The sequence below is a fragment of the Cibotium barometz genome, chromosome 59, assembly GCF_041138505.1.
Source record: "Cibotium barometz isolate CiBa-2024 chromosome 59, ASM4113850v1, whole genome shotgun sequence".
Lineage (NCBI taxonomy): Eukaryota > Viridiplantae > Streptophyta > Polypodiopsida > Cyatheales > Cibotiaceae > Cibotium > Cibotium barometz.
In genome coordinates, this window is record NC_141104.1 from 34,549,936 (window position 1) to 34,694,114 (window position 144,179).

Consider the following 144,179-nt stretch of genomic DNA (forward strand, 5'->3'; position numbering starts at 1 on the left):
ATTTTGGAGTCACTAGTGAATGACAACTTCAATCTTTTTTGGCTCGGGAATGATTCTTTCTTTAGTAACCATAAGCCCCAAGTAAGTAAGCTTATTACTTTTCGAAGCATAAAGCTAATTTTCTCTTAGGATCTCTAGGGATTTCCAGTCATGTAGTAGGAGTGTAGTAGCCCATCCTTTTTGAGCACTATAATCATTCTTAACAAGTTAGTCTAGAGTCTTGGCCATGAGCTTGATCTTGTTTATACCCAGTTAAACATTTGAAAGGGTAAGTTGTTTAACATTAAACCATGCATCTATGCACAATACTAGCAGTAAGAGCTTCTCAAAGCTTTCATTTTCTTCAAGGCCATGTTGGATGGCAGTGTGCGCTTTTGCTGCACAGGACGTAGCTGGGGACTTTCCGAACACCGTATGCGAGCCACGAATGGCTGCAAGCACACAACCAGGAAGGCAAGCTCAAACAGAATGCAAAGGTGTGTCACTCACCGCTTAACTACCGCCTTGAAGGATTCCCGCGTCGCAGCCGTGAAGGAGGAGCCGCCGTCGTCGCTCTACCGCCTCGCCGCCGCCGTCGTGCCGCTACATAGTGCTCGATCGCTCTCTCACTCTCTCTCTCTCTCTCACATACACACACGCAGGAGAAGGAAACCAAGGAGATAAGGCAAGAGCACTCTTCTATTCACAACACATGAGAATGAGGATTTTAGGGTTACATTTGACTCTTATAGGTGACTTGGCCATTCACACTTGGGCACCCATACATGGCCGGCCGACCCTAACCCTTACCTTACTGATATTCAAGGTGCGCCTCTCATCGACGATCACCCAATCCCTTCATCCTTAACATATGGTGCCGACAAGCCCGGCCCATGACTCAGAATATTTAAATTAATGACAAAAAACATAGTACGTCTCAATGTCCATTTCATAGGTTAACATGCCCCCCTTCCTGATGTAGATTCCGTCCTCGGAAGCTATGGTATGGTAAGCTCGATAGGGTTGTTATGGTGGACCGTCTGCAAAACAGGGAAGTAGAGTGAAAGTATGCTGGAATTCAAAAGATGTAAAGTGTATAAATTCAAGCATGTTAGACCACAATGGATGTGTTATGAGAACTTAGTTTAAGGGTCACATGAATGAGCTAGTGTAGCAAATTAACAGGAGTTTAAAATTATTGAAAGTAAATCAAGAGTTAACAAGGTGTCAAAGGTTAATCAAGGTTTATAACTGGCCTAAGTCAAGGAAAATAACCAATCTTAATAAATAAACAGATGACCACATTGTGTCTACTCTAAGAACAAGTTTATACCACGAGCCTAGGAACACAAGAAACATCAGAGTTACAGGAGCCTTTTGCCTTTATTTCTTTACGCATGTGACAATTTTTATACACAATGGCGACCTTCCCAAGGCAAAACTAACATCGATCCTGGTACCATGTTTAACACAAGGCATTATCCAGGAATCTATTAGTTCACCTTAGGCAAGGCTACCCCCTACCAACCAAGGCATCGGTCTGGAGTAGAATACTCTTCGCCTACCAAGTATCAATAAGGCGATAGGCCAACATTAAAGCACATCATATACGTGTATTGCCATTTATTATAGGCTTTTTTTTAAATAAATTTCTTTTGATCTTCGCTCCTGAACTATAATTTGTCTTGCATCCTTTCGACAAAGGGGTAAAAGCTATGTCCTAGAGGTCAACACACACATGGCCAGGTGTCAAACATTAAGATGGTTTGATCCTAGACCTAAGACAATCGTATTCCAAGGTTAACTAAAGACTGCATGCATTCTCAAGAATATATCCAATAAGGTTAAACTCATTAATGATTCACACTAGCACGTCAGGCAACTTCAAAAACTAAGTAGTACATTGACAATTCCCATGTGGTCATGCATTATAGTTCATGCAATTAATTGAATAGTAAAAATGAAAGAGAGTGGGTATGGAAGAATTACACCTGTATTTTGGAGATCTCCTTGATTCGATGAGAAAAATGCCCGCAATTTGTTGAGATATTTATGTATGAGTGTCGCGGCTATCTCAGGACTTGAAAGCGAACCCACCTCAAACTTTTCCACCTGTATAACCAATTAACAAGCACTATACCTCGAGAGGCACATCAGTGTGAAAAATTAAAGACTTGTTTAAGGAATCCAAACTAGAAAAATAAAATAAAATTGAAAACACTAACCTACCTACCAGTCACCACACTACTACTGAGGATACGGTAAGAGGATGTTGTAGAGTCCTGGCTCTAGCCCTAAGGCTAAGCCTCTATCCGCATCATCCAAATAAATAAAGTCAACCTCAGTAGTGCCATGAGTTTCATCCGTCCATTCATCATTGTCGGATATTTCCTTTTCATTTTTCCATCCGCATAAACTTATCAAGAATGTAACCATGCGAGGATAGTCATCTTGTGGAAAAGGAAAGCATTGGGCTATATCGGGGATATTTCCTCTACGGAGTAGGGGTCAGTTATGGTCAATAGGCGAATTAGCCATTCTAATTCCTCAACATTTTCTTCTCTGGCTAGTACATCTATATGATCCCATTCAGTTTCAATTACAGGATAGCACATGTGAAATATCTGAGAAAGGTACAGATGATACCTCTCATCAAAGGTGGGAGTGGATGAAGTGTATGATGATCGTGCATCTGCCATATCTGCAAACACAGATATAGCATCAGTAGGTTTGTGAGACAGGTCAATCTAGTTCTTGATTGGATATTTCTTCTCTTTTTGTGCTCTTGCTCTTTTTACTATTTTTTGTTTTTCTTTTCTTTGTTTTTTAAAAAAAAATATATGAAGCTATATATATACATCCCCTTGAATTTGGCAATTACATGGTCAAGGGAGAAGGTTAAGGAGGAAGCATTAGACTGTCGAGCGTGAGTACATGCTCCCCCTTTCCTTGGGTAGATCATATTATTTGCAATGATGTTGCAGCCTCTTGGAACCAATTTGTCCAGCGGGTCATAGGTTGTGATGTAGGCAGATAGCTTTTTATGACCCTTGTGGCCACATCCAATTGCAGAGATGGTAGTGTACGCTCCCATTGATGAATGGAGGAAATGGTTTCCGACGATACTATTACAAGGGGAGACGTAGACTCATCGATTTTTTGTTGGGTGTTGACAAGAGTAGGTGTAGGGCATGTAGAAAAGTCTATATGAGTGTGTGCCTGGCATGAGGAGCTAGAAGCTTCATGCTCCCCCCTTCCTGAGCTAGGTGGTAATGATCGATATCGTTTGGGAATCCAAACTAACTCTGGAAGAAGTGGTGCGGAGCACTCTGTTATCTTTCTCTTACCACGGTCTTGAATTGTCATTGGGGTGGCAACAATTGGTTTGCAAGGTTTTACAGGTGATGTAGAGGGATTCAGCTTATGTTTAGGGACCCAAATCTGGTCATTCCCCTCGTAGTACCCTTGGGCTACTAATAATTTTTTAGGGATCCATTGCGATGTTACATTGCCCTTTCTCGGGTGGGTAGCTGCTTTCCTTTTACGAGGCTTCTTGGTGGCTGAACGAGATTGAGCCGGGGAAGTAGCTATTAACGAAGCTTTTGGGACCCATCTGTATGTGTTTTTTGGCATAGTAAGCGGAGCTTTAGAGACCACCCTGCATGTTTCCACTTTTGGCGTTGAAGCGTTAGAGGGATGGCAAACAATCAAAGATGGTTTTGCCACTGGACTTTGTGATTTTTCATTATCTAGCATTTGAGTGGATGACTTAGGTGCGGGATTTTGAGCGGTCAGACTTAGTGTTGGTTCTTGCGTTGTGACTCGTCTAGTTGCCCAATCGATATTGCACTTGGTGGCCATCATCCATTTGCGCCCTAAGTTTACAGTCCCTTCCATGGTACCAGCAGGCATAACCAAAAAGCTTTGACTTATGGTCCCCTTGTCATAGGCCACCGGAGTGTACAGAATTCCTGAGACAGGGGTTTTCTTCTTGTTGATACCTTTAATTTGGATAGCACTCTTGGATAAAGGTGGTTTTCCAAGTTGGCACCACACGCCATATGATAGCAAATTGTGTTGAGCTCCTGTATCCAATAATGCATTATACAGCACCTCCCCGCAAGGACTCTGTAACTCAATTGGGTATCTTAGAGGCGGGTCAGATTCCAGTGCATCCTCCTCTGCTTCCTCGAAAAATACTTGCGTAATTCCCAAGTTGGCTTCTCGTTGTCGCCTAGCACGCTGTTGACGTTCTTTGGCTTCAACTCTTGCTTGTATCTTCTTAAGCTCAGCTTGTTCTTTAGCTGCCTTCTTTTGATGGATTGCATGTAACTCCTCTTGGCTCAGGGGGTCATAGTATCTTTTAAATTTACTCCCATTAAGGAATCCAACGGTTTCAATTCCGTCGAGAGTCTCCACTCTGATGGTACCTTGCGGGGTAATTTCACATACTCTATACGGTCCCTTACCAGCATATTTGAGCTTCTTCTTTTCGTTACGCACTCCATACATTAGGACTTTATCCCCAACCTTGATGTCCTTTCCTTCAGGTGGCGATCAAACCATTTTTTCCTTCTATCCTTCTCCACAAGGGCATTGTATACAGCCAATTGTCTTTCTTCATTTAGCCGCTCAAGGATATACAGTCGCTCTACTAAGGGATTACCATCCCAACCCTCTTGAGTAGCAACACGAAGACTAGGAATGACAAATTCCCACGGCATGACTGCTTCTTGGCCATATACCATTTTGAATGGTGTGCAATTAATAGCCACTTTGTATGCAGGACGATAGGCCCATAAAGCTGTCGTAAGCTTTAGATCCCAATCCGTGCGATGAGCTTCAACTGTTTTTGTCAAAACAGAGATTAATGTCTTGTTTGTACTCTCGGCTTGGCCATTTGCTTGCGGATAATAAGGAGTAGATTTATGATGGGATATCATGAAATTTGTTGTGAGCTCCTTAATCACGTCATTTATAAAATGCGTCCCATTGTCGCTCACAAGTTCAAAAGGACAACCGAAGCGTGTGATTATATTTTCAAAGAGGAACTTGGCTGTTGTCCTCGCATCTGCCTTACGTGTTGCTTTCGCTTCAGCCCATTTGGTCATATAGTCAGTGGCCACAATAATATAGCGAGATTGTGTGTTTCGGGCCGCTGGGCTAATCGGACCTACAAAGTCTAAACCCCACTTTTCAAATGGTTGGTTTACTTTGATTGGATATAGGGGCATCTGATCTTTTCGTTGGGGTTTCTTGTATCGTTGGCATTCATCGCAACCCTTCACAAAGAGTGATGCATCTTGGAACATAGTGGGCCACCAATACCCTGATTGTAAGATCTTTCGCGTAGTTAAGTCTCCTGAGAAGTGACCACTGGCTACACCCATATGTGCCTCTTGCAAAATGTATAGATACTTATCCTCTCGGGCACAACGCCTAAGAACGTCATCCTTTCCTCTTTTATAAAGAGTCCCGGCTATTAGGCAATAGGGTTCGCATTCTTTGATCAGCTTTTGAGCTAGATCTTTATGAAGCTCCTTGGGTGGGAAGCCATTAACCAAAAAGTTAACAATCTTCTCACTCCATTCAGGCATTGTCTCCACCATGAACAGGGAAGTGTCAGGTAAGTCATCATCAACCCCCGTAGGAGCCTCACCATTAGGTATGCGAGACAAATGATCAGCCATAACATGTTTTTTGCCAGGTCTCACCACAACAGTGAAATCAAACTCAAGAAGAATCAATAGCCATCGTGTGATTCTTCCTGTGGAGCATGGTTTGTTTACCAGATACAACAATGCTTGATGATCCACATAGAAAACAAACTTGGTGGCAAGGAGGTAATAACAAAATTTCCTTACTGCATATATCATTGCCAATCCTTCTCGCTCCGTAGTGGTGTAGTTCATCTCAGCATCGTTCAACTGACTGGCAAAGCTAATGGGGTAGTCTAGCTTGTGTTCTCCAGGTTGAGTTAACATACACCCAATAGCAAAGTTTGATGCATCAATATGCACATGGAAGAGTAAATCCCAGTTAAGCATTCTCAAGACTAGAGCACTCGCCAAGGCCTTCTTTAATAGCTCATAGGCACGGTCACATTCTTCGGTCCAAATAAACTCGATGAGAAGCTTATACAATGGTCGAGCAATCTCGGCGAAGAAGAGAATAAACCTTCGATAATAACCAACGTGGCCCATAAAGCGTTGGACTCCCTTGTAGTTGGTGGGTGGTGGTAGTTCCAGAATGACCTTGATTTTACTCTCGTCCGTGGAAATCCCATTTTTGGACACTATATGCCCTAAGATAACTCCGTGTTTAACCCAGAATTGGCATTTGAAAGGATTCAAGGAGATGCGATATAATCTACACCTTTCAAATATTTTTCGTAAACACATCAAGTGCTCATCCCAAGAGGAATGAACACAAAGATCATCTAAGAAAGCTTCACAGAAGTCCCTTAGATATTCCTTAAAGGCCGTGTTTATCAATCGTTGGAATGTTGCAGGTGCATTGGTCAAGCCAAAAGCCATGACGCGAAAGGCAAACACTCCAAACTCCGTGATAAATGTTGTTTTAGCTTGGTCCTCTACTGCAATTGTGATCTGATTGTAACCCGAGTACCCATCTAAAAAGCTATATGCCTCCTTGCCTGCAACTCTTTCAAGCACATGTTCAGAATACGGCAAGGGGTAACGATCCCTTCTGGTGGCTGCATTAACCTTTTTGAGATCAACGCACACTTTGAGTTTTCCATTCTTCTTTGGTACGATGACTATCGGAGAAACCCATTCTGAGTGCTCAATAGGATATATGAATCCACATTTTACAAGCTTTTCAATTTTCTCTTGTACAATCTTTGCGTACTTAGGATTCATTGGGTAGGGACGTTGCTGGACTGGTTTAGCAGTGCTAATCATTGGAATCGTGTGTTGCACCACCGAGGGTGGAACACCCTTCATATCATGATATGTCCAAGCAAATATGTCCTTGAATTCTTTAAGAAGCTTCGTAAGTGCAGCTTCTTCCGCCTTGGTGAGGTCTTGAGCAATAAAAACTGGTTTAGAGTCCTCACCCGGATCTGTTAAGTCTATCTCCTTAACTACCGCAGGGCCATCGTAGACACTGCTACTCCCATTGGTAGGCGTTCGTTGGGCTTTTGTGTAGACCACTTTACGTTCCCCTGTGTGGTAAATGATTTGAAATGATCGGGTGCGGGGTGTAAGTCTACTGGTTCTTGTTGTGCCAAGATTTTTTCTCTCAATTTCGCTTCCTTTTGTTGCTGAGCCAACTCTTGGTTTTGTCGCCTACTTGCAGTACGACTTAGTTTCGGCTTCTCTTCGATTTCTAATTGGGCGACGTCATGAGGTTGCGGAATACACCACATGACACTTTGGAGGTATTGTCCCCAATTATCCGCTAACTTCCGCCGATGAGCATCAATGGCTCCTACATAACTAAGCCATTCTACAGTGGATCTTTCCTTGTTTATTGCAGTGCGTACATTAGCTCGATAGCGTTGGCGCTTATGTCTCGTTTTCTTCTTACCAAGTTTTTGATTTTTGTTTCTATCATATTCGGACTCACTTGGTCGATCTTCACTTTCGGATGAACTGCAGGAGGTCACTGTCCTAGGCCTTGAGCACCTTGCTTCCACATTTGGGTGAATATTTAATTCTTTCCCCCCATCAGGCTCAGGGTCAGTTTCTTCTTGAGATTCAGACTCAGAGTTGCGTTGGTCAGAGTCTTCGCTACTTTCAGTGTCAGTGGAGTTTGCCACTTTCTTGCCATCAGGAGTCAAGTGCATAACACCTATTATGTTTATTGGCACTAACGGTGGCCTATCTTGCCCCTCAGGTGTTACCCAACTTGTGCCTCTATTTCCCCATGTGTCTATGGTTGCCGCTAGGTGTACCCAATCCACGTTATCCGACTCAGTCACATACCCGGTAGGACATCCATATAAGGAGAATCTTTCCCATCATCAGTCTCTTTTTTGCATGTATAGCAATACCTTAATGGGGCGGAGTGAATAGTGGTATCCGAACGATTATCAATGATAACCTTGCTTCCTAAAGGATGTGCACGACCATTCTCAAGATCAACTCGAATGACAGAGTCCTAGAATTGTAGATAGACATGGTTTTTCGACCAATCATACACCATTTGTGCTTCCCTCATGAAAGGACGTCCTAAGATCATTTGATATGACATAGGATGCTTGGAGAAATCCATTACAATGAAGGTATGTCGTACCTTGTATCCCAGAACCTTGATCTTAAGGTCCCTTAACATTCCAATAGGTTTAGCAATAGTTCCATTTGCCATCTTAACCACTATGTTTGTGACTTCGAGGTGAGGTCTTCCCATAGATTCCCAACAGTTTTTAGTCACAATATTCACTCCAGCACCACCATCAAGGATTCCCTTTAGAGTTAATCCCTTGGTAGTAATGGGGAGGGTTGCATTAGATTCATCACCTTCAAAGTACTGTCCTAACTTGTTCACAGGTATTTCAACGACCGAATCTTCATCTAAGTTGGGTTGTAGATCCCAATGCTCCCCTTCATCTTGAAGCGTGTCAGGTCTATCCATATTTGCAAATTGTGGTAGCCCCGCCTTTAGTTCTCCATTGAGAAATGCCCGAAGAGCTAAGAATAGCTCAGGATCTCCGTATAATTTGGATATGATCGTGGTTTTGATTTCAGAGGACATGAAATCCATTAGCTTAGACACATTCAACGGTAATTTTCGAGACATCGCCGGGCTGGTGAAGATGGAATCACTTCCTCTTCAATGGGGTTAGGCATTCCCTCACTAAACATTCTTTCAAGCAAAAAGGGTGGTTGCCCACTTCCTGATGTCCTATCCTCACTTTCTTTCCGAATGATACTAGGTATAGCTAACGGTTTATGGTTCCTGTGAGGCTGAACTTGCGTAGGAAACACTGTGTCTGGAATTTTGATTTTTCTCGGGTTTGGCTCCAGTTCTCTTTGTGTTTCTTCCACCAAACCCCTTAAGTGTTGCACTTGTTCAATCTCCTCAACTGGGTTTGGGTAAGTACCAATCTTTTTCTTGAGGGTTTTTGGCCCACGTGGCTTGTCTTGGGGAGTCTCAGTCAGTTTGGGTGGTCGAGAGGGCATTAACTGACTTGGTTGTGGGGCCGAGGAAGTTTCCTTCTGTTTCCCCTTATTTATGTACTTGCTTGATTCTCCTTCGTTGAGCTCCCCCGTGGTTCCTCCCTTAAGGTAGTGGCTTTGGTCCCCATGGTTTCTATTGAATTGGAATCATCTTCAAGATCATTCATATACATGGGGTCATCTCCTGTCCCTATGTTAGTCTTTGAACTAGGCTTGGAGCTCGTGGCATTAAGCGATCTCTTCTGCCGTGTTTTCTTTTTCTTTGCCTGAGCGATTGATGCAGTATCCCTCTCTTCAAGGATGTAGTTTTGATTTTGAAGCATTGACCGTGTAACTACATTCGCGGGTACAACGGGTGTGGTTCCTCGTGCTTGGTTGGTGACCTCAACCAAATTCAATGACGTAATCTTGGGTGCATTAGGATTATGTGGATATTGAGCGATCAAATGATCTATGCCACAACGATTACATGTAAGTACCGGCATTCCTGATGTGCTCCCTTGATTTGGTTGCATTTGAGTAGCGATCTTCTGTAGCCTATTAGGGCACTCCGCTACACGATGCGGTCCACCACAATCGTAGCATTGAAGAGGTGGTCTCCTCGCCAAGGTATTAAGGTTTTGCCCTCTTGTGGCGAGAGCAGCCGCTTGATATACAGGCTTGACTTGCCCGAAATGATCCTCCATGTAGTAAACGTATCAATCCCATATGAAACAGTGGGGTCTATCTCTTCTTCATAATCCCCACACGCACTATGTGACTCACAACCCATCTGGTTTACAGGGGTAATCCTTGGATGTGGAGGTTGTGGTCCTAGCAGTGGCAGTGGTAACGGCACAGACTGGACTACATTCGGATTCCTTGGAACTATATGCTGTGACGGTTGCTCAACAGGTTGTGCAGGCATTAGCGCGGGTACTTGAGGTGTGTTTGACCAGGCTAGTGGTGCCTGATTTGCTAACATTCGCTTAAGTACTAGGCAATCCTTAGATTGATGGCCGTACTTACCACATGCATTGCAATTCCCATTGAATTTGACTCTGAATGTGGGACATTCACTCGTGCTATGTGGTCCTAAGCAAACCGAACACCATTGTTGCTCTCTTCTTGGGTACATATGGCTATTTTGAGAAGCTCGATTATCCCTAAAGTATTCTTGGAGAGCCTTAGTAAGGTCGGTCACAGACATTTCAGATATCTTGGGGTCCTTGGGAATAGGTTTCACCGTCATTGGCTCGTGCCCAGATACTTGCGAACTAACGGATTTTGTCTCCGAAGACACCTTTTTACTTGCAATCATCAAGTTGTCTTCTAACTGGATTGCATTGGCAGTGACTGCTTCCCACGTGTTGTAAGACCTCTAATGACTAGGCCAGTGTATATGTCCTCGTGGCGCAATCCTCGGATGAATCTATCGAGCAGTTGGTTATTATTAAAGCGCTCATCGAGTGCAGCGAGAATTTAGATGCTTCAATCGACTTATAAAGTGTCTCACTGACTCCCCTTCCTCACGTTCAGCTTTTTGGAGTTGAGATGCTACTCCCCAAAGCACACCCTCACGTATGTATTCTTTCAAGAACAATCTCTTGAGAGTGGGGTAGTGAGTGCGCTCTTCAACCCTTAAGGTTCGATACCAATCTCCGGCCTTCCCACTCAAGGTTAAGCCTAAGGCTTTACACTTATGCAGCTCATTGTGCTCTTCCAAGGAATCACACACGTGTTCAAAGACTTCAATGTGCTTCCTAACATCCTCGTTACCACCACTGAAGTTTTGAGTGAGCTTAGCCACTTGTACTGCCTTGCTTCTAGGTTCTCTCTCAGGCATACCCCGCATGTTTTCCGCAATAGATCATCCAATCGTCTGAGCAAACGCTGCGAGATCACCTAGGTGAGCAGGCATAGCTGGTGGAGGCACTTCTGGGATAGCTTGGCTGATAAGAGTTGGCGTTGGTATGAGTATGTTGGCAAATGACGTAAGATATGATATGTGACTAGGCCTAGCTCCTCTTGGATAAGGGTTGTGATAAGGCGGTCGTGGAGCATACGCCATTGGCATACTAAGAGGCGTACGAGCTACATGAGCATGAGTAGCGATAGGTACATATGGTCGATAGGCACTGGCACGTGCTATTGTAGGTACTGTTCCACTAGGTAGCGGCATCGTACTAACTACAGCGGTAACAGGTGCACCTTCCATCATGCTCATCATTGGGGTAGGCATTGTGGATTCCTTAATGGAAAGTTGAGCCAAGGTTGGAAAACTAAAGTTACTGCTCGTGGGCTCAACCTGCATTGAGACTCCAGGCAAAACATCATACGAAGGGTCTATGGGACTCACCGAGGGAGTCTCCAATTGTGATAGGGTTGGTTGTTTGACCTTGCCCGTATCCAAAAATCTCATAGGGCCAGTGGAAACTAGGTTCACTCCCCTATTTTGCCTCTCAAATTGGATAATTCTATGAATAACCTCACATATCATGTGTTGTTGCTCCTCTAGATTAGTGGCGCTAGATGTAGATCGTAGGACTTCTAACCAACCTACATGGTATGTGTAACCTGTGTATAGGTCAGTTAGAGTCTCTGTGTGTAGATCATATTCCCAATTTTCATTGAGAAATATCCCATCTAGACTTGGTGTGCCAAACGGCTCTCTTGAAGTGGACGCAATGTCACTTCTTATGGATTGGCTTCTAGGGACCTCTACTTTAGGAAGAGCATCGGAATGTGGTAGCTCAGTAGGGCCCTCATTAAACAAAGTGAGTAGAATATCCACATGGACACTCTTTGGGAGGGTAGGGTCTACATGAGATGTGAATGGCGAATCCACTACCCCTCCTTCTTCATTTACTTCGCTTGTCGCATGTTCAGAGCGTGTAGCTCTACTAAAGGTCTCTATTAGACGACTAAACATGCTAGATCCGGGTTGTGGGGCCCACACTGGCATGTTTTGGCTTGTCTCCTTAGGGTTCTTGGTAGGGTGCCCTTCCATGGCTTCTGAGTCACTATCCACTATTCGTGGATCTTGGGTTGCACTCCCTTGGGTTCCAGCCGAAGGCCAAGATGCTAACGTGGAGGGATGGTGTGAGCCTGCGTAAACTGAAACACTTTCTAGTGGCTCAGGCTCTAGCACCCGACCAGAACGTAGATGCATGTGACGTGGGTACCCTACGTGCATTGGCAACTACCCTTGAAACTCACACAAGTGGTTTCTTAGGTGTTTCGCACCCTGTTTTTTCTTGTTTTTAACTCGTTTTTGACCCCCTTACTTACAGTCGAACTTGGACTAGGGCGTGTGATAGCTCGAAACGAGCGTATCGTTTAAAGGGTCCTAGCGTGCTTTACAACACCGTGTTTGCCTATCCAGAGCTCCTATGGTCCTCAAAATAGTCCGTTTTCCTATGGGGGAAGGGGCAAAAGCCTATTTGCTTGTGGAGGGAAGGGTGAGGGCTTTATCCCACATGCTCACACTTTACTCCTTGGGGAGTGGGCTACATATAGGGCACAACTTCCCATAAGCCCTCACTTGAAAGAAAGCTATGGAGGCTCACTCTCCTATATATATATATCAAAAGACCGAGACCGAGGCCGTGGGTCGTGGGTCAATTGGGGGTTTTTTCTTTTCAAAATTTTTTTCTCCAATTAAAAAATCTTTCCTCTCCACACGTTTGGTTCTTTCTTTAAAAATAAAATTTATTTTTTATTATTTTTTTATTTTTTTAAAGATAAGTTTTCTAGGGTTTCTTTCTGGGTTCAGCCTTGGCCGCGGCGCAAAAAAGCGGATAACAGAACGAACGCCCACACGCGGAGCGGAAAAATAACAAAAGAACCAGAAATGCAGAAGACAAATTGCAGAAACAGGTTGCAAAACACAGAAACACCTCAACAACAAACACACAGTCGCTTTTCTATAGTGTAAATTAAACTTCACGCAGCAGCCCGAGCTGTAAACTGGAGCTTGGTGCAGGGCAACTCCCCGGCAGCGGCGCCAAAAATGTGTGCTTTTGCCGCACAGGTCGTAGCTGGGGACTTTTCGAACCCTGTATGCGAGCCACGAATGGCTGCAAGCACACAACTAGGAAGGCAAGCTCAAACAGAATGCAAAGGTGTGTCACTCACCGCTTAACTGCCACCTTGAAGGATTCCTGTGTCGCAGCCGTAAAGGAGGAGCTGCCGTTCGCTGCTCTACCGCCTCGCCGCCGCCGCCGTGCCGCTACACAGTGCTCGATTGCTCTCTCACTCTCTCTCTCTCTCTCACACACACACACGCAGGAGAAGGAAACCAAGGAGATAAGGCAAGAGCACTCTTCTATTCACAACACATGAGAATGAGGATTTTAGGGTTACATTTGACTCTTATAGGTGACTTGGCCGTTCACACTTGGGCGCCCATACATGGCCGGCCGACCCTAACCCTTACCCTACTGATATTCAAGGTGCGCCTCTCATCGATGATCACCCAATCCCTTCATCCTTAACATATGGTGCCGACAAGCCCGGCCCATGACTCAGAATATTTAAATTAATGACATAAAACATAGTACGTCTCAATGTCCGCCGTCATAGGTTAACAGGCAGTGTTGTGTAGCACTTCCTCCTTGATGTGTAGATAAGGTCTCATATGATGATATGGTTGTTTGTAAGCTTCCATTGTAGTCTAATTCCATCAACTCTTCATACATATTCTCATCCTATAAACAATAATAGGCTGACTTTGATTATCACTAGAGCATGCCTTTTGCATGAAAATTATAGAGTTATAAGCCACATTGATTAACATGGTTGCTGACACCAACTAGCAAAGGCAGACACACCACCAATGTTATGGGCTACCACACCTCCAAAGAAAGAACTCTATGCATTCACCTTTGGAAGAAGCAATAGAACACAACCGTCATAGGGAATTTACCAATGCTTCAAGCTTGTGTACCTTGAGGTCTGCAAGCTCCCTTCGAGAAGCTCCAATCCTCCAAGCTTCACCTCCACGTTGTTACCTTAGAGTTGCTCACACCACCACACAAGGCAATCTCTCTCTCTCACTTCTCTACACAAGCATACATGCATACACGCATAGAGAAGGCACATGTACTAGAGTACTCTCTCACACTCTCTCTCAAGACAAGGCAAGAACTCTCATAGCACAAAGGGGATTTTGTCCATTCATTATGAGAGAATACCTTATATACAATTGGCCCTTATTCACACATGGGCACCCAAAACTTACTAACTAAGGCCTTGGGTGGCCAATATCTCATAATGTTACAACTTTTATAGTGCCTTTGCATGACACTTATTAATGTACTCAAATGGAGGAGCATAATTGTTAATCCTAAGTGAGATTAACATCCCCCCTACCTCATGCAGGTTCTTTCCTTAGAACTTGTCACCGAGGTCTAAAGACCTGGTCGCCGAACTCATGTGACGATATAAGTTTTGGTGTGATTGAATCTTTTTCAAGGTTCTTATAAATACAGAGTGTGATCTCCAAAACCTAGTGTCTACCATATCTTCAAATGTTACATGCATGTACGCTGGTAAACACCTGAGGTGATGGTAGTATAACATCATGCCTATATCAATGGGGCCTTGGTTCATGTTGAATAGTAGTTGATCTCCATCATATCCATCATATCTCTCTTTGGGTTGGTCAATAGGGACCACAATTAAATTCAGAAAGTTGTCCTATATCTCAAAATGTTGCTAGCAAAAATAGAGGAAAGTTGTAGCAGATAAGTGAATCTTGCTGCTTGGCATCATGGAATTCCAATGGTGCCCATCTTTGTTTTAGTGGCATATATAATGGGTCCACTCTTTGTGTGGGTGGAGCACGCATGTATTGGTGACTATATTCTAGAATTGTTAAGTACTCCTATCGCCATGCTGGTTGTATACCAAAATCTTCAATTTTGGGGTTTGCATGCTCTGTGACAATTGTTGTATAGCCCCCTCATGTATGAACTCGATGTGCCTTTCTCCACCTGCAGAAGCAGTAGTTGATCATGAATGTCACAATCCTGATTTCAAGTAAATCTGCAAAGTACGGGTCAGCCACCTTTGCATGCCTTGCCACATTTTACCATAAGGTGCCTTCTCCAGCTAAGGGCAATAGTTCTTCTAACTTCGGATTTGGTGCTCAAAGAGGGCATGGTACATAAGGCTGCTTTATAGATGTAATGTCAGAGTATGCTTCTGGTAGGATCTGCCTGGTAGGTTCAAAAGGTGTTATTTGCATTAACACCTTGAACATTAACTTTGGCTTCAACAATGGATTCCCTGCTCTAATGAATCCTTCATATTCTGTAGAAAACAAAGACTCAAGAACAGTATCATCAGTAAAAAGCTCAAGAGTATCTTGTGGTAGAGTGCGACTAACCTCTTGAATTGTCCGTGGTGGTGGAAATAGGTGGGGTGCTGACAACTCCTCGGGGGCGAGAGTGTTAGTGGGAAATTCTAATGGAAGAGAAAGAAGACGTGAGAAAATACAATATGCCTGAGATTTGTCAGTAGGAGGAATACTAGGGTATGGATTTAGTAATTTACTTTTGCTACAGAGGAAAACACCGGATAAGTTGGAAGATTAGATGAACTTGGTGTTTCCTCTTGACCCTCTTCGTAACTAGTGGGTGGGTGGTTTGTTAAGCTTCATAAAATCCTGGAGCTCTACTCCAACCAAGGGATTATTTCTGATTGAAAATATTAACACTTAGAAATCCCACAGCTTTGGTAGTTAACAAGTGCACACTTCGTACTTGTGCATTGGTGGCCTCAATGTGTGGTTTGTCTAGAGCTTCGCATATCTCATAAGAGATCAGATTATGACTTGATCCCTTATCTATTAATGCAATGCTTGTTGCATGACTTTTAGTCATAGAGACTTTCACCCTAAGCCGTGTTGGCTCAATGTCCATGTCATCCTCATCAAGGAGAGTTAGTGAAGCCATGTTCACATGCAATACTCTCTCCTAAAGTATCTGTTTGTCCTTGGCCTCTCTTGCCTTAGCTTCTTCCTGAGCTTGCTTAATTTTTTCCTTGGCTAGCTCTTTCCATTGTGTTTATAGATGCTCTTGCATGAGCAGCTCTTGGGTCTGTGGTCCGTAATATTTTTTAACCTTGCTTCCACCATTGATGTAACCCTCCATTTGTACGCCCTCAATTGTTTCAATTCTGACTAACCCTTGAGGTGTGATTTCGGACACTCGAAAAGGTCCTAATCCTCTTCTGTACTTGAGTTTCTTATTTCGGGTGCTTCTTCTGACACCATACATGAGGATGAGGTCCCTCGTTTTTAATTCTTTTTATTTCAGGCTATTGTCAAACCAACATTTCCTTTGTAATTTTTTGACCATAAGACCATGTGATGTAATTAGTCCGGGTTCATCAAGTTTCTCTAAGTTAACCAACCTTTTGGCTAATGCATTCTCAATTAATCATTCTTGCACCGCAATTCGTAGGCTTGGAACTAGGTAATCCATCAGTATTACTACCTCAATGTCGTAAGCTAGATGAAAGGGAGTATATCCCGTCGCTACCTTATTACGATGTTCGATATGCCCATAGAGATTTAGTTAGCTTATGTTCCCAATCCGTGCGACTTGCTTCTAATGTTTTTGTTAAGATAGGACACAAAATCTTATTTGTACTCTCCGCTTGACCATTTGCCTATGGATAATAAGGGGATGACTTTTGATGGACTACAAAAGGAATCCAGCAAAGTAAGTGATCAATCACCTCATTAATGAAATGTGAACCGCGATCAACTGACTAATTCTATTGGGTAGTCGAATCTCGAAATAATTTGTTCATATAAGAACTTAGCTGTTGTTCGTGCATCAGCTTGCTTAGAGGCTCTTGCCTCTACCCATTTCATGAAAAAGTCTATGGCCATGATCACATATTGGGCTTGTGAGTGACGGATGCGCAGCTGGACTAATAGGTCCATCAAAATCAATTTTCCATTTCTCAAAAGGCTGTCTTACAATCATAGGGTAAGTGGCATCCTGTCTCTTTGTTGCAGAATAGCAAATCATTGACACTCTTCTCATCTTTTTAAAACTCCAAGGCATCCTCGAATAACGTAGGCCACCATAGTCCCACTTAAAACACCTTGCAAGCTGTAATTTCCCCAGCGAAGTGTCGTCCAACTATTCCTAAGTGCGATTCATCTAATATTGTGACAAATTCATCTTCCCACACACATCTTCTTAAGACATTGTCCTTACCTAGCTTGTATAATTCACCAGCAATCAATTGATAAGGTGTAGTCAACTTAATAAGCCGACGCATTTTATCTTTGTTCAAAGGTCGTCCTTGGGGCGAAAAACCATAAGCTAGATAATCTGATATTTCTTCGCTCCATTTAGGCACCATGTCTAGTTCTCGACATATGATCGGCCAACACATGCTATGTTCCCTTTCTTCCCATGGTGCAAGGCTTATTCACCAAGTATAATAAGGCTTATTCACCAAGTATAATAAGGCCTGATGGTTCACAAAGAATAAAAATTTGTTGGCCAATAGGTAATGTTGATACTTCTTGACAGCATAAACCATGGCCAAATCCTCTCATTCTATGGTGGTATAATTCACCTCTGCATCATTCAATTGGCGAACTAGCAAAGCAGAATGGGTAGTCCACCAAGCTATGCCAATACACATCCTATAGCGAAGTTTGATGCATCGATGTGTACATGGAATATAAGATCCCTGTTGGGTGGATATACGATAAAATTGACATCGCTAAAACACTTTTTTTAAGCAAGCCAAATGGTCTTACCACATCGGGAGTGTGCACACAGATCATCAATGAATACCTCCAACCACTTTTGCAAGTAGTCTTTAAGGTTGTGCACATTAATCATTGGAACGTTGCTGGGGCATTGGTGAGACCGAAAGGCATAACTTTGTAAGCAAAAGTCCCCCACATTGTGTTGAAGGCCATTTTATGCTGGTCTTTAGGTGCTATAGACACTTGATTGTAACCTGAAAATCTATCTAAGAAGCTGTAAGCTTCTTCACCAGCTACTCTTTCCAAAATGTGCTCCGTATAAGGCAGTGGGTAATGGTACTTCTTCACAAACACATACATTGACCTTTTTGAGATCGACACAGACCCTAAGTTTCCCATTGACCTTTTTGAGATCGACACAAACCCTAAGTTTCCCATTCTTCTTTGGCACTATCACGATTGGTGATAACCAATCTGTGTGTTCTATCTCATAGATGAAGTCCATAGCAATGAGTTTATCAATTTTCTCCTTTACAATTGCTGCATATTTGGGATTCATTTGGTATGGTTTCTACCTGGTTGGTCTTGATCCATCCATGATTGGAATTGTGTGTTGTACCACTTCAAGTGGTACACCCTTCATCTCTTTGTAGTTCTAGGTGAAACAATCCTTAAACTCCTTAAGGAGAGAAACATGTTCCTTTTCCTCAGTTGGAGTCAAGTCCTTAGCGATATAAACAAGTTTGGTTTCCTCCCCTAGCTCTGCAATATCAATTTCCTTGACCTCAGTTGGGCCATCGTATGATGTGGATAAACCATCTTCTCTTTAACTCTTTTGGCCGTCAATTGGACCACTTAACACCATATTAGATAATTTGGGAAAATTCCCATTCCCATTTGAAAAATGGGATCATGGTGAACTTAATCAAAAGTTTGTCAAAACCCCCTCATGTGACATATCATTAGATAGATCTTGAAGACTAGAATCTAAATCTATGCAGCCCCAAGGAACCCAATACGTTGAATCTGGGAATGTTCCGCTACCTCTGTCTATATGGTCAATTGGCAACTCATTGAAGAGGAATCAAAGGAGGAAGCTTCAAGCATAGAAGGGTCTGGATCACAAGGTTGTACCAGTGCCCAACGCCTTAGAGGATGGTGAAAGCAGAAATGGTATATCACTCGACGAAATGCCCTGCTTCTACGAAGAAAACCCACAGAGGCCCAGTGGCTGAGATACCTTGACGCTACTAAAGTATACGATGAGTTCTCTAAGAATTGGGGTGAGGAGTTGAACAAGATATCCCTTGAAGGGAAACATAGGGAGGAAGTCACCCTTCAAGAACCGGAAATGCTTAAGCTTACAAAAGCTGGGTGCCGAAAACGAAACAAGGCTTTGGCGGAAGCCAAGCGCAAGCTAAGAAGGTGATGGCTAAAAAAAAAGAGAGGTGATGGCTAAGAAGGTGATGGCTAAAAAAAAGAGAGGATGAGGATAAACCAAACCTACTTTCAATGCCACACCATTTCAAGACATACACAATTGAGGAACAAAAAGTAAGTCAATATTAGTTAATTTGGGAAAAATCTCATATTTTGGGAATCAATTACTCCATATAGTTTTGGACATATCTTAAACATACCAACTCCAAATTTGTCAGAGTCTTTCTCCTTGAAAATTCCACCATGGGCTAGCATACTTGTGACCGAATCATTACCAAACAGTTGTCCTTCCATGGGGTGTGCTTTCCACATTCACATATCTATCTTTAGGATTTGTGCATCCCTTCGAAAATACACATGGTCTAATGCCCAATCGTGCACTAATTTGGATTCCCTCATGAAGGGTCTCCCTAAGATTATGTCATATGAGTCTGGTTGGTGCAAAAAGTTCATTACCACAAATGTATGACGATAGCCGAACGTAAAGAGTTTAAGTCACACATTCTCCAAAAGCCCCATGGGTCTTGAATATGTTCCGTTTGCCATTTTAACGATTAGATCCGCTCTTTTTAGATCAGGTTTTCCCCAATTTTCCCAACATCATTTTGTGATGATGCTGACTCCCGCCCCACCATCCAAGATAGCCAATGCTTGTTATCCGTTATGATAAATTGGATTGTAGCATTAGTGTCGTCACTTTCATAATATCGTCCCACAATCGATTAACCAGTATCTTAATGAATCTAGGCATTCTTTCCCCTGTGTGTTTTAAGTTTCTTTCTGCTAGAGGTGTGTTTGGATCTCCTCTGCAGTGGCTGTTGGCTTTAATCTGCCCTCTACCCATTCTTTTATGTCTGCTCACAATGTTGGTGAACTACGTAACAGTTGTCCTAATGGCATTTGTACACAAGTGGATAGTACAACTGTGAGACTGCCTATTTCTCTAGGCTCTTTGGCAAGTGAGGGTTTCTTCCACGTATGCGTCTCATATCCATCCCTAGGGAATGAAGGAATGGACACATCCTGCTCAACCTCCTCAAACATTCTTGACATAAGGTTTCCTTGAGATCCTTCTTCAGACTCTTTTGGAATTGGAGTAGGCACGTCCAGTTCTCTTTCCCTTATTGGTTCGTTTCTTGGATACATTGTATCCCTGGCCCGGTTAGCCTGTGATTTGGCTTCGTGAAGTCGTTAACACTCTTCTACTAGAGCCCTAGCTTCTTCAAGCTTTCTTATTTCTTCTTCAACATTTGGGTATTCACCAATTCCCTTACGTGTTGCTGGTTTTTCTCTTTGTGTCTCCTAGTCAAGCTCATCTGATTTTGGCGCTTGATCACTCTCTTCCCTTGATTAGGTGGATCCAGTGTCGATAGTATCTTCTTCAGATCCATCCTTCTCCTATTAGTTCTAGAAGTGGTGGCATCTGCTGCTGGGTTCTTCCCTTTGTTCCCTAGTTGGGCTTGGGATTGTGTCAGGACATTCAGTGGCATGATGTTTCCAAGCTGCACACTTATGGTCCTGATAGTGGCTTGGTTAGAAGTGGAAGCAGAACCACTTGTGCGATATGGGCAGTCCTTGATCAAATGATCAACCCCACATTTCATACAAGTAAGCACTAGCATGTCATTAGGTGGTGCAGTCATTTGCTGAGTTTGATGTGTATGAACCACATTCTTGTTAGGACATTCTGCTATTCGATGAGGTCCACCGCAACCAAAACATTGTAGTGGCCCCCGCCTCAGAGGTGACGTGTCTTGTATTTGAAACATCCCCCTAGGTAAATAGGATGGGTTTGGTTGTCTTACAGCCACAATGATTTGCACGGGTGGTGCTGGTAAAGCTAGTGGTGCTCTGGGTGTCGGAAGTTGTGCTACGGTTTGGAATCTTGGATACCTACACATGAAAGTGTCATGGCTCCCTAATTTTACATAATGAGCACAATAGAGTAATGGCCTTACTCTTAACTGTGGGAATTCACTGGTAGTGTGATTCATTCTAGGCACATAGAACACCATACCAGATCTCTACAAGGGTAAAGATAGGTATACCCATGCCTTGATGCTTCTCTTCCATTCTTCACCTTCAATTTGTCCAGTATGGCATTACTGAGTTCATCCACAATCATGTTCCCAACTTGCTTACTCCTCCGAGTTCCTGTGTCTTGGTGACTCAAAACTCGCGAAGTCGTTGCTGTAGAAGCTGCCTCCTTGACATCTTCAGGTTATGGGGCAATTTAAGCATATTGTCTTCATATTCGATTGCCAACTTACAACATGCATCTCGAGTAGTCGGTCGGGCTAACACTAAATAATCATGCATTTTGTGATCTCGGACTCCTCTCCAGAAGCAGGGTAATAACTGATCATCAGTTAGCCTCTTCCATAGTTTACATCTTGAGTTTAAGTGCTTTAGCCGGGATACATAGTCTCGCATAGACTCATTTTCTTTTTGTTTGATATTATGCAGCTGTGCCAAGGCTCCATCTGTCACCACTTCGGGCAAAGCTTGGCACAAACACATTCTTGAGCCGAGTGAAGTTGATCTTATCTTTTGGCTTGAGGGTTTGAAACCATTGATGAGATTTTCCTTCTAGGGTCAGTGAGAGGGCATGAATCATGGTTACATCACTTACTGGCTTGTAGGTTTCACATGTGGACTCAAAAGATCTTGACATGTTAGATCGGGTCCCCATCCCCCCTGAGAATTTTTGTATGAGCTTTGAAACGATGCGTGGCTTCATTTGGGATGGTCTGGATTCTAGAGCAGTTCCTAGTTCCTTGACCATTCCTCGGCCCATTTTCGCAGCCATATTCAACAAATCTGTCCTTGTGGGGCTGCATTAAGATCTACATTTGGATCTGCCATTAGTCTTTGAGGAGCTACTCCCCCCCTATCTAGACCTCTTCCTCTTCCAGCATTGGATCTTCTTCTAAGCATTTCGGGTCTAGGGGTAGGTCTGGCCACCTCAGTCTGGCCCTGCTCATTATTAGCAGTCTCCGTCCGTTTTTGTAAAATCAAGAGCTCCATGTCTTGTAAGAACGTGGGATGATTGATCATTTGCTCTATGTCTTTCTTGGTGTACAGGGGCGGTCCTCTACTTCCACAGTTTTCCTATACAGGTTATCTCCTTCGTTCTGAGTATCAAACACTTCCTCCACTCCTGGCTCTTCATTAATGGGCTCTAAATTTGGGATGTCTCCCTCGGTCCTACCCATGACTATTTCTGGCTCCTTGCCACGTGATTAAAATGGATTCACATTTTCCATTTTCTTTTGTTCAACCCTAGCCCTAGCCCTTCGAGTATCTAGCTCTTGTTTCCTTAAGCTCAATTCTCATAGTAGTTGTCATTCTACTTCAACCATTTTCAAATCTAATTCTACTTCCTTTGAGGTTGGGAAGAATACTTGACTTGTCGTGGCCACGCTTTCTAAGTCTCTTCTCATTCTAGGGGGGTGCTAGTGCTAGACAGCCTAGAACATGAAGGTTGGGTAGGTAATTCTTGTCTTGGAGCTAGTCATTAGGGAAAAAGGGAGCTCATTTTGGGGCCTTTTACGGTTTGGAAAAATAAGCTCTCAACCAATGAACAGAGGGCCAACGTAACGTTGGAAATTCATAAAAATAAGAGAAAATAGATAAAAGAAACAATATTTTATGTAGGTACAAGCGTGCTACATTAATGTGGAGATTGGTTTTTTATTCTCACAAGATCTTTGGACATGAAGATAGAATCTAGTCTGACATTTTCTCTGACAAGGGCCTTCTCGCTTCCACCTTCCTTTGAACTTTGAAATGTTGTGGTGCCTTTCCTTCGAAAAGTCTACCATTCTACACCACTGCCTCATTGTGCAGCAGCCTCTTCTTTTCCAAAACTGCTCCCTTGATCCTGTTTGGCTTAGAGTAAGATGTTTCTTGTCAACTGTCTGTCTGCCCACTTTCTCTTTCTTGAAACTTCACTTTGTTATCTTGTTTACATTACTTTGCTGTGGTTACAGATTCACAAGGTCTCCATGGTGAATAAAAACTATGGCCGTTCTTGTGGAAGACGCTCTGTGGATGATAATGCTATGAAGGCAGAATTATACCACACATCCTTACCCCGTCGACCTGCTTCTTCTATTTCTTCGGTAGAGAATTCAAGTACAGTCAAAATGGAAGGAACTTGGGAAAGGTTTAGTGTTTCGAAAGGAGCATGGGTGCTCATGCAACCTAGCAAAAGAAAGAGACCCCAGACAAAAAACATTTTCTTGGCATCATGGAAGGGAAGAGTACGAGATTTTAAAATCACCAGAGGGAAGATATCGGTGAAAGAAGTTTTGATTCAGCATGTGTACATGCATAAAGAACTTGTCTTGCGAGACTATCCAAATGATCTTCCGTAACACAGGCCTAATTGTATATTTTTCTATTGTGGTTTTGTTCTTTATGAGGTGTATGGATTTTTAAGATAAAGCTTTCTTTCTTTGCTTATTGACATTCTTGTGTTATTTTATTTCAGATTTATACCCTTCATCGTATGAGACATGGCAAAACATCGATTGTATTCTGGGATTTATAGATGTTTTGCATGGATCGATAGGAGAACAACAATACCAAGGTCGATGTGCAACAGAGCTAGCTCAATCCGGTATATTTTTTACTGATCATTTTTATCATTGTTGGACAATGCAAACACACATGGTGTGTTAAGAAAACAAGACCTTCCGGCATGGAATTCAGTGGATTGGCCTCTCCCACATTTTAGTGTTACAGAGGCATATAGGGCCAAGCTTTTCAAAGAAGTACAGAAAGCTCTGAGGCCCAATATTGCCACAAGGATAATAAAAATTTCTTTATGCATGCCTCTCACAGTTTTTGTAGACTTGTTTAATACCTTTCCAGTGAAGGTTTCAAAAACAATGTTCATAGTTAAAGCAATAAGTCTGGCATGCATGCCACAATTTTTGGATAAAGGTTGGAATAAGAAGACATGTAGTTCAGTGTTTTGTGAGGTTGTCCAACCTTCTATGCAACTGAAGTACATGGTTGCATCACAAAATTTTATTTTTTCTTTTTATTATAAGCGCAGTCGAATGCTAGGTACAAAACTAGTCCCAATGGATCAAGATGAAGATTCTTTTGGTGCAAAAAATAAACTTCTTGATATTGATGTTGAGAATGGTGATGTGCTAGTCAATATCTCATTAAGACAATGTTGCTCCCTAGCTCAATTGCGCAATGACATTCTATTTGAGACAGAAGGTTCTATTTCAAAGGACTTTTTATTTATCTACAACAATAAGAAGGTATACCATGCGACTTATTCTAGTCTCATTAAGCACTGCTATTAGTTTACTTTACCCTATTGTTTCATATTGCTTTTTTGCAGGTGCTCAAAAGAAGAAAGAGTTCAATAAAATGCAAAGACATTGAAAATTTGAAAATTGAGATAACACAGACTCCATAAACAAAGGTATTATATTCAATAAAGTAAAATTCTATACAGAAGTGTTTAATTATATATGTAGAACATATTCTTGACAACAATTTTTTATTTATCTATAGGCTGATCTAGAGGCTGCTCTACATGGTCCAAGCTCACCGTATCATCTTTATTTGGAGAATCTATTTTTTGCTGCTCCATCCTGTCGTGTACAGTCTCTTGGTGCTGCTCCATTGTCTCCTCTACTGCCCCTGGAGCATCTGTTTGCTGCTGCTCCATCATCTTCTCAATAACATCAGCAGCAGCAGCAGGTCCTTGTTCTTGTGGCTTCTCCTCATCAGCACTAGGTCCTTGTTCCTGTGGCACCACATCTGCATCATCTGTGTCATCAAGGTGTATGACACCTTCTCGAACTTTAGAGCTCTCACCCAACTCGACAGTAGCTGGTACAATAGGTTTCGGGGAGGCATACTTCAAAAACTTCCAAATTATATCAGCTCTGAAACTATATACATAGTTTGAGCTGAAGCTATCTTCTCTCATCTGCAATGAGATATGATGATTTAGAACACTTTGTACCAATATCAAATTTTTTGAAGCTAAATGAAAATTATTTTTTCTTACAAGCTCTGGCTGTCCTATCTCAAAATAGCTTGAAAGTATATATTTGGCACTAATCAGTACTCTCCAGCCCCGCCGCACCTACTTGAATCATCTTGTTGTGGTGTCTGGACAGTTGGAAAGATATGTTAGAAACTGTTAATATCTGAACAAAATAAAATTATTCAATAAGTTCAAAGGCATAGCATGAAATAGATATCAGTAGAGAGGGAACAACTTTCTACCTCTAAATCTATTGGCTCTATTGAATCCAAAAGATTGACATTAGGAGGACAGTGATCCAATGCATCTAGAAGCCTTCTAATACAACTGCAATACATATAATTCAGTTAGTGTGCATTAAATCCAAATAATGAAGCTTAAAGTTAAAAATAGCACACAAACCACTTACAATTTCACCTCTCTGTGTGTGTTTCTAAGAGAGTTGAATAAAAAGCATTGCTTCTGCTGGATGTCAATAGAAGCAAAGCTCCAGTGGTCACTGCATAAGGAAAAAAGCATTAAGAAATCAAAGGCTACAAGAGTTCTCAATCTTGAAGAAAAATCCCAAAAGAAGCAGTCAGCCACATACTTGTTATGGTATGGAAGTAGCAAAATATCGACATGATCAAAATCACAGTGTCTGAACCAATTGGAAATATCCATGGGAGTTTCCTTTGGATCTCTTAACTTGAAGGAAATTGCAGGATCAATAATATGAACTGTATGCTGTACAGCATGGTTCAGCCAGCTTCTCATCATGCTACATTGGACAAAATAATAATTAGGGTAAGGTGTAAAGGAGGAGGTACAATAAGGATTGTTTTACAATAAGGATTGTTTTACCCTAATTATTGTTTTACAAACAATAATTAGGGTAAGGTGTAAAGGAGGAGGTACAATAAGGATTGTTTTACAAACAAATGTAAAATAAAAGAAACTTACTAGAGCATTGCAAGAATGATAGAATCTGAGCAATACTCATTCTTATGAGCCAATGCTACCAAGCATGGTTTTGTCAAGTTAAAATTATTCTCTGAAGTTTCATCTTCAATATGGACAACTATGTTAGGGCCCAGCTCCTGCAACCTTCTCTGTATCTGCAGCTCCATCTGTACAGTCTCCACATCTATAGCAGATGTGGATTCTTCTATTTGCTGCTTCAGTGACTCCTCATAGGCAGCTTTCCCTCTGGTGCTCTTTGAGTGGGTTACTTCAACAACCTTCACCTTATCTACCTTCAATTTCCTTGTAGGTGGAATTAATAATATGTCTCTCATTTTTATGTCCTGCCATTCCACAGGATGGACCAGCTTGTCATACCTCCATCTCACTCTGGACAAAGTGTTGAAGTCCTTGGCCATCAGAGTTACCCTGTGAGCATGGGCTGCTACAAGCATTGCATCTTCAAAGTATTTCTCCAAGTAATCCTCTGCCATTTCCTGTAAGGAAAGAATGGCAGTCCTGTTCCACCTGAAACCAAGGTGCCAACTATCACAAATTTCTCTCACTGGTCTCTGAAAAGGAGCCTTGGGGATTGCAAAGCCTATAGCTTTTTGTTGCTTCCTGATCTCCTTTAGCACACCTGCAGAATGTTTTAATCTCTTGGACTTTTGCTAGAGCATGCTCATTGGCTTCCCCTTCCTGCCATGTGCAACTCTTCCCTTTGGAGGCACACTAGATTCTTTGATATCTGCCCTAGCTGTTGCTACTGCAAGCCCTGGTCCCTTGCCAGCCATCCTTGCAGTTCTTGCCATCACTCTGAAAAGCTGCATACAAAGCAATGGAAAAAGATTATAACCATGGAGAACATGGAATGATAAAAGAAGGCAATGACAAATTGGATAAAGCAAAATTTAATAATTTGTAACAAAACGCGATTATGATAATTTAAAATTTCTAACAGCTCACCATCGCGTTTTTCTGCAAATACTTGAAACAACATGCTATTGCATTCCTACAGTGAATTCTCTGTCTTTACAACTACAAACAATATGGATTGAGTTTATGCAAGGAGTATACAGCCTTGAATAGCCTAGAAAGACACAAAATCACAATGATAGGGGTGGATGAAGCATCAGTTTCAAATTTGCAACAAAATGCGATTTGGGCTGTTTGAGATTCCTAAAGCCCCCTCCTCGCGTTTTACTGCAAATTCTTGAGGCAGCATGGTGGAGCATGCCTTCAGTCATTTCAGTGTGTTTACAACTTGGTGCAAGATGGATTGAGTCTATAGAAGGCAAGAAGTGATCAAGCTCTCACTCAACAAGCCCAATTAAAAAGTCTTCCTGCTTCTCCTTGCAGTGGAAAAAGCTAAGGAATGCATATAATATTTATCATAATATCTAAGCTACATCACATCAATCAGTACCTTACCCTAATACACTATTAAACAAGAAGAGAAGGAAATAGAGTGTCTTACTGACCTGGAAGCTATCTGTAGGTGTGCTATGCTGGTGATGAGTATCCTGTGCTGGGGATGAACCTGTGCTGGTGATGAGTATCCTGTGCTGCTGGTCAGGATGCTGATGGTGTAGAGTAGGAAGGTAGAGAGGCAAGAGAGCTGAGTTAGGAGAGATTAAACAGGAGTGAATAGATTATTGCAAAATACAAATAAAGTAGCTATTAAATACCACACGTGTGAAATGTAGTCATTTTTTCACACGTGTAGGTCCCACCCAGATCTTTTGGAATTTGAAATTTGACACGTGTAAAAGTCACTTTTTGCCTTGGAAATTGTGCCAATCATGATTTCATAATCAGATCCATTAACACTCTTCCCTCCCCGTCTTCCATCCTTGCCAGCACCCTCCCATCATCCTTTTCCTTCCCCCTCTGATCACTTTCTACCCAACACACTCCATCCACTCTGCAACCTGTCTGAAGACTACTACCACTGCCAGATCTCCAGGTTACCTAGGCTGTAGCTCAAGTTTGGAAGAGAGCAAGAGAATCACCAAGGCAACTCCAACAGTATGGAAGAGGAAAAGAAAGGTCAGAGATCTATATTCTTTTCAATGTTTTCTGATATATATTTCTTCCATCTATAGAATTCTTGAATCTTACTGCATAGGAATCTGGTACATCACCCTATGATTTGATTAGAGATGGATATGAATAGGACTTAGAATTTTGCAACAAAATGTGAGGAGAGTGCTTTACATTTTCCAAATGGTCCAAATCGCGTTTTCCTACAAATTCTTTTATTAGTTTTAGTTTTTATTTCTTCCTCTTTGTTTTGCTCTCTTTTGCCCTGGGGAATTCCTCGGGGGGGTCACTCGTATAAATATGTAAGTATCACGTGGGTTCAACAGAAGGACATTTTAAATATTTAAAACTTACAGAAATATATTTACAGAGGGGATTTATTTATTGTATTTTAAAAAAAAATTACATATTTGAATAGGAAAGGATACATTATATTCACTAAAAAATTCATAGATAAGGGACTTTTTAAATAGGCCTTGAACGCACGTGATATAGAGGATTTACATATAGTGACCCCCCCGAGGGGAATTCCTCCTAGTATCATTTACTGTCCAGAACATTGTAAGATGTTCCTAGCATTTGATTGGAGATGGATGTCAATAGAAATGGAGAATTTGCAACAAAATGCGAGGAGAGTACTTGACATTTTTCAAATGGCCCTGCATCGTGTTTTCTTGCAAGTTCTTGTGTCACTTTTGGTTTTCACTTCTTCCTCATTGTTTTGCTTTCTATGTCCCTAGGGATTTCTTTCTTGATGATGAGAAAAGTTTTTGCTTTGGAACAATTGATTCTCAGGCCCCTCCTTTCAAGAGAGGAAGCTGGACTTTTCTGCTGCTATACTCAGACCACAGCAATCACCAGGTGATTCATGTGTGTTCATGAAGAGAGTTGTTTGGTGATATCCTATACATTCCCTGATTGCATATGTCAGCATATAGAATTCATGATATATAATTTTTTGTTCAGGCAAAAGCAAGAGACTGGAGTAGAAAGGTGAGTCTTCCCTTTCAAAACAAAGGGAACCAGAAGAGGACAAATCTCCAGATTTGCTCCTATTTGACTTTCTTCACAAATGCAAGGCTCAGAGGAACTTCCACATATACCACAGTATTTTCAACAGCAGGGAGTTCACTATGAGCTCAGATTTGCTCCTATTTGACTTTCTTCACAAATGCAAGGCCCAGAGGAACTTCCACATATACCACAGTATTTTCAACAGGGAGTTCACTATGAGCTCTGTTTTGGAGCATCACAGAGATTTTCTTTCAGACCATTGGGATACCTTCAAACAACTGACAGAGACAGGAAGAATTGTGGAAGGTGAAAAGGTTTTTGTGTATATAAATCATATTGTCTCCATTGACAGGCTGAGGTACCATGTGAATAGAAGATTTGACAGCCTGCCTGAGGAATATAAATTCAGCTGTAACTTGCACACCAGAAAGTGTAGAGTGCTTGAGGAAACCATGGCATTCCTTATGTTCATTGTCTTCCATCAGCAATCTCTAGAAGAGCAAGGGCAGGAGGCTGAGGAAGAAGATATATCTGTAGTAGCAGAGGTAAAAGAGGATATTCCTGTGGCAACAGATATGGCAGAGCAGGAAGAAGATATCAACCTCGAGGATGAGGGGCTGCAAGTGGCTGCTCTTGACCTTGTTCAACTGAGGACTGAAACTCTTAGGGCAGCACAGCCAGTTGAAGATTTTGATGTTCAGAGCAGCAACTATGCAGTGCCCATGCTTCCAGGTGTCTTGATTGGTGGTAAAGATTATGTTTTCCTCCATGATATAGAGTGTATGTTCAATTTGAGGGAGGACTATGCCATTTCCCTTATTGCCCAGGCTTCAAGGCTTGACAAGGAGGTTGGCATAGAGGATGACCATTCACTACTGGCTTTGGAAACAACTTTTGATCCTACAGAGGCCCTTACTATTTGTTTCAAAGAGGCTGAAAATTTCCAAGAGCCAGATGAAGCTGCCTTCCCAGCTCACCCAGGAAGCTATGAATCTCTCAGCACTTCATAAGGAAAAGCTTAAAGAAGAGGCTGGACTGGAGGGGAGAGCAATAAATCTTTGGAAAGATGAACTTCTTGTTGTTGATGAAAATGAGAAGGTATGATATTATTACTTCAAATCAAATACTTAATCTTGTGTTTAAATGTTTTGTAGTTATGTATTATTGTCTCACTCCAATCTTTTGATACGTGGCAGCTACAAATTGAGGATGACACATTCCTCCAGAGAACAAGTGGAAGCATGCTGGCTGGGTTTGGCAAAATGTCAAGCCTAGCTCATTATATTCATGATCTAGGCAGTGCTAAGATCTTGATTTACCATAGGTAGTTGAGCAACAATGGAGAAGCCATTGTTTACTTCTTTAAATGTTTGTCTAGGTTTTTAGGTGGACATGATCTTCCATGGCAAAAGGAAAAGATCATTTTAATAGAGAGGTTGTCCGCCATAGATATATTTGGGGATTATGTGAATAAGCAGGCCTCTAGGGCCTCTTACTTTTTGTCTTACACTTCTTATGCATTAGCATGTGGTGTTAAGGAGCCCAAATGTCTGGAGGGCTATGGAAAACACAAGCTCATAAGGTTTCGAGAGCCACCCATGATTGCATCAGGCCACACAATCCAAGAAGAAGAACACGTGGAGATAGCTGAAGACAAGGATACCCCTCTCAGACAAGAAACAGAGGCAAGCATTGATAAACAGACAGTCGACATCAAGCCAACAAGGAAGAAAAAGAGTCCAATCAAGTTCAAAAAGAGAGTTCCGACTAGCAGGCCTTGGGAGTAATAGGATTTAGTCATCAAATATAGCACAAACATTATGTTGAAGTTGAACTGATTTGTACAAAGTCTTTGATCCTCATCAGTTCCTTGTCCGTACGGACGATCAGTACCCTTTTGTATTTGTCCCATCACCGTACGACACTTCAGTACTCTTCCCACACTCAGTAGCTTCTAAAAGCGTTTGACACTCAGTACCTTATTGGTAAGGATCAATAGTGTGTCTAGCATAATTAAGTAGTATTGATTGAATTTTTTGTGTGTAGCTCATGGATGTATTGATGCTTGTTAATATAGATCCCATGTTTCACAAAAGAAATACTTTTGATGGAGTCTCAAAACATATAGGCATAACACCAAGAGTCACTTGTTCTACAGAATAAAAATCTATTGATTGAGTTTGAAAACATGTGGACATAACACCAATAAGTTACAAACTGCTATTCATGTTTACTTGTCCATTTATGGTTTCTAAATATCTTCTAATCCCTCCATTGTCTATGTCTCTCTACTGCCATTGAATTGTCCAAAGTTTGTCTTCGTCTTTGCTTTTGGGCTAGAATAAAAGCAAGCTTGACTTTGGAACTAGCAACTTTTCTTTTAGCATGCAGCCTTTGTAGAATGCCTCAGTAAAACCATTGGAAGACTTCCTTTAGACTATTTGCCTTTTGACTCCCTCCATAGTGTTGTGTGTGTCTGAAAAATGCATTACGTGCCATGTAGTGAGACTTCTCCATGCCTTGGGTAGACCAAATTGCTGGGCATCCATACTTTTTGACAAAATAGGGAAGGTGGTTGTAGATGATATGCTGTTTTCACAGAGACATAAGAATGCATAGTAAGTTATAAAAGAAAAGAGGATCACACTTAAGTAAAAGAAGAAATCACTTTACCATGTAGTGAGTTATATTGCAAGCTGTCCACGCGTCTTTCATTGACTTCCCAAAATGTTTAATTGCCTCTTCAAAGTTCTTGTAATCACTCTTTGTCCATGTTACATTGTCACAGAACATGAAGAGTTGATCAAGAGACCTCCACACCTCTGCCTTCACATTTCATGCTTCCCCATCTGCCTCATGATCTTTCACGGCATTATGGACTTGCTTCCACAATCCATAACTAATCCTTGAAACTGTTCTACCTTGCCTTACTTGCTTACTACTGTGTTTGGGTCGAGACAAGAATCTTCTTGCCTTAACACCACCAATAGAGGGCTTGATTGGTACCTCCTTGCCATTGGTAGACTTTTTAAAATCCTTTGTGATATGAACATCACCTCCATGCAGACCTATATCGGATAACACTTTTTCCAATGCATGAAGAGCATCCTTTCTATTTCTTTCGGGACGGAGTTTCCAAGCAAATCCAATATACAAAAATACCAATTTCTCAATAATTCGACATAGAGCATGCAATGTGCATATGTGAACATTACATAGTGTAATGTCAAGAATGGCCTTGAAGTCAGGGTCAACTTTATCTCTATTAGGTGCTCTCTTCCACCATTTGGAATCCATTACTTGAGCTGATTCTTTGCAGTAAAAGACAAGGAGACTTTGAGTTACCTCCTTTACTAACGTTATACATGCACTTAAGTGTTTTAAGATCCCCCGCCATGTGCCACTCTACTTGAAAATCACCTTTTCCTGCAACATGGAGATTCTCTCCTTGCACTTGTCTTTTAATTATTCTTAGTATTTCCGTATGGTGAAACACCCAATCTAGTGTTTCATGGTCTTCTGTCTTCACCTGTGATTATACAAAACAAAAGTCTTACTATAAAAGATTTGAAAACATTGACTAAAATCAAGTACGAAACAAAAAATGATCATACCTGGAACGAGCCTAACCATCATATGTGTTTCTCCGACTGCACACTAAAATACTTCGAACTCGCTTCAGTCAATGATGTATCAAGTGCTCCATTCATCAATGTAATAGTAATCCTTTCCATTTTCTTTTCCTTTACAACCTCACACTCATCCAGTTTGATAACAAATTTCAAAATGCCTTTGCACTCTTCAAATGTTATTCCTTAAAACTCGACCATTCTTCTTTGAAGTTGTTGTAGATCTACAAATATATTATTCCAAGGGTCATACACAGTGGTTCCTTTACCACCATGAAATATTTCTTCAATATGGATATATTGTCCAATAAACTCATCTATACTTTCATTCAAATGACCTCTTATCTTCCACACGGTTGCTGGATTTGGCAGTAAAACTCGTTTAATCCTTTGATCTCTCAAAGTTGAGGATATCGCATGGAAAATCGAACTATATCCCTTCTTGCTAACTCCACTAACATCAAGAGCCTCTTGGATTGTAGTACCATCAACTTGATTATTGGATATAAAGTCCTCTACAACATTGCGTTTGATTGTTTTGTATTTTTTTTCTTCAATCAAACCTTTTGCTACACCACAAGAAAGCAATCCTTTCATTTGTTTAACTGGAAGAAGGTTGGGATCCATATTTTCTTTTGCAGGCTCCAATAGTTTCCTATAGTAACAATACAATATGCCTATATTATTCAACACTTCCAATCCTGTTTTGCGTTAATGGACAAAATAGATATAGTCATTTGAGAGCATTTTTTAGTATAAAAAATAAAAAATTACAAACTAGTCTTGCTTCCTGAATTCTTCGCTTGCATCCACCAGTCCCAGCCTTCAAATTTGCAATGTTTTTAATCTTCTTGCTTCGTTGTCTGTCTCCAAGCACGGTTCTCTTCCTTCTTGATCTTGTCAACTCTTTTTTACTCTTTGAATGCTCCTCAATTTCATTCTGCAACTGCTGCTCCAATTTTGCACGAATAGCTATCTCTTGAATCTTGGCCCCCTTTTCTTGTAGGTACATTGTTTTATATGTTTCTGCAAATGCAGATTGTGCTGAAATATAACCAAGAAGTCCATTTTGTCCATCGCCCACAAACCTCAGTAGTGTGGTTGGATTGACAAATGGAGGTGTAGAGTTTTTTACTAGACATTTTGGATATATGCTTCCATCACACCATAAGTCAATATGTTGGAGCCCTTCTCTTCTCATATTTTCCCGTTGTTGAGCATTTAACACCGTATCCTTTCGTCTTTTTTGTGCTGGAGCATATTGTTCTTCTAAGTCGATGTGAAGATGGTGTAATCGCTTCTTCTGAGATTGTGACTTACTAGTATCGGCCATTTTTTGTGCTTTTGAGGTTGCAAAGTTTGCTTGTCAATCTCATAGTCTTTTTGTAACATGAATCGTGGAAGTGTGGCGGTATCCATACAATCATTAAGTTCAGTGAGTGATGGATTCTTTATGAGAGGCCTGCACATGTCATCAAAAGAGATGCGGAATCTTCGGGAAATAAAAAAAACTAAGGAGATATTTAATGCAAAATCGTGTTAGTTAGACAAAAGATTATCTTATTATTTTTTGAACTGACAGTTCGGTAGTCCTTACTGACAGTTATGAGCCACGTTTCCATATTTTATTATTTTTGAGGTCTTTTAGGAGAGAAATAAATCAAAAAATAGTGAATTTCTTATAAGGCCCCAAAATGAGCTCCCTTTTTCCCTAATGTCCAACGTTGGTTGACAGGCATGTGCCCGCAGATTGCACTTCCTTATCATTGCTGGTTTAGAGACCAAAAAATCCCGGGGCTATGTCAATGATACCACTAGATCTTGTAGGGGAGGGTGGTTTCTCATCTTCTCCAAACCCAAAGAATCGTAGCCCTTCTTCCATGGATTCTTCACTACTTGTATCGACGGTGGTTAGATTCCACTCAATTAAGTGCTCGTCGCGCTGAGTGGCATGAACCAAAACTCTTTTGATAGGAAGATCCTGGGTGGTTCAATGCACTATCGCCCGGGAGCGAGGTCATCTCTCCGATGAGTTTTCTAGACCTTAAGTGCATGTGGATGTGATTTGATAAGCTATTTTGCTACCCCAAATGAATTTTGGTAAGGTACTGTCGATCTTTTTTTTTTTTCTGTGGCCACCATGAGAGTGCAGATAACAGTTCACGTCATGAGATGTCAGAGAATCATTCATGTCGTGAGATCTAAATCATTCACATTGTGAAATGGTAAGTAGGTCACGTCGTGAACTAGTTTCTTCACTCTCACGTGCTCGAAGATTACTTCGGATTTACAAATCAGCGTTACCTTGATCTAATTTAACTAGTCTCAATTTGCTCAATTAAGGCACTTTCCTAACCCTAATCTGACAATGCTAGGTTCGTGAACTAAATTTGGTTATGCCTTGAAACTGTAGAAAACAGTTCACATTGTGAAATGTTTAACAGTTCACACCGTGAAAGCTACGTCGTTCACATCGTGAGATCTAATTGATTCACGTTGCGAGATGTCAGGGAATTGTTCACGTTGTGAGATCTAAATCGTTCATGTGGTGAACTATATAGTGTTTCACGTCATGAAGTATTCTTAGCTAGTTCATAGATTAAAATTTTATAGGACCCGTTATGTCAGAGATGTTAGGATAAGACAACCTATTTTTAGTAAGGTAATCTCGTGATTTGTGGTGCTGATTGCAGGAGCAGTTCACGCCATGAGATAGCAGGAAGCAGCTTAGATCCTGAACCATTTTCTTGCACTTTCATGTGTGAAGTTCTCACATATCGATAGAGAGGATTTTGGGTACAAATTACCTATCTAGATGCTCCAAATTGATTGTGCTAGACATAAGGAGTGTAATGCGAGTTCAAAACACAACTAATGGCTCCTTATTTTGTGAATTGTGTGGATTTTTTCAAAGAAACAAAAATAAAGTATCACCCTGTTCACAAATTTGGTGATACAAACATCAAAATTGAAAGGAAAAAAAGGTGTAACTTTCCTCTAGGGTCACCCCAGTACTCACCGACACAATAAAAGCACCCAATTTCTCATAAACCTTCACTTCCACTCAAACCTTGTCCATTCATTCCATACACAATGCACTTCCAGAATGCAAAGGCAATGATGAAACTTGTATAGTGGGAGTTGAAACTCAAGGAGGATGGAAGAAACAAAGGTGTTTCCCTGGTAGCGGCGCCAAAAATGTTATGGGCTACCACACCTCCAAAGAAGGAACTCTATGCATTCACCTTTGGAAGAAGCAATAGAACACAACCATCGTAGGGAACTTACCAATGCTTCGAGATCGTGTCCCTTGAGGTCTCCAAGCTCACTTCGAGAAGCTCCAATCCTCCAATCTTCACCTCCATGCTATCACCGTAGAGTCACTCACACCACCACACAAGGCAATCTCTCTCTCTCACTTCTCTACACAAGCAAACATGCATACAAACATAGAGAAGGCACATGTACTAGAGTACTCTCTCACACTCTCTCTCAAGACAAGGAAAGAACTCTCATAGCACAAAGGGGGATTGTGTCCATTCATTATGAGAGAATACCTTATATACAATTGACCATTATTCACACTTGGGCGCCCAAAACTTACTAACTAAGGCCTGGGGTAGCCAATATCTCATAATGTTACAACTTTTATAGTGCCTTTGCATGACACTTATTAATGTCCTCAAATGGAGGAGCATAATTGTTAATCCTAACTGGGATTAACAAACAACACTAAGGGCAACAAGGAGATAGACTATGGTCAAGGTGTTACTTATATAAATCTCGCTTCAAGAGCCTGTAATAATAATCTTGTAAGAATTCCCAGTGAATGTGTTTCATGCATGTATTATTAGAACCACCATTGTAATTATATGAGACCATGAGCCAAACTATGTTGGGAAGCACTTATAGTGGACATACTTTGAGTGAAGTGTGAACACCTATCTCCCATCTAACAATTGGAGCTTTGGTCTTGTTAACCCTCTTACTAAACATTTTCTTTATCCATGCTAGTGTGCTTGTGGGTGAGAGAGTGTGTGAGATGTGAGAAGAGGGAAAATACCAAAGAGATAGATCCATACACCAAAGTGACAATGGATGCGGGAAGGAGTGAAAGAGCTCCCTAAAAGAGAGGGTTGCATCCCTTGATGTCGGCTTGTTGTGACCAAAAAATGAGGTCAAGTTTATTGCTAACATGACAATAGAGGAAGTATGCACTGTACTAATTAATATCATTAAGAAATTGTGCCAAGGGAATTGACCCTCGAACGTTTTTAGACCCCCTCCGTAATTAGGTACTGAGGATGATCCCTTATAGCTATTAATGTAAGAGCATGGAGGACCACGGGACACCTCACAATGTCCTCTTCCATGTTATATGTATAAGCAAGGGTCTCCTCAACTTCCTCATGTCCCCAAACCCTTAGCACTTTTTGCACCACACCCTACACTAGAAGCTCAGCTCCTAATGATTCTACCCATGGGCCAACTAGTCCTAAAACTACACCCACTTGGAACTATGCCTAAAAATCAAGTCCCATCTATAGGGCCAAGAGTGAAACAACCAACCAAGGGGAAAGAACCAAAAAGGTATAGAAAAGATGCCATTATAATGCTTCTATTATCATGGACCATAAAAGATTGTCGAGTGCATAAAATGGAATGTTGTAAAGCATGTAGCTCTTAACATTGTATACATACCCTATGTGGCAAATGTGGGTCCGAGAATTTGTATGATTTTCCATTAAGAGTTGCTATTAAATCCACACATAGATCCATGTAATCTCAACATCTTAAGTGCAAGATGTCCGAGTTGTCATAGTTCCCATTAAGAATTGCTATTAAATCCACACATAGATCCATGTAATCTCAACATCTTAAGTGCAAGATGTCTGAGTTGTCATAGTTCCCATTAAGAATTGCTATTAAATCCACACACAGATCCATGTAAACTCTTGAACTCAACATCTTAACTGAAAGATGTCCAACTTGTCATAGTTCCTTGATATATGCTCACACACTTATAAGCAAAATCAAGAGGAGTGGACAAAAAGGGTGCCTAGGATGAAACTTCTCCATGGTTGAAGAAGCATGTCATTAAAGCCAAACCGAATCAATGTCCACATTTTCTACAACCTAAAAAAAGTAAGGATAAAAATCTTGAGGCTTAATTATCAACACCACTGAAAACTATATGAACCCACTAAGAAGGGTAAGAAGAAATGTCATTCCAAGCACAAAGGCAAGGGTGACAATTTGGTCACTATGAATGTTCAAGTCAAGAGCTTACCTTAGCCTTGCCACCAAAGCATGTATCATTGGGTCTTGCCTTAGAGCCACAAAATGTCATTCCAAGTACACACATGGGCAAGGGTGACAATTTGGTCACCACCATGAATGTTCAAGTTAAGAGCTTATCTTAGCCTTACCAAAGCATGTGTCATTGGGTCTTGCTTTAGAGCCACAAAATGTCATTTCAAGCTCAATCAAGGGTAACAATTTGATCACCGTGCATGTTCAAGTCAAGAGATTACCTTAGATTTTCTAAAGCATGTGTCATTGGGTCTTGCCTTAGAGCCACAAAATGCAACTTCCCTATGTGGGTGTGTTAGCTCATCCATCACATTCTCACTCTGTTGCTCCTTTTCTAATGGGATGAAGGGAGAGCTCTCTATGCCTTGATGGAGGCAACAAGATATCCGCCTTCGTGGTGGTTCTCTCTCACAAAATGCAAGGGAAGAAGAAGAAGCTAATGCAAAAAGAAAACCTCTAATCAAACCTATCTAACATGTATCCATCTATAGCAAGCAAGCAAGAAGAGGGAAGAGAAGAGCTCACAGGTAAACTATTACAAGGAAATGATTATGTCTTGCTTATTGCTATGTACACTGAGTTTGTAGACTTTTTCTGTTTGACATTAAGTGGTAAGGCTGCTTTATATGTTCTAGAGCCATCTTATGATAGTTAAGTGCTAGTTTCAATTGGGTAAAATGGCAAAGAATCTTATAGTAGGTCAAGCGAGTGAAACCGTATTAACCTTGGGAGTGGAAATAGCCCCCTTCCTAATGGTGTGACCGCATCCTCGGGTCACTCAAGTATGAAAGTTGTTGCCCATGTGAGGGGTCTCGTACCCTAGGCCAGCAAGCTTACACCCACCATGGTCCCTCCTCCAGAGATATACTTGGAGGGTTGGTGTTGACGAGGTCAATAGCAGGTGCATTTGTTTGTGTGTGTCATGGGAGATGTGAGTAGTGAAGCCCATAGTGAAATATGCAAGTCTCATGCATGGGCAATGGGCGGAAGGTGTGCCCATGTGTGTGTGGACTTCTCCAATATGAGAACTTATCCAACTAAATTACTTTCTCTAACTCTCTTTGTTGATTTCTTTGACATTCACTTAACATCACTTTTCTTAGGGAGTCAAGACTATTACATTATTTGACGCATAGCGAAGGTGTGCCCATGTCTGCAATGGAGCTCAATGGCTAGGTGGCCTCTATGGCTCCAGGGATTTGTCATTGTGGAGCACTTGGGATAGAGGCAGTGTGGATCAAATGGGTGGTGTGGTTGAAGATGAGGCCACGAAAGGTTCCTATTGCTTTGAGGGAGGTCTAGGTGATGGGTTGTACCAGGGGCCAAGCTTGCAAAAGAATAGTGCCAATGTACCTAATACATACACAACCCATGGTCATTGAGAAAAAATTGGGCCTGTGTAGAAGCTTCTTCCGGTGAGTGAGAACTCTGACACTTTGCTTTCTTCGACACCTTTCATTATGCTTTCTTTAACACTTACACATGGTTTGAGATAGATAATTCATTGTTGATGTGTAATGAGGTTGGTCGATAAGGTAGGGGTGAATGAGTATAGGCCATGTGAATGGAAGAATTTAGGAGACACGTAGTCTAGTCGGTACATTGGTAAACCAATCTGGTGGGTACATTCGTAAACCACGAACTATAGGTGGCTTGTCGAACATGGGCCATGTGAATGGAAGAATTTAGGACACCCAGTCTGGTGGGTACATTGGTAAACCACAAACTATAGGTGGCTTGTCGAACATGGCCAAGTGGATCCAAGTGCTTCTTGAGCCTCTTTTTAAAATGTTGTTGCCTATTTTTCCCACTTGTTGAAACATGGTGAGGTTAGTAGAAATAAGGGAAGCATGAATTTCCTTCCCCCCTAGGTAGGCTTATTTCATACAAGGGAAGTTGTTGAGGGAGCCAAGTTCATACGAAAAAGACGTGAGCTTGTACACGTGTGAACCTACATACATGAGCTAATAAATGTGAGTCTGAAGGCATGAACCTATCTATATGAACTTGCATATGAACCTATGTATGTGAGCCTAGCCACATGAACCTATAGATGTGAACCTGCATGCATGAACTTACACGTATGAGGCTAGATACATGAGCCTGTACATACATGAGACTAGAGAAGTGAACCTGCACATGTGAGCCTAGCAATAACATTTTTTTTAAAAGTATATAAAACCATTTTCAGACTTGATCCAAAAGTACCATTGACCTTTACAAACTCGATCTGTACTAATTATTAGAAACAACAATACATTTAACTATAGCAGATCAAACCACACTTCCCACTATGCCTTCAATCCTAGTAGCAAATGACATGCATAGTCAATAGAGTGTGTCCCATTTAAGAAGGCTAGACTCCTTTGGATCCACCTCGAGCAAGGAGCTTTGGGAAGCAATGAGCCAACAAAACACAAACATGAGTGGAGGAGCATTAGAGTCCCTGGAAATAGGAGCCACCATGGTCCTCCAAGCTCCGAATTCACCAATTTTCTCTGTCAACAACGCCCTAAATTTTATGAATATGGCATTCAACCGCCCTAGGGAGCAAGACCAATGGTGGTCAAGCCATATTAGATGCCACAATGTTTTAAACACTAGGTGTGCTGATCCTAATCTTAGTTTATCCCAAGCAAGACCATGATAAGCAAGCAACTCAATAATCACCACATTTTTTACAGAATCGGGACATGTCTCTTTTGCTACACCACTAGGGATAAGTGTTCCACAATACACCCAACAACAAGCACACACAATGCAAGAGAAGAAGTCTTGCTCTCTATAGGAGTTCATTTTATAGAAGTGCTTTTACTACGAAACCAATTCTTCTGTGTTTGGACAAGGAACATGGAACATGAGGAAGGGTAAAGAGACAATGCTCGAGACCTTCGCATCATAAAGGGACCCACATGAGCATTTATAGAGTGTGTCTGTAATGAAAGGGGCTTGAGTTTGTACATAAGGAGAGGCTCATGGGCATGGTTATGGCCGGTCAAGTACGAGGCCCAACATTAATGAGTGTGAAATGGTGGGCAAGTATTTAAGTGAATATTGTAACTAAGGTCACAACACACTTTTACTAAATGAAATCATACTTCTTGGAGCTCCATACTTCTATGGCTATGGTGGTACTCCCTTGAGTGCATGTGGTACTCCATCATGAGTGCATGCGGTACTCCATTATGAGTGCAATCTTTCTTTCTTTCTTTTCCCCATCATTACAGTGGTATCAGAGCCTTGTCTTTGATCCAAGATTTATGAAAATTTTTAAAATTTCTACATTTTCTTGATTTTCTTAGAGTTTCTTGGAAATTTTCTTGATTTTGATTGATTTCTTGATCAAGAAATGGGGCATGGGGAGTGTGGGATGCTAGAATTTCCTTTGAATTTTGAATTGATTAAAGTTTTGGGGTCATGGGTTGGTTGAGGACCAAATTCTGAGGCGGCTGCTCCAAAAGGGACCAAATTTGGGAAAAAAAATTTACTAATCATGATTAACTTTTCTTAATCAAAACGTTTCGGCTTTTCCTTCTTCTTCATGTTTGATCTTGGAGAGGATAGCCGTTTGATGTCAGGAGTTTAGGGCTTTGATTCATCTTCTCTTAAGCTTCATTTCAAGCTCCCTAATGGAGGTTCTCATGAACATTTTTATGGATATTTTCATCACCATCTTGCTGCTGTAAATCAAGCACTAATCCTTATCAAGAAGCAGCCGATTTCACCATTAATTACAAAAAAGATGCTTGTTTAAGCTCGAGATTAGTATGGCGATGATGATTTGGGTCGAATCAGGCGGCTGGTGCGACTGTGAGTTCTGCGTTTTGAGTCGTGTTGTTTAGTTGATGCTTTCGTATGGATTAAGCGCTGAATTGCACATGAATGGCTGTAGTAGTGAGCTGCATTTTTACTGTGTTTTCCATAGCCATGGTTGCAAGCTTAAACTTGCTTAAATTTAGCTAAAGCATTGCAAAGCTTAAGCCTAGCTAACAAAGGACTTCAAAGGCTACAAATGTTGCTGTGTTTTTTTTCTATTTCGTGCTACACTTGGTCGTGGGAAGATGCCATGAAGAGAAACGCCTTACAAGCTGCGAATGGGCATGATTGTGATCATCTTCCTCAAATTTTCAAGCTCTTGTGATCATCGTACTCAAGTTCACAAGCTTTCAAACATCAAGCAATAAACGGTTGGAGTCATCTTTCTCAAGCTTTCAAACATCAAGCAATAATCATGGAGTAAGGCTTCATTTAAATGTTGGAATGCCATTGCTAAAAAGCATCATTACAAGTGGTATATGGGATTCTATGGCTGCATTTTAAGTGCTTGGAATGTCATTACTTTGCCTACTTGCATGCTAATTGCAAGGGTGTATATGCTCATGAGATTTAGAAGCTTTTGCATGGCCATTACATCCACCATTCAAGATATTTTTGGATGCATCATATGAGCCCTTTATTTGCTTAAGCATTAAGCAATTGGAGTCTACTTGCCATATGATTGATTGATTGGTGCATTGATGAGGGCCATGGAGTAAAGGCAAAAAGGGGTTGAAGTGATGCAAATCAGTGAGTTGTGCTTGTGAATCACATGATTTTGGATGCTATGTGGATGTTGTGTTTGTGGTGATTGATGTGACGGAGCCACTTTAGATGAATCACATGATTTTGGATGCTATGTGGATGTTGTGTTTGTGGTGATTGATGTGACGGAGCCACTTTAGATGAATGGGGAAAGCATGAGTACATGCTCTTTGTAATGATGAAATGAATTAGCATGAGTCATGCTAAAAACATTGTAAGTACTCCTATCTTATCCTTTTGAAGCTACATCCACATACACTTCACTTGTATCCCACTTCAATTCATAGTATCTAGCATGCTTGTGAGGGTACCTCGGGCATTGGAAGAGAGTCCCAGGGGGAGCATGGCATGAACTCTCCTTGTCTCGTGAGTGCTTTGGTAAAGTGGCAAGGAGGGAGATTAGGTACTTGGATGTGAAGACTTGGCCCCAACTTGTGCCTAGAATCTCACTAGGTACGAGGGTGCGAAGGCTTGGCTGGGAGATCGGCAAGCATAAAGCTCTTCTTTGACACACAATTGACCATATTGCAAGCATGCCGAGGCTATGGAAGACATTGGTCACTTGATTGGGTATGCCATGGATGTTTGTTTTAGTGGTCGAAGCATAAGGGTTACATGAGAGCAAGCATATGCTTTTGATGACTATCATTTGGGGCATTATATCATGAGTGGATATTGAGCAAGTGCTTTTGCATTTTGATTGAGATTTGGGCCAAATTGCGGGAGACTATGGCAAAATTTTGTGATTTTCTTGCACTTTGCAGTGGGTAAAGAAGTGCAATTCAGTCCCAATCCACTGAAGATATCTCAAGGGTCTTTGGAAGCCTTAAAAGGATATCTTAAGGCACTCCTAACTAGCCATCAAGTGGTTGATTCAAACACCATCTCAGGGTACAAAGTGGACAGTTCTGTCAGGTTAAAAACCCTAATTCAGTAAAAAATGGGGCGGATTGAATTGAAGGTGTCTACATAGCTTAAGAACACTACTAAGGAGCTTCCCAATGAGCCAATAAGTTCTCAATTCCATGACCGTATGGATGGTCAGTGGGCAAAGTTCAAGGGCTATGCAACAAGATAGAATACCTCTTCATGACATTAGTGGGCGAATAGTCAATGAAGGAATTCCAATGCACACTAATGGATATGATCAAATCTCATTAGGTAACATTACTTTGGATATGTTAAGGATTTCTCTTACCGATGCAATGAAAGATTTCTCAAAGGGATGCTCAAAAAGAGGTGCTCTGCATTAGTAGTGAGATTTTGCGACAAGGCAATGAGAATGCAATGCTCGGGGGGTGCACTTCTAAAAAATCATATGTATAACGTAACTCAAAATATTACATGTACATTTTAATTATAACAAAATATTACATGTACATTTTAATTATAACAAAATATTACATGCACATTTTAATTATAACAAAATAGTGACCACTCTTACCATATTGTGCATAATGCAATTTGAAGTCCACCCGTGTATCATTGAATTATGAAAGTTTACCACCTCCTATTTAAATGAATCGGCATTATTAGAATTGAATGTCATGTTTTATAAAAGTGTGCATAGATGTATCATATACCACCTCTTGAAGAAAATATTAAAGAGTGGCGATGCCTAGTCGCCATCTTCTCTTCTCATGTGTAGCTGACCAGCATAGGGGGAGCATCTTTCCCATTTAGAGGAGCATTAAAAAAACCCCTTAACTAAAATTTTCCCCCCAATAAAACCACCCCTCTTTACTTAATTATGAACTAACAGATTTTTTTTTTGAAGTTGAATTAAAATACCCCTCCTGTTATTGTAATCCTGTTAAAATTTTTCCAAAATTTGAATTAAAATACTCCTCCTTTTGATCGCACGTGGTACACTAAATTTTTTTGAGGTGAACCCTCCGAGATGCAATGTTAATGCATCAAACAGTGGATAAGTTGGATGAAAGGTTTGCAACTCTTGAAGACCGGATTTTAGGTGTACAAAAAGGGGTGTGGACAGGTTTGATCATGCACGGAATCCACATGGGAATCTTGGTGGTATGCAAGGCAAGTCCAATATGGCTTCAAGAGACCATCAAAGTGGACATGTCACGGGTTCTAGGCTCGGGAAGTAGCCCATAGTTTTGGATCCCATGGAAGGCTCTTCAAGAGGTGTTTACAATGTTAGTGAGAGATGGGATATTCCGCATAATACCCTTGGTCGTTCTACATTGGAATCACCAACAGCCAAAGATATGAAAGACAAGATCACACTTCCCAAGTTCAAAAGGGTGAATACAACCATCGAGGAATTGGAAGAATGGACTAGCAAGATGGAGATGTACTTTGCATTGTATCCCCATGAGGAAGAAGACAAAGTACAATTTACCATGTTGCATTTGGAAGATTATGCCCATTCGTTTGGTGACGGATTACTCAACATGAAGGCTTGCATTTTGTCACTTGGGAAGAGTTCAAAGATGCCATGTTTCAAAACTTCACATCTCCATTGGAACGGGCTCAATTGGTGGGACAATGGTATGACTTGGAGCAAAAGGGAAGTTCCGTAGGAATATAGTAACCAATTTAGGAACTTTCCATGTTTGTTGGAGGAATGAATGAATACAACAAAATGGTGAAGTACATAGATGGATTGTAATCCTCACTTGGAGCTGATGTGAAGTCACAAAGACCTCAAACTTTGCAAGATGCCATGTATTATGTGGAGGTCTTTGAATCTACATATAAGGGGAATGTTGCAAATAATTGGAATGCAGGAGAAACTAAGCCATCCACTTTCAGACCAAATACAGTAAAATGGCCAAACTTCTACTCCCATACAACGATACCCTAGTGTTTATGGACAGCCAAGGAATGTGAAATGGAGTGGTTCTATTGCTAAACCGCCTCTCAAGAGTGATGCCAAATCTTCTTCCCTTCAAGGTAAGGTGATTAAGCAATTGTCACAAGCGAAGATGGAGGAGAAGAGGAAGAAAGGGATTTTCTTCCTTTGTAATGAGAAATGGAATCTTGATCATAAAAAGGTTTGCAATGCAAAGGAGGTGAGAGCCAACATGATCCTTGAGGTGGTGGAAGATGAAGAGCTACCATTGGATTATGTGGATGAGGCTGAATTTCAAGATTGTGCAAATGAGGTGATAGAAGAGCCTACTCTTGATCTTTCTCAAGAGTTTCCTTTTGATCCGGGTGGAGAGGATTGGGTAGAAGTAGAAACAAAAAAAAAGATAGCCATGCTTTGTGCCATTTCACAAGAAGCTAAAGCGAGATGCAAAGGTTCCAACACTTTGAGGCTTATGGGAAAGATTGGGGAAAGATCCGTTCATATAATTGTTGATTTGGGGAGCACACATAGTTTTGTGAACTCCAAATCAATAAATTCTTTGAAGCTATGCCCAATAGAGATAATGAAGGCTCTTAAAGTGGAGGTTGCAAATGGACAGCATGAGGAGCTGAGCAATAGTTGGGTTGCAAACAAGGATTTCTTTGTCCTCCGAATATGCCTATGATGCCCGTTTGATTGTGCTTGATATGGGCCCCATTGATGTGGTACTTGGGTGTGATTGGCTACACAATTTGGGCAGATTCTCAATGGATTTGAAGCACATGAAAATGTGGTTTATGGGCCCCATTGATGTGGTACTTGGGTGTGATTGGCTGCACAATTTGGGCAGATTCTCAATGGATTTGAAGCACATGAAAATGTGGTTTATGCATGAGGGCAAAGAGCTATGCTTGGATAGAATTTGCAGCTATGCTTTAACCTTGGTGTCCACCACATGAAGCAAATGAAGAGGGAGTTGAAGAGCTTATGCCTTGTTTACATGCTACAACTCACTCGTCAAGAAGAGGAAAATGGGCTGCAAATACATGATAAAGGGATGGATGCCTTGTTGCAAGAGTACAAAGATGTGTTTGAAGCACCCAAATGCTTGCCACCTACTAGAGAAGTTGATCATGCCATAGAGCTTGAGAAGGATGCAAACCCAGTCCAATAAGCCTCCTTATAGGCTTTTGAAGGTTGAGCGGGAAGAGGTGGCAAAGCAAGTGGAAGAGATTTTGGAAATGGGATTCATAAATACAACCAAGCCAATCACCTTTTGCCTCACCAATTTTGTTGGTGAAGAAGAAGGATAGATCTTATAGAATGTGAATTGATTATAGGGATCCCAACAAGATCACTATAAAGAATCGATATCCCATTCCAAGGATTGATGGTTTACTTGATGAATTGAAAGGAGAAAAATACTTCTCCAAGATAGATCTCAAGTCCGGGTATCATCAAATAAAGATGAAAGATGGTGCTGAGTTTTGGACGGCATTTCGGACTGAACAGGGTCTATTTCAATTCATGGTTATGCCTTTTGGATTATCAAATGCCCCGGCCACATTTCAAGCTCTCATGAACAAAGTCTTGAAGCCATTCCTCTACAAATCAATTTTAGTCTTCTTTGATGACATACTTGTGTATAGCAAGTCAAGGGAAGATGATTTGATGCATGTGGAGCAAGTGTTGAAGGTATTGAGGGAGCACAAGTTGTTTGCCAAGCAACGCAAGTGCACTTTTATGTCACAAGAAGTGGAATATTTGGGTCACATTGTGATGAGCAATGATGGTATTAAGATGGATCCCAAGAAGGTGCAATGTGTGAAAGAGTGGCCTACACCATCCAACACTACTCAATTGAGGGGATTTTTGGGACTATCATCCTTCTATTCGGAGGTTTATACGCCATTATGCTTACATGGTTGCCCCACTTACCAATAGGCTTAAGAAGGAAGCATTTTTTTGGGATGCCGTGCGCCGATAAGAGCTTTCAAGAGCTCAAGCAAGTACTCGTTTCATCTCCAATATTGGTTTGCCCTGCCTTTCACTATACGGGCTGATGCAAGTGGGAGAGGAATTGGTGCCGTGCTATATCAAGAACATGGGGTAATTGCTTATGAGAGTAGAAAGCTTACCGAGAAGGAGAGGGAGCTTCATGTATATGATCAAGAAATGTTGGCCATTTTGCATGCCATAAAGAAGTGGCATCACTATTTATATGGTGGGCATTTCAAAGTAAGGACCGATCATCCAGTACTCCAATTTTCCCTCACCCAACAAAACCTTTCTCCCAAGCAAAATAGATGGCTTGCTACCTTGCAAAATTATGATTTCGAGATCTCTTACACCGCGGGAAAGGATAATGTTGTGGCAAATGCACTTTCTAGGATGTGGGCTTGTACTATACATGCTATTTTGGAGGTGCATTATGATTGGATTCATGAGATACAAGAGGAGTATTTGGTGGATGACATGACTAGTCCAATGTTTCAAAAATTACAACAAGGGTTATGGGATGAATATCCACATTTTGAGGTGCGCAATGGATTGCTTTGGTATAAAGGAAAGATCTAATTGGTTCCTCACTCATCCTTCAAGTGGAAAATCCTACAAGAGATGCACTATTCACCAACAATGGCGGGTCATTTGGGAGTGTTCAAGACTTATGATAAGATACGGAAGAGTCTATTTTGGAAAGGACTTTGGAAGGATGTGCATGACTATGTGTAAAAGTGTTTGCCTTGCCAATTAAACAAGGATCGAAAAATCAATTGCCGGGTGGATTGTTGTAACCATTGCCTATTCCGGAAGGAGAGTGGACCCACATAGCTATGGATTTCATCACCGGGCTGCCCACTACTAAGCAAGGGTGGAATATCATCTATGTGGTGGTGGATAGGCTAACAAAGGCGGCTCAACTTCTATGGTGGCTCAACAATTTATGGAGCATGTGTTTAGATTGCATGGAATGCCAAAGAAAGTGGTGAGTGATAGGGATGCCAAGTTCATGAGCCATTTTTGGAAGAGTGTCTTTGATTCCATATGGGAACTACACTCACTCCAAGTATAGTCTATCATCCGCAAACGGATGGCCAAACAAGTGGCTTGAAGTCTATTTGAGACACTATTGTTATGACACCCAATCTTCATGGGACAAATGGCTGCACTTAGCTGAATTTTGCCATAACAATACCTATCACATGAGTATTGGTATGTCTCCATTTGAAGCCATGTATGGGTATAAGGTGCATGTACCCTCCATTGCATTCAATGAGGAAAAGGTGAATCCTCAAGCCAAAGAGGAGATTGAGAAGATGTGTGTAATAATGCAAAGGTGCAAGGATAACATGGCTAAGGCACAAAACCAAATGAAGCAATATGCCGATGAATCGAGAAAGCATGTGGAGTTCAGGAAGGGGGTTATGTGTTCTTAAGAATCCCTAAGTCAAGGTATGCTTCTTTGAAGGGAGACACCAATACAAAGCTTGCTCATCGCTTTTATGTGTTCTTAAGAATCCCTAAGTCAAGGTATGCTTCTTTGAAGGGAGACACCAATACAAAGCTTGCTCATCGCTTTTACGGACCATACAAGATGTTGAGAAGGATTGGTGAGATAGCCTATCAATTGTTGTTACCTTCTACCACCACAAGGATCCAGAATGTATTTCATGTGTCACATTTGAAGAAGTATGTGGGCCCTCAATTGGAAGTAATTGATGTATTGCCTCCAATGGATGAAGAGAGAATGACTCAATATGTGACAGAGAAGGTGATTGGAATGAGGGAAAGACACCTTCGTAATAGGTGTATTGTTGAGTACCTTGTGAAGTGGAGAGGCTTGCCTAATGAAGAGGCTTCTTGACAGTCCAAAGGCTTCATGAAAGACCATCCGGAGCTTCTATTATAAGCAACGAATAAAAGTGGATAAAGTGTACAACTGTTGGTGTTTTTAGACAGCTATTTGCATGGATTTGGATGATGATATGAAGGATGCCATTGCTGTAAATTTACTGTATGGACAACCATGGTCATTGGTATACTTCACTACTCATCATCAATCAAGTTCAAGAAGACTCCGCGGGCTTATGGATATCATAGAGAGCAGTCCATTGCTGTAAATTTACTGTATGGACAACCATGGTCATTGGTATACTTCACTACTCATCATCAATCAAGTTCAACAAGACTCCGTGGGCTTATGGATATCATAGAGAGCAGTCCATATGTACATCAAATAAGTGGACAACTCTATGTGGAGTTTTCTTGTGTAAGGCGTTTTTGGAATTGCAACAAATGTACTTACACATTCATATGGGAAGTCAAGAAGGATTCATATACAGCCCATACATTACTCCATACATGGTTTCGAGGACGAAACCTTTGGTGGGTGGGGATGGTTTGTAATGAAAGGGGCTTGAGTTTGTACATAAGGAGAGGCTCATGGGCATGGTTATGGCCAGTCAAGTATGAGGCCTAACATTAATGAGTGTGAAATGGTGGGCAAGTATATAAGTGAATATTGTAACTAAGGTCACAACACACTTTTACTAATGAAATCATACTTCTTGGAGCTCCATGCTTCTATGGCTATGGTGGTACTCCCTTTAGTGCATGTGGTACTCCATCATGAGTGCATGTGGTACTCCATTATGAGTGCAATCTTTCTTTCTTTCTTTTCTCCATCATTACAGTGCCCTCATAGCCTGTAGTAATCTTGCAGCCTCAAAGCACCAGGTTGGTAGAGGATACGTGCCATCGGAAACTGTATAACCCAACCCCATGGGTAAAGAGATCTCATACCTTGAAATAGAGGGTTTCATGCAACCACCTCCTTACGTTCCACTACTACGTGAATATGCACAAAACATTTTGAGGATGACGTTTGAAAAATAAAACCAAGCCAATCCACATCTCATGGATGATGACCAAATAAAGTTTGATCAAATTTTCAAGGCCCTGGGATGGATTGATGATCCTATTAAGATCTACTCATTCAGACTTTGCCTTGCAGGCTAGCGTGGTTTAGATCACTAAACCACTTGAAAAGTCCATCTACAAGGTCTTAAGACACACCTTCATCATGGGATTCTTGCCTTGGGGAGCCAGATGGAGCCCCATTACACATATTCATAATCTCAAGAGGAGGAGGGAGGAAAAATGTGGGAATACATTGCTAGAACTAAGTATCTCCATATGAGATACAACGCTTGCACACAAGATTGGATGATTTATCACTCATTGATTGATTTATGATCAATCTTAAGAGCAACATGCTTCACTACCATCTCTACCGATCTAAGCACTACATCTTCTATGAGTGCTGCCTGTGAGGCAATAGACCTGGTAAAGATAATCTCCAAGATAAGGATGTTAAAGTCGTCCACCATCAAAGCCAAGAGATAGGGGATGCATCATCCAAATCCTCATCGTCAACCAAGGGTGCCTTTAGAGTCCTATTCAAGGACATGAGCATGGGTGATTTGGTAGAGCATCTTCTCGACCATTTAGGCCAGCACTGGCAGAGTGAGCCAGCAGTTTGGTAGGGTGAGCCCCAAGGGTAACCATAAGGTAAGTCCCAACTAGCACCTCAAGCAAGACACCCACACCTGTTCCATGGATATTCTTTTGTGTGAAAACCAAGAGAGGGTTAGCCGTTTAGGCCAGCAACAATGGCAGGGCCAACCCTAAGGGCAACCTCAAGGCCAGGTCCATGTAGCACCTCAAGGACACCCACACCTATTCTATAGACATTTGTTTGTGAAAAACCAAGAGTCATGTCTCCCATGATAAGAGGTTGTGGCTAACTTCCATGGGCTTTCCTTCTTTTTGCATGTTTTTTGCCAAACAGAAAGTCTATTAAAAGCCTAATCTATTGGGCCCTTTGAGATGTGCAAGGGTTTTGTTGTGAGAGGGCAACACTCAATGTATATGATAAGGCAAGGGGATTTGGTCTTCGACATCACTTTCCAACCACCGATGTTACAAACATAAACGCATGTGGTTAGTGTAGTTGTCTCAGACACAGTGGCTAGCATCTCTCTCCATGGTGTGTGTTTTACTCGTGCAAAGATCTACCTTGATCGTTTGGTCTCGTTTTCAGATGTAGATATGCTTGGTGTCCCAATTATGTATGAGCCTACACTGGCATGTATGGTCATCCAAGTATGGCAAGGTAGGACTTTGCCTGTTGGAAATATATGAATAAAAAGGATTGTATGAAGCTCAACCCATATATCTTAATTTTGACATCTTGTAGGATTCCCATTGGTTTAGTTGTCATGCGGTCAGCCACTCTCGAATGACACAAACATCAACACCGCCTCTGACATCCCTTTGTACATCAGAAGTAATATAGAATTCATGTCCTCACCCTCAAAGTAGTGTCCTAGTTTTTTACTGGCACTTTGGATAGTCTTTGGCATATGTTAGCGTCCGAATGGGAATAGAAGTTGGAGTCCGGTTGGGACTCTATGGGGTCTTTGATATGTGCACAGAGGTTTCCATACATCCAATCCTTAAGGTCTCTTCAAACATAGGGATTTACTTGCAAGAGAGAGCCTATGGGGATCCACACTACAGAGGATAAAAGGGTTGTGAGGCCCAGAATGTCACAAGGTTAATGCTCCTATTCACTCAGTGGGGTGGGGCAGGCTTGGTCCTATAATTGTATAAGGAATCCTTACTAACTTTTCTTGCACAGGTTGTTCCTCAATTATGGGGACACATAGGTCGTATATTTACCAATGTGCATCAACTTAGATTTTCCCTCGCAGTTCTCAATGATAACATCTAGAAATTTATCCATGATGCATTTGTTGTTTGTAGGTAAGGCCTCGACTCTTGGTGTGTAATTGACATTCACTTTTGAAAATGTGCTAAAGAAATTGGTGTTTTTTTATTGAGGTTTAACTGAAAGTGATGGCCTAGGTGAATTGATTGTAATAAGATGGGCTTCAATGGAAGTTTAGATGTGTGCAAGAGTTCATATTCTATAACTTACTGAAGCATAAGGTTCGATTTGTTTGGTCCATTGGGGCTTTTTCTTTATTAAGCTTAGGTTTATGTTTGGGTTCCACAAGATCACTCGTAGATAACCAAGACAAAGTTGTTTCTTCATTGTTAACCACTTTGTAGGTTAACATGGTTTCACCTACCTTACCTACCATAAGGCACTTTGCCATCTGACCCGCTCAAGCGAGCACTTACCTTTTGTAAGACGGTGCTGGAACATATAAGGTGACCTTACCTGGTGCTTAATGTCAAACAGGGAAAGTCTGCATTAATAGTTGCTTAAGGCTAGTAATAGAGGCCCAACCCCAATCATTTTTAAGTTTGACCAGATTAGTGTGAAAACTAGTCATTTGTATATAAGATATTTGTGACAATTAGGAAGACACAATCATTTCCTTGCAATAGTTTACTTATGAGCTCTCCTCTTCCCTCTTCTTGCTTGCTTGTATACCATTGAATATTTCTTGCTTGATGTATGCATGCTAGATAGGTTTGATTGTACGTTTTCTTCTTGCATCAGCTTCTTCTTCTCCCCACACCTTTTATGAGAGAGAACCACTGCGAAGGTAGATCTCTTATTGCCTTGATAAGATATAGAGATCTCTCCTTCCACGCCATTAGCAAAGGAGCATTCTAGTGTGACAATTGAGTGAGGACACGATAGACAAGCGAGCATACACATATAGACAAGCGAGCATACACACATAGGGAAGTTGTAGTTTGAGGCTCTAAGGCGAGACCTCCAACGACACAAGCTTCTAGCAAGTTGAACATAAGCTCTTGACTTGAACATATTTGATGTTGCTGTTAGGGACTAGCCTAGGGCTTATCTTCATTTTTTCATCCATCCAAGCTATTGGAATTACCCATTATTGCATGATGTATCGATGGATAGCATTTCACACTACAATGTTTCAATCCAAAAGCTATTGCAGTATGAGTACATGAAGGATTCCATGATTTCTTCGAGTAAGTTGTAAAGATAAATCATCATGTTGCCAATTGATGCCAAGAAATTTTCTAGAATCACGTAATGCTCGGTGGTTTGCCTAACTAGTGAGCTATGTGGTAGAAGAAGCATTATTCTCTCAAAGATAATACATGCTAAGCAATTGCATGTATTAAGCTATGTGGTAGAGAATGTGGTAGAAGAAGCATTATTCTCTCAAAGACAATACATGCAAAGCAATTGCAAAGCATATAGGAGGAAGAATCTCGGTAGCATTGAGATACCTTCAGGGTGCTTGGCCTTTAGAGGAGCAAGAATCTCGGTAGCAGCATCAAGATATCTTCAGGGTGCTTGGCCTTCAGAGGAGCCAAGAGTTACAGAAGGTTATGCAAGTGGATGCCTTGTGCAGGTAGGCGAAAAGAAAAGCACATAATGGAGAAGCTTGTGGAGGATGCCTTGTGCAGGTAGGAACAAAAAAAACACATAATGGAGAAGCTCGTGGGCGCCAAGAATTTTTATTCAGTTTAACTTGCGTACACATGGTTAGCAATTTTTATTAAGTTTGAACTCTAGTCATGTGAGAGTTAAGTGTTCAAGTATGATATCAAAATGTTGTGCATGGCTATCTCGATCCAAACCCAAGTAAGAATTAGAGATTTCGGGGGTTGGAAGTACTTGCCCTTTTACCAAATATGGTATCAACTAAAGTGGAGTCAGTTTAAATTTTATATTTGGTAAAAAAAAAGTAACCCTTAAGGTTCAAAGGTTTGAATAATAAATAATGGAGAGGCCACCTTTCATGTTCAAGGGGTGGAAAAACAAAGATTGCATTAATGAGACTTCTTTTAGTGTGTGTGTGTGTGCGCGCGCGCGCGTGCTCACATGCATTGGAAATGGTGGTAAAGATAGTGTAGATCTTATTAGAAAGCACCTTGCCACACTCACCCAAAACCAAAACAAAATAGGTTTAGAATCTAAGTTGTATTAAGAGATGTGATTCATAAGACAATCATCCTTCAATAATGGAATGGACTTTCTCTAGTGTGTAGTTGCTTTAGCTGCTTCTAATGAGAGGTACTTAAAAGCACTAGCATGCAAAAACAAGTTTATTTTTTCTCTTTTATTTCTTGCTACTAATAATAATGTGTTTCTTTCATTCCATGGACAGATGCACCTCAACAAAATATATTTTGCAGAAAGGCAAAGGACTTTAGGTGTAAAGCCACAAGGATCGATTGATGATGGCATCACATAGAAGAATTTTGTTTGCTTAGTATAACAAAGATAAGAAAGAAAAGTGTTTGGCTATGAGGAAGGATATTTATGTCAACCTATGGTGAGCCCACCACAACATCTATGAAGAACCTTGCATGAACTTAGAAGTGAGCATTGAATTTTCATGAGGCTTTGTTTTGGAATACTACAAATACTCCAAAAAAGAGTTATGGACCCATGCATGGGCTTATTTTGTTGAGTATACCATGGACTTTAGATAGAGGCAAGGCCACATGTAGAGGTAACAAGACAGGTGAATAATAAATGCTGGCAAATGGTGCAGAATGTAAGCAACCTAGAGGCATTCCATTCAGGTAGGTAAGGACTCATTTAAAAGGGGTCTGCCCACCGATCAAGTAATTGACCATCTAGTTTCTATGGCATTCTTGAAGCTCTCTCTTTTTTTAAAAAAAAAAAGTTAAGAGAACTTGATATTTGATGTGCTTCTCTTTCATCCAATCTTGGAGTGGGCTTTGATTTTTGTTTTCAATCCACCTTTCTCTTGTTCACACAAGGATCATGTGAAGGTTTGGGAATATGAATTGTCTGCATCGGAAAAGGAAAATTTTATATAGAGCTTTGAGATTATGCACAGTTCTTCTTGGGTATTGGTGGACCTAGCAAACCAATTAAACTCCAAAACTATGAAGGTAAACCTATTCATTGTAGAACTTTTCACATGGACTGTCTCGAATGAATATCAAGGATTCCCACTTGGAACATGATTTATGAAGATCACCATTTCACTTTCTCCTTGGATATTGCAACAATTCTCGTGGATAATTTTGGGTGGACTCTTAAAATGTGTCCTCCTATGGCTTATGAAGATACATTTCACTTTATCCTTGGGTATTGCAACAATTTGATGGATAATCTTGGGTGGACACTTTAACACGCGTAGTCCTATGTCAATTCATACATCAGAGAGTTATCACAAAGACTTGAGGTGTGCTTCAGGCGGGTGTGCTTTCCATGTCCTTGCCATGACAAAGATTGGACAAGAGAAATTTTTATGAAGGAAATGAAAAGGTGGTTGAAGATTATAGGCTTGATAGCCCAATGCTTGCCCTCTTGGTGCAATGTGAGTTAAAGGGAGGGCCATGGCATGGAATCCTTGATAAGGTGTGAGCAACATTGATTGATTGTTTTGTGTAAATAGTTTTTTATCTTGTTCTGCAAAGGAGGTGGCTTCAGCCTTCACATATGATGGGCAACACATGCCTTGATTTTCCCTTTAGAGAGGAGGCATTCTAGAGTGCAGTTTGTTGATTATATAACCTTGGAAGGATAGGCAGCCTGTACGTGTGGAAAAAATGAACCAACACTGGCAAGGATGGCTAGCAAGAAGTGTCTTGTTTGGACAAGTGTGAGATTATGGTTCCTTGATATGCTTTTTTCTTTTTGGGTGATGCTCCACATTTCTTTGAATTGCAGAATGTTCTTTGCAAGATGTATTCGTGTAATGAAGGATGTGAAAACCGAGGTGGTACGCTATATGCAAAGGAAGAGGTTGGAATACCAAATTCAATGCAAAAGGCATTGAACCAAGTTTTGAACATGTTCGAAAAAAACCACTCAAAACATTTCTTGCTCTGGGGTTTCACAAGGAAAATGAATGCATTCCAGTGTACTAGTGACACGATAGCATGTAAGTGTACTAGTGATACAAAAGCATATAACTAGCGTACTGTTGGTGATACAAAAGCATATAGCTGCTCAACCATGTCACCAACAATAGCATATAACTGCTCAACCATGGCTACTCATCACAACCGCGGACTTGAATAAATGAGCTAGCTAGCCAATAGGGCATTATAGCATGAGGGTGGAGCAGCAACCACATTTATCATTGTTTTTAGTGGACAGCAAAGCATTGAATGCTGACAGGAAAATTCCATTAAAAATCCACGTAGAGCACAAAATGTAATCCACGTAGAGCACAAAATGTTTTGCCTAATGTGATCTTTTCCTCCCCAAATCCACTACACTGTTTGTGTCATTTGCTCTCTCGCTAAATCCAAAAATGCCGATAACGTCTTACAAAGGTAGACAACTTACCCTCCCTCCTCTTCTTATGGTCTTGCCATGGAAGCCACATTCATTCTAGTTTTGATATTATGGATGAGCACACTGGCAACACACTGATAACTGCACTTTCCAGGCAGATGGGTTGGGAGTGTCGGAGATAGAGATGCGTTGAATGGCTAGCCATGCCACAGAAAGATCTTGCTTGCAAAGGCCAAGTGATAGGGGAGGGAAAGGGAAAGTGATCATATATTTTATAGAGTGCATGTATGGAGGAGATAATTTGGCCGACAGCTTCTCTTCTTGCAGATAGACTCGTGAACACACCGTAATTGAAAAAAGACTGTTTGTCATATCAAATAAAGGCTAAATGCTGGTTTCATCTTAAGCTTGAACCCCCATCTACTTTGATTCACCTAAGAGCATTGGAACATGCACGTTTTCTCTCATAGACTAACCAGCATTTTAAACAATAGAATGCTGCCGTGACCTCTCTTTTTTCCTCCCCTCGCATTTGAGTGTCAGGACACCCTCTGCTGCACAGCATGGTACAATAGCAACTTAGTCAAGGGTCCCGCCTTGACCTCCTTTTCTGTAGAAATAAGTGGGAGTTATCAAAATATACTTTTGCCTGCCTTGAACCTTGTCAATTGGGATACTCCTCAAACAAGTGATTCCTGCAAGTCAATACTGCATCTGTCAGAACCCAACTCACACACATATTTCCCACTAAGCACACCTAGAGGCTTGGTAGCATTTGCACCTCCAAAAAAATAGCCTGTTGGTACAAAAAAATAGCCTGTTGGTACAAAAAATAGCCTGTTGGTACAGCTCCATGTGCAAATACCACAACCCTGCTCAAAATTTAACTGGATGTAGAAAAAATCATTTTCCTAAACAAGCCGTGCTGGCCATCTCAGTCCAGTAGCTATATGCCCCTCTGTTGGCAGATATTGTGAAGTACCCTCAACAGGGAGATATCTTATGTATGATGTTCATGCACACCCAGTTATGCTTGCAGAGATAGACCTTATAGATCTGGGGTTACAACGGTCATCACAGGACACTCGGCACATAACTAGCTACGGCAGGAGTTTTTTGGACATGGGGGCCATCCATGAGTTGCTTATCTACAGCCGAATGTCGATTGGCCCACCTTAGATGACCTGACCTGCTTCCCCCAAGGAGGCAGCTCTACCACCACAGATTACTTGATGGGATCTCTTGCTCTTCTACCACATATCCAGGACTTCACCATCCCACCACTACCCATTGGAACGGATCACAAGTCCTTGCCACCCACGCCAGACCCCCCTACACCCGGCCTTCACCTTGACTCGGTCTACACTGATCACTCCTACCGCCATACAGCCAACCTGAACCTCTCAACACCACTCTCACACCACATCTCACATCTATCCTGCACAAATCTGCCCAAGCCAACTTTCCCACACACTTCGCTCCACAGCCAAACCGCCGGTGGGCTCTCAGCCTCAATACAGGTGGTATGATGATGAGTGCAGTCATGCGGCTTCACAAAAAGGAGACTGGGTAGATATCTACACCCGAAAGACCATTATGTCACCTTGCTCGCTGGAAGAACGGTGCATTTTTGGCCAAGCATGAGTCGGATATGTATCAACTCTTTCTGACTACAGACACCTCCAATGAATGGCACCTTTGGAAGGAAAAGAAGACACCCACACCTACCACAGACCCTCTCATATGGGAGACCTACACACACCACCTATACAACATCCCAAATCAGCTCCCACGACTTATCCCAAATCCCAAATCAGCTCCCACGACTTATCCCAAATCCCCTGCCCCACTTCTCACTGCAACCAATGTCACCAAGGCACTATTGAAGCTGCACAATGGTAGAGCTAAGGATCACAAAGACCTCCACATAAAGCACTTCAGACATGGGGGCTGTAACTCGCGGCGGTGCCCGGGGGACTAGGGCCTTTGACACACTTGTTGATACCATCAATGCATATTAAAACATTTAAACATTGAAACATGGCCACAGCCTTAACACATATCCATCATCACTTTGCATAGAAAATAAAGTTGGACAAAACATCCACAAATGCTGAAAATGGAGCTTGCACATGTGACACCGCATAGAGGCCGGAATGGACCGACCCCCCCCTTGGAGTAATTTATTACCCAAGGAGAATAATATCATGTACAAGCTTTGAGGGCCTTACTCTTCCCACGGGAGATGCCGGATTATCCATATACAAATGCCATAACACAGCCCAACATGAGGCTACCAAGCCGGAACACAGGCTGTAGAAATGCCGAGCCAACAATATAATCCATATACCTCCTTGTGGGTACTGATTCTTCCCCAAACCCCACGGGTCTTCATGCAATAGAGCTGGTACAGTAAGTACAACTCTCCATTCAGTCGGTACAGCAGGTACAATGGCTGGTACAACCGGTACAGTGGTTGGTACAGTAGGTATAGTGGCTGGTACAGCCGATACAGTGGCTGGTACAAGTACAAATGTTGGTACAACATGTACAGTGACTAGTACAACATGTACAGTGACTAGTACAACAGGTACAGTAAGTACAAAAGCTAGTACAGCCGGTACAATGGGTGGTACAACAACTACAATGGTTAGAAATCATAATAAATGATTAAATTCCCTTGCCTTCAGTATTTCTTCGCGATGGAAGCCTCCAAAACAGTCCCCAACAACCAGTATTCTTCATGGGCAGCCTTCAAGAGAGAGAGAAAGAGAGTAGCCATCATTAGGGTAGCGTGTAATGGTGGTAGAGGCTAGTGTGCAGCAAGAGAGCCTCTATTAATGAAGAGAGAGAGCTCCAATTTATAGATTTGGGCCTCCCATGAGCTAAAATGGCAAGAGAAGGCTACAATGAGAAGTGGAGAGCCACACAATAGCTGTAGTGACAAGTGTGAGGCCACTTGTCTCACTTTGATCCACTTTCTAACAAGTGTCAGGCCACTTGTCTCACTTTGGTCCACTTTCTTGCCACATGTCCCAATCTAAGAGATGGGTCCTTCCATAATCTTTACCTCTAAAAATATCCCAATTAGTAGACATTCTGTCATAGGCACTTTGCCAACTCTTGGTATCTGCTCAATTCCAGATGTAATGACGCGAACAGAATTTCCATCGGAGTCGGGCCAAAAATAGCAACTCTCCTAAAATTTAGGAGTGTGGTCCTTTGTATTCTAGGATAATCCCCCATTCCCAAAGCTTGTACTTTCCAAATATTTAAACATCCTGGAGTCCACCAGACCCCTTTCATACTGGGAAATGTCCAGGCTGGTGACATCCTCCCCAGCTTCTTAAAAGTTGTCCGCAACTTTAAGCTTCAAGCCATATATTCAAGATATAATCATGTCCCATGTAAATGGGCGAGACAAATCACCAAGAGGCTTAAAGAATTTAAAGAGCACGTGACAACTTTGTAAAGTTTGAAGCCTATCATGGTGATTATGATGCAAGCAAGGTAATGGCTTTTATAGCCCACTTTGACATTGCCTTCAATGATGAGGAATTCTCTGAGAAATCCAAGATTCGTCATGTAAGCATGATTCCAAAGAGCTCGGCTGCCCGTTGGTGGATCACGGAAAAGCTCTCTAGCAGCCCCGTTCACACATTGGAGGATTTTAAAGAGATTAGATGCACAATTCTTGCCTCCCAATGCCGCGGAGAAGATCATGAGCAAGTGGGATAAGATTGAGCAGAAGGACAATGAGTCTGTGCAGACATATGTAAACAAGTTTTGGAAGATCTACTCGGAGGGCTTGCCATTCTTGCTTCAGGGTAAGCCCGAGAAGAAAAGGAAGTTCAAGTCTAGACTTCAACCGTCTACAAGTCCGGTCTTGATACTCACCATAATGCTGCCTTGTAGGACTATATAGTAGCTACTCTTGCCACCGAGCAATTGGAGCATAAATTGCAGCGTTCTAGTAAAGGAGACCATGCATTCAAGGGAAAAGAGAGGGCTGATCATAACCAGGAAAAGAGTGGACAGCAGGCTAAACCTTTTGTGAAAGATGTAAAGGCTGAAAACATGCAGCCCAAGGATGCCTCTCATAAAAAGCACAAGTTTAGCCTCACTCCTAAGCAACGGGAGCAATATGCCAAGGAGGGTAAATGCTTCTCATGTGGTAGCAAAGATCACATGTTTAGGGAATGCCCGCAACGTAAGAAGGAAAATGAGAAGCAACCAAAGGTAAATGTGCATGCTGTTCGAGTTAGGGATGCACAAGAATGGGGGGTATATCAGCGTGATCTAAGAGCTTCCCCCACGTTCTTGCTTCATGTCCTCGTCCCCCCCATTCCCCCGTTTGCCTCGTCCCCATGCACTGTTGCGGCGTTTTTCACCTCCCCTTCTCTACAACGCCCCCCTTCCCCCCTTTTTGCCTCGTCGCCCCCTTCCCCTCGGCTGTGGGTTTTCCTCCCCCCCACGGTGTCTCCTCCCCCACGCCTCCTAGCCGCGCTACCCCCCCTGTTTTGCCCCTCTTACCCCTCTGTGTCGCCCACCTTGCCTGCGTTGCCCCTCCCCTTTCAGCCTACGCTCCCCCTTTTTTCCCTGGTTGCTCGCTCCCCCCCTCCTGCCTTCCTTTCACACTTTTCCCACCTGCACTCCCCTCCTCTCTCCTCCCCCCCCCCACCCACCCGGGCCCCCTTTTCACGGGTCTCCACCTTCCCTCCTCCGCAGCTTCTCCCCCCGTTTTCCTTCCCCTCTAGTTCTTGCAGGTAGTTTTTTCAGGTTTTTCGGGGCATTATCCTTTCAGCATTTTCTGGTCTTCACCCTCAGGAGGACTCCATGGCAGCTGCTCCGTCAACCCCGGCCGAGGCTGCCGTTGCTTGCTTATCTTTTTCTGAAGCGGACCTTCAGATCCTCGCTACAACTGTTGTAGGTTCAAAGGACTCCACCCTGGTTTGCAAGATTGTTGGAACTTGGTAGTCACCCTACGCGCGGACAACTCATAGATCTTTTGTAGGCGAGCCTCATCGGTGGGCTTGCAAAGATCATAGACATTCACCCTCTGGGGCGCGGCTACTACCAGGTTGAGTTCGACTCGCCAGCGCCATCGAACTGAGTCATGCAGCTGAGCCCCCTTGCATTGTGTACAGCCTAGGCCTTCTTTGCGCGGTGGCAGCACGGCTTCGACCCTGCGTCCGATCCTCTGGCTCGCGTGTTGGGCTTCCCAATGATAGTTTGCTTCCCGGGCCTAAGGAAGGAATACCTTCCTCTTCTCCCGGTGATTGGTGGAGCCATCAGGAGAGTGATGGAATTCCCTCCCACTGCTGCCTCATCCCTCGCACGGGCAGCGACTGGAGCCCTCATGCCTTCCGGGCTAATGCTTCATTTGCAGGCAGATAAGCCACCTCACCAGAGCTTGCCCTCGGCACTAGTCTAGGAGACTGCCTCCTGTGTTCCCCCCCCCCCCCCCGGGTTCCCATTCAGATCCTCACCAAGGGGTAGAGACAGAGGCACGCTCCTAGGCAGTGGAGCACCAGGACCCGACCGCGGACGACCCAGCTGCTGGCAAGTGGTGGACTGTTGGCCCGCGCCCGGGCTATCAACTGACTACCAGAGCTGAGTGCCGCCACCGCACGTGCCAGGCTGGTAGAGTGCAGGAGGATTCGGTTTTGTCAGAGAACCGTTTCGAGCATTTATCATAGCACCCACCCGTTGGGATGGGCCCCTCCAGTCAAAGAGGATCCCTCCGGCCCCCTCCGGTTTGGCGGCCGCTTCCCCGCCGAGATTCCTCCTCTAGCTCTTAGTGTTCAGTGAGGCTACTAGGATCCACTGAGCCCCCGACAAGCCTCTCCCACCAGCCTACCTCCCCGATGGATCACTCCCAGCCGCGCCCTTCTCATGCCTCTCCGCCCCCCCGCCCCCCCCCCCCCCCTCCTCCATCCTAGTCCCCAACTCTTCCCGCAATAGTCCCTTCTGCCCCGTCTTCCTCATCAAAGTCGGCCCTCCCCCCTCCCTCCATCTCTCCAGAGCACTCCCGCTGACCTCCAGCAGCCCCTAACCTGGAGCGGAGACCGCTAGTGAGTTCCGTTCGCCGCTTGATTCATAGTTTTTATGAGCCAGTAGAGATGACCATTGTTCCTTCCCCAATGAGGGCTCTCCCGCCAAAGTCCCCAGGTGGGCTCCCCACGATCTTGGGGCTGCCTGTGGATTATAGTTTCTTCCGATGTCTTCCGGCAGAAGGGATAGATATTTTTGAGGAGACAGAAGCCCCCATTCGGATATGTGTGGTTTTTCATCACTCTAGACCTTCTACGCCAAAGAGTGGCGCGATGATCTTCTCTTTTCCTTTGAGTGCAGCCCCGGGGACAAAGTGGGACTTGGAGTCGGTGGATACCGCCATCCAGGGACAGGCAATTGAGCTTTCCCACCATCTTCACGACCTTCGTATCACTGACGTACTCACCCACCTATGGCCTTGGCTAGGATGGAGCTTGGAGGCTCAGGCCACAAAGACCATGACGCGGAGATGGTGGCCTCCAACCTGGAGGTGCGGCTTTGTGTTCCTGCATATCTCAGTCGAGTACCTGTCTCCCCTTCTTACAGATACCTCCATTGTGATTGATGGAGTTCGGAGTATGCATCCTCTCGTGCTCGGACAAAGTGGCGTCACATGGAGGACAAGATCCGTGCCCAATCGGTGAGCCTTCTTCCCAAGACAGATTGTGATTATCCCCCATCTAAACCCATGCCCAAGACTCTTTGCGTGGAGGGCAATTCCGATAGTTCTGCTTCCCACAAAGATTGATATGCGGATAGCCTCAAGAAACATTCAAGGTTTAGGGGGGCCTCAGTGCTTTCAGAGACGAGGTGTCTTCAGAGGAGAGATTCACAAAGCTACAATTGGGAGACCCATCGACATTCTTTTCCTCCAGAAGCACCACCTTTCCGAGGGGCACACCCGCTGCTGCGAGAAGATTCTACCAGGTAGGAGTCACACTTTTTGGTCTCCCTCCTTCGGCCCCTAAGGGATGCAGGGAGGAATCTACATTTCTGTAAGTGAGCAGCTTTTACCGGCACTGACAAGCTTAGGAGTCATAGTCTTTGGGCGTGCATAGTGGGTTACCATTATGATTGGAGAGGATTGCGTGGGCTTCCTCGATGTTTATGCCCCGAACACCGCAGGCAAAGCCATCTTATGGAACACAGTCCGACAGGCCCTTCCTCAGACTGACTTTTGGTGCATGGGAGGAGACTTTAACATGATCGAGGCAACAGAGGACAGATTCGAAGGAGGCACGGCCACAGTCTTAGGCACAAAGTACTATGCATGGGAGGGGTTGATACTGGCACTCAGGGGCCAAGACCCTTGGCATCTGCCGAAGTTTGGTCGCAGCCCTCGGAGCCTATGCTTCTCTCGTCTGATAGGAGGAGCACCGGCCCCAACTTCTCTAGACTTGACATGTTCTATGTGGATGAGTGGGCTTGCGGCCGTGGGGCATGATCGGTATCTTGGCGGGCACTACTTTTTTAGATCACGCTCCAGTTATTTTGTCCTTAGAGGACCTCTGGAGGTCGGACAGGCACGCGAGCTCCAGGATTCCGAACAACCTCATGTAGGACCCCAAGATTTGGGCTAGGATAGAGAAAATATGGGCGGGACTGGAATTTATTTCACGCTCTGCCGCGTGCACCTTGGATGCGGGCTTGGGTGAGATCAATAGCTTTCTGTAGGAGGCAGCCCAAAGCAGACTGGAAGGATTTCACGAGCAGGAGAAGAGTTTGACGAGGGGTCTGGCTTCTTTCAACGACTCAAGGAGAGTTCCCCAAATAGCCCTTCGATTGAGAGTCGCATTGTTGCCACTTGTATGGAGATCAAATCCATCGAGGAGAGGAGGGTGGAGTCACATGGAGGACAAGATCCGTGCTCGGACAAAGTGGCGTCACATGGAGGACAAGATCCGTGCCCAATCGGTGAGCCTTCTTCCCAAGACATCCTCTCGTGCTCGGACAAAGTGGCGTCACATGGAGGACAAGATCCATGCCCAATCGGTGAGCCTTCTTCCCAAGACAGATTGTGATTATCCCCCATCTAAACCCACGCCCAAGACTCTTTGCGTGGAGGGCAATTCCGATAGTTCCACTTCCCACAAAGATTGATATGCGGATAGCCTCAAGAAACATTCAAGGTTTAGGGGGGCCTCAGTGCTTTCAGAGACGAGGTGTCTTCAGAGGAGAGATTCACAAAGCTACAATTGGGAGACCCATCGACATTCTTTTCCTCCAGGAGCACCACCTTTCCGAGGGGCACACCCGCTGCTGTGAGAAGATTCTACCAGGTAGGAGTCACACTTTTTGGTCTCCCTCCTTCGGCCCCTAAGGGATGTAGGGAGGAATCTACATTTCTGTAAGTGAGCAGCTTTTACCGGCACTGACAAGCTTAGGAGTCATAGTCTTTGGGCGTGCATAGTGGGTTACCATTATGATTGGAGAGGATTGCGTGGGCGTCCTCAATGTTTATGCCCCGAACACCGCAGGCAAAGCCATCTTATGGAACACAGTCCGACAGGCCCTTCCTCAGACTGACTTTTGGTGCATGGGTGGAGACTTTAACATGATCGAGGCAACAGAGGATAGACTCGAAGGAGGCACGGCCACAGTCTTAGGCACAAAATACTATGCATGGGAGGGGTTGATACTGGCACTCAGGGGCCAGGACCCTTGGCATCTGCCGAAGTTTGGTCGCAGCCCTCGGAGCCTATGCTTCTCTCATCTGATAGGAGGAGCACCGGCCCCAACTTCTCTAGACTTGACATGTTCTATGTGGATGAGTGGGCTTGCGGCCGTGGGGCATGATCGGTATCTTGGCGGGCACTACTTTTTCAGATCACGCTCCGGTTATTTTGTCCTTAGAGGACCTCTGGAGGCCGGACAGACACGCGAGCTCCAGGATTCCGGACAACCTCATGTAGGACCCCAAGATTTGGGCTAGGATAGAGAAAATATGGGCGGGACTGGAATTTATTTCAAGCTCTGCCGCGTGCACCTTGGTTGGATGCGGGCTTGGGTGAGATCAATAGCTTTCTGTAGGAGGCAGCCCAAAGTAGACTGGAGGGATTTCACGAGCAAGAGAGGAGTTTGACGAGGGGTCTGGCTTCTTTCAACGACTCCACGAGAGTTCCCCAAATAGCCCTTCGATTGAGAGTCGCATTGTTGCCGCTTGTATGGAGATCAAATCCATCGAGGAGAGGAGGGTGGAGTCACATGGAGGACAAGATCCGTGCTCGGACAAAGTGGCGTCACATGGAGGACAAGATCCGTGCCCAATCGGTGAGCCTTCTTCCCAAGACAGATTGTGATTATCCCCCATCTAAACCCACGCCCAAGACTCTTTGCGTGGAGGGCAATTCCGATAGTTCCACTTCCCACAAAGATTGATATGCGGATAGCCTCAAGAAACATTCAAGGTTTAGGGGGGCCTCAGTGCTTTCAGTGATGAGGTGTCTTCAGAGGAGAGATTCACAAAGCTACAATTGGGAGACCCATCGACATTCTTTTCCTCCAGGAGCACCACCTTCCGAGGGGCACACCCGCTGTTGCGAGAAGATTCTACCAGGTAGGAGTCACACTTTTTGGTCTCCCTCCTTCGGCCCCTAAGGGATGCAGGGAGGAATCTACATTTCTGTAAGCGAGCAGCTTTTACCGACACTGACAAGCTTAGGAGTCATAGTCTTTGGGCGTGCATAGTGGGTTACCATTATGATTGGAGAGGATTGCGTGGGCTTCCTCAATGTTTATGCCCCGAACACCGCAGGCAAAGCCATCTTATGGAACACAGTCCGACAGGCCCTTCCTCAGACTGACTTTTGGTGCATGGGTGGAGACTTTCACATGATCGAGGCAACAGTGAATAGACTCGAAGGAGGCACAGCCACAGTCTTAGGCACAAAGTACTATGCATGGGAGCGGTTGATACTGGCACTCAGGGGCCAGGACCCTTGGCATCTGCCGAAGTTTGGTCGCAGCCCTCGGAGCCTATGCTTCTCTCGTCTGATAGGAGGAGCACCGGCCCCAACTTCTCTAGACTTGACATGTTCTATGTGGATGAGTGGGCTTGCGGCCGTGGGGCATGATCGGTATCTTGGCGGGCACTACTTTTTCAGATCACGCTCCGGTTATTCTGTCCTTAGAGGACCTCTGGAGGCCGGACAGGCACGCGAGCTCCTGGATTCTGGACAACCTCATGTAGGACCCCAAGATTTGGGCTAGGATAGAGAAAATATGGGCGGGACTGGAATTTATTTCAAGCTCTGCCGTGTGCACCTTGGATGCGGGCTTGGGTGAGATCAATAGCTTTCTGTAGGAGGCAGCCCAAAACAGACGGGAGGGATTTCACGAGCAGGAGAGGAGTTTGACGAGGGGTCTGGCTTCTTTCAACGACTCCAGGAGAGTTCCCCAAATAGCCCTTCGATTGAGTCACATTGTTGCCGCTTGTATGGAGATCAAATCCATCGAGGAGAGGAGGGTGGAGTACAGAAATCATGCCAGAGCTTCCCTTTGGACCCAGGCTAATGACAGAGTCACAAGGGATTTCTTTGAGATTGCCGGGCCCCACAGAAGGAGAGATGGCATTCGTAGGTTGCGCAGCACGATGGAGCTATTGTTTCTGATCCCCCCCATGTGAGAGCCATTGCCACGGATTTTTTCCGATCCCTTCTTACTAGTGCCCCATTATCTCCACAGGTGATGGACGCGCGCAAGAGGGTCTAGCGGCACACAAGAGAGGTGGTCCCCCCCCCTTCTTCGATCCTTCTTATTGACTCCATTCACTGCAGAGGCACTGACAGCTTCCTAGGGGAAAATGCCCGAGGGCGGATGGGCTTCTAGTCTCTTTCTTTCTTCGTCACTGGGACCTCATGGAAGGCGGCCTCCGAGCTGCCTTCAATGAGATTATGATCATAGGTGCCATGCTAGAGAGGCTTTCAGAGGGTTTGATACACTTGATTCCTAAGGAGGGTGGTGACAGATTCGAGATCCGCCAATGGAGACCCATCACCCTTCTTGGGACCGCCTACAAGATTTTGGCCAAGGCCATCAACAGGAGACTTCAACCTTTCCTCCCTGAGTTGATCCATTACACTCAGACAGGTTTTGTTCAGGATTGGAGCATTCTGGACAACATCTTCACCTTCTAGGAGGCGACAGCTTCGGCCAGGATGTGGCAGCGGGACCTCATAGTGCTACTCCTCGACGTTGAGAAAGCTAATGATAGGGTAGATTGGAGCGGCACGACGAGCCGGATGGACTTTCCCGTGGAGTGGATCCATGGTGTTTCAAGACTTTACTCAGTCTCTCACAGTCAAGTTCTCATCCAGGGAGCCCGTGGAGAGTCTCCTAAGTAAGACCTTGCTATTAACATGGCTACTTCAATGCACATTGAAAGGTTTAATGGGGTAGGTTTTCACACATGACAAGTCAAGATAAAATTCATCCTCATGAAAAAGGGTCTATGGGCAATTGCAAATGGGAAAGAAGAAAAACCAAGTACAAGGGAGGCCGAGATCACATGGGAAGCTAAGGATGAAAAGGCTTTTGCCATCATAGCTTTAGGACTTAGTGATAATTACATTCATCACATCTCAGATGCAAAGTCCTCTTTCGAGGCATGGGAGACCGGAAAAAGTATTTGGAGCAAAGGGAAAACATTCAAAAATTAGCCTTAAAATTCAAATTTTCAAAGTTGAAATGAAAACATCTGACTCATTTCTAACTCATCTAAATCACATGAAGAGTCTAATGTCCCAACTAGCAGCTGCTGGAGCACCAATAGAAGATGAAGATGCAGTAGTTGTCTTTTAAAAAGTATGCCCGATGAAGAGTATGGACATTTAGTCTCTACTCTAATAAATCTTCCAGAACCTTCTCTAGAGGACATTGAAGTTGCACTCCTTGAGGAGTACAAGAAGAAGCAAGAGAAGACCAATGCCTCCACTAGTGTCTATGAAGGAGTATACTACACCAAAAACAAGTTCTCCACCAACAGGAACTTTATCAACAAGAAGAGCTTCACCGACTCAAAAGTAAAGAAATCTTGTGGATTTTATGGCAAAGATAATCACATTGAGGAGAATTGTTTCTTTAAGAAAAAGGCTCAAAAGGCGTATCTTGCAACTCAAGAAGAATTTCAAGAAGAGGTCTTCGAGGAGGCCAATTGTATTGAAGCACATTGGGCTTTTTGAGTAGCCTAAGATTTTAATGCCCCTACCAAGTTAAAACCTCTCCTTTCTAAACATAACTCTCTAACTCTGAAGCCTTATAAACATCATTAGATTCATTCACATGACTATTTGGCATTGTCATCATAACCAGTAAGACCTATGGACATGGCATTGTAAACATAACCAATAAGTCTAATGAGTCCTCCAAGTGTCATCATAGCTAGGGGAGTAGCATTGTCATGCTTAATCGGTTGAGGGGGGATTTGTTGGGATATTCACCCAATTATCATGCCTCTATTCTAAGGTCGATTGGGGCATATTAACCTCTTTAGTTTTACTCTTGTAAAAGGATCCAATTCCTACTTAGAAGGAGGCACTTGTTTCCCATGCATCTAGGAGGCCACAAAAGTTGACTATGGTGAGAGATTCTAGGAAAAGCATCTAGAAAATGTAGGAGATGATTTAGGAGTATTACGACATTATCCAGGATTCATTCTATACCTTGTACTCAACCTTTTTAAGAAGCACCTTCTCATGAATGATACATGAGTCATTACTCCTATCTTGAAATTATAATTATGCTAATTATCATACTAATCTTGTGTGTTTAACCAAGTGCTCTAGATTTTCTCTTAGTCTCATTTCATTATGCTTCACCACACAAGTTTTCTTGTGGTCTATGAGCCTCCATGATTTTACTTCAAGTGAAAGGCTGAAATTTTTTAATGCACACAAGGATTACTTTGCAGATGCATTACCAAGAGAGCTATCTCCTAACAACACGGTTGTTAGAGGCGTCAGTGGCGTTTGGTACGAGGCGAGTATGGTACGCGGCTCGAAAGACTCGTATTTTTTAGAGACGTTAGAGGCATGTTAGAGGCATCTGTTATATTATATATATATATATATATAAAATGATAGATAGTGATATATAGATAGATAGTGATAGATAGATAGATTATTAAACAGAGAGAAAGAAAGAAAGAAAGAAAGAAAGAAAGAAAGCTATATTAACGTCTACTAGAGGCCGAACTCAACCTATGAGACAAATCAATGTACAACTGTCAATGTCCTCTGGATGTCCAGAAAAAAAAAGAACAAAATAAACATGAAATAAACTATGGAAGTACTGAGCTAGTGGGGGGGGTGATGGATGGAGCACTACTGCTAAAGGCTCAGTATGCAACCTATATGCGTAGGGTATACAAGAATGCAATGCAAATCTGTCTAGCTCCAACTAGTACCATAATGGGGGTGTAGTATGCGATACATAGGCGATGGCGAGGCAAAAATCCCTTGGAGCATGATCTCCGGGTGTGAGTGTAAGTGAGCTAGCCGCTCCTAGATATGGTGCTGATGTCGAGCCCATATCTCTGTAATCTCCCTCTGATGTAGTCTGGGAGTCTGAAAGCCTGGTGCTCTCGGTCTCTGTCTGGCTCAGAGGTCCGCAGTGAGAGAGGGTGAGAGAGAGGGTGTCACCTGGGTGTGTATGAGAGAGGGGGGGAGAGTGTGTGTGAGGAGCTGCCTTGAGCAAGGTTTAAGCCTTAAGAGAGGGAGAGTGTGTATGAGAGAGGGAGAGACGAGAGAGAGAGTGTGTGAGTCTTGAGAGCTTAGAGGGGCCCTTATAGCCCCCATGTAGAGACTCAAACGGGCAGAACGGGCAAACCCCAAACGGTCAGAAACGGGAAGAATCCAAAAACAGTAAAAAAAAAAAAAATCAACTATGCCCAAACACCTCGAACGAAGCCTCATACGCCTCAAACGGTTAGAGGCGCGCCTCCTATGCATGATAGACCTAAGGATCATCGCACTGATTTGCTGCCAGGTAGCTCCCCACCAAATAGACATGCATATAGTGTAAGCAGAGCACAGCAAAAGGAGATTATGAAACAAGTGACGGAGCTTTTGGACCGAGGTTTGGTTCAGCCAAGCTCTTCGCCATATTGCTCACTGGTCTTGCTAGTGTAGAACATAGTGGTTGTGTACTTTAGCAGTACGCTTATGCGTACACGTACGCGTACAAGTACGTAAAGTACGCATCGGGATGAGCACTTTAAGTATGTTCACTTTTTTAAAATAATGTGTATATATATTTATATAAATACATATTATAAACCATTCATAATTTAGCAACACTGGTACACAAAGTTGTGCAAAAAAACAATTGAAATTCAAACATCTATGTCAAATGAACTGTGAGCATACAACATGAAGTCCTACTAAAGCTGAAATCCTAGTACAAATGCCAACAGCCATATGGCCGGCTCTCACTCATCATCATCCAAGCTTGAAGATGAGGATGATGAGTAGTCTCCATCTATGACGGGATTCCCATCAGAATCATATATTGGCTTTCGCTCCCCCACATCACCTGGTACATCAGTACCATAGTCACAGGAAACGGCCGTTTCAGCCCCTAGAAATGTGTTTCTCCGTTTCACGACCCCGTCCGTTTGCATGGCCATTTCTCGTTTCCCAAGTGCTATTGTCACAGGAAATGGCCGTTTCCACCCCTAAAAACTTGTTTCCCCATTTCCATTCCTTGATCGTTTCCGTTCCCGTTTCTCATTTCTGGTGACTATGATCAATACCCAATATCTCCTCAGCAATGGTAGATGTCCCGGCAAGAAGAACCTGGTTCGCCACCAGCTACAAAAAGCCTAGCTGAACTCCAGTATAGCAGCTTCTTCTAAATGTTCAGAAGAGGAGGGGATAGCTGCTGCTCAGGGGAGATATCAATGCCAACCTGACATCCAAGGTAACGAACTGGAGTGTCCCTCGGGACCCACTAAAAAGCCTCAACTAGATGCCAAGTCGAGGTGGGCAATGAGTCAACCTAGACTCCACACGACTTGTGCCAGTTAATCTGTGCTCTGGATGCACGACAAAAGATCTCAATATCCTCAACGAATCTCTAGAGGTTCCCCTCGCCCCCAACAGGTACGCTACAGTGTCATCGACAAACTCGGAATCTAGCGGCTTCTCTTGCGCATGAATGGGAAGACGTAGTTCCTTGAGCCTAGTCTCTTGGGCGGAGAGAAAACTAGTCGTGGCCTCGGAGATGAACAAAAAGAGATAAAGTACTAGAGGGCAGTACGGCCAGCAGACCGAGCGAGAAAGCGGAACTCTGTCGCCTCTAGCTTCCTAAATAAGAACGTGGTTGTGTGAAGCTAAGTAGAGTCTCAAAACACCTCCGGCCCACTCGTCCGAAAATCCCATCCTGCACATTGTTCCATCTAGAAAGCCCCAATCTACTCTGTCATAGGCTTTCTCGAAATCAAGAAGGAGAACAATAAGATCTTGTTGAGAACAATAAGATCCTGTTGGTGCATCCTGGTCGAGCCAGTTGCCTCCCAGAAGGCGAAGATGTCCAAAATGCTCCGATCCTGAATGAAACCGGCGTTTGTACCATGTATCAAGTCGGCGAGAGAGGGCTATAGCCGCCAGCTGATGGCCTTGGCCAGAATTTTGTAGGCAGTCCCTAGAAGGGTGATGGGTCTCCACTGCCGAATCTCCAATCTGTCACTACCCTCCTTGGGAATCAAGTGGATTAATCCCTCTGACAACCTCTCTGACATGGCTCCCGTAACCATTATCTCATTAAAGGCAGCTCTGAGGCCGCCTTTCATGAGATCCCAACGACGAAGAAATAAGGAGATTGGAAGCCCATTGTGTGGTCTCCGGGTGACGACCTCTGTACACCACCTACAGGCACACAAGAAGAAGATACAGCGGGATCAGAACTAGGAGACACTAGTATCCCCACTCAAAGGGCACCAATCAGACCAGCTACCGTCCCCATCCCTCCAGCTGACTCACTTGGACACTCTTACACCCACCCAACCTCCCTTTTTGTTCAAGCTACCTCCTCTAGCTATCCTCCCTGGTCAGCACAGACCTCCAACACCTCTGAACTGCAGCCTACAAGCCTCTCCTGACCATAGAACTTCCCTTAGGTGTCCTCTGACATCCACAGACCCTTAGGCAATATATATATATATATACCTAGATGAATCCAGGAACATGCCCAAATTCACCTTTTAGGAACGTGCATGTTATATACTCATGGTAGTCAACCCACAAGACTATATAACTATCAACTCCATTATGCATAGTATGGACTAGATACTATGACATCCCCACTAACGTCATCAGTGCCCAATAGTAGGTGTAGAACTCTATATCAAGATATGCTCTCACACACGCACTCCACAGGCAATACTTATCTGATCAAGATATCACCCTAGAGGCTCTCTGCTAGCAATAGTAAGCTCACAGCTGTCTCAGAACTGACTGTACCCGACCATTCAACTAATCTAATAGCTGATACAAGTACCCTTTCCTCTGCATCAATAGACTCTTCTAGCCTCTCAGAACACACTATCCATACATGGATCCAGCCTTTTGGAAACCAGGCTGATTCGCAGTTGCCACAGAAGCACCCTCTGATCTCAAACCCTTCCAACTGCTGATTCTGACTTTTGACAGATGTCTGTCAATCAGCTGAGACTCACAAACACTCCTCCCAAGCACCAACAAGCCAGGGCAAGTCCCCTACACTTTCAGCTGACTGTTCTGAAGCTCAGCTGACACAGAAATGGCCCTGTACCTCCTCGACTCATTTTGACTGAGTCAGCAGCAGCTCACTAGTCATCAGACTGACTCATACATGAGCTCCATCCTCAAGAACTCAACCCAAACAACTCACTCATCACAACAAAAACATCCAATCAACAGACTTTGCATCAATTCATAACTAATACAACCCAAATTCCCTGTCTGCTTCAGATAGACCAAAATCACTTCAATGTCTCAACAACCCTGAGACCTGGGGCTCAAAGAAAAAGAAGAAAAAAACAATAAACTGGCAGGTCCTCCACAAGTAGACCTCAGTGGCAACTTCTTCAAAACTTCATCTTCATTCACAACGAACCAGCATCCAACTGTCAGGCAGCCACTACAGTTGAGCAGACATAGACTGAACCAAGTATCTAACAGAGGAGATACACAGAGACTCTAGGGAACACTCCTAGCTAGTTCTCTGGACTACAACTCCAACTCTGCTCTGATTCAATCAATCTTCTCACACTGCGCTGTTCCCCGTGACCTTCAACATCTTTGAATTCTGCAGGATCACCAACCTGCAACCTCTATCAAGAATATGGAACTGCAAGAACCGACTTTTCTACAGTCTACACTCTGGTGGTCTCTCAAGCCCACCCCTTTGCATCTCTCCTGTCAAAAGACCACTATTCCCCCCTTTAGGTCCGTCACCACCTTGATTTTCTTCCAGAAACTGTGTAGCCCGTCTTCCATGATCACCCATGTGCTTGGTATTTTGATTTCTCTTTTGCGTTTATCCACTCCTGGCCACGCACCGTCTTTTGCCACCTGGGATTGATCACACATCACGATTCACCATATACACATACCACACATCTACACATCATGCTTGGGATGGGCCATGGATTCACCTCACACCATCCTCTACCGGGCACTTGCCCTCGTGTAGTGCCCTCATAGCCTCTACCAGCTCCTCTGATGTGTGAAGGGGTCGGGAGGAAGGTCCGGAGAGCATGAGGGACTACCTCTCTCGTCTGTCGCGAAACCCGCTCACACGCATCTAGCACCTATGAGGATATGGGGGCACTTGTGAGATGAGAGCTGAAGAAATCAGTGGCAATGGCTCTCACATGGGGGGGGGGGGGGGGGGGGGGGGGGGGGGGGGGCTGTAACAATGGATCCATCGAGGCCTTGTAACCTGTGGATACATCTCTCCGCCTGTGTGGGCCTGTAATCTCAAAGTAATCCCCGGTGACCCCGTCTCCCCCCTACGTCCAAAAGGAGGCTCTAGCATGGTATCTGTACCCCACCCTCCACTCCTATATGGATCTAAGCACTATATGGGCGGCAGCCAACTGACTCTAAATCCGCGGGCTACCTGGTGCACTCTCCTGAAGCCGTTGCAGAGAAGCTAGGCCCCGACAAATGCTCCTCTCCTCTCTAAAGCCAGAAGGCTCTTGAGTGAAAATCTAGCCTCTCCCAAATCTCCTCTTTCCTACTGCAAATCTCAGAGTCCTGGATGAGGCTATCTGGGACCCGGGTACTCAAATGTCTATCCTGCCTCCAAGGGTCCTCCAAGGAGAGAATAACCGGTGCATGATCGGAGAAGGTAGTGCCTACCAAAATACCAATCATGCCACCACAACCACCATCCACATAGAACTGATCTATATGGATAGGTCACGGCCGGTATTCCTCCTATTGGATCTTAAGAAACACAAACATACCAGCTCCTTTGACGAGAAGGCATTGGAAGAAGCGGTAGTCAACTAGCTACCCCGGCCCCTTGGGGGGCCGCCTAGAGACTCTGGAGGCCCGCACCGGAGAGACAACGATGGTCATCTCTACCGGCTCTATAAAACGATGGTCATCTCTACCGGCTCTATAAAACGATGGATCAAATGGCGGAGTGAGCTAGCTGGTTGTCTCCGCTCCGGGTTAGGTGTTGCCGGAGGGTGACGAGAATGCTCCCGAGAGGTGGAAGGTGGGGGGCAAGGGGGGCTCTGATACAAGCAGAGCAGAGGGAGCTGCACGCAGGACACTCCGAGAAGATGGTCGGGGAGGGGAAGGGGGGGATATGGGGGATGGGGGATGCGGGATGGGCAAGGGTTGAGAATGGGGGCTTGGGGGGAAGGGATTGCGTTCGGTGGGGGGGGGGGGGGAGGGCTACGGGGCAGGCCCGCCGAAGGCTCTGGTGGATCCGAGAGCCTCTAGGGAAACTGAAAGCCTGGAGAGGGATCTCGACGTGGTAACGGTCTCCACCGGGGAGAGGGGGGGGGGCATCACCGTCAGGGGGCCTGCTCTGATAAATGCTCGTAGTCGTTCTCTGACACCACCGTATCCTCTTGTGTCCTATCATCCCGGCACGCCTAGCGGCGGCGCTCTACTCTGCTCTGGAAGTCAACCGGTGGTCTACCACTCTTGTGCCGGACTCAACCGAGGTTGGGTCCTGGTGTTGTGGTACCTGGGGGCTGTGTCCCTCCCACCTTCGTGAGGAGGACCTAAACTGGGGCGAAGGGGTCGCCCTCCTAGACTGCTGGTGAAGACAAGCTCTAGCGAGGTCTCCCATCTCTGTCGACAGATAAAACATTGGCCTAGGAGGCTAGAGTGCTCAACTCTCTACAAAATAGGGTCCCCTCAGAGGCAACGAAGCGATATGGCATGAGGCACTGACTCCACAGTGGCTATGCAGATACGAAGGGATGGAATCCCAACCATCCAAGCAAGAACCGAAGCAGCGGTTGAGGGGGGTTCCATCACTCTTCCGATAGCACCACCTACCACCAGGAGAAGAGGAAGGTATTCCTTCCTAAGACCTGGAAAGCGGATTGTCACGGGAAAGCCTAAGATGCCTACCAAAGGGTTGGACGCAGGGTCAAAGCCATGCTGCCACCTCGCAAAGAAGGCATGGGCCGTATGAAGTGTGACGGGGCTCAACAGCATGCCTCTGTCTGAAGCTGCAGGCAAATCGAACTCAACCTGATAGTAGCCACGCCTCAAGGTATGAATACCAATGATTATTCCAGGAGTGCCTAGAAGACTTGCCTGTAACAGATCCCTAAACTGTCCGCATGCCGGGCGGCTACCCACAATCTTGTAGACCAAGGTGGAGGCCTCCAAAGAAGCGACTGTTGAAATGAGGAGCTCGAGATCCGCTTCTGAAAAAGAGACGCAAGGGACGGCAGCCTCGGTTGAGGATGACAGAGCGGCTGCCATAGAGTCCTCCTCAAGGTTTGAGACTAGAAGATGCCGAGTCTTGCCACACAGAAAATGCCCGAAAGCTACAAGCACGTAACGGGGAAGAGGGTAAGAAGGGGAAGCAGCAGGCTAAGGCGAGGGAGGCAAGGGCATGACTGAGGCGGAGAAGGCAGGGGCGAGAGAGGATGGGAGAGGGAGAGGGCGCTGGAGAGGCGACGACGCCACAGGGGGGCCAGCCCAACAGAAGAGGAAGACGGAGGGGAGGCAAAGGCCAATGGGAGGAGGCGCAGGCTGCAGGCAGGAGACAGCAGATGCTGGCAGAAAGAAGAGGGGCCGCGCGGGTGCCGCCGGGGGGGGGGGGGGGGGGGGGGGGGGGGGTGGGTTGTTGCGATGGCGAGAAGGTGCTTGGCATACAGGGGGGAGCTCCAGCTTCAGCTCGACGAGTTACCCAACACCAGCAATATCATTAGCTAGGTTGCCTCTGATACTTCCAACAACTGATTATAGAAGACATGGAACTCTCACATGTCTTCACTTACCAGTTATAAATCATTACATACATTTTCTAAAGGGCTAAAAAGCACCAAATAATAAGCTTGAGACGTTGTGAGAACCTCAAATAACAGACATCGGACCAAATAAGATTAAACTTCCATGGCTCCTCCATGACGCACGCAAGTTTATTAGTGTGTATTAAGAATCATCTCAAGGAGTGTTGTTCACACATAAAGAAAAAATGATTGTTAAGAGTATGGAACCTTGAAAAATCGAGATTTTGTGAAACAATCCCATGCAAGATGAGCTCTGTAGAATAAATCCTGAAACCTGAAAGACGCAAGTGATATCAGTGAAACAGAGATACAAGCATTGATGTACCGATGCCCAAAACCATAAGAAACAGAGAAATTTCCAAAGCTACCTCTCTCTAGAAAGCTGACACAAAACTCATAGTCCTTCTCGCTTGCAATGACAATCGAAACAGACTCATTTTCAGCTGCATCCAATTGAGAAGAGCTCAACGCCTTCTGTACAGCCTGCATTAAAGATAGACTTCTCAGAGACACCTACACACCATATGCAAGCATGTAAGCTTGTATGCACCAAACCCAAACAACGAAAAGTTTAGTGTGTTTCCCAAATTTGTCAGGAGAGTTTAGTGTGTTTCCCAAATTTGTCAGGAGAAGCTTAGATTCTGGACCTCAAAAGAGTCTGCTCAGATTAAACTTGTCAAGAAGAGCTTGGATTCTGGACCACACGTAAGTGTCTACTCCAGTTAAACTTAAAACATGATTCATTTCCATCCACACAGCTTATCCTAATGTCCAATAACCATTTCTAACCATAACCACCACCAACTAATCTGTCACGTGCATCCCGCACTTGGGTGCCACGTAGACATATTTGAACAAGGTGCAAGATCTGGAGTGGAAACTGGTCCCATGTGAGCCCAGTCCGGGATGAGTCAGCCAGGGTTCCACTCTATGCGTCCGAGGTCAGGTGTGCATTGTCCACCTGAAGCAGTGCCAGTCCGTACTGTGAGTCTCCCTTTGAAATGATGTCCGATGACCTGAGTGTTTGGTTTGTAACCAAATGCCCAGCATGTAGGTTGCATGTAGACAAGGGGGCAGCCCTTTGGGCTACCCCAGAAAGGGAGTGAAGACTCCTTTCTCTTGCATGGGTAGTCTGCCACCCTAGAGAGGGCCAGGAGGCCCAAGAAGAGGCCAGTACGCTGTTGGCCAACTTCAAGGTAGCCTGGACAGCAAGGCAGCCACGCCTAGGGGTCTGGGCTTCCTGTCGGCCAGCCAGTCGGCCAGGCCATGGTGGCTGCCTGCACCAGACAGGACAGTCCACAAGGTGGCCAGAGTCTTGCACACAACCTGGACACCATCCAGAGTATGTGCAGCCCTCTACATTGAAACGAAGGATTAAAAGCATATTTATTGCTGGACCAAGTCGTGGAGGAAAACCATCAGCTGGCTGACTAGAGAATCTTAGGGGTATACATACCCAAGCCTGAAAATCAGTAGATCATAATTCACAACTGGTGGTGTGTTCCAAGGGCCAAGACAACCAAGGGGAAGTGCTCCAACCAAGGTGAAAAGTGCAGGTCAAGATTCAGTCTTTATTTTCAGATTTACATCATTCTAATAAAGCAAATACACCATTCATGGTGGGGGCCCTACAAAGGGTATTTGGGACCCAATACTGTAACATGTAACTCTCATGAGTCATGAGAGCTTTGAAGTTAGTTTCTTTTTGATCCCACATGCACTTTTCTTTAACCGATACCCCGAAGTGGATTGTAACCAAAGATGTATTCTGATCTGTCCTATAGGTCAGCTTTGGCCTCGACAGGACGTTAATATATCTTTCTTTCTTTCTTTCTTTCTCTCTCTCTCTCTCATTATCCCCCATCAGCCACCCCTACCCCCACCACCACATCCCCGTCCCACCACCTCCACCTTCTTCACAAAGGGCATGGTCCTCAAGGCCATTCGTAGACTATGCAATGTGCAAGACCAGGATCATGAGGGACTCACTGCCGAGTACATCTCGCATGCCGATGATACGCTAGCGCTCCTACTAGCCTACATGTTCAATAGAGCCCTTTGTGAAGGATTTCCACCCTCTTGGTCCACCAACGCCATCATCCCCATCCTCAAAGCCGGAGATCCACTTGATCCTAATAATTACAGGACGATACTGATTTTGGCCACACATTGGCCAAACTCTATGGATCAGTGCTAGAGGCGGAGCTCAATTCATTTGCAGAGCGCCAGGGATGCAGAGCCTCAGGACAAGCTGGCTTTCGGAGGAGCTATTCTACCCTTGACCACATCTTCACCCTCCGTGCCATCATCGAGGAGGGTAGAGCATGACATCAGAGGATTTACTGCTGCTTTGTGGATTTCCGCAAAGCTTTTGATACTGTACCCCGAGCCTGCCTCCTACACCGTCTACAGGAGATCGGAGTCCCATTTGACATGGTTTGGAGCATCATCGTCCTCTATGAGTCCGTCACCGGACGAGTGAGAGCCCCAAGAGGTACATCACAAGAGATTTCCAGCACTACTGGGGTGAAATAGGGCTGCCCTCTATCACCCACTCTTTTCGGCTTCTACATTGATGAGATCTCGAGCTTCATTGACGGATTAGGCGGGGGTGGTCCCACACGGGCAGGCATATTGATCCCCATACTACTTTATGCAAATGACATCGTCCTCCTCTCAGACTCAGCCGAGGGGCTTCAGAGAGAGTTAGATGCCTTACATGACTTTTGCACTCAGAGGGACCTCTCTGTTAACCTTGGTAAAACCAAGGTAATGGTCTTCAATACCTCTCGCCCCTTCACATCTAGATTGAGCTTCACATATAGAGGGGATCCTGTGGAGATTGTCTCATCCTATGTCTACCTTGGTGTCACTTTCATTGGCCCACACTCTACCATGGTTCCCACAGCACATGCCAGTGTGACACGGGGATATGCAGCCTTGAGCTGACTTGAGCGGCAGTGCTTCCAGGCACATTTCCACGAGCCCAAGATGAAGGGTTGGCTTTTTGACACCCTCGTCACACCATCCTTGTTGTATGGAGCAGCCTTCTGGGGGCCAGATTTATCCGATGAGGATTGGCAGCAAGTTGAGAGGCCCCAAGTCATGATGTTCTCCCGTATGATCCATAGCAAACCATCAGCCCCACACCAGATTATCCACGCAGAGTTTGCTGCAGCCCCGATGGTAGTGGATGCACTCTTCCAGACAGTCACATACCTCCATCGCATCAGTCACATGGATCCCCACAAGTACCCGAGGCTTGCCATGGAGTCCTCCAGACAGCTAGCACTTGAGGGCCACGCTGGAGTATGGTATGCACTAGTTTCCACTTGGTTCTTAGTATATGGGCTCTGCATGGACCGCCTACCCCCCCTTCAGTACAATTTGGACTCCCCTTTTCTCACGAGGATACCAACCGGGTTATCCAGTTAGATCTTCTCAGCCTCTACAATTTGGACTCCCCTTTTCTCCCGCTGTCTCACGAGGATACCAACCGGGTTATCCAGTTAGATCTTCTCAGCCTCTACACCCATTGCACATTGATCACACCTCCGGAGCTCCCCACGAAGATGGACTTCCACAAAGATCACTTCCTCACACTCACTGAGGATGGATTCATCAAGCAGCCGGGCTAACTTGAGTGTTCACATGTCCCATGCCATGCGGATTGCGATTGGCCAGATACGGGTTTCATCCCACCGCCTCAGAGTGGAGACGGGTAGAGCTGAGTGCATCTTCAAAGCCAGGAAGCTCATAGGGAGACCCAGTTAGGAGATGATCTGCCGATTATGCCACACAGAGGTTGAGACGGAGGAGCATTACATATGCCGCTACCCAGTATACTATGAGATCCGCGGGAGGTTTCACTGTCTATTTCGTGAGGGATTTGGTCCACTCTCCTGGATGATTGACTTCCAGGACCAGCGTTGCCTAGGCCTCTTCCTGCTTGAGCTACGCAGACACAAGGACACCTTGTTGAGAGAGCTTCGGCCCCAACCACCCCATCCCCTCCCTCGCAAGGCAACCATCACCAGTTTCTTCCGGACCCAAGAGGTGGAGCACACCGACATAGTGGATCTTGTGGACCCTCCACGAGCTGCTATGGACCTACCTCGCCCAAGAGGAGTTACCTCGGACCGAGCCTCTGCACTCCAGCGTGCCCGACACCCTCGGCCCCCCCGTCGGCCATGATCACCTCATCAACTCCAAATCCAAGACATGCTCCACCACCATCAAGCTACCTTTCCACGTGACATAGCTGAGGGAGACCTCTCGGCCATACTCATTAGCCCCATGCTTGATATTTTGGAGAGTGGTATACCATCTACTCGGAGCTGATGTTGCTCTCATGTTTCTCTGTTCTTAGTATTTCATGATGAGTTTCCATGGACAGTTTTGTATCACCCCAGTGAGATAGCTATGTTTATGTTTTCTTTCTGTTTTATTTTCCATTCCATGATGAGATATGCCATGGACATTATTGTATCACTTTGGTCTCGTAGGTCCATTGGGTCTTTAGTAGACGCTTAATATATCTTTCTTTCTTTCTTTCACTCTATTTTCTGCACATCTTCTTCAATATTGTACATTATAATCGTCGTGAATGATTGCTGAATTCTGAGCATTGAAGTTACCGATTCTTCCACAAAGCTTTCGCATGTTACATTGGTATCAGAGCCTTCTTCAAGTGTGAATATTCAGCTAGAAAAACCAACAAAAAAAAAAGAAAGATTTTTTTTCTCCCTTGTGGTTGGTTTCTAGACTCCAGTGGACCACCCCTTTCGGTGTGACTCCTGTCCCTCGAAGGACGGTTGGTTTTCAACCTCCGGAAGTCTCCCACACGCATCGTGGATGGTCAAATTATGCTCCGGAAAGGAAGTGCATTTTCCTGCTATAGTGAGCTACGACGACGAGAGAGAACGACAAACTTCGGAACAGAGTGCACCATGCAGTCCTTCAAGGGTGGCAGACTTGAGTGTGCATGATATGTTCCAGCAGATGCTACGAGCAATCGCAAAACAAAGTACCAAATCGGAACAGCAGAAGGTGCAGATCTTGGCCCTAGAAGAGCGCACCCATTTTCAAGCCCCTTTTTATCCGCCGCCTCCTCCCTCTCCCTCCTTTTCCCAGATCCTACCTGCAAATCCTCTACCGAATGACCCTTTTGAAGGGTTACGACCGCATCCGAGTTCGAAGCTCGAGTTGCACATGCGAGCAATGGAGATTAGAATGATAGAAGACTGTGCGGTAGCATCCCGTGCTGCTGCACAAGAAGATGCTAGGCGACATGTGGAACACGAAAGATAGGTTGCAGCTTTGGACGCAAGAATGACACCAACACCTTCCTCGAGTCATTTTCCCAAGAAAATGAGCTTCAGAAAGTATTATGGTAAACTTGACCCCACAACCCTTTATTTGGAGAAGATTTTGATTCATTGTAGGCCTCTGAGTCAGCCGGTTCTGTGTCACATTTCTAAGGCAGAATTCAGTAATTGAAGGTCACAAGAAGGTCGGAAGGGGTCGGCACGTTGTCCAGGAAGGACCTGGGATTGTGTATGTAGAATCAGTTGAAGCTAGAGGACAATAGAGGATCCTGGAGAACAATTTTTCTGACTAGGGACAAGTGGAAGATTTTGGAGGTAGATTCAGATAGTTCTGTTGCAGCTGCAAGTGTTTTGGTCAACCTGGTGTCAGCTGAGGTTCTTAAGTGAATGATCAGTGCTGCTGGAGGCCAAAGCTGACCTAGAAAGGGGCAACTAGGCCACATAGGGAGGTTGGGAGGGAGTTGAAGTGCTCAATTGTGTCAACTAAGGATTAGGGGACGTTAGTTGGGTGTGTGGGTGCCTTCTTTTGGTGTCTGTGCTGGGTTGTGGTGTTGGTGGTAGTTTCCTCCTCACGGCGGTGTGCTTCGGACGGGGCTATAGAGACAGGTTCTCCCAGACACATCATTGTTTTGGTGCCTCCACTGAGGGCTTCTTTTGGTGTCTGTGCTGGGTTGTGGTGTTGGTGGTAGTTTCCTCCTCATGGCGGTGTGCTTCGGACGGGGCTATAGAGACAGGTTCTCCCAGACACATCATTGTTTTGGTGCCTCCACTGAGGGCTTTCAAGGCATCCTTCAGACTGTTGACAGAGCTGAGAAGTGTCAGCTATTGAGATGGCTACACTGATGACTTACCCTGTGTTCCACGTTCATGCTAATGAGGATCCAGAGGAGTTTTTGGCGGGGATGGAGCTGGCAGCTTTCACCATTGGGTAAGATAGAGATGAGGACAAAATTGACACTATTGTCCATGTTGTTGAAGGGAGATGTCACGTGCATCCCGCACTTGGATGCCACGTAGACATTCTGTACAGAAGGTGCAGGACCTGGGATGGTGAACTGGTCCCATGTGAGCCCAGTCCGGGACGAGTCAGCCAGGGATCCATCTCAGTCGTCCGAGGTCAGGTGTGCATTGTCCTGCACATGAGTCCAAGGTCAGGTGTGCAATGTCCTGCACAAGAAGCAGTGCCAGTCCGCGCTGTGAGTCTCCCTCTGGAATGATGTCAGATGTGCTGAGTATCTGGTTTGCAACTGGATGCCAGGCCTCTGTAGGCATGTAGGTTGCATGTAGAGATGGGGCCAGCCCATAGGGCTACCCCAGTGTAGGTGTTTGCATTGGCATAATTAGTATGGGCATGGGGGAGGCATAGAACCACCCCCAAGGGGCCAGGAGGGCCCAAGACTATGCCCACCAGCCAAGGCAAGGGCTGGAGGGGCAGTCGGCCAGCTCCAGACCCTCTGGACAGGCAGCCGACAGAGGGTATAAGCCCTGGACAGAAGGCGGCCAGGTGTGGGGGGCAGTCCCACACCTCTGCGTTGAATGCCCAGCAGCCAGGAGGCTGTCCAGGGGTCATGCGCAGGCTGGACAGGCTCCAAACAGGTGTGAAAAACACTTTATTAAAGTGTGAACACATTTAATTACAAGACTCAGTCGTGGGTCTTCAGTAAACCAGCCGACTGCATGTTTTGGGAAGTATAAAAGCCCAGCCCATAGTTTCATTAGAAGCATCTCACAATTCACCAAGAGCCTCAAGCATTCAAGGGCCAGGACAGCCAAGGGTTTGCTAAAGCTAAGGGGTGAAGGACTGAAGGTCAAGGGCAGGTTTTCCAGCCAAGAAAAGGTCAAGTACTTTGTATTTGTTCAGATTTACATCATTCTAATAAAGCAAATACACCATCCGTGGTGGGGGCCCTACAGAGGGTAATTGGGACCCAATACTGTGTCCTCTCCATCTCCCCTTTCTCTCTCTATTTTCTGCACATCGTCTTTCAGTTTGTGCGTTAATTCCGTCGCGAAAAGAATGCTGTTTTCTGAGTTTTGAAGTACCGATCCTTCTCCGAAGCTTCCGCATATTACAGTGGTATCAGAGCCTACTTCAAGGACGAAGATTCAGCAAAGAAGACCAGAAAATTTTTCGCTCGTGTGGTTGGTTTTTAGACGCCGGTGGACTACCCTTTTCGGAGTGACTCCTGTCCCTCGAAGGACGGTTGGTTTTTAGCCTCCGGAAGCCTCCGGAAGTCTCCCACACAGATAGTGGATGGTCAGATTGCGGTCCGGAAAGGAACTGCATATTCCCGCTATGGCGAGCTTTGGCGACGAGAGAGAACCAGAACCATGGGACCAGAGTGCACCAGGCAGCCCAGCTAGGGCACCCGGCTTGAGTGTACAAGACATGTTCCAGCAGATGATGCGAGCAATCGCAGACCAGACAACCAAGTTGGACGAGCAGAAGGCGCGGATTTTGGCTCTGGAGGAGCGTTCTCGCTCTCCAGCGTCGCGTTTTCCATCTCCTCCTCCCTCTCCTTCCGTACCCCAGATACCAGATCCTCGTCACAGGGACCCTCTCGAGGGGTCACAGCCGCAGTCAAGCTCCTTGCTTGAGAGGCAGATACGGGCATTGGAGATTCGACAACGAGAAGACGAAGCCATGCGACGAGTGGAACACGAGCGTTACCTCCGAGCTTTGGACGCCAGATTGACACCGGCGGCGCCCTCGAATCATTTTCCCGAGAAAATGAACTTCAGTAAGTATAATGGTAAACTCGATCCCACTACTCTGTATTCATGGTTACATCAATTTGAAGCTTACTTTGCCGCAGTTAGGAAAACAGATATTGACAAAGTGATCTTAGCCAGTTGGTATTTGGAAGGTGAGGCCATTCCTTGGTGGACTCAGTGGGCTCATGCCCACACCAGATCAGGTATGGCAGCTTATGGGTGGGACGAGTTCGTCCGTGACCTTAAGCAGCGGTTTTTACCGCCCCACTACCTTGAGCGACTCGAAGACGAGTTCAGGGGAGCGCGTCAGAACGCGCAACCAGTCCTTCAGTTTGCCAATAGAATTTCGACCTTGTGTCTACAATTAGGCTTATCTGATGCGGACAAGAAAGGGCAGTTTTTGTATGGCCTGGACACGCAAATCCAGTGGGAGGTGCGTATGTTTAGACCAGCCACCTTTGAGGACGCACTCTCGCTTGCGCAGAGTGCAGAAATGAAACACAATGGTGGCAAGCCCAAGACTTCCCAGCCGGCTTCTCCTAAGGCTAACGCCTCGGGGGGCAAAAGCCAGAACCAGACGGGGTCTTCCCCAGGACAGAGCCCGGGAGCCTCTGGCTCCAAGAACTCGAACAATGCGTCTAAGCTTACTCCAGACCAGAAAGCAGAGGCCGGCAAGACAGGTGGCAAGTTGAGTGCTGAGGAGCTTGCTCAGTACAGGAAGGAGGGTAGATGTTACTTTTGTCACACAAAAGGACATACTTCTCGGGATTGTCCGAAGAAGCCTCCAAAGCCCGCCGCCGCCTCCACAGCTTCCGTGGTGAGCACAGCTCCCACACAGACCCCAGCGGCGACCCCTAGTTCTTCAAACCCCGGTGCTTCAGTTGGAGCAATTATTAGCCGGGAGCTCGAAGATAAGCAGAAGGGCGCCCATGACCAGGAGTATGAGCGCAACGAATTGCTCAAGTCCTTTGGCTACATAGGTGGCCAGAGAGTCGTTGTCTTGTTTGACAGCGGCAGCACGGAGGATGTGATCATGGAAGAGGCCGCTAGGCGTGCCCGTTTCGAGCTCACTCCGGTGGACAAACAAGTTGAGGGTTTTAGCACAGGTATGACTACGAGCGTCAAGTATGAAGCTCTAGGTGCTAAGTTAGTCATTCAGGGCATAGAGTTTGTGCGTGACTTTATGGTTGCCCCTCTTGTAGGAGCAGACATAATTTTGGGGATCCAGTGGTTTCACAAGTTTCTCCCTGATGTCAAGTGGGACAAGCACACGTTCCAGATTGATCGGAATGTGTCAAACACCCCTGTGACCATTAAGTGTGAGCCAGGTATTCCAAACTTTCCGCTCATAAGCCACTTGCAGGCTAAGAGAGCAGTCAGGAAAGGCGCACATTGTGCGATGATTTACATCCAGACAGCCCAGACGGTGGCCAGTGCTTCCGAGAAGTACTCGGTTCTCCATGAAAAGTTCCAGAAGATTTTTCTTCGGGACAGTCTCCCTCCCCAGCTTCCCCCGTCCAGACCGGAGGATCACAAGATTGACCTCCTCCCAGGCTCGGAACCCCCGAGCAAGTTTCCGTATCGCCTTTCGAAGGCAATGGAATCGGAGTTGGACCGCCAACTCCAAGAATTGTTGCAAGCTGGCTTCATCCGCCCCAGCGTGTCGCCGTTTGCAGCACCGATCTTATTTGTCAAGAAGAAAGATGGGTCTTCTCGGTTGTGTGTCGATTATCGTGCACTCAACAAGCTGACTATCAAGAGCCGATTCCCGATGCCTCGAATTGACTATATTCTCGAGAGGCTGAATGGAGCTAAGGTGTTCTCTAAATTGGATTTAAAGAGTGGGTACCACCAGGTTCGGATTGTTGAGGGGGACATCCCCAAGACAGCTTTCCGTACAGAACGGGCCCACTATGAATTTGTGGTCATGCCATTTGGTTTGACGAACGCCCCAGCTACATTTAACCGCATGATGATGCGTTTTTTCGGGAGTTGATTGGAGTGTGTGTGTTCATATTTTTGGACGACATACTCATATTTTCAGCTACAGTTGAGCAGCATGACATTGATGTGGAGAAAGTCCTTAAGTTGCTGGAAAGCAACGAGCTCTATATCAATGAAAAGAAGTCAGAATTTTATCTGTTCCAGGTACATTACTTGGGATATATAATCAGTGCCGAAGGCATTCGACTTGATCCGGCTAAAGTGGCCGAGATTGTTAACTGGGAAGTACCTCAGACTGCTTATGACATTAGATCATTCGTGGGTATATGCCAGGCATATTCCACCCACATTGACAAGTTTTCTGATCTCTCGGCAGACCTCACCGATCTGCTAAAGGGAGTGAAAACAAGGAGGCAAAAGATTCGAATGACTCCACGAGCGTTGGAGGCATTCCAGAACCTCAAGGTGGCTTTGTCTGAAGCGCCTTGTCTAGCCCTTGCCTCGTGGGACGAACCATTTCAGGTGATCACCGATGCGAGTAACATCGCAATTGGAGGTGTATTGCAACAGAATGGTCATCCAGTAGCTTACATGTCTCGTAAGTTACTGCCCGCCGAAAAGAATTACTCAGTCTACGATCGTGAACTCCTAGCAGTCATTCAGGCCTTGAAACATTGGAAACATTTCCTGTATGGCCGTGACTTCGAGGTTCGCACTGACCATCAGGCATTGCGCTGGATTCAGACAATGCCAAGTGCACAGTGGAGTGATCGACAGCACCGCTGGCTGGAGTCAGATATTCCAGCAGTTTGGTGGCATGATTGAGTACCTTCCAGGAAAGGCCAATCCAGTGGCCGATGCTTTGAGCAGGAAGGGACAAGTAGCTGCGATTCAGACCACTAGACTAGACCTTGTTGGTACAGGACTAGAAGACATGAAGCACACGTACGCGGATTCCGAGGAATTCGGTACACAGTGGGAACAGGCATTGGATGCCACAGGACCATGCCATTTTCTGATACGCGATGGTTGGCTTTACTACAAAGGCCGACTGTGTGTCATGAAAACATTCCGGGCAGCTCTTCTCCATGATGCCCATGACGCCATTACAGGTGGTCATAGAGGCATGAATTCGACTCTGGAGAAGTTAGAACGGCAATACTATTGGCCAAAGATGAGGCGTGATGTGTTTACTTATGTACAACGCTGTGACATTTGTCAAAAGGTGAAAGCTCCTCGTGGAAAGAAGATAGGGTTGTTACAGCCTTTGCCAATTCCTGAGGGTCCTTTCCAAGACATTTCGATGGACTTTGTCACAAATCTGCCTCCCAGTCCGAGTAAGCGTAATACACAGTGTTTGACTATTGTTGACAGGTTCAGCAAATTTGTGATGCTTATTCCTTGCAGGGCCAATGTGACCGCCGAGGATGTTGCCCAGCTTTTCATTCGGCATTGGTACCCGATTGGTGGGATTCCTAGGACCATAGTGTCAGACCGAGATGCCAAGTTTACCAGTCACTTTTGGAGGGCATTGTTTGATAATTTTGGTACTAAGTTGAATTTTTCCAGTGCATTCCACCCACAGACAGATGGCCAGACAGAGATATACAACCAGTTGGCCTTCGATGTGCTGAAGTGTTATGTCCACGATCAGCAAGGTAAGTGGGAATCGTTTTTGCCTTTAGTTCAAGCTGTTCTGAATGACTCTTTTTCTTCAGCTATTGGCAGGACTCCATATGAGGCAGCGTTTGGAAGGCCTTTCCAATCGTTGTTAACCAGGACGTCGTCTTCAGTACCGGAGGCGAACAGAGTGACGGAGTCTTACCAGGAGATCCTAGAGTCCGTTAAAGACAGATTGGCTAAAGCGCAAGAGGCCTACACTCGACAGGCCAATAAAGACCGAAGGGACATGAAGTTTTCGGAAGGAGATTGGGTATATCTTCGGATTATGAAGCAAAGATTAAAGCAGGTGGGCAAGCGATGCCCAAAGTTGTCTTTCAGGAGCTTCGGACCATTCCCCATCCGGAAAAAGATTAATGAGGTGTCTATGCAGTTAAAGCTACCTCCGAGTTGGACTATGCACGATGTATTTCATGTCAGTTGGTTGAAGCCATATGCAGGTCCACCCCCTTCAGAGGTCAAAGACGAAGCGGAACCAGACATCATTGATGAAGCCGAAGTAATGGTTCCAGAACAGATCCTTCTGCACCGTTTCAAGCATGGCTCAGGCCGAAGACTACGACAGTTCCTCACGAAGTTTCAAGACCGAGGAACTCATGAAGCGGTATGGCTCGACAAAGAATTTTTCGAAGATTATCCGGCTTTATTGACGGATTATTTGGAGGCTATGCAGCTTCCGTCAAGTTAAGCAGAAGGGGATGTCACGTGCATCCCGCACTTGGATGCCACGTAGACATTCTGTACAGAAGGTGCAGGACCTGGGATGGTGAACTGGTCCCATGTGAGCCCAGTCCGGGACGAGTCAGCCAGGGATCCATCTCAGTCGTCCGAGGTCAGGTGTGCATTGTCCTGCACATGAGTCCAAGGTCAGGTGTGCAATGTCCTGCACAAGAAGCAGTGCCAGTCCGCGCTGTGAGTCTCCCTCTGGAATGATGTCAGATGTGCTGAGTATCTGGTTTGCAACTGGATGCCAGGCCTCTGTAGGCATGTAGGTTGCATGTAGAGATGGGGCCAGCCCATAGGGCTACCCCAGTGTAGGTGTTTGCATTGGCATAATTAGTATGGGCATGGGGGAGGCATAGAACCACCCCCAAGGGGCCAGGAGGGCCCAAGACTATGCCCACCAGCCAAGGCAAGGGCTGGAGGGGCAGTCGGCCAGCTCCAGACCCTCTGGACAGGCAGCCGACAGAGGGTATAAGCCCTGGACAGAAGGCGGCCAGGTGTGGGGGGCAGTCCCACACCTCTGCGTTGAATGCCCAGCAGCCAGGAGGCTGTCCAGGGGTCATGCGCAGGCTGGACAGGCTCCAAACAGGTGTGAAAAACACTTTATTAAAGTGTGAACACATTTAATTACAAGACTCAGTCGTGGGTCTTCAGTAAACCAGCCGACTGCATGTTTTGGGAAGTATAAAAGCCCAGCCCATAGTTTCATTAGAAGCATCTCACAATTCACCAAGAGCCTCAAGCATTCAAGGGCCAGGACAGCCAAGGGTTTGCTAAAGCTAAGGGGTGAAGGACTGAAGGTCAAGGGCAGGTTTTCCAGCCAAGAAAAGGTCAAGTACTTTGTATTTGTTCAGATTTACATCATTCTAATAAAGCAAATACACCATCCGTGGTGGGGGCCCTACAGAGGGTAATTGGGACCCAATACTGTGTCCTCTCCATCTCCCCTTTCTCTCTCTATTTTCTGCACATCGTCTTTCAGTTTGTGCGTTAATTCCGTCGCGAAAAGAATGCTGTTTTCTGAGTTTTGAAGTACCGATCCTTCTCCGAAGCTTCCGCATATTACAGGAGATGCCAAAAGGTGGTTCGAGACTTGGAGAGGTCAGCCAAATCAGGGCCAAGCATACGAAGATGTCGGGCTCTGGTGCAGTATTATAAGAAGGGTGAATCCCCGGATGCTATATGGCAGGACATTCAGAAATTAAAGCATAATCTATCTGATGTGTTTGATAGATTCGTAGATCGTTTTGAGGATCTATGGGGAAGATGGGATGCCTCTTTGGAAAACGAGCACCCACTTGTCCTCCTTAAAAAGGTTATGTTTATTCAATCCCTTCATGCTGATCTGAAAGAGAAGGTGGAGTTAAAAAGACCAAGAACCTTTGATGAAGCCTTAAGGATTGCAAGAGAAGGAATAGAAGCTTCAGAGGTTGGCTCAAAAGCAAAGGGAAGTTCCAGCTGATGGTGGCAGACTTGTTATGACTGGGGAGAGAAGGATAGAAGAAGGGAGGACTGCTCCAGTTCCAATGAGCACTGATCAACTGATGCAAGGTATTAATCAGCTGACTCAACAAATGGACAATTTGAATCTGAGTTTGTTGCAAGGAGGCAAAAATGTCCTAGGGCAGGAGATAGAGAAGGAATGAGAGGCAAAGGAAGAGGAGGACCCAACATGAATATCCAATGTTTCAATTGTATGGAAAGGGATCATATCTCTCCTCAGTGTCCCTACCCCAGGAGAATGGGAGGAGATGTGTATCCTCTGGCACCTAGGAGAGAGGAAAGGCAAGATGTCAGGAAGGAAGAGGAGATTCCAAATCCGTAGGGACCTCAGATTCAGCAGCAGCAGCCAGTAAATGGGCCTAGACAAGGTGAAGTAAACCTAATTCGTATGGATGAAGCCGACATTTTAGCCAATAAAAGCACTCGAGGTGTAGAGGTTGAAGATGAAGCAGGGCCATCCAGGAGGAAGAAAGGAAAGCAAGTGGAGGCACAGTTCAAAGAGGGTAAGAGGAAGACTAGGCCCAGAAGGCGTACTGGAATGCAAGATTTTCCTTTAGGGGCTCAGGAGAAAGAGTATGATTTGATGCGGGATCTCCAACAGAAGGGACCCAGTTTGACTTGGCCCCAGCTCTTGCAATTGTGCCCTAAACTCAGAAGGACATGGCGTAAGCTGGTGAGCACAAGGGTTTCTAGGAAAGAGAAAAAAGGGGGTCAGCTTAATGTAGTGCATGTAAAAGGAGATAAGGATTATTTGCCTGTTATGGATGCCTGGATGAACGAATATAGAGTTCCCGAAGTATATATTGATGGTGGTGCCCAGGTCTGCGTAATGACCCAGCATACAATGGAGGCTTTAAGGCTAAAGGCAAGTGCACCTTCTGAGTTTAGAGTTAGAATGGCAAATAATGCAAAAGTCACGTGTTTAGGAGCGGTAAAGAAGCTGCAGGTGACTATTCTTGGACAATAACACGTTTCCTACAGGGAAGGAAACTTGGAAACGTTTCCTTGTAGGAAAGACGTTTTTTTCAAGCAAATCTTTTCACATTTTTTTTGTCCCAAATCTAACGTCAAAATCTGTGCGACTCTTTTGATAAAGTTTTTTAGGTAGTGTCATGTATGGGTTTTTTTTTGTGGCATGGAATGATGGATAATTGGATCATGGATCATAGACAAAGGGCCATGGTCTACGAATCATGATCATTTGACATTGATGATGGATGATTATATGGTTTTTGTTATTTGTGATTCAAAGATTGTAGGCTTCAAATTGATGTTTCCAGAGTGTTATTTTTACATATTTTATACAGTATAATGTATATATTTGAAATTTTGTACATGCAAAAACCTGTAGGTAGGAAACTTTGGGTTGATTTTACGAAACCCGTTTGAAACGCGTTTGAAACTTTTAGGAAACCCGTTTCAAACAACCCCCTAACTACTATGACCAGGAGATTGACATGGTGGGTACAGATCTAGAGCAGACATCACAGGACACAGCAGTCCACATAGACTATGGAGAGTATCGCTTAGCCCTCGGTGGGGCTCATAGGCTAGCCATTTATAATGGCTTGGCTGGATGGCCTAGATCCAACTCCTTCACCTCCTACTCCTTCGGACATGGAGCCAGTACAGTGGACTATCTAATGGGATCCCTCTCTCTGATCCCACTCATTCCGGAGTTTACCATCTCACCTCGCCCCATCAGTGTTGCAGCTGACCATGCATACCTGGCCTTATCCCTCACATGCTGATACACCATCCAACCACCTGCTTTGCCCCATCACCGTCCAAGATACCACTTCACCAGAGAGACCTCTTCCATCTATTCTGATCACGTCTACCGCATCCTCTCCGACCTCGACCCCCACATCCCACTTGATGACCTTACCACACACCTCTCAGTGTTAGCACATTCATCCCCAGTTTCTACCCATGTTTGGTGTCCTTTTGGTCCCTTTTGCATGGCCCTTGATTGTGGGCTGGCCACCCCTTATTTACATATTTTTTTGGGATTTTTCCCAACCTAGATGCATTTTCCCAGTCGGCCAGCTTTATTATGCCCAGTCGGCCAATTATAGCATGTCCAGTCCGCCAACTCTCCCCACCTATAAATAGGTGGGCTGGCCTCTCACTTTTGTATCTTGCCTAGTCTATCTTTTGCTCCCTCACTTATGAGACTACTTCTGTCTCTTGCTTGGGACTGTATCACTTCAGTATATTCAGCATAGTTGCTCCGTATCTCTCTCTCTCTTGCACTCTCTACTCAGCACACTCTAGTGCTTATTTGCTTCCGCTCTGTGCACTCTTTCATGGTATCATTGCTCTCGGTTCAGCGATTCCCTCTACTGCCCCAGATTCAGCCCTATCTACTGCCCCTTTACCTCTGCGGTTTTTCTCACATTTGCAGCCCTTTGGTTGCTGCGTTTTCTGGACAGCTGCTGCTGGTTGCTTTCCCTTCACTTTGGCTTCATCGCTTACAGCCAGAAGGTAATTTCTCATCAGCATTTTTCTTCTACTTGGAGTTTGGATCTAGGCAGCCTGTTTTTTCAAGACAGAAGCCCCTCTTTGGCTACGTTTTTCCTCTCTGGTGGGCATTTCCTATTGCAGAGGGGGTATTGTGGTAGTTCAGGCTTTGGTGGCAACCTTGGTACCTGTGGTGGACACTCCTTTCAAGATTGTGCATATTTCTGAGATTGAGCCCAAGCTTTTGTGATGGCTACCCCGACTACACTTCATATGTTCTCTGAGTCTGCAAAGTTGGATGGTTCCAACTATACCTTGTGGAAGGTGAAGGTGAAATCAGCCTTGCGTGGTGTGGATCTTTGGGATTGGCTTGTTACACCTGCCAATGCCACCCCTCCCACCCTTGCTTCCGGTGGTGTCAGGCACAGATTGATATTTGGCAAGCGAATGATCGTCGTGTTTTCTCCTTTCTGATGTTGAACTATCAGGATTCTGTTCTCTCTTATGTGCGTACAACAGATGCTGCACATTCAGTTTAGAAGGCATTTGCAGATCTCTACGAGATTAAGTCTCCAGGCCGGATTTTGGCGTCGGAAAAGGAGCTTATGAACTTATCGGTTTCTGCCTTTCCATCTTTATCTGCTTTCATCTCAAAGATGAAAGATCTCCGAGACAAGCTTGTTGTTTTCAGCAAAGATATCTATACAAGATAAAGCAAGAGTGCCTACCCCTTTACGTGGAGAAAGGAGAGGGAGAATTTTTGAAAAAGAGAAAGGAGAAGAGAAGACAAGAGTTTGGGGGTTTCTTTCCCACACACCTAGATGCATTGGGGCTCATAATTAGTTGTCACCATCAAACCATTTACTCATTGAATGAGTTTCTTACACATATATATATATAAGAATATATAATACATTAGAAAGCAAATTGCCCACCCCTCCCTTCTCCTCCTCACACACACATACATATCTTCTAATATTATATTATGTGCATGTGTAAGAGAGAGAATATACATACACACACATATATATTATGTGCATGTGTAACAGAGAGAATATAAATACACACACATGTATATATATTATGTATGTATGTGTATCTATAAGTATGTAAGCATGTATATATAAATAGATTTATATGTATGTCGACGCGCGCGCGCACACACACACAACACAAGCACATGATACGTGCACACACGCATACAAACACACATACACGCACTCGCACGCATGGACACACGTACAACACATAGAGATATGCACACTTGCACACATACTCAAGCTTGCACATACACACGTGTATACATGCACACAAGCACATAAATACACTCAAATACACAAGTACATGTGCACACAGAGGGACATGCATACTCACACACACATATGCACCTGCACGTGCACACACAGAGATGTACGCACGAGTATATTCATATGCTCACACACACGTACATGTAGACACTCACTATGGATACACAAATAAAAACATACACACCATGTACACACACACAATAAATATACACTAACACATACTCACACACACGTACATGTAGACACTCGCTATGGATACACATAAATAAAAACATAAACACCATGTACACACACACAATAAATACACACTAACACATACACACAATCAAGACACTTGCACACATGAAGACATTACACAATCACACGTGTGTATATGCACACACAATCACACACATATGTATGCAAAAAAGAAAACAAAAGACATTGTATATAAGATACACTTATTTAAGAGTGAACACATCTCATCATGCATCCCCACGTATTAAAATTTAATATTAATTAAAAATATATGTGTATGTGTTTATTTATTTTATAAATGCACATGTATATATAGGTATACGTCTCTAAATATAATAAAACATAATATTATAGATAATATATATTTACATGTGGATGTGTGTGAGAGAGAGAGAGCGTGTGTGTGTGCACATGTGCATGAGAAAGAAGTGTGTTTGTGTGTGTGCATGAATGTATGTAAGAAAGAGAGAAATGAAATGATATATTAACGTCTCTAAGAGGCCATAGTGGTCTATGAGACCAAAACTGAGAGTACATCTGAAGTTGGTGTCTCCTCAAAGAGAACAACTAAATGAGACTAAAAAGTACAATAAACTGATTGTCCTACAGCTATAAGAACAAAACTGTAAGACTCCGATATGATACTCAGTAGAAAATACTGGAAAATACTGAAAAATGTATATTACGTAGATACATGTATGCTGATCAGTTGAAGTGTTGCACTCTCCTTAGATCAAGTATCTCCGCCATGGGGCTGTCTAGAATGGAGAGGTCGTAGAAGCGAGGTAGGTGCCTCCGATGCCGAGCAATAATGGCTCTAATCTGGCGATGGTGAGGATGCCGTGGTCGGAATCCTAGTGGGCGTGGCCAACGAGCACGACATAAGATAACTGCTCTATCAATGGTGACTCCTTGGGAGCGTGGTCGGTGCCCTGATGGCCCAATGGAGGAGGTATCAGGAGGTGTGTGGGCTGGGTTGCTGGTGCTGGTGCTGGTGCTGAAGAAATCTGTCAGGGTCCTCTGTCTAGGTACATCATGGCTCGGCCTCCTGTCTGCCAAGAGGGTCTCTCTGTGTCTCCTGAGCTCAAGTAGAAACACTCCCAGACATCTCTGATCCTCAAACTCCATGACCCTGCGTAACGGCCCAAAACCCTCTCGGAAGAGGCAGTGATATCTCCCTCGGATCTCATAATAGACTGTACATCGGCAAATGTAGTGTTCCTCTGTCTCTACCTCCTGGTAGCATAGCTGACAAATGCAGTCATCCACGATCTGATGCACATATCGCCCTGTCTCAATCCGCAGCTGGTGTGATGAGGTCTGGATCTGTCCAATGGCACAACGTATCCCATGTGATAGGTGTACATCCATGTACGCCGGGCGGGTGATAAAATCATCCGGTGAGAGGTGTAGAAAATGGCTCTTGTAATGAGCCATTTTCGTGCCCAAGGGCTCAAGGGGGCTAGTCCATGTCCTCTCTGTGTCCACTCTGATGATATCCATCCTGATCACGCGGTTTTGCTCTGATCGGGTGAGATCCAAAAATGGACAATCCAAACTGTACTGAAAGGGTGGTAGTGCCTCTATCCACAAACCATGTAGGTCAAACCATGATCTCATCTGAGTGTACCAACAATGAGTATCTCCATCCTCTGCTAACTGTATGGATGAGGTCAATGCCAATCGGGAGTACCTCTGTTGAGGGAGCTCCCATAGCTGCTGTAAAAAGGTAACTGCCTGGAATAGGGCCTCGGTTACTACTAGTGGGGCACCCAGCTCAGCCCGAACAATCTCATGTGGTACTTGATTTACTCCGAATCATGCGGGCAATCATCATAATCAGTGGTCTCTCCATATGCCTCCATCCCTCATCTGTCCCTCTCTGAGATCTGTGATGTATACTGGGTCCCCAAATTGGAGCTCCGTACAGGAGGGTCGGTGTGACAAGCGTATCAAATAGCCACAATTTGGTGCGTGGCTCCTGAAACTGTATGTGTGCACACTGCCTCTCAAGTGCCCCCAATGCTGCATGCCCTCGAGCTAATCGAGCTGCTACTGCCTCCTTCAGGGAGGAACGCGGTCCTGTGAAAGTAACTCCCAAGTAGACATATGACCTAACGTACTCTACCGGCTCCCCTCGGAAAGTGAACTGAGGCTCTGATCTCATCACCCATGCCTGTGTGGTGTTAAACACCATAACCTTGGTTTTCCCAAGGTTCACTGTCAGATCTCTATCCGCACAGAAAGCCTCTAATGAATCCGGGTGTCTCTGTAATCCCTCCGGAGAGTCTGAGATTAGAACAATATCATCAGCATATAACAAGATGGGTATCAACACCCTGCCAGGCATGCCCTTGGGCCTCCCAATCTGTCTACATAATCAGAGACCGTATCAATGTACAGTCCAAAGAGGGTGGCGATAGCGGGCATCCCTGCTTCACCCCTATCGTGCTGGTCACCCTATCAGATAGTCCGCCTGGAGCTCGAACTCTGCCTGTCACTCACAGACTCATACAAAGCATATATCCCCCACTGCATATCCTCGGGTATCTCAATGTCATGCAATCTGTGCATAAGCCTGGCATGTGGTACGGTATAGAAGGCTTTGCGGAAGTCCACAAGGCAGCAGTATATCCTTCTCTTTTGTGCCTTGCCCTCTTCAATAAGTGCCCAAAGTGTCAGTGTGTGATCCAAGGTAGTAAATCCTCTCCTGAAGCTAGTATGTCCATGTGCTCGATGACCATGCCTCTCTGCCCATCGGCTCAGCTCCGACTCCAATATAGAGCCATATAATTTGGCCAAGTAATGACCAATCATGATCGTCGTGTAGTTGCCTAGTACCATGGGGTCCCCACTCTTAAAGAGTGGTACAATGATATGCTCTGTCTAGCTTGTCGGGAAACCCTCACAAATGGCACGATTAAACACATGTACGATGAGCGGAGCCAAAGTGTCTCGTGCATGTGAGAAGTGCTCTCCAACTAGCCCATCATGATCCTGTGCCTTTCCATTTTGTAACCTGTCTATCGCATCTAGCACCATCCGCATAGTAAAAAAGGTGCTGCTAGCTAGTCTAGCTCCCGGTGGAGGGGGGGTGGGGGGCTGTCCTGGTGCATCATATAGCTCTCTAGCATAAGTATGCCATGCCTCAGGTGCAATAATCGGAGTACCAGGCTGTCTCTCCTAAAACATCTTCCATGCCCTCTTGTTGTCCTTCCCCAGGAAGAGTTGGTAGATCTCCTCCTCTAGCTTAGCCAGATAGGCTCGTTTCTTCCTACGACTGCATAAATGCAGTCGGCCAGCATACAGATGCCCACGACTGATCAAAACCAGCCGGCCAGCAGCCTTGAAGCCCACGACTGATGAACATCCAGTCGGCCAGCACTGGGGTGCTCCTGGCATCATCTGGCAGCCCTCCCAAGCCTCAGAAAAATGGGGAAAAATAGGGGAAAAATACGGGGAGTGAGGAAAAATGATAAAACACCTGATAAGGGCGGGCACACCCACAACAAAGGCCCTGGTGTATAAATCTAGACAGGAGATGACTTCTAACACCCCCTCTCAGCTCCTGGCTGTGAAAACAACCACTGGGAGCTGGGGTGCCGCCTGAGCAAATCCTGAGAGAGCGACTTCGTGAAGAGGTCCACAGTACTGTCCTCCGTCGAACAGAACTCTAGCAAGATGTCATCAGCAACGATCTGTTCACGAACAAAGTGCCTCTGGATGACCATGGGTTCCTCCAGTGGAAGCCCAAACCTGCAGTGTAACCTCCTGCTGCTCCGTAAAACTGCTCCTGGGCCATAAGTAGATCCCCTCGTGTCCGAATCTCCTCCCCAAACCGAGTCACTCCAACCGCGGAGTCGGACTCCATCCAACAATCCCCCTCCTGTGTACAAGAGTCCATGATCCTTCGCATGCCGCAGAAACCACAGGAAACGCAATCCTGCCTCCCAAAGAGACATCTGCAACCAAGAGCTCAACTGCCTCATCAGGAAGCTCCCGTCCAATCTGGTGTCCATCAACTAGATCCATGAACCTAACAGCTTCTAAGTCAAAAAGACATCACACTGCTCACAAGGATCAACACCTGTTATTACGGTGCACAAACAAGTCCTGGAAACCTGATGAAACCTGTCAAACACCCCCTCTGAATCTGGAACCACAAAGCCTGGAGAAACCACCTCCTTCTACAAGTAAGCACCTGTCACCTGCCTGGCTTTCCGAAAGGTCCCCGTGGAAAGAACATCCTCAACTACTACTACTAGAGGTTCTATGTCCCGAACACTACGAGACATCAGAGCATAAGTGACCTGTTCAGCTTCCTCTGACTCACGAACACAAGAACTACCAACATCAGTACTGGAAAGTTCCTGCCAACTGCTGCCATCTACTGGCAAGCTATCCACCGCCTGGTCTCGGAAAGCCCGCACCTGCAGCGTATCCACACTTGAGTGGCCATTACCAAACTGCCACTCATCACAAACCTGAGGACCTGGGAGAGAGAGTGCTGAAAGCCTGTAAACTCCATTCTCCACTCCGCCTTCCCAAACCACTTGGCCTGTTGCTTTGTCCCGGAGAGCAACAAAATGCTCATCAAACTCCACCCGTACGCCAGTCTTGCAAACCTGATGCACTGACAACAGATGAAAACCAAGTGCCGGAACATACAACACCTGGGAGGAATGCTTCCCCCCTCTGCCATCGGGAACTATCTCCATCCTGCCCTCACTGTGAACTGGGATAGTGGACGTATCCCCAGTAAGAATATGACTAGAACACCTGCAGAGATCCTGTAAACCGGAACGGGAAGGAGTCATGTGCCTGGAAGCACCACTATCGAGAATCCACTCCCGAGTATCCGTTGCAGCGAGTCCTCCAATCTCCTCCCTGCCTGAAGAAAATGAAACATTGGTGTCCATCATCTCCAGGTGCACAAAAGCCGGAGTCTTCATGATTGCTGCTGAGGAATCTTCACCCTTCTCGGTCTTCCGCTTGGGACACTGCCTCCAGTAGTGGTCTTTCTCGCCACAATCATTACAGGTCCTCTCTGCCTTCAGTTTCTCGCGGTCAGCGTCGGACTTCTTATCAGAAGACTTCTCCGATGAAGCCTTCCCTTTGCCCGAGTTACGGCCTTTCGACCGTTGGCCAGTTAAGGCCTCCGAACCTCCACCCTCAGGAGGGTTCCTGAATCGTTCCTCCTGGTCCAAGACCATGAGCACAAGCTCCTCCCACGTGATGGTGCTGAGCCTGCCACCCACTGGTAATCAAAGACGAGTAAAATGCTGAGTACGAAGAGGGCAAGTGCGACAGCAACGTTATGGCCATGTCCTCTGACGATATCTCCTTCCCAGCCTGAAGAACTTCCTGCTGAAGAGCCTGCAGCTTGTTAATATGCTCTCGCATCGTCGACGACTTTGCAGGGCTCATAACCCACATCTGTACTTCCAAGGAAATTCTCTTCATGGGCGATACCCTGTTGTAAAGTGAGGCCAAATGCTGCCATATACCTCTGGCCAGCGTCATATGCTTTACATGATTGATTACCTGTGGTGTGCACTTGAGGAAAATAAACGAATGGACCCTGGCGTTGACACGATCCCACATCTGTGTCTAGGCCTCCCGGTCCTTTCGGGTTGACGGTAACTCCCCTTCCTCTACTTCCGGCCGTGGAACACCAACAACGACGAAATCGGCGAGGTCGTAAGACTCTAGAACGGATTCCATCATCACCTTCCATATGCCGTAGTTGCTCCCGTCCAACTGACGGTCCACCGGGAACGTGGGGAGTGTCGGGATCTTCACATGTCTCTCGGCCATCTCAAACAGATCTGCCATTGCGGGGATGTACTCTAAAAAGGGTGGGTGGGTGGGAACAAAGAAGAACTAAAACCTGCAAGTGGCTGTCCAGCAAATCAGCCCGCCTTCCTCTTGCTTCTCCTCTTCCCGATCAGCCCAAAACAGTCCACCAATCAGCCACAAAACAGTCCCCCTCTTGCTCACACAAATCCCAAGACCTATCTAGAGCCTAGGGCTCTGATACCATGTCAGAATACGCAGCGGAGATGATGACCAAATCTGGGAACACGAGCAAAAACGCAGGCAGAAAAACAGCACAAGAGAGAGAGAGATGTAGGCGTGTAACTCTGCTCTATATACACAAGAAGATCCCGAGAAATGATACAAATAAGGTATGGGGGCTGGGGTCCTATATATACCTCCCATAGAGGGCAGTCGGCCAGCAGTAAGAGTGCCCACGACTGGAGAAAAAGTCCCACGACTGCACCACGACTGCATAAATGCAGTCGGCCAGCATACAGATGCCCACGACTGATCAAAACCAGTCGGCCAGCAGCCCTGAAGCCCACGACTGATGAACATCCAGTCGGCCAGCACTGGGGTGCTCCTGGCATCATCTGGCAGCCCTCCCAAGCCTCAGAAAAATGGGAAAAAATAGGGGGAAAATACGGGGAGTGAGGAAAAATGATAAAACACCTGATAAGGGCGGGCACACCCACAACAAAGGCCCTGGTGTATAAATCTAGACAAGAGATGACTTCTAACACCACCCTCCATGCATCCGCTACAGCCGCCTTCCTGCACTCCAGAGCCACCCCTACATCACCAGGAGGGACTATCCCACATAATAGCTTGTACCATGAGGAATGTCGTGATACCCAAGCCCGTCTACATTGGGAGATGGCGCTAGGATCCACCACTCACCAGCAGGCGCAAGTGATGTCATGTGCATGATAAATGCCATGGACATTTTCCCCGGCTTAATCCAGAAGGGGCAGCCAAGAAAAAGAGTATTAGAACTAGGACATGGAGCACAAAGTGCTATTTGGCAGTGTACGGATTGGAGCAAAAGCATGAAGGACTGTCGGCTGCATTGGAGGCTGTCGGGAGCAGAGGAGTGCTGTCGGCTGCATGAGGACCACGGCGATGATTATGGACATAAAGAGGGCAGTCGGCCAGCAGCCCAATATTCCCAAGTGACTATAAATAGCATGGAGGCTCATCATTGTACTCATTCACTCCCACTTTGGGTGTGGGTCTAGACTAGGAGATTTTGGTGTTTACCACCTTTTATGTAAGGCAGCCTATGGCTGTAGATTAGGGTACCTTTTTGTACCATATGAATATACTGAATTTCCAGCACATCTCTGGAAAGACCTCCTCACGGTGGATAAGTAGATCTGCAGTATAGTTTACATACAATGGAGAGCCTGTGGAGTATGTTACCTCATATGTATATCTCGGGATCACTTTTGCTAGACCTCAGTTCTTGATGCAGAAGGTAGCCGAAGCTAGATTGATGAGGGGATATGCAGCCCTTGGCTCGCTAGAGAGGCAATGCTCACAGATACAGTTTTAGGAGCCAAGGACGAAGCTTTGGCTATTTGATACTCTAGTTACACCTGCACTATTGTATGGTGCCCCCATCTGGGGTTCTAGCTCATACCACAGGAGGAGACAGAGGAGAGATCCGGCCAAGACAGATACAGCAAAGGTATACGATGGGTGGAAGCCGATGGAGAGGCCCCTAGTGGCGATGATCTCACGCATGATTAGGAGTAAGCCATCAGTGCCACATGAGATTATGCGGGCAAAGATGGGGGCTGCACCGATAGTGACAGAGGCTCTATACCAGACAGTGACATACTGGCACAGGCTATGGGAGCTTCCACTTGATAGATACCCCCGGCTAGCCTTGGGGTCCTCGAGACAGTTGACACTTGAGGGAGATACAGAGTGCTGGTATGCACAGGTAGGCACTTGGTTTGGCATGCATGGTATGCAGATGGAGGCACTCCCCCGGTCCAGTACAGCATAGAGGCCCCATCATTTGCTCTCAGCCACACAGAGCAGAACAAGATTATCAGGAAGGACATTGTCAGACTGGATACTCAGAGGACATGGAGTTCACCTAGTCGTCCCCACTGGGGACAAAGATGGCCTTCTACAGAGATCACCTCCTATGCCTGACAGAGGATGGGTTCATCATCTACCCATGCTACATGGACACACACCTATCCTTTGGGGTGAGACATGCGATCGGCCAGATCCACACCTCGTCCCACCAGCTGTGAGAGTGGACTGCCAGATATGGGCCTAGGGCGGCTGCACCAAAGGACAGGATATGCCAGCTCTGTCACACACAGCCCGAGACAGAGGATCATTACATATGCCAATGCCGTGTGTACTATGAGATTTGGGGGAGGTTCCACTACCTCTTCCGAGCTGGGTTCGGACCACTTTCCAGGATCATAGACTTCCCGGAGCAGAGATGCTTGGGACTTTTCTTCTAGAGCTCTGTAGACACAGGGAGTCCTTAGTGAGATCCAGATCAGTTATACTTGCTCGAGGACCAGCACAGCGAGCTCTTACCGACTTCTTCCATACCAGCACTCTAAGGGCCGATCCACCCATCATACCCAGACCACAAGCTAGTGCAAGAGCTCGGTCGAGAGGTGTGACACTCGACAGAGCCACTGAGTTATGCAGAGCTCGACGCCCCAAACCCCATGGCCCTCGCCGACGGCCACGCCACCACAGGAGGATCCGGGCCATCATCTCCCATCATCGCAGGACCTTCTCGCGCCAGCTCAATTTTACCGCCTTGAGCACCATGTGGCCCATGAGGGATGTATTACGGTGATATGAGAGCTCTCTGCTCATGTACCTAGATCAGATTTTATAGTTCTAGATTTTTGTTATCTTTCTTTATTACTATTTTGTACCCAAGATGACGTACCTCTTGGATATGATGTAACCTTTTGGTCGCATAGATCATTTTGGCCTTTTGAAGACGTTAATACAGATCTGCATTGCATTCTTGTATACCCTACGCATGTAGGTTGCATACTGAGCCTCTAGCAGTAGTGCTCCATCCATCACACCCCCCCACTAGCTCAGTACTTTCATAGTTTATTTCATGTTCATTTTATCCTTTTTTTTCTGGACATCCAGAAGACATTGACAGTTGTACATTGATTTGTCTCATAGGTCGAGTTCGGCCTCTAGTAGACGTTAATACAGCTTTCTTTCTTTCTTTCTTTCTCTCTATTTTCTGCACATCTTATTTAGTATTGTGCGTTATAATCGTCCTGAATGATTGCTGAATTCTGAGCATTGAAGTTACCAATTCCCGCATGTTACATAATCACACATAAACAGCTCCTTCCTCTTCTTTCCCCTAATGCAGTTTCATGTGAGATTTCCTTGTCTCACATGAATGATTTATAACTGGTAAGTGAAGAATTCTAGACTCATGTGAGAATGAGTCTAGAATTGAACTAAGGGTATTACCTTGTTGCAATCCCTTGGCTATTTCCAGATCTCACATCCAACTTGCCACCAAACGAAAACTGTACATAGAGAGCATTTAGACTTTTACAAATAAACACTGCTGGGATTCTACTATGTTCACATGAAGCAAATAGACTTACAAACGTGGCCATGTGTAACCCAACTAAGCCCAAATGGCCTAGACCCACAGGCAAATTTCAATGCAGCATTAACATCTTGCACCACTTTGAATAGCAAAGCTTCATCAGGAATGGGCCACTCCGTAGTTCCTAGCAGACAGGGTGCCTCTTCAAGCAAGCTACCAAATTTACCATCTTGAGAAAAAGCAATCAATTTAAAACTACGGAAAAAAAAACCATTGCAGAAAAAGACTTTGCGTGCCAAGACAGAGTCTATCCTTTCTCATCACATGGAAAGCATGTCACCTCTTCCCGTGGTCTCAGTTGTTGTAATGTACCATTTTAAGCTTGAGATCGGAAAACTTCTCAATGAGCATTTCCAATCCTTTCTCCATAAAAACTTGTCTACACTGTTTTTGATGTCTCAACTGCAGCTCATGACTATGAATACCACCCAAAAGCAGCAATTTTTTTTCTTGTAAGTTGCTACATGAGTGGCTTCACCATAGGTCCAAGACAAGGAAACAGTGCTGCAGTAACACCGATCACATCAGTTTGAATTCAGATCCAGGCAGAGTATCAAAGAATAATCACCCTCCTCCCGTTTTAAGAAAAGCAAGACGAGATGTCTCATGCTAGGGCTACTAAGTTAGGGTTAGAGTTAGAATCGGCCCATTTTATGAGGCCTAAAACAGGTAGGAGTATGTTGCCTAACAAAAATATACAAATGTGATTGCAGAGATAACACATTTTAACCCAAGTAGGTCTAACAACTTTTGAGGTCTATGAATAGAACTGCATTCTACACGTTCAAAAATCTTCTGAAGCAGCCAGCCAAGGAAGAGAAGGCCAGAGCTGAAAGTAACATATTCAGAGCAGCTCACACAGAACAGTCCTCACAACCAACCAGGTGATGCCCCTCACTAATGTATATAGTTCATGAAGCAACCATGTGAAAAAAGCATGTCTACTTCTGCCTTGCTATTGCAACCGAAATGAACACCTTTCCAATCATATCAAGACTTGTGTTAAGTCAAGGATTGCATGCTTATGTAAATCAGCAGCATAAATTGCAGAAAAAAAAGTAGCTTCATGTATCAACAACTTCTAGAAGGCAGCATGCAATTTCATTGATTACCATGCAAATGTATTAATGTTTGAATATAACACAAAGGTTTCGCCCAGACCTGACCACCAGCACTTTTAATGATTGCTCTCATTGCCTCGAAGTCGGGCACTGTGTTAGGGCTTACAAACAGTTTCATGCCCTGGAAACAACCAACAAAGGTGATGCATCAAAAGCCCGGCATAAGCATACATGATAATTTGAAAATTGAGCTTGTATCACCTTCAGGAGGGGCTTGCGCCTTGAGATGGCCAGTGATGAATGCATACAGAAGCCCAGCTCTTTTTCTTTCTTAACATCTTGCAAGATGTAACCCTTCTCATCCACAAAGTAATGGGCTTGACTGCAACCTTCCAACCAGAGAGTTGTGATGACTGCCTTTCCAGCTGCCATGCTTTCCAACATGTTCCGTGTGCGAACAAAAGAATTGGCAACAAAATGGGTGGAGTCTGCAGCTGAAGTTGCAATATGGCCCCCAAGCTTTGCCAAAATCTGTCACCAATAAACCACCAAAAGTCTCAATATACATTTCAAAAAGCACACGTCATTTTGGGCCGGTTATCTCTTTGGTGGGCAATGTATTCGTCGATCAGTCAGAGTTTGCTCACCTTCTTCTGATGCTTAATAGTATCTTCTGGTAAACTGTGGCTGAAGAGCACACGCATGGAGCCGGGCTCTCGTTTACTCCTTTTTCTTCTTTCCTCGAGCAAAGCGCAGCAATCTGACTTGGATGGGGCTTCCAGAGTTGCTGTCTTCTTGGTTTGCCTCGATAACTTTCCTTTGGTTGACTCAGCAACAGCTGCAAGCTTTGGGTTGTTATCGTCATTCTTTTGAGGCTGCACACTCTTTCTGAACTCAAGGCTACTGACTTTGTTTTGTCGAGTCTGTTCGTCAGCATTTTGATGAGATTTGTGAAGATCAAACTCCAGTTCCTGCCTTCGAATAACTACCATGTTTCTATTTAAGGAACCTAGTGGAGCACAGAGACGACTTCTTTTTCTCCTTGGTATCATTGCATTTAAGAAATCCAGCGGGGATCTCTTTCTACTGTTAACCACTCGCCCTCTTGGCTTCGGCAAAAATTTCTGAACCTTCTGGCTTTTATGAGTTTCCAGGGAAGTAGAGAACCCTCCAGAAGTGTCTCTCCTGCCATCAGGCTTGCATTTTATGGGCAACCCTCCTTTTCTGCCAATGGGGATAAGCTCTGGGAGAAGCTTTGACTTTGCTGGCAAGCCTCCACCAGCTTTACCTGATACATCTTTCCCACCTCTATTTAGAGCTGATTCTTGTTGTATTACACATTTCTTTGCATCCCTGCTGGGTTGCTGGAGTCTCATGCCTATTTGTTTTTCTTTTCTTCCTTCTCTCTCAATGAAAACTGCATCTGTCATGATGCCATGCCTCATGATATCTATTGCCTCTAAAGCACTTTGGGTGTTACTACCGATGTCAAACGAAAAGAGTATCTCTCTCTCGTCCTTATGACTACTTTCATCATTCATCACAATGCCACCCCTCATTATATCTATTGCCTCTAAAGCAATCTGGGTGTTGGCACCAATGTCTGATGGTATGATGATCTCTGTCTCTCCCTTGTGACTACATGCATCTGCATCATGCAACTCATCAGTCACATTATCGCTTACTGGTGAGTTCTGCATTGAAATGAAAGGCTCGTGTTCAAAACATTTGCTAAGTTCTTTAGGCTTCCCTTTAGCTGTCCTGAGTTGTGCAGTCAAGGTGTGGGGTTTCACAGCACAGTCATAAGTGGTACTTCTCATATTTGAAGACACTGTTTGTTTAATACAGGAAGCATCCTTGGCCATGACTGAAGTACTGTTGCTGTCATTTGCATTGTCCAAGCCAGACTTCATCCCCTGCTGTTGCCTCTTCCTATTTTTTCTCAGCTTGCAAGCTTCTAGGTGCTTTTGTTGTGCTCTAGCAGGGGCCAAAACTTCCTTCAAGTCTAAAGAAAGGCCATCTTCATCTGGCTGACTGTCAATCCAATCGTAAACGCCCATCTTGTCTTGCATGTTCTTTATTTCTGCAGTGTGTGCTAAAGACTGAAGACCCTTAACACGCTGACAGCCCTTCACGGAGGACTGCTCAGCTACCATTTTTGACTCAGGCATAACACTTGCATTCAGCCAAACAAGCTTGTCGATCGTCGCAAATGCATTCAGTTGTAAATCTTCCCCTGGTTCCTGTGATTCAGTACAGCTCAAATTTGTGGGTGATGCCATAAATATTGTGGATGGCAGAGTGATTTGCTGATTTAAACCCCATTTTTTCTCTCCTCCAGAAGGAGAAGTGGCATTTGTGTTTCCTTTCTGGGCATCATGAGCACCACCTTCTCCTGCTTGCAAAGCAAGACTCAACATATCACAACCTTGCACCTCCTTATCAATTGGAGGTCGTGTTTTTCCAGCTCCAGATGCCGATGATGTTTCCTTAAATTCAATAAAGAGTTTTCTCACTTTTTGGCCAGATGGCTGTCTGAGTTGCCCCACAGATCTGCACTTTTCATCAGCACCGATAGTATGGACCTCCTCTTTTGCCTGATTCAGCAGTGATATGTCAGCATGTTGCTGGTTATTAGCATGCACTGCAAAAGAGGGTTGGCAATTAGGCTTCTTCAAATCTGAATTGAGGAGCTCAATTGAAGTGGAGATGATGTTTATGGGTTCCTTACCAGATTTTAACTTTTTCAACACAGGGAGACCTTCAAGTATCTCATGAGTCACCTCTGTAGTAGCATGAGAGTCATACTGGATCACCGTACCTTTTTCCATTGATAAGTTTCCTGCACAAAGTCCCGACGAATGCAGTGATGCCGCCCATAGGGATGCAGTGCTTCCAGATATTGCTGTAGAGTTGAAGATGCAAGGAGAATGATTGGTAATCTGGCCAGCATCAAGAGCTCTTGTGTTACACATACCATGTAACCCATTACAAGGCTTCTCAGACATGTTGAACACACCAGGGGTCAGCTCGACAGTCGCATCAGAGTCATACATCGTATCTTTCCCAACTGAGCATTTTGATGCTGTCTGAGCTGCTGCGCGAAGCCCAGATGCACGCAAAGATGCTGCACGCACAGAGGCAATGCTTCTGGGTCTTGATCCAGAAGTCGACACACAAGGAGAGTGGTCATCATTCACACCACAAACCAAAGCTGTTTTGGGTGTTTGCATGGCAGATAAATTATCATGGATCATTGTAAATTCATCTGATAAGTGTGTGTGCAACCATCATCATCGTATCACCAGCTTCATATCATCATTATCACCACTATCACCATCATCCTATCATTATCAATAAAAAATTAGCTGGATTATGAGAAAATGTTCGGTACCTTCAATGAATACTTTGTCATCATCTTGAAGCCTAGACAGTTCAGCTGGTTTTGGGCACCTAATCTGTCTTCCCTTCCTCGTCTTCTGTTGGAGTAGCAAGTTTCAGCAGTATTGAATGCACTACTCAACTCTATTGGAATCAGAAGAGGAGTAGATCCCCAGCCTCTGCAGAATTTTTTTAACTTTGATTTCTTTGTTGCGGCTTATATATGGACCAACCCACCTTTGTCTCTTAAGGCCAAATTAGAATGTACATCATCTTCCCTCATCAACATTATTGTTGCCATCCTTGTTGTTTGCGATCATCATGCAGCTTGTGAATGGGACCAACCAGCCTTTGTTCCGTAAGGCCAAATCAGACTGCCTTAAACATCATTGCCAGCATCCTCTTACTCATGGGCATCATCATCATCATCATCATCATCCACAGCATCACCATTTTCTATGACATTGTGGGCATCATCATCATTGTTGTCATCGTCGATGTCATAGAAGTCATCATCATCAACATGGCCATCATCATATCATTATCATTGTCATCAGACAGTCCTCCATTTTTCTTTGTCAATCACTATGGTGTCCCCATTAATGAGCTTAGTTTTTTTGTGCGTTTGAAGCTTCTGTATTGCACCATCCAGGCTTCCTTTCGTCTGCCTTTTCTTTCCCAGGACAGGCTTACTGTAAGAAACGATAAACCTTCGCTGAATGCATGTGGGTTTTAAACGTCTATGTAGACCTGATGAGAGCAAGAAGAGGGTGAGCGGCGAGCCTCGAGGGTTTCATTTTTTAGTTTAAGGTACATCGAGGTAGCTTGTAAGAGAATCATGTGGGAAGAGACAATGGACGCACCTGTGTGCCACATTGCCCGCCCACAATGGGAACGCACCTCGTGGTGGCTTCCTTTGTTAAAAGGTGAACTATATAGAGTATTTGCTTACAAAGGTTTATCCGCATGTTCAAGTGCATAGCTTCCTTTGTTAAAGGTGAACTATATCGAGTATTTGCTTACAAATTACCAAGGTTTATCCGCATGTTCAAGTGCATAAGTGTGCTCGAACAAATATGAAGTTGAATTCATACTAGCACAGAACATTCAAAGATAAAGCGTTGTACAAAATCAATAAGTCTTTTGTCAAATTCTTAGATGTCAAGATATCATGTAAAGTAGAAGATGTAAACGGACTTTCCATTTGTTGTTAATTAATCACGTTGCAAAGATAAACTTACGCATTAATTGTTCAAGATAGATCTGAGTAGATACAAAAATTTAAATTCTATATTTTTCTATGATGCTTCAAATAATAGTATTTGGTGCAATGTGTCGTGATATTGTTTCTTCTAATGCTATCTGTTGTTTCTCTAATGCTCTAGCTATAACTATGCTTGTAGTTGAATGTAAAATGGAGAATGTGAAATTATCGTGGAAAGTTTTGTATCTTTTTTCATTCTACTCGCTAGTTTTTGTTGGATAGGTGCATCTCCAGATGGTGTCACGCTAGTGGCACACTCTTTAGCCTCTAGGCATTTTTGGGATTTATAGTATTCATTTCTATTTTTTCCTATTTACACACATTTTTGGGTGGAGGAAAGGGTGGAAGAACTTTCCTATATATATGAGGCATTGTATTTCATTTCTAATCAAGTTGGCTAGTGGTTCATTGATGAGTTCTTGAGTACATTGTCTCTTCTCTCATCTCTTCTTTCTCACATGGTATCAGAGCAAGGTGGTGGCACACATAGAGCCTCCTTATCCTTCTTCCTCTCTACCTCTAGTCCTCTTCAACAACCCCGCTTTCAATTGCGTTTTTTCATTCTTTGATTATCTGCTAAATGAATGCGTTTTTGAGGATTGTGCCTACAAAACATACTGGAATCATTGTGGTCTACAACTTTGCAGAAGAAAGTTTTCGCAAATTCCTCACCGTTTTTGAGTTATTCTTCGCAGACTGCCTACATGCAGAATTTATGCTTGCGTTTTTTGCAGAAGCCCTTACTCATTATCCTTGCACTCGTTCAATGATGCAAGAGGCTTCAAACCAGCCCCTTACCATCCTCCAAAAGTGTGTTTTTAAAGCACTTCAATCCGAGTCCTACAAACTCTACTTGAGGTGAAAACATTGCCAACTAGTTTTCTCTACATGCGGTAGCATTTTTTTGTGGAGGCTTCTTGTGGAGAGATTTCTTGGCTGCGTTTTCATCATCAACTTCAGCCCTCTTCATGGTGTTTTGAGGTACATATTCATCCTCTTTTCTACACCTTTCTACCTGCTGAAAATTCCACTTTGCTACACACTTTGTGTTTGCGTTTTTGTGGACAATCAACTCCTCCATACTCCTTCTACCTAAGGCTACATTCTCAGCCCTCTTTTGGTGGTTTCTACGGAGTCTATTGGTTCATATATTGGCTGCGTTTTGTGGCTACGTTTTTGCACTATCTTTGTGCATATTTTGGAGATACTTCCTTGGTGGACAGCCCATCTATTGGCTATGTTTTTGGAGGTACGACACTTCTTTCATTGTGTTTTCCCACCCTCCTCTCCCTATGGGATCTCGGAAGTCCTCTACTCCAAAAGACAAAGGCAAACTTGAAGATACTATGGATCCTACATCTCCTACGACGGTTGGACCGGTAACTACTACAACGGAAGTTGGTGCAATTCCTTCTTCGGTAGGTGCTTCTACTTTCTCTTTTCCGTCATATCCATTACCTTCTACGGATCCTTTCTCTCTTTCTTCTTTGTCCTTTATGCCTTCCTATCCACATACTTCTATGCCCTCTATGGTATATCCCCCTACATCATCTATGCCTTTTATGGCAACTTCATCTACTATGATTCCTCCTTCTACTACTTCCACTACTACTCCTCTCCCCACTCAATCATATCAGCCCTTTAACCCATTCACTCAATCTTTGAGCCTTCCAAGTCTTTCCGATTCACAAAAGCTTACCCCAAACAACTACCACACTTGGTCCTTGTTTATGCAACTTCTTTTGGAAAGCGCCGGGGTGTGGTCTATAATCACTTCTCCTCATATGGTGCCTTCTCAATATCAAACCTATATGGATGCACGGGCAAAGCTTTACTTGTGCATGGCATGTCTACATCGGTTGTGTCTCAATTTCTCTCTACAAGGAGTACGGCTCAACAATTATGGCACGCTATACAAATGCAATATGGAAGACTTTCAACGGTTAAGATGGCTAAGTTGGAAGAAGATTTGGATAAGCTTTCTATCTCTGAATCCGACAACATAGTGGAGAAGCTTGAAGAATTCAATCGAATCAAGCGGCAACTTGAAGAGTTTGGTACATTGGTAAGCAATCCGGTCCACAAGCTACTTGGTAAATTGCCTTCTTCTTTTGAATCGTTCAAAGATGACATCTTTCTTCGAGTTCCTTTCCCTTCCTTTGAAGAGACTATGGGCATTCTTCATGGTGAAAAGTGCCTTACTCGCAAGCAAAACAAAAAGGACTCGGCTTTTGTAAGCCAAGGCAAGGGCAAAGGCAAAGGCAAGGGGAATGATCAACACAAAGGCTCTAATTCCAATGCTAAAGATTCTTCAACCAAAGGCAACAAGGACAAATCAAAGGATTCTTCCAAGGAGTGCACTTTCTGTGGTCGTAGTGGCCATACGGAGGATCGTTGTTTTGCTAAGAAGGCGGCATCCAAGAAGGTAAAATCTGAACTTGAATCCAAATCTAAGGGTTTCTACATCAACATCTTCTCACGACAAAAACAAAGACAAGACGGAAGACGATAATGCGAAGATTGCATATGTTGCTATGTCTTCTACTTCTTCATGTGACACATCACTTGTGGTAATCAAAGATCTTGATACGCATACTGCGGATGAGTGGATTGCCGACAGTGGTGCTACCTCTCACATGACGAATAGTTCTTCCTTATTGGAAAACTATAAGTCTATCTCTTCATCAGTACACATTGGTGATGCTTCGTCTCTCCTTGTGATTGGTATTGGTGATGTTTCTTTTGGAGATGCTATCTTACATGATGTTTTGCATGTGCCTAAGATGTCTACCAACTTATTTTCTATCTCTAAGGCTACTTCTAAAGGTCTTGGGGTTTACTTTGATGATGAAGTGATTGAAATCATTGATAGACAGTCACTTTCTTGTGTGGCACATGGTTATCAAAATGCTGGGCTTTATCATATAAGCTCTTTTACAGCACAATTGCCACCACATGAGTCTCATCTTCATCAATTATTTGCTTCTCCTAAAGCACTTGTTTCTAATGAAGATAGTGATCTATGGCATTTCCGCTTTGGCCATGTTCCTCTTGCTACTTTGCAACCTCTTGGTCTCAAATGACATGGTTACAGGTCTACCAAAGCTTCAGAAACCTCGCCATCACATTTGTTCTTCTTGTGCTCAAGGAGGAAAGCAACATTGGGCTTCTTTTCCAGAGGAGGCTACTCATAGGACCACACGCATACTTGAGCTTATACATGCTGATCTTGCAGGACCTATGGAAGTACAATTGCTTGGTGGATTCAAGTATTATATGCTTTATGTGGATGATTTGACACTCACTGGCTCTAATTTGGACCTACTCAAATGGGTTCAAACTCAACTCACAACATCATTTGCCATGACTGGACTACTCCACTATTTTCTTGGTTTAGAAGTGTGGCATCTTTCTTTGTCAAAAGAAGTATACTTTAAGGTTGCTTGAGAAATATGGCATGCATGATTGTGCATCACTCACTTGTCCCATGGATCCTAATTCAAAATTATCCAAAGATGATGATTCCCCTGAGGTTGATTCTACAGAGTATCGCCAACTTATTGGTTCTCTACTTTATTTGGTTAACACTCGACCAGATCTCTCCTATGCTATGAGTATTCTCAGCCAATTCTCTTCACAGCCTCGTCAATCTCATTGGTAGGCAGCTTTGAGGGTTCTTCGATATCTTCATGGAACTCTTGAGTATGGCATTTCTTATGCAGGTGGAGATACACTTATTGGTTACTCAATTTCTGATTGGGCAGGGTGTATTGATACTAGGCGTTCCATGTCAGGCTATTGTTTTATGCTTGGTAAAGGACTTGTTTCTTGGAAATGTCAAAAGCAGCGAATTACTTCTTCTTCATCGACCGAAGCAGAGTACAAGTCATATCTTGATGCCACTTCTGAAGCACTTTGGCTTCAGCAAATTCTGAATCACCTTGGATGTTCATCTACTCAACACTCATGTACTCAGATTCATAGAGTGCTATTGCTTTAGCCGAAAATCCAGTTATTCAAAGACGATCCAAACACATTGATGTTCATTTTCATTTTGTTCGTGATTGGATTTCTGAAGGTCGCATTCAGCTTGAGTATTGTCCTACCAAAGATAATGTTGCTGATTTGTTTACTAAGCCTCTTCCTCGACCTACCTTGGATTATCTTCTTCAGCGTGTTGGCGTTGGTCCTCCCATCTGGACCTGAAGAGGAGGTGTTGGATAGGTGTCATCTCCAGATGGTGTCACGCTAGTGGCACACTCTTTAGCCTCTAGGCATTTTTGGGATTTATAGCATTCATTTCCATTTTTTCCTATTTACACACATTTTTGGGTGGAGGAACTTTCCTATATATATGAGGCATTGTAGTTCATTTCTAATCAAGTTGGCTAGTGGTTCATTGATGAGTTCTTGAGTACATTGTCTCTTCTCTCATCTCTTCTTTCTCACAGTTTTTTGGCGTGCATTACTTTTCTTTTTTTGTAATCTTTTGTAACTTCAATGTATTTTCTCCCATTCCTAGAGCACATGATAAAGTAGACTACATGTTTATCCTCTTTGTCTATTGTCGTCTTTTTGTTGGTTGGTTGTCCTATCTCTTTGTCTGCTTGATAATTGGATTGTTCTACGAGTGTCTTGTACTTCTTTATAATTAGATTGTTTACTATATTGTATGCAAGTATGCTTGCAACTGGTCCGGAGGCTATGTCTTTGATATGCAAACCCCATTGAAATCAGTCACCCAATAGATTAGGGGGTTGTCTAGTATAGATCTTCTCTCCAAAATGCCTCTTGTCGATGGCATTTGTTGTGGAAGGGATGCTCATTAACACATCGTGATGCTAAGAAGTTGGGTATACAGCTCGTTGCCTATTAGTAGTCGACGAATGTAATTTGGAAGTAGGGGCACTATACTTTCTTGCCTAGTCATATTCTTTTTGCATTTGTAGCAAGCACACAAGTGTACTTTAACACCGTATTTGTCTGCAACATCCAGTAACAGTGCACTTGCTAGCTTCACATAGTTGTGTAACTTTCACTTTCAATATGTTGCCACCTTGTCTCAGAAATGAACACACGCCGCATCTAGGACATAGTGCAATGTCGTCGGTAATAATATCAAACTCAAAAAGCCATTGCTCATATAACATCTCCACGTTATACCACATGGAAGCGATTGGCATCAGCAGTTGTTTTCTTTTCCTTGATGTCCTGATTTTTACAGCATGTCTTCTTTGTAGGTGTGTCTTTCCCAAGGCTAATGTGGTTGGTGGTCTTCTTTGTAGGCATGCTACAAAGCTCCTCGAGGCATTGACCACATTAGCCTGGCTTCTGTGGATGTTGTTAAACAACCCTAAAATGGGATTGATCATAGTGATAGACATAGATTAAGCAACATAATTAAGGTAGATTTATACGCCCATTCTTCTAGGGCTAACTTATCTTTTGTACATTGACACAATCTAATACATTGTGTGTTGTATGCATTCTTGCTTCTTCTTCAATCTAATACATTCTTCTAGGGCTAACTTATCTTTTGTACATTGACACAATCTAATACATTGTGTGTTGTATGCATTCTTGCTTCTTCTTCTCCAAGCTTTGTGTGCTTTCCTGCAACCCTAATTCCAACAATTGGTATCAGAGCAGGCATCGGCTCCCAGGGCTACGTCGCTAGCACCCTCTGACTCACGTTCTCCGAATTGAGGTGAGCTTTCACGAGCGCTTGTTACAGATCTCAGAAATTGCATCTGAGGTCGTTTCGGGCTCCGTTTTTGCATTTCAAGTTCTGCACAGGTGTTTTCGTCATTTTGTGCAGAAATTTCGACAGTGCAGTTTTCTGCAAAACAAGCATACGTGTTCTATTGTGGACCATGCTACATAGCACGAGTTGTTCTCTGTTCAGTCTTTGCTTCATTACATGTAGCTTTTGCATCAGTTTTAGTCAGTGGTGGCCATGGCTGATAACAGCAATGATGTATTTCGCATGTTGTCTGCTGATGACAAATTGGATGCAGACAGCAACTACCCACTTTGGGCATACATGATGTAGCATGTTTTGGTTGCAAAAAAGAGTGTGGAACATTGTGCAGGGTATGGATGTACGTCCAGGTTCTGTGGATGTAGGATCTGTTGAGGATGTTGCAGGTTCTAGCAGCTCTACTATTGCTGTTGTTTTACCTAGTGCTGAACAAGCTCGTTGGAATGGTAAAGATGCGCAGGCTCATGCCGTGATTGCACTTTCTGTCAAACGTAACATCACTCCACATATTCGTTCAGCTAAAACAACAAAACAGGCTTGGGATATTCTAGCTGGTTTGTATGCAGGTCGTAACGAGGCAAAAATCTCTTACCTGCGTAAAGAGATAGAATCAAAGATTATGCAGGAAGATGATGACATAAATGTTTTTCTTGCTGAGATTAAAGATCTCAAGGAACAGTTGATTTCTGCAGGTGAGATTATTCCTGATCATTCTCTTGTGCAAACTGTTCTTGATGCATTACCCGAGTCATATCAAACTTTTGCTTCCACGTGAAGACTTGTTACTGGGACAGACCTGATGTTGTCAAGTATGATACTTTAGTCAACAAGCTCTTGCAAGAAGCACAGTCCAGGCAAAACAGGGCTAGGCAGCGTGCAGTTGATCAGGTATTTGTTGCCCAGCAGAGAAGAAGTGGTAAGGTAGCCCCTTCCACTGTTTCTTCTCCTATTAGTAGGTCTGCAACTTCTTCTCCTTCCACAGGTAGCAACAATAAGTCTGAGAAGGCTCTTGATAAAGGCAAGAAAAAGATCAGGTGCAACTATTGTAAGGCAACTGATCATGTCATTAAGAATTGCCCTAAGCTAAAGGCTAAAGAGGCAAAGAAGAAAGAGTCAAATGCAGCCACAATAGCGGATGCTTCTACAAATGCAGATTCTGCAAATGTTGTGCAGGATACAGAATGGGCGTTTAGCGTGTATTGCCAGTATGACCCATCTGTACATGATGCATGTTTGGCAGTTTCTGTTGACTCTGATGTATGGTATTTTGATAGTGGTGCTACAAAGCACATTACCTCGCATCGTGATATGTTCACTTGTCTTGAGGCTGTCCCTAATGGAAATACTGTCACATGTGCCAATAATGCTTCTTACCCAGTGAAGGGCATTGGTAAAATTATGCTTACTGTTGTAAATAGCAACGCTTTCACACTTTCAGATGCTTTGTATATGCCAGGGATAAAGAAGAATCTATTGTCTGTCTCTGCGCTTGCTAGACTTAGACTTGTAGACAAATTTGTGGATGACAGATGTACTGTTCATGATTTGACTTCTGGTGATACGATTATTGTATCTAGCACCTTGTTTCGTGGGCTCTATAGGCTCAATTCTTATGACAAGTGTGTGGAAGATTCAACAAATGCAGTTTTTGATGAAAAGGCAGTTTCAGATGCAAAACTATGGCATGCTCATTTTGGTTATCTGAACTTTGCTAGTTTGCTGCGTTTTTGCAGAAATTTGATATGCTTGCTTCATTGCCCCCTCTTGAGACACCATTGAAACATGTTTGTGAAGGCTGTATTTTGGGCAAAATGCAGCGTTCTGCGTTTCCAAAGGATGGTTCTGTGCGGGCCACTCGCAAATTGCAACTTGTACATAGTGATGTATGTGGGCCTATGCAAACTCCGTCATTTGGTAAACACTTGTACTTCGTGACTTTCATTGATGATTACTCAAGGCATGCATGGGTATATCCACTGAAGGCAAAGTCTGAAGTGTTTTTGTGCTTCAACAAACAGTTTTTGCTTATGGTTGAAAATGTATCCAATTGTACTGTGGGCACCCTCTGTTCTGATCGAGGGGGGGAGTACATGTCTAAAGAGTTTGATGCATTTCTGGCTAGTCGTGGGATAAAACACCAATGTACAGTGCCGTATACCCCTCAGCAAAATGGTGTTGCTGAGAGGAAAAATAGGTCACTTATGGAGATGGCACGATGTATGGTCAAGAGCCAAGCTTTGCCACATGCGTTTTGGCTTGAGGCTGTCATGTGTGCTGCATATGTACTCAACAGGTGTCCCACTAAGGCCTTGCAGTCTATTACTCCATATACGAAGCTTGGCATGGCAGGAAGCCTTCTATTGGTCATTTGCGTGTCTTTGGTTGCTTGGCCTATGCTTTAGTGCCTATGCAACAATGTAGAAAATTGGATGATAAGGCTGTCAAATGCATTTTTGTTGGTTACAGTGCTGAGAGCAAGGGTTACAGATTGTATCATCCGCAGTCAAAGTGTATCTTGATTAGTCGAGATGTTGTTTTTGTGGAAGATGCTGTGCAGCCCTTCTAATCATGTACCAAAGAGACAGGTGTGAGCTCACGGGATGTATTTGATACTTTGTTACCTCTGTTTACAGGTGGGAATTCAAATGTAAGTCCTAATGAGGCAAATATTCAACCTATGCAGATTTCAAACGACATCATAGATCAGCCTATTTCTGATGCAGATTTACAGGATGTAATTTATGAGGATAGGACTGAAAATGACTAGGCTAGAGGTATGCCTAAATGGCTGGTGTAAACCTTGCGTGATAGTAAAATTGATGCACCTATGTCTAATCGTACTCGTTCAGGTTTTCAGCATGCCTCTTATGCATCAGATTGTTATGCTTTGGCTGTGTCTAGTATGTGTGAAGAGGAAGAACGTCTTTCATTTGATGAGGCACAAAAATCAGAAAATTGGTTGGCTGCAATGCAAAGTGAATATGATGCTATAATGAAGAATGGTACATGGTCTTTGTGTGATTTGCCTATTGGTAAAAAGGTCATTGGATGTAAGTGGGTTTTTAAGTTGAAACGAAAGCCAGATGGCAGTGTTGATCGCTATAAGGCTAGACTTGTTGCAAAGGGTTATGCTCAAGAAAAGGGCATTGATTTTGATGAGACCTTTGCTCCCACTTGTCGTATGACTACCATTCGTAGCATTTGTGCATTGGCAGCTCATAATGGTTGGAATGTACATCAGTTGGACATAAAGACTGCGTTCTTGAATGGAGATTTGCATGAGGAAGTGTATGTATCGCAGCCTCGTGGTTTTGTTCAAAGAGGGCAGGAAAACAAAGTGTGCAGGTTGAAAAAGGCTTTATATAGTTTAAAGCAAGCTCCACGAGCTTGGTATGAAAAGATACATGCATATTTGACTGCACATGGTTTTCAGAATAGTCCAACAGAAAGTACTTTGTATGTTAAACATGTGGATGATGTACATCTAATCATTGCTCTCTATGTCGATTACATGCTGCTCACAGGACCAAATGAGAGTCATATTGCTGATTTTAAGGCTGATTTGAATGCCTCTTTTGATATGTCAGATTTGGGGCATTTGCATCATTATTTGGGGATACAATTTAAGCAGTGTGATGGAGGTATTGCTTTGTGTCAAACAAAGTATATTGAGACATTGTTGCCGAGATTTGGCCTTTTGCTACTCCAATGGAGACAAATTTGAAGTTGAGTCTTCATGATGCTGGAGATCACTTTGATGTCACACTCTATCAGTCAGACAGCTGTTGGTTGCCTCATTTATATATGTATTACGAGGCCGAACATTCAATTTGCAGTCTCATAGGTGAGCAGGTTTATGCATAGCCTAGGGTCTCAGCATTGGAAGGCAGTTAAACGCATCTTTCGCTACTTGAGTGGCACCATACATCTTGGGTTGTTTTATCCCAAGGGGAGATCATTGCCGCCAGATTTACATGCTTTTTCGGACTCAGATTGGGCTGGTTGCTATGACACAAGAGTGTCCACAAGTGGTTTTTGTTTCATGCTCGGTAGCTCATGCATATCTTGGTTGAGCAAGAAGCAACCTACTGTGGCCACTTCTAGTTGTGAAGCTGAGTACAGGGTAGCTTTCACAGCTACGGTTGAGTATGTGTGGCTCAGACGGCTTATGGTGTGGCTGACTTGGGTGTTGGACAGGAGTCTACCACCTCTATCTACACTGACAGTCAGAGCGCATTGGCAGTTGCGAGAAACCTAGTTTTTCATGCTCGCACACAAAGCACATTGAGGTGCAAAATCACGATGTCAGGGGAGAGACTCTCAGCAGAGAGATCAGCTTGGCCTATGTGCCAACATAGGACAACCTCGCCGATCTTTTCACAAAGGCGCTTCCTCATGAGAAGTTCGAAGCTTCCTCATGAGAAGTTCGAAGCTTTGCCATATATATAGGAAGTGATGTGTGTGAACACACTTAGGACCGTCGGGACACTTTTTCCCTCTTTAGGAGGTTTTTTCCCTCGGCTTGTATATACGCCCATTCTTCTAGGGCTAACTTATCTTTTGTACATTGACACAATCTAATACATTGTGTGTTGTGTGCATTCTTGCTTCTTCTTCTCCAAGCTTTGTGTGCTTTCTTACAACCCTAATTCCAACAAGATTAAACCACACTAAGAACTCCATAAGAGAGAGAGAGCGAGAGAGAGAGAGAGAGAGAGACAAAGAGAGACAAAGAGAGACAAAGAGAGACAGAGAGATTGCACACTCAACACAAGTTCTATTGCTCTATTGCATTCACAATGAACCATACAATGATATAGGCCCTCTAGTAGCCTAATCTCACTTTACATGGCATCATCCATGTGGCAACTCTAGCAGCCTAATCTCACTTTACATGGCATCATCCATGTGGCAACTTCTTTTTCCACTTCTTTTGGTCAACACTCACACACCATTCAATATTACATGTGGCATTCTTATCTTGCCACAATATCTTGCACCTCTAGGGTACTTTCCCACATACACATAACACCGCGATTACATCTCTCAACACCTCCTCTTAATCGAGGTGTTCCACAACTAACCCATCACCCACAATCGCTACCTTTCAACACTCTCCCTCAATGATACATTGGAGTGTCCATCAAACCAAACATGTGTGCGTGTGTCTACCATCTTAGACACCAAGTCCATTTTTGAGCCAACTCGCTCACAGCGGATCGCTCACAGCGGAACCACTAAGTCCAATTTGAATATAGACACTGGTCTTGCAGGCTATCAAGTAAGAGAGAAACTTGGTACAGGGTCCAGGTGTGCTAAGTTAACTTGAGGGGAGGTGTGCTAGACATTGGTCTCGCGGACTATCAAGTAAGAGAGAAACTTGGTATGGGGTCCAGGTGTGCTAGAGAGTATTCACTTGAGGGGAGGTGTTGAAATATACAAGTGAATAGGGTGTGTGTGGGAACAAGCCCTTGGTTAGAGGCTATAAAAGAGAATGTGTAAATGTGAAAGAACCTGTGAAAAGGTGAGAAGAATCTACTGGGAGAGAATAAAGGGTAGCATGAGAAGAATCTACTAGGAGAGAATAAAGGGTAGCATGAGAAGAATCTACTGGGAGAGAATAAAGGGTAGCATGAGAAGATTTAGGAAGTGTGGAGATATTCTGGGAAAAGTGAAGAGGTGGAGAGAATCAAGCAAAAGAGGTGGAGATATTCTGGGAGAGGTGGTGTGAATCAAGGAGGAATCAGTGGGATTTGATGCTTGGATGTAAACTCTATAAATTGAGGCATTGGCCTAATGAGAATTTGCTGGTGTTTGATTATCCATACCTACATTAAGCTATTTGCTAATTACTCACTAATCATGTGTTAATTATTTGCTAATCACTTTGTTAATGATGTTGATTCTAGTATTTGATCCACCATAGCTCATCACATTGCTATAATTTTAACAGTGAGAACACAACCTTCAATATATTCTTTCATATCCTTGTTAAATTCCATGTGAACGAGGATTCCTTTTTTTTTAAAGGATTAAAACTTAATGTTTATTCAAAAACTAAAAACAAATATGTAACATCATGTATCTTTGCACGCCACACGCTCTACATAGCACTGACATTTTGAAGTGTGCTAGCTCAGACCCATGCAATGCTTGTAGATCTGGGACCCTCTATTATCTTCGTCATCATTCATTTTCTTGATTGCAGTCTTTGCAACTCGTTAGACTCCAGCTCATCATCTTCTTCTATGCCCTCACTTCATGGTGGCGTTGTCCTGGAACTTCCATGGCAGGCTTGATTCTGCTACTCTACCTGTTGCCATAAGTTTCTCCTCTCTGCTGCTCTGCTGCTCTGTAGCTCCACGATTCCTCGACAAGTTCACTAGGGTTTGCCTCCACCTCTGCAAAATTGCCAGGGCTCGCCTCTGAAGATCCGTTAGGGTTGGTAGACCAGGCCTCGCCATGGGAGAGAAGATGCCTGTGGGGGTGAAGTGCGCACTAGACTCTACTACAAGACAAAGTTGCCAACGTTAGACTCTGCTATGTGACAAAGTTGCCAGCTGCTTTGGTAATTGTGTGTTGAAATGGGACCAACTAGGTCTCCTTTCTCCTCAAGCTCTCCGTTAGCTACACATTCCTTGGTGACCTTCACGGAACCTTCTCTCTCCTGCACCACTGCTTTGTCCCATCCGGAAGGCTAGCTATTGCAAAGCACCCTTCTGTATACACCTCGCTTGACATAGCCCTTTTTCCCCTTGGATCTGTGGGTGCTTTTCCTTCTCTCCTTTGAGCTTCCTGCAAGATTTTCTAAGCTTGCCAATGTGCGCTGCACTATAGCGTCCTTTACAAGCATCTCAATTATCTTGAATTTCTATCATGTCCTTTGATGTTGAATCTTCAAATCTCAATAGACTTGGTGGTGCTTGATCTTTGCCTCTCTACACCCAAGTCTATAAACATCAATTGACCCATCAATATGGTCACACTTTTGAGCTCCTCAATGAACTCCATAACCTTGCATGCTCTCCTCTTTACATGCTGAACCTTCAAGAGTGCTTTTCACATGGTCTCTCAAATGATATACCTTGTGAAAGCTTCCTCTTGCTTCCACCGAACATTGCTCATCTTTCATGAGCAAATCAACACATCCTTCCATTTGATGTGCACATTCATGGGCTCCTTTTCTTGCCCACAATGCTTGCCCCTTGCTTGGACAAGCCTTTCACCTCCATACATGCTCTTTGCCAACTTGCAAACAGCCATGGGATCCTCTCATCCCATGAATCAGCAACCCTTCTTTACATTGAGCATTCTTCCATGCTCAAACCAAAAATTAGTGAGGCAAAATCCAAAATACCTTCACAAATCTTTTCTTGGCAGCTTCCTTCATGACACCGAAGACTCCATAGTCTTCATACTTGCTGAAATCTCCATTTTTAGCTTCTTTGATGATGAGCAGACACTCCATTGTTGCAAAACTCCCATTTGCAACTCTCTTGGGAAGCTTCTATGCAACCTCCTTGTTGCAAATCTCCTCTCAAACTTGAGAATAGCATCTCCAAATCTCTCTCAAATCCTCACAAATGCAAATCCAAATGATAATATGAGTGTGCATAATTTTTTTTTCATAATAACTAAAAATAATTCTTAATCAAAGAACTCATAACCAAGAAAAACTATTCATAAATAATCACCATGAACAAGAGCCCACCCAAGCTCTGATACCATGTTAATTAACCCTAAAATGGGATTGACCATGGTGATAGACATAGATTAAGCAACATAATTAAGGTGGATTAAACCACACTAAGAGAGAGAGAGAGATTACACATTCAACACAAGTTCTATTGCTCTATTGCATTCACAATGAACCATACAATAATCACCATGAACAAGAGCCCACCCAAGCTTTGATACCATATTAAATAACCCTAAAATGGGATTGACAATGGTGATAGACATAGATTAAGCAACATAATTAAGGTGGATTAAACCACACTAAGAACTCCATAAGAGAGAGAGAGAGAGATTACACATTCAACACAAGTTCTATTGCTCTATTGTATTCACAATGAACCATACAATGATATAGGCCCTCTAGCCTTATCCCACTTTACATGTCATCATCCATGTGGAAACTCCTTTTTCCACTTTTTTTGGTCAACATTCACACACCATTCAATATTACATGTGGCATTCTTATTTTGCCACAATATCTTGCACCTCTAGGGTGCTTTCCCACATACACACAACACCGCGATTATATCTCTCAACACCCCCTCTTAATCGAGGTGTTCCACAACTCACCCATCACCCATATCAATGTAGCATTACACAACCGCAATCGCTACCTTTCAACAGATGCGGAGGCTTCCAGCTGGAAAGGAGTGATCACGTGCATTTGACCTCCCACCAAGTACATTGACGTCATCGTGAGACGGGCGCGATGATGCAGTGCATCCCAACATTAGACTTCCACAGTGGGGCTTTTGCCCCTCGTGTGTGGGCGAGGTATAGAGTCTTTCATGTCTTGAGCTAGCTTAGGGTCTCTCATGTAGTGAGCTAGATAAAGAAAGCACTGATAGCCTTCACTATAGTTTCTTATCATTGTAGCCATCGGCATGGCTATACACATGGCCATGAGCATAACCATCACCGTTGCCATGGTAGTAGCCAAAATTATTCTCAAGCTTTGCATCATAGCCATCTGCATGGTCATACACCACCCCATCATTGTGGCCATGGTCATAACTAGTTTGCTTTTCTTGCTACTTGCCCATGGCCATTGTGGTCATGGGCATAACCAAAACGATTTCATTGAAATTGGTGCTATACCTGTTGAAATATATGTTGAGATTCAAGCTCGATGTCAGTGTGAGCCAGCTATGCTATGTGCTGACATGTTAGGTAGGACCGCATGTCTAGCTGGTCATAGTGTGTGGACATTAGCTAGGGTTAGTAGAGTGTGGACACAACTCATAGTGTTGTGTGTATTATGGATTATGGCATTATGCATTGTGTGAGAAGGGAGATGGCTTCCCTCTATGGTTAGGGTTTGCAATATACATTAGGGTTTGCTCCTGTGTGTGTGTCTCCTCCCCCTCTACCGTTCTTTCAACATGGTATCAGAGCCTTGTGCTATCTATTAGGGTTTATGAGTGAGTGAGAGAAGAGGGAGAAGAAGAAGCTGTGAAGCTTGCCATTGAAGCTGTGAAGCTTTTGGAGCACACCGAATACTATCAGATCTAAGAGCTTGGCCTACCGGGTAAGGTCTTCTAAACATCCTTGAGCGGATTGCAGGTGATACAGGCAAAAACAAAGCAATTTAGAGCAACTCAATGCAAAGCGAATTTCTGGTTTTTGAAAGCTTTCCATTAAAGCTTGGAAGCACTTATGTATGGTGAAATAGAAGTGATTCTGGCAAAAGACACATGTATCTGACAAGGAGGAATGTATTGGCAACTCCTATGCAAGCCCTAAAATCATTTTGGAGCAATTTGGATGCATATGAATGTATGAAAATTTATGGTTTTTGAGCTCTCACAAAACAGAGAAAAAGGAGTCAAGATTTGATGCATTTGGAGCATGTTTTTGGCTAAAATCAAACCATTGACTGGTTGCACACATACCTAAGTGTGTTGGGCACTTGTATGACTCATCAATTAGCAACTCAAACACTCCCAAAGGCCTCTACAGCAGGCGGCACATTCTGCACAGGGAAACAGGGCAGTTTTGTGATCATTTTGAAGCAAGGAGGTCGATTATTACTTGGTTGGTTGTTTACTCCCACAATTGGTTGGTTGGTTGGTTGTTTACTCCCACAATTGCTTTAGCAATTGGTTTCTATACACATTGGAGAAGAGGGCTACATGGTTGGTTTGATCAATTATGCTTAATTGAGCTGGGAATGAGCTGATTAAAAAGCCTGTCCACTGGTTGCAGAGAAACAGAGCAATTTTAATTGAGCAATTAATCCTTGGTCTTAAACAATTGGACAAATTCCTCTTACATGGAGTTGATGGACACTATTGCTAAGGTAATGAATGGCTGGTTGCTCAATTTGGACAAATATTGAAGAAATGAGAGCCATTTTACTACTGGTTTTTCTTGTTTTTCTAGTTTTTCCCAAAACAGAGAAAGGGGTTTTCAAAAATTGATATATACACATGTCAGATGGTGTTGATATTCAACGTTGAGGTTGTTTAGGTGTCAATACAAGTTGTCCATACTTGATTGCACCACTACATTGTGATTTGGAGCCGTGGAAAGCGCATCAAAGTAGGGTATCTCGGACTGCGTGAGTCAGTTCATTTTGGATGCATACAGGTTGATTTTCTACATCGAATTTGAAGATTGTTGGCTATTTTGGAGTACCTGGAACATTCATTGGAGTGTGGTTGAGCTAAGGAAGGCTCATTTACAGATTTGAAGTGTGCGGAAGGTGTATGCATTGAGCAAACATGTCGGATAATCCAGTTCAGATTGTTGGTGAAAAGCTGGATAGGAAGAACTTCTAGGCATGGAAGTACAGGATCAAGAGTTTCTTGAAAGGAAAAGGTTTTTGGAATCTCATTACAGGTGCTGAACCAGAGCCAGAGCTACCTTGACAACCTACATAGCAGCAGGTTATTGCTCATAAGCAATGGTCAGAAAGAGCATTCAAAGTGCTGCATTATCTGTCTATATGTATTTCTGATGCTATGCTCATACACATACAGGATGCTGAGAATCCCAAAGATGCATGGGATACTTTGGTAAAGATGTTTGATATAGATACGAGTGCTCGCAAGTCTCAATTGCGACAGCAGATACATAATGTGAAAAGGAATAAAAGGAGCATCCATGATTATGTGCAAGAAATAAAGAAGTTTGCAGATGCATTGGCAACAATAAATGTCCCCATGCCTGATGATGATTTGGTGGATATTACCTTGCGTGGTCTTGGCAAGGAATATAAATCTTTTGATACATCTATCTCAGTGAGGAGTACAGGTTTACCAGACTTTGATGAGTTGGTTTCACTCTTACTTGTTGAGGAAATCAAACTTAGTGATTCATTTCTGGATGCATCTACTAGCCATGATGATAATGGCAGAAATCAGGCTTTTTATTCGTCGCAGGGGGAGATTCACATCACGTGGCTGTGGTGGTAATGGTCGTGGATGGCAGGACAGGTCATCACAACAGAATTTTCGGCCCACATATGGTGCTAGAGGTGGTCGTGGATATACACCTCAGAGAGGTAGAGGTAACCCCCGTGGTAGAGGACGTTGGCAAGGCCAACAGACATCTATGCAAGATGTGGAATGCCATTACTGTGGCAAATTTGGACATATGGCAAGAGATTGTTTCCGCAAACAGAATGATTTGAGAGGGGGTAGAGCACAACGTGGTGGTCATTATGGTGGAAATTATGCACAACATGGTGGTGGAAATTATGCATTAAGCAGTAATGATGGCACTGCAAATCATTTGTTCGCCATGAAACATGTTGGATCGATGATGACAAATGTTGAGAATGATGATACTTGGTATATGGATTCTGGACCATCAAACCATATGACGTGTCATGGTGAATGGTTTGAGCATATGAAGCCTATGGATGTGAAAGGCTATGTGGAAATAGGAGATGATACTCAGCATGCCATTACACATGTTGGAAGTGTACCATTGGTTATGCACAATGGTCAAACAAAATCTATGTCAGATGTATTGTACGTGCCTTCTATCACAAAGAGCTTGGTGGAACAGGGATTACAGGTTCGTTTCAACGAGCATGGTTGCTTCATTGAGGACTTCAAACATGGATGTAGAGTCATTGCCAAAGGCAAGAAAGAAGGCAGTTGGTCAAATGGTGGAACAGGGATTACAGGTTCGTTTCAACGAGCATGGTTGCTTCATTGAGGACTTCAAACATGGATGTAGAGTCATTGCCAAAGGCAAGAAAGAAGGCAGATTGTTTAAGCTAGATGCTGGAATTCCTGAGTTAAAATCAGCCATGTTCTCTAAAAGCGGAATGTGGTACAGGACATTGATATGTGGCATAAGAGGATTGGACATGTCAATATACAAAGGTTAACGAACATGCAGACAAGACGCATTGTCAGTGGATTGCCTAGATTCAAATATGATGGGAATATGCATGTTTGTGAAGCCTGTCAGTTTGGAAAGCAGGCAAGGTTGAGGTTTCCTAGAGAAGGAAATATGAGTAGCAGGCCACTTGAGATAGTACACAGTGATGTATGGGGTCCTGCACAAAACCCATCTATCAAAGGCAGTTTATACTATGTGACATTCATAGATGATTTCAGCAGGATGACATGGATATACTTTCTCAGAGAGAAGAGTGAAGTGTTGGAAAAGTTTATGGATTTCAAAGCTTTTGCAGAAAAGCAATATGGCTGTTGGATTAAATGTTTGAGAACAGATGGAGGTGGTGAATACACCTCAAAAGCTTTTGAGCATTTCTTGAGGAAGCATGGAATAAGAAGACAGTTGACTTGCAGGTATACACCTCAGCAGCAGAATGGTGTGGCTGAGAGAAAGAATAGAGTCATATGTGAAGTGGCTAGGGCGATGCTCAATGAAAAGAGCATGCCAGATTATTATTGGATAGAAGCATGTGCTACTGCAGTGTATATACTGAACAAAACACCTACAAGAGCCATTCATGGAAGTACGCCAGAGATGCAGCTTATAGGTTACAGGCCAGACATTGGACACCTCAAAGTATTTGGATGCATAGCTTATGTACATGTGCCTGATGAAAGAAGAAGGAAGCTGGATCCTAAGGCAGAGAAATGTGTATTTGTTGGATATGCACAGGATCGAAAGGCATACAAATGTTATAACCCACAAACTAGACAAGTGGTCATCTCACGAGATGTGGTGTTTAATGAGCTTGCTAGAAGCAAAAGATGAGGGAGTCATTGAGTCACTTGAGGCTGATGTGCCTGTAAACTTGCCACAAGCAAGTTCTAGTTCTACTACTATGTCTGGGCCAGCAGCAGCAGCAGCAGAGGATGAGAGTAGTACTGTACGTCCATGGTCAGGACGTTTGAGGCATGAGAGTGTGAGCACTAGGAGTAGTGCTGTGGATAAAGGAAAGAAGAAGGTTGAAGGCATTGGAATCACAAGTTATGAGTCGTCCAGTTCAAGGAGTTTGGATGAGGAGCTTGGCATACCTGTTTTACGCACACCTGGTGCTAGACAGGATAGATATGTGCCACCACATGCTAGAGTTACAGGTGTACAGAGTGACCTGCATGCATTGCGGAGATCCCAGAGAGTCAGATATCCAGTTGACAAATTGACATATCAAGATTTTGCTATGCACTATGCATATATGACATCTATGGTGAAGCATGTGGAACCTACATGCTATACAGAAGCTATTGGAGAGCATGTATGGGAGAAAGCAATGGATGTTGAGATGGACGCATTGGTCCATAATGACACATGGGACTTGGTTGCATTACCAAAGGACAAGAATGTTATTGGATGTAAATGGGTTTACAAAGTGAAGTGCAAATCTGATGGTTCTATTGAAAGACATAAAGCAAGATTGGTAGCAAAGGGTTATGTACAAACACAAGGATTGGACTATGATGAAACTTTTATTCCAGTGGCTAAGATGGGCATAGTGAGAGCAGTCATTGCTATGGCTGCAGCTAATGGTTGGGAAATGCATCAAATAGATGTCAAGAATGCATTTCTAAATGGTGATCTACAAGAGGAAGTGTATATGGCACAGCCAGAAGGGTATGTACACCCAAGATATCCCACTCATGTATGCAGATTGAAAAAGGCATTATATGGTTTGAAGCAAGCACCTCGTGCTTGCTTCAAGCACCTCATGCTTGGAGTGATAAGATGAGCAGATATCTTATCTCACTTGGTTTTCAGATTTTTACAGTAGATTCTTCACTTTATGTGAAGAAGACAGATCATGGGATTGTTTTACTTGTCATCTATGTGGATGACTTGATTATCACAGGTGATCATGGTGCAGATGTGATGCATGTCAAGAAAGCTTTGAGTGGGCAATTTGACATGAAAGATCTTGGTGAGTTGAGATACTTCCTTGGAATTGAAGTGGTCAAAGATCATGCAGGTACATGGTTAGTACAGCGCCAATATGCATTGGATATGTTGGCAAAGTATGGCATGACAGGGTGTAAGCCTATGAGTACACCTTTGGAGCAAAATGTGAAGTTGCGGGTTGATTATGGCGAGGAATTGGATGATCCATCAAGATGGTTGGTAGTCTCATTTATATGATTATCACACGCCCGGATTTGAGTTATGCTGTGGGGCTAGTAAGCCAGTTTATGCAGAGCCCTAGAAAACCACATTTGGATGCAGTGAGACGCATTATGAGATATGTGAAGACCACTGCACATTATGGTCTACTTTATGAGAGTGGTAAAAGCTTGGATATATATGGCTACACAGATGCTGATTGGGCAGGTAGCTCATATGACAGGAGGTCTACTAGTGGTTATGCTTTTACACTTGGAAGTGCCGTGGTGAGTTGGAGTAGCAAGAAGCAACCTACAGTTGCTTTATCCAGTACAGAGGCTGAATACAGGGGTGCAGCCATTGCTACTTGTGAGGCTATATGGTTAAAGAGTCTCTTGACAGATTTGTGTGAGCCTATTTAATGGCAAAGTTGTCATTCATTGTGACAACATGAGCAGTATACAGTTGGCAAAGAATCCAGTATTTCATGCGAGGACCAAACACATAGAGGTCCATTATCACTTTGTCAGAGAAGGTACTGGATGGTACAGTTGATCTACAGTATGTGAAGATTGATGAGTAGGTGGCAGACATCTTTACAAAGCCACTTAGTAGGGAGAAGTTTGAGTACTTATGTACTATGTTGGGAGTACATGGGATGAGCTTGAGGGGGAGTGTTGAGAGCCTTGATATCCCAAGCTCATCTACATCTTCATCGGTAGTACATCATGAGCTTGAGAGGGGCTGTTGAGATTCAAGCTCGATGTCAGTGTGAGCCAGCTATGCTATGTGCTGGCATGTTAGGTAGGAACATGTGTGAGACATAAATGACCGCGTGTCCAGCTAGTCATAGTGTGTGGACATTAGCTAGGGTTAGTAGAGTGTGGACACAACTCATAGTGTTGTGTGTATTATGGATTATGGCATTATGCATTGTGTGAGAAGGGAGATGGCTTCCCTCTATGGTTAGGGTTTGCAATATACATTAGGGTTTTCTCCTGTGTGTGTGTCTCCTCCCCCTCTACCGTTCTTTCAACAATATACAAGTGAATAAGGTGTGTGCGGGAACAAGCTCTTGGCAAGAGGCTGTAAAAGAGAATTTGTAAATGTGAGAGAACCTGTGAAAAGGTGAGAAGAATCTACTGGGAGAGAATAAAGGGTAGCATGAGAAGATTTAGGAAGTGTGGAGATATTATGGGAGATATTCTGGGAAAAGTGAAGAGGTGGAGAGAATCAAGCAAAAGAGGTGGAGTGAATCAAGGAGAAATCAATGGGATTAGATGCTTGGATGTAAACTCTATAAATTGAGGCATTGGCCTAATGAGAACTTGCTGGTTTTTGATTATCCATGCTTACATTAAGCTATTTGTTAATTACTCACTAATCACATCTTAATTATTTGCTAATCACTTTGTTAATGATGTTGATTCTAGTATTTGATCCACCATAGCTCATCACATTGCTGTAATTTCAACATGGTATCAGAGCCAAGCCTAGAATCCATCAATTCGTGCACCCATTATCTTGCTAATTACTTTGCTAATTAGGATTAGTAGAAAATTATAAAATTTTCCTCTTTTTTCAACTAGTCTCTGCACCAGCTGGTGGAGGAGCTCTAGCTCCTTGCACACTCAACATTAGGCCAAACCCTTCTAGCCCAACATAGCTAGCCTCTCCACGATCCAGCCCATCAAGAAAGAAGCGCAAACCGCTGGAGCGGATGCTGCAGAAATCGCGATTTTCTCAAGTGCCTGTTTCTGGGAGAAAAATAGAGATCTCTTCTTCATCAGTTCAAATGGGTCTAATTCCTCTTAGCCCCAAGTGTTTTCAAGCTGGTGAAGTCAGAATTCAATTTGATCAAGTCTATAGTGAAATCTAAGCTCTTCATCAAATCTGCAACAACAGGTGACTTTGGTAAAATAGAGATTAAGCATTCAATGTTTGGTCAAATCTTGTGTTTCTTGGCTTAATCCTCTACTAGACTAATTGCTATTGATGGCCTTGAAAGCATTTGAGCTCATTTGAAGTCTAAGGCACCAGATTTGGACTCCGTGCATACTCTATTTTTTGTATACAAAATAGAGGATTAATTTGCTAATCAATGATTAATCAATGCTAATCACTATATTTTGGTGCAATTGAGGGTTCAAATTAACCATTAGGTATCTGATACAGATCCCTATAACTTTAGATTGCAATTCGGAGTTGGTTTGATACTCCAACCATTCCGTACAAATTGGTTACTCTTGATTTAATGTAATTTTTGGTAAAATTGTGCTGATAAAATTTCTGGTAAAATTGTGCTGATAAATTTATGGTAATCATCATTTTGCATTTAACCCTTGGTTAATGCATGTAAATATCACTCAAATTCAAGATTATTCACATCCAGAGTTGCATTTGGGACTCGTGCATAAGAATGAATGCTATATGCATTATGTATTGGGCACATTACATTAGTGTAAAAATGGGATCATACACTGCCCTTGTCCAGAATAAGGCAAGAGGTAAGACCTCCCACATAGATTTGGGTTTGCATTGCATAATGATATAAGATAAACATCAAAATCCCAAAAGAACTATCAAACAAACATTTAAACATGTTGCTCACATGGAGCAAGAAGACATGACAGACAAGCTCATGGCCCCAACCATGAAAGAAGAAGAACATCTCTTTCCAAGAAGAAGATCCACACAAAGAAGATCTAAAGGAAGCATTGAAGGAAGACATGGACACGAGAAGAGAAGCTGCCACAAGAAGACTGAAAGAAGAGGAAGACATGGACGCGTGAAGAGAAGCTGCCCACGACAAGAGAAGATGTGAGGCTCCAAAGAGTGAGGAGCCATGTGAAAATCTCTGAGAGAGAGAGAGAGAGAGAGAGAGAGAGAGAGAGAGAGAGAGAGAGAGAGAGAGAGAGAGAGAGACCCCACAACCCAATGTAACCTGCCCCAACAAAGTATAACCACCTCTGAGCCACCAATGATGTAGGCCACGTGGTAGATAGATGTATGTGTGAGCACTTTAGTCAAGGTCGCGGGCACTTGTAGTAAGCCTTGGACACATAGAGAGAGAGAGTGTCAAGGACTATGAGTTTAGGGACTTGAGGCACTGGTCGTGGGCAGAATCAAGGAGAAATCAGTGGGATTAGATGCTTGGATGTAAACTCTATAAATTGAGGCATTGGCCTAATGAGAACTTGCCTACATTAGGCTCTTTTTTTATGAAAGCAGAGATGGGTATGACCACCACCACAGATCGAGAGTTGTTTATTTACCATAAGGGTAGATGTAGATGGTGTGAAGAGTGTGTGGCCACCCAATAAGGTCTATGTCTCCCAAGACATTACATTGTGACTAGCCTCGATGTCAACAAGTCTAGCCATGTAGCTAGGTGGTCTTTCTAGGGGAAATCTAGCTCAAGGTGGGTAGGTTCAACTATCATTTTTGTTTTAAATGCCTTTAGCATCACGAAAAGGGATATTATCTTGACACTATTAAAGTAAAGAAAACTTGTCCCAAGTTTTTATGAAAGAGTGTCCATGGTTTCCACAAGGAGATCAAGTTACAATATCATTTTTGTTTCAAATGCCTTTAGCGGCACAAAGATGGATGCTATTTTTGCATCATCAAACTACGCAAACCTTGTCCCAAGATCTTATGGACTCTAGCTCAAGGCGAGCATGTTTGTCTGGTTTTTTTAAAATGCCTTTAGCAGCACAAACATGGATATTATTTCAGCACCATCAAATAGTGCAAACCTTGCCCAAGCTTCCATGAATGAGTGTTGATGGTTACTAGAATGTGAATCCAATCCTCAGAGTTGTTAGGCTCTAGGAGGGGCTCATATTTGAGTCCTCATCTTTACCATCCAAAATCTTGCTTACAACTTTATAGATATCAATTGTGAAGTGGTTCAAGCTTCTTTGTTGCATGCTCTATAGATATCCACCACCGAAGCGATCCAAATAGTTGTGTCATCCTTATCTTTATAAGAGTATTTCATGTTTTCAAGACTATTTTTAAGGACTAGTACCTTTACATATGTAAATGTGAATGGAAATCATCCATCCAATATGCTTCTACCACCACACTAGGATGATTGTCACTCTATTGGGACAATCCGTATAACCATGATCAATTCTGCAATTGTAGCATGTGCCGCCATAAGGAATGACATTAGGGTTTGGCATGAGTTCAAAGTTCTTAGAGCACTGTGGGGGGCCTTTTCATTGAAAGCATTACATCGGTAGCATACACACCATCTATTGAGGTTGCTTGTTCTTTTTTGTTCCATAGATAACTTCAAACAAGGATGCATAGTTAGCCTATACTGATACCCATAGGGATTGTGCTGCTCATATAGGTCTTGCTATTCATAAGAATCATCGCTCTCTTGTTCTTGGGTTTTTGATTCTATAGGTAGTCATCAAGTACTATGGTGTTTTATAAGAGGGATGAGTTGAGGTGGTAGTACTAGAGGTAGGTATGGCAATTGTGGAAATCTATATATACCCCTTGGTAGGGGATTCTAGTAAGGCTAATGGTTCCTTGGCATAAGGAGAATCTATCATGGGGCCGAAGTCCACCTTACGAGGTTGGTACCAATAAATAAGATGTATTGTGGTCCCATAGCACTGGCAATGACAAATACTATTAAAGTCTATGGACACTCCATGCTTGTATGATTTCAATGGCACTTAACCATGTCTCTTTATGTGGGTATCCAGCTTGAGAAACTAGCAGTGCGGGGGGGGGGGGGGGGGGGGGGGCTTGGGGTTGAGCTTGCGAATGCTAAGGACTACTTAGTTGAGTATTTTGTTTGCCAATTTATCCATGCTCATGCACTCGATTAGGGATCTTTTTTAAAATGGTGGTTAGTGTTCAAGTCAAGAGATTACCTTAGCCTTGTTGAATCATGTGCCATTGGGTCTTTACCTTCAAGAGGTAATGCTTTCCAACTCCCTGATGTGGGTTTGCTAGCTCATTTTATCGCATCCTTACTCCATTGTCACATTGCCCCTTTACTAAAGGGGGTGAAGTTAGAGCTCTCTATGCCTAGATGGAGGTGAAAAGAGAATGTTCCTCTCTCACACAAAAGGTGGGGGAAGAAGAAGCTAATAAGAGGGAGGAGAAACCTATAAGCAATACTATTACAGCACCAACCAACAAATGCAAGAATCTAATAGCATACATGTAAGCAAGAAAAGATAAGAGAAGAGCTTACAAGTATTCAATTGGCAAGGGAATAATTGTGTAGTGCTTAGTGTCAAAAATGACATATACAAGTGAGTCGTTCTCACACTAGGTCGTTCAAACTTAAAAATGGTTTGACCATATATGAAGTCCTTATACTTTTCCTATTTGACATTAAGCTCATGTTAAGGATGCTTTATATGTTCCATTGTTTTCTTACAAAAGATAAGTGCCCATTCAAGTGGGTAAGATGGCAAAGTGCCTTATAGTAGATAGAGTAGGAAACGGTGTTAGCCTATGAAATGGTTAACATATCCCCCTTTGTAATGGTGACTACATCCTTACATCATATTAAAACCATGTTAGCCCATAAAGTAGTTAACATACCCCTCTTTATAATGATGATTGTATCCTTATATTGCACTAAAGTTAGCGGTGAGCTGTTGTCGGATTGGAGAGGTGTGCATGGTCCAGGATATGCCATGAGGTTGGTGTGCAAGGTTAAGTGGTATGGTTCAGGACCAATCCATAGTCGGATGCTGGGTACAGATGCTTGGTATGTTGGGATAATATTTGGGTAGCCTTGGTGGAAGGTAGCATGAAAGGTGTATGCGATGTATAGGCTCTTCATATGGAGGCAGCATGAAAGGTATGTGTGATGTAGATGTTCTTTATGTGAGGCCACCTTCTACTATGGGAGTGGCATGGGCCCTTGAAATTGAGATAGTTTGGTAGAAGTGGCCCACACCTTTTAATTAGTAGAATTAGCACTAGGACCACCTCCATGGGTTGGTGGTCTGGACCTTTTTAGCATACGATATGATATTTATCCTAGATCAGATAGTTTGATGCTTAGAGATCGTGCTTCTTTGTGGGCTAATACATTGGCTAGTGTGAGGTTGTGTTTATGTTAAATTGGAGTCAAAGCAGAGGTTATATATTCCTCAAAGCTATTTGGAGGTACATGCATCAAATGGCATATCCTTTTCTCCACTCTTTGTGTGTGTATGGTCAGGGGGGGGTAGCTACATTCCTTGCCTAATATCCAATGGCATATCCTTTTCTCCACTCTGTGTGTGTGTGTGTGGCGGGGGGGTAGCTACATTCCTTGCGTAATATCATCCTCTTTGATCATAACCCTTCTGGTTCTCCCTTCTTCTAGTACTCCCTTCTAGAAATGTAGCTTCACCTATCTTTGTCCTATTTTCATAGGACTTTATAAAAGCACAAAGTCGAACATTGATGATCTTTGATAGCTACTGTGCATATTGGTCCAGTCCAATTGCCTCTAGCTTAGCTTTGACTTCTAGGGTTTCCAAGAAAAGTAGGCATTTAGATGAATGGTATTGGAAAGAGACTTTGCCTTTTGATGTTAGTACATCATAGTTGATAATGGTACCACAACATTTATAAGGCATACCTTCTTTCCCTTCTATTGGGGTTGGGATAGTTTCAAAGTCTCCAGAGGTTTCCAGCTCTGAGGATGCGTAATTTGTTCTTTTGTAGGGGGGTCATCCTTTAACATTGAGAATTAGATACTTAAGCCCTAAACTGGCTGGTAGGGGGACTCCTCATTTGCCTTACCTGCCCCCCCTTTTTTTAAACGATACACGTTATTGTTAATGATCTTGTTAGTGAAGATTTCTGTATGGTTTATGGTTCTCTAGATATTTTTTGTCCGACATGAACACCAAATTGGTTTTTCACGGTTGCCGTCAATATTTAGAGATATTCATGCCAAAAAAGGTTAGCAATTTTGAGTAAAATCATGTTAGAAATACTCATCTATTCATAATATGGAGTTAAGATTAAGTGCATCAAAACCATTTCTATAAGCTTTAGTTGACGTGAAAAACTAGTCTGGTTTTTCACAACTTGAATATCTAAGATATTTATGTCCAAAAAGTGTTAATAATTAGAGAGAAAAAGTGTTAGAATAATTAAATTGATCATGAGAATGTGAAAGTAGGTAACAAGTTAGCTCTAAGAAATTTTTCTTGACGTGAAAAACCAGAGTGGTTTTACATGGTCGTGAATATCTAGAGATATTCATGCCAAAAAATTGGTGTCTATTTTATACATGTGATGTATATTAGCAATGCAGGCTATGTAGATGATGAGGTGACGTTAATAACGCATGCAATGTAGTTTTTCACTTGCAGGTTCAATATCGAGGTTATCAGCCTCCAAGGATGATAGCATATAGCCATGTTGCTTGACAATGTTTTTCCCATATATTTTTTTGCTTTGCTAATTTTGGCCATAGCCTCTTCTTGGGTGGGTCTTTTCACCTTGTCTTGCTCTTTTTTCTCTTGTTTCTTTTTATGGATTTGAGCAAGTATGTCTTGGTTCAAGGGTCCATAATAGTTTTTTTAGCTTGCTCCCGTTAATATACCCACCATTGGTCTTGATACAAACAATGATCTCAATCCTAACTGACCCTTGTGGAGTAATTTCAGTGATCCTAAAGGGTCCCAATCCCCAAAGTTTAAACTTTTTTGGTTTGTATCTGCTTGTAACACTAGATTTCCCTCTTTAAGCTCCTTTTCCTTAATGTTTTGGTAGTCAAACCTTTTTTTTTTCATCAAAGCTTTTCTACCATCATCCCATGTATGGCTAATTGCCTGGTCTCTTCTATTTTTTTTAAAGCCTCTGAGCTATAGTAGCATTTTTTGTTAATCTCTCACTAACTGCGAAATTGGGCAAATAGCATCAACCCCATAGGTTAATTGAAAAATGGGGTATAACTAGTCGCTACTTTTTGTATGATGTTCGATCGATAAGCCCATAGTGCAAGTGTAAGCTTGTGTTTCTAATCTGTACTACTAGCTTAAATGATTATTGTAAAAATGCCACATAGGATTTTACTTGTACTCTTTGCCTAACCATTGGGTTGTGTGGGTAGTAAGGTAATGATTTTTTGTGAACTATCATGAAGCCTTTCATCACTATCTCCAAAGGGTACCCAAACCTAGAAATGACCTACTCATATAAGAATTTAGTAGTGGTACAAGCATCATGTGCGTCAAGACTAATGAGTCCTACAAAGTCAATTTCCCATTTCTCAAAGGGTTGTTGGACTATAACTAGAGTGAGGGGAATCCTGTCCCTCTGCTATGGTACAACAAATCATTGACACTCATTACAAGCTTTGAAAAATTTAACCGCATTACCAAACAGTGTCGGCCCCACCATCTACTTTGAGAACCTTCCATGCAGCCATCACTTTCCTAGTGGAGTGTCCTCCTGTAACCCGGGAGTGTGCATCCTCTAACACATGTATAAATTCATCCTCACCTATATTCATAAAATATCATCTTTTCTTATCATATATATTTGTCCAGTTATTAGTTGATATAGTTCCACTAGCTTGATAAGCCACTGCAGCTTATCTTTGCTCAATGGTCGATTTTGTGAAAAACCATATGCACGATATCGAGATATTTTATCACACCAATCCGGCACCATGTCTATCTTGAACAAGTATGCATTTGGGAGATCATCATTGATTATAGTGGTGGGCTTGCCATTAGGAATTTGTGACATGTGACCAGCTAAAACATGTTGTGTTCCTTTTCTTATCATATATATTTGTCCCGTTATTAGTTGATATAATTCCACTAGCTTGATAAGCCACTGTAGCTTATCTTTGCTCAATGGTCGATTTTGTGAAAAAACATATGCACGATATCGAGATATTTTATCACACCAATCCGGCACCATGTCTATCTTAAACAAGTATGCATTTGGGAGATCATCAATGATTATAGTGGTGGGCTTGCTGTCAAAAATTCCGGACACGGAATCACCTGCCTCTATAGCTGTCCATCCAACAACCTTGCTTCAAACATATATTCAGCAAAACCGCAATACCTGTGTCGGCTCGTTGATGTGATTGCTTATGCATGCAACCTCCATTCTTTCAAGAAAATCTGCTACATATTCATTAGGACCACCAAAAAACTCTGGATACGACATCATTTTTATCCCCAAGCTTCACCTTCAAACCAAAGAAAAAAATTGGAAACACCTTCCTTCAATCTCTTACTCTGGGACATACACCCTCGTAGGCAAGAGAAATATACCTGAGCTCTCCTCGGTGGGGGCACCAAAAAGCTGTTGGAAATTCCGGACACGGAATCACCTGCCTCTATAGCTGTCCATCCAACAGCCTTGGAAACACTAACACCAAACAACGGCGGGGGCACCACCAGCCACCGGGTGGAACACTTCTCTCACGGTTCACCACACCACCCACACCAGAAAGACAGCACAAAGCAAGGGGACCAACAACCAATACGAAACACCACACAGAGATACCTCAAAACTCTGTACTCCACCAGATAATCAAAGACCGTATACTTATTCACAATAATACAAAAATTCCTCCACAAATCAGCCGGCTTCACTCGGCTTCCTTCACTCCAAAAAAACTTCCTTCCAAAAGCTTTCTCTCTCGGCTTCAACACCTCGTGCTTTCTCTCTCCACTGCTTGCTCCAAAACAGCCCGCTCAAACAAGCTTTTTCCACACCAAAAAAGCTTCTTCAACTCACCCAAAGCTCCACCATAGCTTGCACCACATCAGCTGCGTCTCTCTGGGCAATGAGTGCAGCCTCCTTAGCCTCGTAATAGCTCTGCGCAGCTAACAAGAAGCATCCCCCAGGTGGCTCTCTAGCCCTTCTCGCCAGTCACCAGTGCGCCAGCTAGCCCAGGTCTCCACGGCTTCTCTTTCCTCTTTGTCGCCAGCAGCTCTCCTCTGCAGCTCTCTCCATTCAATGAGCTCTGCCAGTCAACAGCCACCAGAGGCTCCTTCACACGTGACCCACAAAAGCTCCTTCCTCTCACACGCATCAGCCTCCTCCTCACTGCTTCGCTATTGTTGGCACCACCATCGCTCCCTTTATGCTATCGACGCATTGTCTATGCACTCCCTTGGCGACTCCCTTCACAGTGGACTCCTGCCAGAGGCGGCTCCCCAGCCCGTCTAGTCTTTGTCATCGCCAGCCACCACCAGAGGCTCCTTCACACGTCGACACCACACTCCATGCCAGACAGCAAGCCAAGCAACTCTCCTCTTACTCTGTCAGCTCTGCGCGCAGCTAACAAAGAAGCCTCCTACCACTGCACCAACCCAAAAAAAAACCCTCCCTTCTTTAGCACTCTGCTCTGAGGCAGTTTACCCCAGCCGAAAACTTCTCTCCCTTCGCCAACCTTCTGGCGTCTACGTTGTGCTGGCGAAGGTGCTGGCAGCAGAGCAAGCGGCCAGGTGGACATTGGCTTCACCGGCCACGTTGGTGTTATTTATTTTTATTTTTCTTTAAAGCCTGGAGGATGGCCACAATGCTTATAGGGCCCCTCTGCATCCTTGTGCTTCACCTTAACATGCGGCGCCCCCACGACTTTCCAAAACAAATACAAGAACTGCCCACACGTTCTCAATCAGCTGCATCATAATTTACCAAAACATGACAGTCGATGCCATGCACTGCCGATCATTATCACATGCTTGCTAAAAATGGAGCACCATCTCTGCATCCAGAATCAGCCCCAGATTGACCAGCCATCATCACATTTGGGGTTCCCGTAATATTTTCACGTGGAGGCATCACCAAGAGCTCGTAAAAAAACATAAAACCACCCACTCTGTACACTTGCTAGGGCATTCAAGGCAAAGCTTTTTCACATGCCATGCATTCCATATGTACACAAGCCCAAAATACTTTTCAAAATTTTGCCTAACACTTGCCATTAGGAATTTGTGACATGTGACCAGCTAAGACATGTTGTGTTCCTTTTCTTACATTGACTGTGAAGTCAAACTCCAAGAGTAAGAGCAACCATCATGTAAATAATCTGGTGGTGCAAGGTTTATTGACAAGATATAACAAGGCCTCTCGTGATCCACAAAGAATATAAATTTGTTATCTTGTATGTACTTCTTTCCACTGCATAATCCATGGTCAACCCTTCTCTTTCTATGGTTGTGTAGTTTATCTCCACTTCATTGAGTTATATACTACAAACAAGGTAGTCCAATTTTGTGTTCCCCTAGTTGTGCCAACACATATCTAATAGTAAAATTTGATGCATCAATATGCACATAGAAGATTATGTCCCAATTTGGGGGTATTAAGATAGGTGCACTTTATAGGTGATGCCTTTTGTTTGCAGAGAATCACGTTAAGCTATGGTGGGTGAAACACCATAGTGGTTGTGTGTGTGTGTGTGTGTGTGTGTGTGTGTGTGTGTGTTTAGAGAGAGAGAGAGAGAGAGAGAGAGAGAGAGAGAGAGAGAGAGAGTACAATGTGATAATACTCAAGATCACATGACTTAATGAGGATTAGATTGATGTGAAAATAAAGTATACCAAGTATATGCTTTTGTAGGTTGTAAATATTATCTTTTGACTCAATCAAAACACACTAGGTGAGTAACACATGGCATGGCCATTGATATCAATTCTTACTTCATACACACATAATATCTTATCCACCTAAGAATGGGTTCACATACATAAGCACACTTACACACTTTTGCGACATGCTTACCCTTTGACTTTGGAGCCCATACAATGATAAATGGTGAAAGAACATATGTTGTCTCCAACAAACCCCCTACAATAGATGTTTGATTGCCTAGGGTTTGATACAATACTGGATACACAAATGCTCTAACAAGTGATACATATCTCGATACATCAGAGATCTAATACCAATAGGATTGATACAAATCCTGGTTGGAGCGTGCCTATCAAATGTTAGGCTAAGAGGCCCTTGGTAGCAAGAGTAGCCTAAAAAGAATCTCGCACACTAGGGGTGTAATGCAATATTGGAGCATAATTATTATCACACACGACAAAACTCACATAGGGTTATTGCATCTCATTTTTTTGGGGGACTTCTCGGGTAGAGGACACTCTACTCTCCCACATAAAACATAAAGTAAAGTTTTCTAGGGCGGTTTGTTTAGTGGCTTTTTGTATAGGGACGATTTCTTGACTAGATCCTCTTGACCTCATTTCTATTATTCCCTCATCAAAACCATCGTGGATAAGGACCTTTGACTCACCCTTGCCTACCTTTTTTGGTTTCCTTCTCCTACCCTTTTTAGAGGTAGAAATGGGTGATTGGTAAACATCCACTTTTTCTTTGTTCCATTGGTGGCCTTGGGCTTGAGTTGGTGTAGTGAATGGGGCTACAATGCATCGTGGTTGTATACTGATCAAGCAAAGGATTGTTGCAGGATTGGTGGAAGTTGTCGCTTCCGGCTTGACTTGTATGGATAGTCCTTAATTAGATGATCCCCTCCACCCTTCATTGGAGTTGTTAATTCTTGTTGTGGAGCTTGCTATTGAGCAAGAGCACCCATTTTATGTGGCCACTCTACTACTCGTCGATGAGGTCCTTGACAATGATAGCATTGCAATGGGGCCCTCTGAGCTATTGCATTCATATCTCTCCCCTTCCACTATACAGAGGTTTGAAACACGGGCACTGGTGGCATTGCTCCTTGCATTCATGTCCCTCCTCTTCCATTGTACAGAGGTTTGAAACACGGACATTGATGGCATTGCTCCTTACATAGCATAGAAATGGGGCTGCACAATATCATGTGGCTCCTCATAGTAGTCATGATTCAGTTCAGACTCACGAGGATATTCAGGTTCTTTAACCACAATGTAGCAACCTCCTATGGAGATGAATGTAGGCAAACTGTCGTCATGAAAGACCACAGTGGAAGCTCGCGCAGGGAAAATGCCCACGATATGTACTCACACTAGTTGCACTACTCATACTGATGAGGCGGGCTATAGGCGAAAAAGAAGAAACAGTGCTGGAGAGGCCATCGACCTCATCAAGCTTCTCTAAATTAGGGTTCACCAATGGCCACCACAGCCTTCTGTCGTCCACACTGCAGCCACGGCTTGAATGTGCCTTGATGCCGCTCCCCTAGGGCTGGACAGTTTCCACTCAGAAGGTGCACGCCCTCTCAGCTTCAACTACTATGAAGGCGAGTACCAGGTTCATCTCGCTATGGCCATGCGTGTCTACAACACGAACGTGGTGAGAGGCGCAGTGAGTGTTGGGGGACACCAACCACAGTCGGCATCAATTTGAACCCGCATATGCAGTCCACGCAACCGTCAAGTATCCGAGTGTAGTGGTAGTTCATCCACCCACAACAGCGTTGAAACGCCCTCCAATGTCCGTGCGAAAAGGCCAATCCGCTGCGTCGATTCCGCAAGGCCACCCGGACTGCTGATCCTGGAAGCAACCCTGACTGTCGACTCACTCTACGCACTCCACCCGCCTGCTGCTGCCTCTAAGCCAGACTGCCCTCTTCGCACACGCCACCCGGAATCAGATTCCGCACACAGGCCGCCACCTTCACTTCTCCCACACCCGAATTCCAATTCCATAGCCTCCCGCATTCCGGACTCCTCCGCCACCCTCACCCCGCATCCACCACGCTTCTTCCGCACCCGCCGACTTGCTGACCCCTGACACTC

The 144,179-nt window shown here is 44.0% G+C and overlaps 1 protein-coding gene across 6 annotated transcripts; it reads right to left on the reverse strand.

Annotated features, from left to right (window-relative positions):
- Window positions 1-56,762: 56,762 nt before the first annotated feature.
- LOC147605751 (uncharacterized) lies at window positions 56,763-110,186 on the reverse strand. 6 transcript variants are annotated; one of them, XM_086793588.1, is made up of 8 exons: window positions 108,561-110,186; window positions 106,477-108,473; window positions 106,091-106,360; window positions 105,930-106,010; window positions 77,784-77,898; window positions 77,623-77,689; window positions 57,535-57,586; window positions 56,763-57,442 (listed from the first exon to the last, which is right to left on the reverse strand). In XM_086793588.1, exons 1-7 carry the CDS (start codon window positions 109,084-109,086, stop codon window positions 57,556-57,558), a joined length of 3,087 nt encoding a protein of 1,028 aa, XP_086649714.1. In that variant the 5' UTR covers window positions 109,087-110,186; the 3' UTR covers window positions 56,763-57,442; window positions 57,535-57,555. The 6 variants fall into 6 exon arrangements, 5 of the variants coding, with proteins under 5 accessions (XP_086649714.1, XP_086649713.1, XP_086649711.1 ...); XM_086793587.1 differs by having other exon boundaries at window positions 56,763-57,586; XM_086793585.1 differs by having other exon boundaries at window positions 106,477-110,089.
- Window positions 110,187-144,179: the final 33,993 nt, after the last annotated feature.

What these genes read in the sequence shown, in the direction of transcription:
- LOC147605751 (XM_086793585.1), bottom strand. Translation starts at nt 109,086, where the DNA reads ATGATCCATGATAATTTATCTGCCATGCAAACACCCAAAACAGCTTTG. An exon ending in CTATTAAGCATCAGAAGAAG is followed by an intron (nt 106,361 to 106,476) that starts GTGAGCAAACTC and finishes TATTGGTGACAG; the next exon opens with ATTTTGGCAAAGCTTGGGGG. An exon ending in CAAAATCTCGATTTTTCAAG is followed by an intron (nt 57,587 to 77,622) that starts GTTCCATACTCT and finishes ATTGACTTGCAG; the next exon opens with GAATCACTTGTTTGAGGAGT.